At 41.2% G+C, this 144,179-nt stretch overlaps 2 protein-coding genes across 2 annotated transcripts; one reads left to right on the top strand and one right to left on the bottom strand.

Moving 5' to 3' along the window:
• Positions 1-16,729: 16,729 nt before the first annotated feature.
• On the bottom strand, positions 16,730-37,885 carry ELF5 (E74 like ETS transcription factor 5). Its single transcript, XM_083752785.1, has 7 exons — positions 37,754-37,885; positions 31,276-31,403; positions 26,158-26,391; positions 25,630-25,680; positions 21,477-21,545; positions 18,176-18,371; positions 16,730-17,644 (listed from the first exon to the last, which is right to left on the bottom strand). The coding sequence occupies exons 2-7, from the start codon at positions 31,400-31,402 to the stop codon at positions 17,548-17,550; spliced, it is 774 nt and encodes a 257-aa protein (XP_083608911.1). The 5' UTR covers position 31,403; positions 37,754-37,885; the 3' UTR covers positions 16,730-17,547.
• Positions 37,886-92,278: 54,393 nt separating this feature from the next.
• Positions 92,279-140,686, top strand: EHF (ETS homologous factor). Its single transcript, XM_083753195.1, has 9 exons — positions 92,279-92,335; positions 118,666-118,765; positions 123,981-124,226; positions 125,977-126,036; positions 128,585-128,653; positions 128,754-128,822; positions 136,877-136,939; positions 138,177-138,372; positions 139,167-140,686. Exons 2-9 carry the CDS (start codon positions 118,669-118,671, stop codon positions 139,264-139,266), a joined length of 900 nt encoding a protein of 299 aa, XP_083609321.1. The 5' UTR covers positions 92,279-92,335; positions 118,666-118,668; the 3' UTR covers positions 139,267-140,686.
• Positions 140,687-144,179: the final 3,493 nt, after the last annotated feature.

The raw sequence follows: 144,179 nt of genomic DNA, 5'->3' as shown, positions 1-144,179 counted from the left end.
TTATTATTATTGAAAGGAAATGTGTGTTGCTTAAAGATGGAAAGGGGGGCACCATTTGCCTGCAGAAAGACTCATCTCAAGACTCCACTGCAGAGCTGCTTTCCCCCCTCAGCCCTTTTCATTTCCTCAGTCTGTCAGAGTCCTGGATTCCATTTGAATTCATTCTCCTCCTGGGACGTTTGTGTTGTATCTGTAATATTGGCACTGAAAATAAAGACTATGTGGTTCTGGACCTCCATGTGCATCAGCGGAGCAAGCATAAGCTCCTTCTGCCTGCCTCCATTTCTCCATGTTATGCCCATTTTCATGTATTTATGAGGTTTTGGGGTTACTTCCAGATTCATTGCTGTGCACATATGCGCAATCATGTTTCATCTGGACACACCTAAATTGGTTGTTGCCTGTTTCTTTTTCTCCATGACTGGAGCAGGAAAGCTGTCTTTTTCTGACAACCCCCGAAATGTTCTCCCAGGCACAGTAGGCTTGTGCCCTGAGTAACAAAATTATAACAAATTATAACAAAATAATAATTATTTTAATGCAACCGGAGTCTGATTTGAATGTACTTTTTTATTGCCCACTCTTCAAGAGTGAAATATTAAAAACAGAGGTAGATGTCACAAATGCAACATAAAGCCAGAGTTAGCATGATAAAAAACATGGAAAATGGTTAAAGTTCTCACACGGCTGGGAGTTGCAACTTGCAACCTTTGTACTAGGCATTGCCCTTTAAAAGTGCAAGCATTCCTCATTTTATGCACTTCATTTTATCATGCTTCGCAGATACTGTGCCTTACGAGGACACGGGTGCAACTACAGGCAGGCCATTGGCTACAAACAATACAATTGATTTACTGAATAGTAAAGGCAGCCCAGTCCCTCTAAGGCTGCAGCTGGGTTTCCCCAGTCCTGTCTGTGCAGGCAGTGTGGCCTGGCTTAATAGACGGCATTATAATGCAAATGTGACTACTATACACACTGGGAAACCAAAAAGATTGTGTGACTAGCTTTGGGATAGAACTGGGCGAAATTTGCTGAAATGTCCGGGGGGAAATGTCGGGAAGTGTAGATTTTGGTGAATTTCCTTAAGAATAGCTCAAAAACTTTTTTTAAAAAAAAGATTTTGCAAAAGAAGCTGAACAATTTTGGACAAAACTAAAAAAAATACCTTTCACTTTTTGAAATATGGCAACCCTAGAATTGCTTTTGAGAACCAAACCCACAATACGGTGGTACCTCGAGTTACAGATGCTTCAGGTTACAGGCGCTTCAGGTTACAGACTCCGCTAACCCAGAAATAGTACCTTGGGTTAAGAACTTTGCTTTAGGATGAGAACAGAAATCGTGTTCTGGTGGCACGGTGGCAGCGGGAGGCCCCATTAGCTAAAGTGGTACCTCAGGTTAAGAACAGTTTCAGGTTAAGAACGGACCTCCGTAACAAATTAAGTTCTTAACCCTGGGTACCACTATATCTCCAAGGTATCCCTGTAGTAATTTTTGCATTTTTTTTGCTTTTTAAAAGCCTTTTTTGTTAAAAATACTGAATACCTAGAAGAAACAATTTTTCAACCTGAGCTTTTCAATATGATAACAAGCAGACACCATATGATAAAGCTATTAAGTATTCACCCATGCTGGCCCAAGACATTTGGGCAGTAAGGTAAACTGGCAATAGTATCCCTACCCCAACCAGGGAAGAAGGGTGAGGTGGGGCTGTAGTAAAGTAGGAATATTTAGAAAATTATTCTTTGGCCAAGCAAAAGAGAGTGAGGCCTTGTGGGAGTTTCGTCAGCCGCGGGGACCCTGGGAAAGGAATTGTGTATCTTTAAAATTCTAGACAACTGACTCCTCAGCTGAAAGGTTTATTAGAACCCAGGATGTCTTGATTAATGAAGGATCTAACACCTGAGTTCAATGATGTAAACATCCCCCCTCCCAGTGTTGTTATCTGCCCTTGAATTGCCTGGGAATGTGTCTCTGGCGGAAGGGAGGAAACCCTTTGATTTAAAAGTTTGAATTCCAAATTGGCCCAGCTGTCAAGAGGTAAATTGATAGACTAGCAAGCCGATCATTGGTGCATTCAAAAAATAATTTGAGTTTATGATTGGCTTGAAAGTTACGACGCAGGTTGCGAATTGGAAATAAAAGATCAGAGAATCCTCTGCTCTTGGCCTCTCTGCCTTTGCCCTGCAAATCGCAAAGATGCCCGGCTCTATGGTTCCAGCTTAATAGGCCGCTATTCATCTTTTGAAATGGAGATCTTCGATCGTCTTCTACTTGCAGAGGCTTAAGGAACAACAACTATCCTATCTTTGTGTTAGAGTTGTAAGTATGTAATCTTAGTTAGTCTACGTAGCTTTGTTGTTTTCTTACCTGTAACGTTCTAAAAGATGTGCCTGCTATTTTAGCATGTTTCTTATGTTATTTTAAAATAAACATTTTAAAGATGAAACTGTTTTAGTTGTGTGCCTTTCCAAAAGGGAATAGCTAAGTCCTAGCCTTACGCTTGGTTACGCTATACCGTAGAACTTCTGCCTGCAAGTCTGTGGATACAGCTTGTAGAGAAGGGGACAGCCAGGCTAATGGGTCACGGCCTTCTCCCTGGGTTGTGATTCTGGGTCCCCTGGACAAGAGGGAGTGGTGGCAGCCCTACCGGGTTTTGTTTGTTCTGTTTTGCAAAAACGTATGTTCGTCCGCCAACCCTGTCCTGGGCGTCCTGGTCTGGCTGGAGAGCAGAGACAGGAGAAGGGAGGGGCAAGAGGTTGGGGACGAGCATTACTACATGTTGGCAGCGTGGTGGGATTGGACTTCCCGTGGAAAGGCACTTTGATTTTTTAAACTTGGCACGAATCTTTTGTGGGTTACAGGTGGTTTGTTTTTTTGGATAGTGATAGTTAGGAGCATGGAGGACAGTTCCGCAACTTCGCAGCAGCAATCGTTGCAAACTTTAGATCAATGGGGAGGAGAGGGAGAAGACAGCTCTCTCCCGGTGGAAACCGAACCCCCTAAAGCTGTGAGTCCTGGAGTGAAATCCGCTTCCTGGTTTTCAAATGACTCGGAAACAGGGTCAGAGGAAGAACTGGTGGATGCCAGCGTGATCCGGAAGGGTCAGAGAGAGTCCTGCATTGTGGACGGAGGGAGGGGCACTCCCGGTAAACAAAAGTTATCTCCTCGTGAGGAGGTGGAGGCGGTGAGGGCCTCCACCCGTCCTAGGAAGAACTATTCTGTTTATGCAGAACCCAGAGAAATGGATGTCTCGGAGAGTTATGATGTTGAGTGGGTTCGTGATCCGGTGAACGGTGGATTCCGCTGCCGGGAGAAGTTTCCCCAGATGGGCTACTTCATGAGACCAAGAGTTAGCCGGATGGCACCTGACTATCAAGAATTGCCACAGCAGTCCCAGGATGTGACTGTGGGAGACTGCCGTCGGGAACAGCTTGCGCCTGACGCCCGTCGGAAGGTGAGACAGCGCTCATTCAGCCCAGGCAGAGTCTACTCGCCGGTTGCGGCTCGAGAGGTGCGCGTGCCGGCGCGAAGGTACGTGGCAGAGGAGGAGGAGGAGGAGTACTTCCAGAGACCCCTGCGTGGATACGCAACAACGGCAGCGGAGCAGCTACGTGCCGAGGGGCAACCGCCTCCTGTGCCTGCGCCGAGGTATGGACTGGTCCCGAGGAGGGGGGGAGATCAAAATCAACAGTCCCCTCCAGGACTGACTTTAAGTAATCTCAACTGGAAGGTGTTCCAGAAATACCACCCCCCCACTGATGTCCTTAGTTACCTAAATTTGTTTGAGGTGACGTGCCGGGACATGGGTGTAGCCCCAGAACTGTACATGGCTGTGCTTCGGCCCCTAGTTTGTGGTGATTTGTCAGAACTTATGGGACATCTCCCTTTGGAAGAAATAAATGACTATGAAAGCTTCAAGAGGCTAGTCATGCAGCGGCATGGCTTGCACCCTGAACATTATCGTAAAGCTTTCAGGAAAGTGGAAAAGGGGGGGCTTACTGACAACATTGCGGTTTTTTCTGCAAAAATGGCCCAAAATTTCGAACTGTGGCTGGCGGCTGAAGGGGTGGAGGATGTGAAAGGAATCAAACAGCTGATGCTGATTGAACAACTAATGCGCTCCCTGCCCCCTGAAATTGTTAGCCTGGTGGCTGATAGAAAACCAAAGACACTAGCAGAAGCTACTGCTCTTGCCGAATCTTTTTGGCTGAACCGCACCCATCTTGTTAATAAAGGACAGAGTAATATGTATAAAGCTACAGTGTCATCGGGAAGGACCGCCCCCCCCATTAAAGAATCCAGCAAGGGATTGTCTACACCTGCTAAAGACTCTGTTGCAGCTGGGGGAGAGCGTGCTAAAGTGCCCCCGAGTTCTGGACTGTGTTTCTTTTGCAAAAAACCGGGGCACATGAAAGCAGCATGTCCCCAGTTGGCTGGGAAAAAGTCCACCGTCCTTACCTCCACGCCTGCTGTTCGCATGATACAGCAGCAGGAAGAAGATTGGGAGGAGGGGCCGGCCAAATCTGGAGCGGTGGAGAGCTTGGCTCCGGAGGAGGAGGGTGAGGTGACCCCTGTTGGGAACAAACCTGAAAAAACTAGTATCACCGTGGGTCCTGTCTGCACCCGGGGAACTCGAAAATCACCCCATGTGAATTGGGCGAACTTGGAGTTTTCCGCTCCTATTGAAATCAATAAAACTGTTGTGAACTCGTACCGGGACACTGGGTCTGACATCACTAGCGTCTCAAAAGATTTGGTTTCGCCTAGTCAGATGCAGGAAAGACCCTTAAAAATCAGTCCTTATGGGGTAGAAGAAATTTTGCAGCCCACAGCAATAGTCCCCCTTAAATACAAAGGTTACAGCGGGGACCATCTGGTAATTGTTCATGATCCAGAAGTTTGCAAAAGCCCAGTTTTGGTTGGGAATGATCTTGGGTTCCAAGTTTATTTGCAACAACAGCTGAATGGGAATCCGGTAACTGTAGCAACTCCCCCCATCCCATCCCAGGCAGGGAGAAACTCAGTGGAGCCTGAGACAGGGTTGAATAGAAAACCCGGAGGGGAGGGAGAGTTACCTGTTCTGGATGTGGACTCTAGTAAGAACTTTAATGCTTCTGTTGAAATGGAGGACTGGGGAACAACACCTCAAGGTTTGAGGGCTGAGGAGAGCTTTGTCCCGGGTGGGAAAGGTGGAAGTTTGGTGCCTGATGCTATAACTCCCAAAGCTACTGAAACTGCAACACCTGAGAAATTGGTGGGAAGGAGGGTTGGCTTGATACGCATTGCCACTCCTTGTGTTAATCAGCCCTGCTCAGCGTCTGACGTAATCCCCAGGATCCATCAAATTGTTGTGCCTTCTTTTCGAAGTATAGACTCTGTTACTGAGACTCTACCAAAAGTTTTGTCCCAGTGGAACCAGCCCAATTTCCAAAAGAGTAAGCCTGGTGGTGGAAATTTAATTCCACAATCTACAACTGTTGATTTGGTTACCTCTAAGGACTTTGGGGGGGATCTTTGTGTTCCAGTTCCTGAACCCCAGGGTTGTGTGAACTTTATTTTGGAGAAAAGTGTGTTGAAATATACAGTTTCTCCCCAGCAGCCTGATGAAAACCCCCAAGCAACACCGACTGTGAACTATGTCAGCTTGTCTGGCCAGCCAAAAGCTGAGAGGCCAGCAGAAGCAGGGGGGTCTGTCCAGCCAAGTCAAGACGCTATAGAAAGTTTTGAGTTTTTTGATCATTCTCTCCTAGGTTGCCGAGAAGCTGTGGAAATTCTCCCTTGTGAGACTGAGTTTATCGCTGATGTGTTTAACAAAGAAATTCTTTGCCCACAGCTCAAGGACTTTAAAGACCCAGACGACGTGTTTTTTGTTTTTCAAAAGATGTTTTATGATGCAAATGTTTGTGTTAGGAAGAAATTGAATTTGGTGGGTCTTTTACAGAATTTCAGTCCTAGGAACCAGTACGATGATGGTATGAGCAAAAATGGTTTTGGTTTTGCTTGGAATTCTATTTTGCCCAATCCCTGTGTTCAAAATCTGTTGGGAGTGTTCAGAGGAAAATGGGAGGGATTGGAAAGGGTTGAGTTGATTTTTTCTGAATCGTGGCCAGAGCAGCTTAAGCATGTGCAGAGTGCCTTGGCGCGATTGCAAGATGCCAACCTGACCAGTAAGGTATATCAATGTCAGTTTGCTCAGGGAAGAGTGATTCCCTTAGAATTCAGATTGGGCTTGGGAAACATTAGATCCCGGAAGGCAGAAATCCATGGTGTGTTGGAATGGTTTTTACATCGATGCCTGAGAACCTTTGAATGGCTAAAACAAGCCCTTGCAAGTTTTTGGGTGAACCTAGCCCATAGCCCTCAGCGTCCCTTTAAAATGCAAACCAACGCTAGTCAAATAGGATTAAGAGAAGGTTTGGACAATGAGAGAAGTTGGCAACCCGTGGTGTATTTGAACAAAGAATGGTTGCCCCAGGGAAAAGACCGTCTCATTGTTGAACCCAAAGGTCTTTCTGGTTTGGAGATAGTGATTCAAAGCGTGGAGAAAGGAGACTGTGCTGTAACTTCGACTTGTGCCAGTCTTCCCCTGAGGTTAGATGCTTACTGGCCTGACCCTAGTGCCTTTGATCCTGTGCCTTATCAGGAGAAATATCAAAAGGTGCTTGACTCTTTTAGAGACCATCATGCTGATACTGTGAAACTGTATGTGAAACTTGAGTTTGCTTTGCTAATCGCCTTGGGAGGTGGAGAACAAGGGATTTTTGTATCTTTAGGCTTCCCAAAAGATATTTTCGAGGGGTCATCTTCATTTACCCTACCCAGAACATCGGTTAGGAAGTTTTTTGTTATTTCACAGCTTTTTTTACTGTGCCTGTGGTATTGATCCAGAGCTGTTTGTGTAACCCCCTCACATTGCAGGAAAGAACAACGTTGTTGCTGATACTTTGTCTAGAATGTACCAATCTGTGCCATGAAACTGTGTAAATATCGGATTAAGGGGGTGCTGCTAGTGATGTATGGTTTTAAAAGCTGCTAAAGCCCCCTGGACCGGATGATCTACCTCAGTGTGTAAATAATTTTCTTTGATGAAATTAGGGGACTTTACCCTTAATTTCATTCTAGAGGGGAGGGTGTAGTAAAGTAGGAATATTTAGAAAATTATTCTTTGGCCAAGCAAAAGAGAGTGAGGCCTTGTGGGAGTTTCGTCAGCCGCGGGGACCCTGGGAAAGGAATTGTGTATCTTTAAAATTCTAGACAACTGACTCCTCAGCTGAAAGGTTTATTAGAACCCAGGATGTCTTGATTAATGAAGGATCTAACACCTGAGTTCAATGATGTAAACATCCCCCCTCCCAGTGTTGTTATCTGCCCTTGAATTGCCTGGGAATGTGTCTCTGGCGGAAGGGAGGAAACCCTTTGATTTAAAAGTTTGAATTCCAAATTGGCCCAGCTGTCAAGAGGTAAATTGATAGACTAGCAAGCCGATCATTGGTGCATTCAAAAAATAATTTGAGTTTATGATTGGCTTGAAAGTTACGACGCAGGTTGCGAATTGGAAATAAAAGATCAGAGAATCCTCTGCTCTTGGCCTCTCTGCCTTTGCCCTGCAAATCGCAAAGATGCCCGGCTCTATGGTTCCAGCTTAATAGGCCGCTATTCATCTTTTGAAATGGAGATCTTCGATCTTCTACTTGCAGAGGCTTAAGGAACAACAACTATCCTATCTTTGTGTTAGAGTTGTAAGTATGTAATCTTAGTTAGTCTACGTAGCTTTGTTGTTTTCTTACCTGTAACGTTCTAAAAGATGTGCCTGCTATTTTAGCATGTTTCTTATGTTATTTTAAAATAAACATTTTAAAGATGAAACTGTTTTAGTTGTGTGCCTTTCCAAAAGGGAATAGCTAAGTCCTAGCCTTACGCTTGGTTACGCTATACCGTAGAACTTCTGCCTGCAAGTCTGTGGATACAGCTTGTAGAGAAGGGGACAGCCAGGCTAATGGGTCACGGCCTTCGCCCTGGGTTGTGATTCTGGGTCCCCTGGACAAGAGGGAGTGGTGGCAGCCCTACCGGGTTTTGTTTGTTCTGTTTTGCAAAAACGTATGTTCGTCCGCCAACCCTGTCCTGGGCGTCCTGGTCTGGCCGGAGAGCAGAGACAGGAGAAGGGAGGGGCAAGAGGTTGGGGACGAGCATTACTACAGGGGCGGTTAAGATCTACATCAGGAAATATGGTGTGTGCTGATGGGAAATAAAGATTGACACCTAGAACAAAGGAGGGGAGATAGAATCATAGAATTGTAGCATTGGAAGGGTTCCTGAGGGTCATCTAGTCCCACCACCTGTAATGTAGAAACCTCAACTAGATTGTACATGACAGAAATATTAAAATGCTTAAAAACCTCCAAGGAAGGTACACCACCTCTCATGGGAGTCTATTCCACGGCTGAACAGCTCTTACGGTCAGAAAATTCTTCCTCATGTTTACTTGGAATAACCTTTCTTGTAACTTGTTCCATTGGTTCAGGTTCTAGTCTCCAGAGCAGGAGAAAACAAACTTGCTCTATCTTCCATGTGACAGCACTTTAGATATTTGAAGATGTCTATCATGTCTCAAGAGGGACGCGGGTGGCGCTGTGGGTAAATGCCTCAGCGCCTAGGGCTTGCCGATCGAAAGGTCGCGGTTCGAATCCCCGCGGCGGGGTGCGCTCCCGTTGCTCAGTCCCAGCGCCTGCCAACCTAGCAGTTCGAAAGCACCGTCAGGTGCAAGTAGATAAATAGGGACCGCTTTCTAGCGGGAAGGTAAACGGCGTTTCCGTGTGCATCTCTGGCTCGCCAGAGCAGCGATGTCACGCTGGCCACGTGACCCGGAAGTGTCTTCGGACAGCGCTGGCCCCTGGCCTCTTGAGTGAGATGGGCGCACAACCCCAGAGTCTGTCAAGACTGGCCCGTACGGGCAGGGGTACCTTTAAAGGTAAAGGTAAAGGTACCCCTGCCCGTACGGGCCAGTCTTGACAGACTCTGGGGTTGTGCGCCCATCTCACTTAAGAGGCCAGGGGCCAGCGCTGTCCGGAGACACTTCCGGGTCACGTGGCCAGCGTGACATCGCTGCTCTGGCGAGCCAGAGCCGCACACGGAAACGCCGTTTACCTTCCCGCTGGTAAGCGGTCCCTATTTATCTACTTGCACCCGGAGGTGCTTTCGAACTGCTAGGTTGGCAGGCGCTGGGACCGAGCAGCGGGAGCGCACCCCGCCGCAGGGATTCGAACTGCCGACCTTTCGATCGGCAAGTCCTAGGCGCTGAGGCTTTAACCCACAGCGCCACCTGCGTCATGTCTCAATCTCCTCTTTACTAGGCAAAAGATACCCATTTCCCTCAACCCTTCCTCAAAGGCTGGGTTTCCAGACCCTTGATCATCTTGATCATCCTCCTTTGCACACATTACAGCTTGTCAATATCCTTCGTAAATTGTGGTGCCCAGAACTGGACATAATACTCCAGGTGTAGTCTGACCAAGGCATAATATTTCCCTTGATCTGGACATTATACTTCTGTTGATGGAGCCTAGAATAACAGCTTTTTCTCCACTCTCTCTTTCATTTTCAATTATCTGGTTCCATCTGCTGGTGACAGCATGTAAGCACCCCAATCAAGACAGACAAAGATGGATGACAAATTCGCATATTCAGATGTGAAAGCAGAACATGTCAAAAGGCACATATACAGTTAAATATTTCAGCATGCTTAATTTTGAACATAGGAACAAGCCAAGGCAGCACAAAAAGAACAAATTCATAGGTAAGCCTATCTTTGGAATATGAGGTTCTGGTGTTTAAGGATAGAGATGTTCCTTTAGCCCTGTCCTCATTGTTTCACAGTTCATACTAGTTTCACCATCTTCACCTGTATCATTGACAACTGGGAGTCTCTTTTACGTGCAGAGGTGGCTCATGCCATTAAGAACCTTAATCTCCCAGGGTGTCCCTTTATGTTGTAATGCTTGAAGAGAGCTCAGGTTCGATCAAAATGAGCTTTGCAGGCACAGGTCTACACTTTGCAGGTCCATATCCAAGGGTTTGGTTCCACCCCCCCCATCACTTTCCCTGGGAGAACCCTCTGTTTACTGGAACAAAAATAAATCTGTGGGAAACCTGATTGCCATTTCTTCCAATCAACAATCGCTCAGATCTGGACCTGGAAAGCATGGACCTATGCCTGAGAAACTCACACAAAAGAAAGTCTGGATGAGCTCTAGGGTTTGTTGAGAACACAAAAGTAAGTTAAGAAATCGTGACACACAGGAAGAAGAGGAACCTGGGGGAGGAAGCCTGCATGTTATGATTCTATTTTCAGATAATACTGAACCAGTTTGGTATTATGTCTGAATCATGCCAATGTGTTGATGAAAGAGAAAGATCAAAATACAAGGAAATATCAGTTTCTTTTAAGGAGAAAATGTGAATATTTGCTCTTTTGAATTACTTGGGAAGTGCAGGAAACCAATTCTATATTGCTTCCTGGGTTCCTATTTTAATTACCAAGTTTCACTTAAAGGCAGGTATGATGAATTTGATAAAATCCATCCAGAGTTTGAATTTAAAAAAAAAAATATTTTAAACTGTTTGTGTGCAGCAATCATCCTTGATGTAAAGAACTATACCAATAGTTCCTCATTGGAGTTGAGGAATTTATGTTTCTCAAAGTAAACCCTTCCGGTTTCACATGTTGTTCAAACTTTGGGGAGTTTGATGTACCCTGCTATTTGAATTAAAAAGTGCAAAAAAATTCCATTGTGGGCATGTAAGCTGCTGTGTACATCTGAAGTAGGTTTTTGGGTCCCTGCCAGTCATTTGAACTTTTGCATGACTATCATGGGACTTTGACGCACTTGTTATAGCAGTACCAAGAATTTAACTACTGTATGAAACCTTTTAACATATCTAGCAAGATGCTGATTCACTCTGTGAAAGGAGCCGCAACTTTTCTCAGACTGCTTACAATATACTCTGTCAGTAAATTTACCGTGCAAAATGAATGCATGTCTAAAGTCACCAAGCCATTCCTTGCTGATGTATAATAATCAAATTCATTGGGTATTGTCCAGGCTCCCAGCAGTGAAATCTCTCCTTTCTTCATACTGTTTGATGTGATTCTTCAATAATTGAAAACACTGGAGAAAGCTCTGGATTTTCAAGCAATTGCCTTGCCTGTCTTCACAGGACTTTGCTAATCCTGAGCAATTCTATGACAGAAGGATGGCTGTACATTTTGTGTCAATTTTCTTACTTAGCACCATTATTCTGAAGGTTGTTCTAGACATGATAATTGTCCTAATTGGCTTTCACTTCCATATAGGAAAAGATCTTTACATTGTCACATGTCCTAAACATAACTGGTTGTGGCATCCTAATGGGTGTACACTTTGGGTGTAGCTAATGGGTGTAGCTGTGCATTCATCATATAATGTGCACTTCCCCCGCCTACAAAGCAGAAGCCCAAAAAGTTGCCAGCCCAGCAGCACTGGTGAAATATTCACAAGAATGGCAGCATGCTGTGTTTCATCATGTTGCATGTGGCAAGCGGTATAGCCATTCCAGGCTGTGATTTACTGGTGATACCCAAGCACTATAAGGCTTTGCAAAATTGGCTCTCCACTGCCAATGACATCAAAACAACAAAACTCTGTTGTTGTTCTTCTTCTTCTTCTTTGGCGATCACTCATAGCCAAATAAGATTGTCTTCCATGAACACACTCTTAACAGTGAGTTTGGCAGTGACTGTGGAGGCCAATTCTGGACCCACACGTCCTTCCACAGTGGGGACATTGGTTGATCACGGTGTGGATTTGCCAAACATGCTTTCCTCCTGGCACATTTCTCCCTTTCGTCCTGAGTTCAAGTGTCTTCAAAGCCCATGACACCTTTGGTAAGTTTGCCAACTGGAGCACTCACAGGCCAGTGTTTCCCAGTTGTCAGTGTTTATAATACATTTTTTAAGATTTGCCTTGAGACAGTCTTTAAACCTCTTTTGTCGACCACCAGCATTACACTTTCCATTTTTAAGTTCGGAATGGAGTAGTTGCTTTGGAAGACGATCATCAGGCATCGGCACAACATGACCAGTCCAACGAAGTTGATGTTGAAGAATACGAAATATGCACATTGGCACAACAGAAAGGTTGACTGCTTTGGAAGCATCTGTTGCTCAGGCCCACTTATGTGTCACCACATCAAATATAGGGCTGGCTTAGTATAATATTCAAAGTAGCACAATTTGAAGATGTGGCTATGCTATTTTAGGATTGGTCCATGTTGTAGCCCAGCACACATGGCAAAGAACTGTGTCTTGGCTTACATGCTCACCTTTGCCATTGGACGGAAGGCATCATGTATGGCCTGGCATGCATTTATGTAGAATTTAATGTGCGTATGAAGCAATTGTATGTTTGATCATTCTGTAACAAATTGAGGAAGATAGACCATGTGGGCAGAACTTAGGTTGAGCATATAAATTCTATTGCATGTGGTGGTGGGAGTGTGTGTGTGCATGTGTGAGGCCAAGAAGACCCATGACATGTAGAAGGTTCACAATCAACTCCCCACCTCATAATTTTTTAAATTGTTTTTTCGTATATCCAAAACAGTACAAACAAACCCAGTTAACCTCTGAGCTGGCCCAAATTTGCAGTTGGAGAAGTGTTTGTTTGAAAATGTCCCCACTTGGTTATGATGTAATGTTACTATATCAGAGAAAAGTGCATTTTACTATATCCCCTGAGAGGTCACATCCCACAGTATTTACAGTTGTACCTTGGCAGTTGAACATAATCCGTTCTGGAAGTCCATTTAACTTCAAGATGTTCAAAAACCAGAAAGTTCCTGCAGCCAATCAGAAGCCACGGAAGCCCCATTGGACGTTCGGGTTCCAAAAGAACGTTTGCAAACAGGAACAATCACTTCCGGGTTTGCGGTGGTAGGGATCCAAAATGTCCAAGTTCCAGGGCATTCAGGATCCCAAGGTATGACTGTACACCGGAATAATTTCAGGCAATAACTCTGCACATGACACTGAGAAATTAGCAAAGTCTTTAACTTAAAGGCTCATAATACAAATGCCCCTGACTTGAATTGAGGCAGGGTTTACAGTAAAGTTCTTTTCTGGATTGCATTGTAATTTGAAGCACGGAAGAACCCGTTCATTTCCCCAAATCTATGTAGTGGGGTCCCTGCAATGGACACAGCCACCCTCAATGCTTTTTAAAGGTTCCAATAGACACCATGAAGTTGCTACAGTAAGTGTTGCACTTGGGATGTCGGTACTGCATACTATTGAGTACGCTTGGGGGGCAGGGGCGGGGAAGCACTGGTCTAGATGAGAACTATGTTTCCTAATGTCAGCACACAATCCGCTGCACGGGCGAAAAGAGGAAGCCCTAGCCTTGTGCAAAGAGTTTTAGCATTTCTGGCTGTCAATCAATAAATGGCAACATTTATTTCTTCCCAACAACAAGGGAAGCCCCAATCGCATCAGTGGCCAACGATCAGTTAGTCCGCCCCCAACTTTGGAGTGTCCTGGCGGCCCCCACCGCAACACGTGATCTCCATGAAGGAGAACACGCTTTGTTGCAGCTTTCAGGCACTAGAGGGAGAACAGAAAGTCCAAAGGAGAAAGGCAATACCCACTTGGCCACTGCTGCTCCACCCAGAGGTACATTTAGGGAAAAGGAAGGATAGTGGAGCGGTATTTTAAGGTTGGAGGGTGCATGGAATTAATGCTGAGGTAATCGGAGGGGACATCACTGGGAATGACACAGGCTTTCCAAATCTGGGGCGGGCTGAGGAAAAAAGTTGACATGAATACTGTTCTGTGAACTGCTGTGAGGCTTCCAGGTATAGGATGATATATAAATTCAATAAATAAAAATAAATACAATGAATTGTAAAATAACATCCAACATAAATGACACAGGTTACAATTAATTAATTTTTTTATGCACACTTTACAAACTACAGTGGTTTGGAAAATACACAAATCCAAAATTATTGTACAGGATTTAATATTCTTACACACACACTTCACACCCATGCTTCATTCTGTATCATAAATTTATATGGAATGCAACTTCTGCTGCTGCTTTGAAAGGAATGTAGAATTCCACACTGGGTTCTGCCCCCTTAAACTGCCTTTGCCTCATGTGGCAAGGTGTGGCTCACCAAGAAAGTATTCTGTGCTACCTGAAAAAATTCTAGTGCAATTTTAGCCAACTCCAAGATGGTTGAATGCTTTTTAAAACACCAGCAGGCCTGAACATAGCACTCCATCACTGCCCACAAGTAACAAAATATTTGGGGACCTGAATGCAGGAGCTTCTTTAGTTGCATTTTTTCTTTGAATTGCAGCTCCTCACACAACCCCAGTATGCTGTGGGCCAAACTATTTTCGAAAGCCTCACTTGTAATGTGGGGATAAAGGAAGGTTTAATTATGCGCTGGTTGTTTTTATGATTTTATAAGCCAGATGCCCTACTAGGTGAATAGGGTTTTGACCTGCAAATAACTATGGCAAACATAGCTGAAAGTCCTATATATACAGCTCCGGGCCTTTTCTCTGATGTGCAGAAATCACTGTATGCTTCATTTAAATCTCAGCCACAACACGTTTTCTTTTAAATGTTTGCAATAACATGTCAAACCAGATCCTGTGAATGGCAATGCAGCCTCACAATTGTCCTTTGCTGGGAACCATCATATTAATAAATAAAATAAAGCTTTACAAAGCAGAGTCACAAGCACCCACTAACAAGGTGTGGAGAAAACTCACATGAATTAAGACGCAGCTTTTTTGGCACAGGATTTAGCTCATTATTATATAATGCAGAATTCACTTGTAATTTGGCAGTGACTAGAAGGGCACATGCTCATAGAAAAAGCAGTGCGAGGCCCTTGAACTGGCACCTCAGAGATGTGGTAAACTATATTATTGATAAGCCTTCTCTGTTGATCTTTCTTTTAAAAAGGAAAATCATAAATGTGATGTATTCTCTGTGTCCCCTTACCCAGCACCACAAAAATTCCACTCTTGAAATCAAAATTGAATCTAGTTCAGTAACTTTAAAAGCAAGGCTTCCAGGGAGAAGTGTAAAATTTTTTGAGAAACAGAATTTCTGTTTCTCACATAATATATGCACATAATATATGTTGTGGCTCAGTCTTGGTGCTGTGTGTTGTGCAATAAACTGGGCATTTCCCCCCATATAAAGTGCAGTTGTCAGGTGTGTACCACTGTGACCTCACTGAAAATATGCTCAGTGTTTAGTTTAGATAACTAAAAAGGTGATGGGGTGGAAGGTTTGGTACACTGGGCAAAATTACAGTACATAAATGAGGCATGCCAGATTTCTCATCCTATGACATGAAAAGGACAACAGGTTGGGAGAATTAACACAGAGGGCAGACATCACCAAACTAAATGCTTCATCGATAGGATGCCATTTTGTCCTAGCTACAATCAGATGGTAAGGCAGGGATGAAGTGAGCCAAAAGAAAAGACACAAGGTCAACATTCAATTGGAAACCAGCACCTGCAGAAAAATCCCTAAATTGCTCAGATCAGTGAACAAACTTGACATAAAATCTGTTAAGGATCAGGGAGTACACTTTAACAAGCTTTGATCTATTGTTCTTACAAGTCTTCCACATTGGTCTGGATGAAATCTCCACAGTTCCTTTCTCTGGCCATAGCAGGATGGCTCTCATGTCCCAGGCCTGGGTGGGCTTGAGTCCTGATAAAATATCCACTTGCCAAAAGGGATTTATTATCACTGCTGGCTCCTTGTGAGTAACTCAGTTCTGCATAATGTGCTTAGGATGTGCCCATCATTAAAGGATAAAAGAATTAAAGCGAATTCTAAAACTGACAAGGTAGGAGAGGACTATGTGAGTTTGTAGAAGCCCTGCTGCTTTAAAGATAAACAAAAACCCACAGTTAAACTGGTCAAGCACCACCTGAGGTAGAATCCTGAACCTAAAAGGCATACGTAATTGCTATTAGGTTATAGTACAAATACACTGCTTTAAAAATAACCACTCTATTCATAATCTGTTATATATGTTCAGAAGGATTTATATAGCCTGAATTCTTGTACCTGCATAGTCTTAAGTGCATGGCTGTGCAATATTTTTAAATGTTTCAAATCTGTTTAATTGTACAAACTGACTGATCATGAAATGTTATGGAGGGATTTAGGAATACAAATAATGAAACTTCATTGCCCTAAAAAAACCAAAAATCTTCTAGGCTCTTTAGGAAATGGAGAGGGGGGATATCACAGTTTTAAGTGCCTGATATAGAAATGCCATAAGCTTCTGAGCCTCACTGAAGGCAGGAGTGGAAAAGACATGCTAGTTACATAAGAATATGAGTGGCAGAAAAATGTATAAACTGATGCATGTATGTCCTCTGAGTTTAATAGGGATTATGATTCAGCGTTTGACCAAACTGCGGGAGGCAGGGGAAGACAAGAGTGCCTGGCATGCTCTGGTCTATGGGGTCACGAAGAGTTGGACACGACTAAACGACTAAACAACAACATGATTCAGCATTATTCTACTAGATTACAGCAGTGTTCCCACAAACTTATTTTTCATTATTCTTTGACCAGAACTACAGTATTTTGCTTTCACAAATTCCAGTGTGTCTGTCTGTCTCTCTGTGTAAAATAGACTCTCATTTTATTTTTTTATTTAATTTATTTAAAATATTTATATTCTGCCATCCCCATGCTCAATATACTCCATTCCATAAAAACGAATGTAGGACAATATGCAGTCAGATAGTATTTGACTTACTATAACCAACCAGCCCACTAACAGAGTATGAATAAGTGATAACTATTTGCACTAAAGTGCATACAGTGATGGAAGCACCAGAAACGGGGGGAAGGGGGAAGTTGATAAAAATTGATAAATATATGGGCTCATTTTGAAATTAGTTTTCAAGCATGTGTTCTTTTGAAATCCATGGGTTTGGCTTTTTTAAAGTGACAGAACTGTGGATTCAGTGAGGGAATCTGATATATAGCTAAGTTCATCGTACTTTCTTATTGACTTGGATAGGTTGGAAATATGGTGTCCCTTCTTCACATTTTCTGTTGTAACTGCATTTGCCGCAGGCTTTCTACTTTCTTGCTGCCTCATTGATCTCACCACATAAAGTGAGTTACAAATTCCTGCACAGTTTAGAAGATGCTCTGGGGAGCCCTGACTGGCAAACTGCTGCTCTTCTTGGCATTGGGAACCATGCTACATATATAGCCCCAGACTATGGTATAAGTCTACAGAGCAGCTTTTGGGTGTTATTTTGATAAGTGTCAAGCATTTGATGATGCTAGTCCAAAAAATATGGAGAACAGTGAATTCCCCAATACAATCCTCAAAGTCTATTGTTGCTATTTTATCCAGTTATGAATCTAGAGAGGTCCTGCAAAGAGCTTCCCTTGGTGACTTCATGTTGCATATTTGACAGTGAGTCTGAAGCAAAAGAGTATTTCATAGCTTGCTCTCTTGCCATCCATGTGCGTTCTTTCCAAACTTGTACACTAACCTCCTGTCCACTCGTTCCAAAATACCAGTTTTATAATAGTATCTGCAACAACAAAATTGAAGTCGGACTTAGAAACAGCTTTAACATACAGTACTATGTTAAATGTTTTACTATGCTAGTCAATAAGACATTCTTTTTGAGAGATCACTCTAGTCTTCTGGCAAAGGGGAACTTGCACACATACAGCACAGTTAAACTGCTCAGAGTTCAACACTTTCCCAGACACCTTGAAGTTCAACTCCCTCCTTTTGAAACACTGTGCATTAGATTTGTTTTCCTAAGAAAACAGTTCAGAGTCAAATTCTAGGATTGTTGCCAAGGGAAATGGTAAGGTAATAGTATTAAGCGGCATATTCATTAGGTAGGTTGGCAAATGATCTGTTGACTAATGTCTCATTATCCTCATTTATTCTCCTCACAGATTTGGCAACATGATCCTATCTTTAATCAAAAGAGCCATAGCTGTGTCTCATGACCTTTGCATTATACAGCATAAAAATAAATACATATTTGGAATGAGTTAAACTGTGAAATCAGCTGTCTTATATAATACCGATTAAATAAATAGCTTACCTGAGTGCTCTGCTTAGTTTTTCATAGGTCATTCTATCGTTTTTCTTTCTTTGCCCCCACATCTTTGCTAGAGCATCTGATTTAACAACTCGAAAGATGCCTTGGTCTCTGTCTTCCCATTCCAGAATACCACTGTTCTCCTCAGGAGACAGGAGGAGGTCTCTTACAAATTCCCACAAGTGAGAGCTCTGTAGACCTACAAGAATTAAAAGGAGCACATAGTTTTTACTAGTAAAAACTCATTTCAGAAGCAAGGGTTTTGAGAATTCCATTTGGGTAGGAGGACTATGATGCAGGGAAGGGGAGTTGCACACTACACTGCAAATCTGTAGAGCAAACTGACATGGGCCATTAAAAAATAACCATGCTTGGCTGGAGATAGTGCTAAACAGCATTTGACTAGACCCCTTTAGGTGTCGCCCTAGGGACTTGTGAAGACTAAATGGTAATAATGCCACTGAGCACATGCAAAATGCTGTTTCCTCACTACTGTGTAGAAGCCACAATCGGTTCTCAAATATCAGCAGTGACAACTGGGACCTGTAACAAATGTGGAGTGCTTCTGCTTAGTGTTCCAGCCATCAATCATATTTTCAGGATAATACATTCACTTTGTTTCCTCTTGGTTTTTGTAATGTTTTCTCCTGCAAACCTCCCCCCCCCCCCCCACATATGGACATTCAGAATTCCCTGGCCTCTGGGCATTCTCAGTCATCACTGGGCTATTTCTGAATATTTTTACCCCCTTAGATGTTGTTGTTTAGTCGTTCGGTCATGTCCAACTCTTCGTGACCTCATGGACCAAAGCACGCCAGGCACTCCTGTCTTCCACTGCCTCCTGCGGTTTGGTCAAACTCATGCTGGTAGCTTCGAGAACACTGTCCAACCTCAATCTTTCCCAACATCAGGGTCTTTTCCAGGGAGTCTTCTCTTCTCATGAGGTGGTCAAAGTATTGGAGCCTCAGCTTCACGATCTGTCCTTCCAGTGAGCACTCAGGGCTGATTTGTTTAAGAATGGATAGGTTTGATCTTCTTGCAGTCCATGGCACTCTCAAGAATCTCCTCCAGCATCATAATTCAAAAGCATCAATTCTTCGGCGATCAGCCTTCTTTATGGTCCAGCTCTCACTTCCATAGCTTTAACTATATGGACCTTTGTCGGCAAGGTGATGTCTCTGCTTTTTAAGATGCTGTCTAGGTTTGTCATTGCTTTTCTCCCAAGAAGCATGCGTCTTTTAATTTCGTGACTGCTGTCACCATCTGCAATGTTCATGGAGCCCATGATCCTTCATGGATCACTGCCTTGTCATGGCAAAAGGGCTTGAATAACTCAGAAGAGCTATGAGCTATGCTGCGCAGGGCCACCAGAGACAAACAGGTCATAGTGGAGAGTTTTGACCAAATATGATCCACCTGGAGCAGGAACTGGCAAGCCACTCCAGTATCCCTGCCAAGAAAACTCCATGGACAAAGACCCCCTTAGATATTTTCCCCTAAATATTTTCATTTCTCAGTACCCTCATTTTTGCAACACAACTCTTGGTATTAATATTGATTCATCTCATTTATCTATCACTATACATACCATATTTACTTGAATGGAATGTGTACCATTTTGGCCAAATGACCTCACAAAAAATAGGGTGTGCATTAGATTTGATGGTGCCAGCAAATACTTTTTTGTTTTCAAGGTTTTGAAAATTGAGGTGTGCATTAGATTCGATGGCACATTAGATTTGCATAAATACGGTACATACATACAGTATATACAATGTACAATATGATTATTATGGCATTCTCATTGCTTATGAGTTGATACCCAGCTGTGCTTGAGTGTTGACACTTCTATTGAAATTAACTTTTGAACTCCCCATCCCCATGAAGCTGGAGAACAAACAATTTAAGGAAATGAATGAACTATGAGTGTGCTTGAGTCATCATCTCTTGAGTTCAAGGAGGTTTACAGCTGCAGGAAGCTAATGCTGATAATTTCTGCTGAACCTCTTCTATTCCCCAAATCTGAATTTGAAATGCAATGGCCCCACTTCAGATTTTAATAAGAAGAGTCTGTATGCGTACATAATAAACTCAGGTTTTGCTCTGCTATATTTGAGACTAAATTGCAAAATCAGATCAAATAATAAGAGCTGGGTTTTTTATTTTAAAAAAATCACACACACACACACACACACATATTACAGCTTCTTCAACACTTTCAAATAAATAGATCTTTTTTAAAAAAGGCGGTAAAGGGATATATGCCTGTGACAGACTTGTGAGAACGAAACTCGTCTCCCTCTACTATGAAACTTACTGAGCGAATTTGCCCTAGTCAGCACAGCCTTCTTTGCATGCTATTCATGCACACAGAAAACTGATATAATCACCATTTCCACTTTAGAGCTATTCATATATTTTATGCATATGACCAAATGCCTCCAATCCTACTGACTAGTAGCAACTGGTGTGGTTGGGTGGAGCTGTGGAGCTGCTTTGCTGATACTGCTGCCGCTGCTGCTTGCCAGGATGGGGCAGGGCCATGCAGGAGCACTGATGGCCCCACCCTTGCTGCTGCCCCATCCAGGTAAACAGCAGCAATGCCAGCGCCAGGAGGGTGGCTCCACAGTTCCGCCCTGCCGCACACGCCACAGCTGATAGCTTCCAAACCAATTCTTCCATGGATCCTTTGGATGCTATTCATATCCTGTCTTTATTCATTCTTGTTTGTTCAGCATTCTTCCAAACCATCCTCTGACTCTCTTTATGTCTTTATTTTCAGGCTTTGTGCTTTCTCAGCTGCTCCACCCCTTCCTCTGCTTCTTTTCTCCTCCCGACTATACATTTATAGTTGCCATTTTTTTTAAGAGTATGAGAGAATTCCCTTGTGACAGGAATAAGTAAACGTATGGAGCTTTCCCCACAACTGGGCTGCAGTGATTTTGTAGCTGTTGTGTCTCGAAACTGCTAGTAAAAAAACAGGAAAAGCCTAGTTAGACACGGCTGCTTCTTCATCTTTGGGCCTTCAAGGCCTACAACACCTGCTTTTTGAGTTTATTCTCCAGTAGCAACCTGAAAAGGTCTTTGTCTCTTGGATTAGGATTAGGAGTGCCACCTGGTGGCTGTTTGATATGTGACCATTGCAGTAGGTATGTAACTATTGCTTATATATGAGAACTGGAATAAACATTAAAATGAAAACAAGCACCGTTCATACGGACTACAAGGGTATTTGGAGATATACTGCAAACAGTGACATTTTCTATTATGTTTCAAAGGCTATAGATGGCGGAGGTATACCTACTTGTTCTGCTGTGACTTTGAAACTCTTGGCTCTTGATGCCACCTGTCCTCAAACATGCCTTATCAATATCTGGAAAAGATTTTTTTAAAAAAGCATGGACATAAATAAATATGGATGAATTTCAGGGTCGGGTGACAATGTGACTTAAAGAGGTCAAAGTGTTCACCTAATAACATTCCATGCAATACTAAACCAACATGGGTCTGTGATTTATCTTAACATAAAAATCCAACTTTAACATAAAGATAAAGCAAAATGAATTATTAACCAGAAGTTGGACAGTTAGCTAAACTGGCAGCTGAAAAAGAGAGAGAAGTACATAAGATACCAGCGGCCAGATTTCAATTATCTGAAAACATGGTTATTTGGAAACACAGTGTGTCCTGATTGTATCTCTATGTAAATAGTGCTTCTACCTACAGTATAATCTTAAGGCTATAGTTATGGAGTATTGTAGGCAGTGTCAAAGTTCATTATTGGACATTGGTACCTCTGTGCTGCTCTTTAGACTGATCTTAGTGTTGATGCAGATTTTCCTTTTTTTGCAAGTGCTGGTGTTTTTTGCAGATGCTTGGAAAAGCACAGTGTAAACCTATGGGTCTGGTTTCTAAGAGACTTGCACAACCCAGAACCACAAAATATGATCTTATATTTACACAGGTCTTTGGTCATGTCCCATTTATTTACTTAATAGCATTTCCAAAATCTGTCCAAAGTAGCTTGCAACAAAGAAAAAGAGCAAAGAAAAAGAGGAAACTTCAAAAATAAATAAAAACGGAACAAAATAACTAGAAATGCTTCAGGCAATCACAAAATTGGTCTAGGCAGAAATCCCCAAAAGCCTGACCAAAAGGGGTATCAAACATTGCTCAGTTCCAGAAGGAATTGTTCCATAGCCTCAGGACCATGCTGCTTCCAGAGCACAGATATATGCAAACTAATGCAGGGTTTATTTGATGAACAAAGATGGCAGGAAGATCAAGGACCAAATTAGCCATTGTGATAAATGCTCTTTTTTGTTGTTGTTGCATTTTATGTGGGCATAAGGAGGAGGAGGAGGAGACGAAGAAAGCAAACATCAGCCATACAAATAGGGAGATTAGCAGCACTGTAATAGAGATTTTTTAAACCCTTTCCTCCCTTGCTGCATTTCTGATAAAAAAATACATTGGATCTTCTTTCTTCAACAGGAGGAACAATTTCATTTAAAGTGTATGTTAATACAAAGATGTGTTTTAATGTCATAGCTAAGTTTGGCCTATGGTCTCTGAGACCATGGATCCCAGACTGTGTAAACTTTCATAGGCATAAACAAACAACTTGAGTTGGACCTGGAATAAGTGCTCCAGCAAACTGTACAGTTGGCATAACCAAGGCTGCACATGTTCCCTTCTCTGGACATTTAACAGGAGACAGACTGCAGCAATTTTGCACCAACTGATACTTTTTTAGTCTTAAAAAAGCCCCATATAAAACACATTTCAGTAGTCAACCTTGGAAATTTCAGTCATTGTGGGCAAAGTTCCTATCCTATCAGAAGGTCATAGGTTCGAATCCCCATGGTGGAGTGAGCTCCCATTGCTCTGTCCCAGCTTCTGCCAACCTAGCAGTTTGAAAGCACATCAGTGCAAGTAGATAAATAGGTATTGCTGTGGCGGGAAGGTAAATGACGTTTCCGTGCGCTCTGGCTTCCATCACGGAATTCTGTGGCCCCCTCCTTGGCCACTTCCGCCAGCCTGAAGCGGTTGTGCTAGAAGCGGTTTAGTCATGCTGGCCACATGACCTGGAAAGCTGTATGTGGACAAACACTAGCTCCCTTGGCCTGAAAGTGAGATGAGTGCCACAACCCCATAGTCACCTTTGACTGGACTTAACCGTCCAGTGGTCCTTTACTTTTTACCTTTTTCCTGCACAACAGATTTAATTGCCAGAGTGTTGTTCTATGTACCACAAAACTTGCTTATCAATCTATGGTATTTTAAACAATGTGTGTGTGGGATAATTGTTTTCATTTGTTATGTATTTTTGTGGTTTTTTTTATTTTATTACTGATAAACAACCATTTTTATTACAGACCTCCGATGTACAACGTGCTTTTCGGAGCATTAATATTAGGAAGGCAGCTGGACCGGATGGAATTATGGGACGAGTTATTAGGGACTGTGCTGCAGAATTAGCTGGTGTATTTACGGACATTTTTAATCTATCCCTGTTGCAGGGTTCTGTCCCTACCTGCCTGAAGACATCGATTATAGTGCCAGTCCCTAAACAGTCAGTGGTGGTATCTCTCAATGACTACAGACCAATAGCCCTAACATCTGTCGTTATGAAATGCTTTGAGAGATTGGTGCTAGATTATATTAAGGCAGGTCTTCCATCCACTCTAGACCCGTTCCAGTTTGCATACAGAAGAAATAGATCTACTGATGATGCTATTTCCATCGCTGTCCATACTGTACTGAGTCATCTAGAACGACAGGGAACCTACGCAAGGCTGTTGTTTGTGGACTACAGTTCTGCCTTTAATACAATTCTACCAGACAGGTTATTCCTTAAAATGACCAATTTGGGTATACATCAGAAGATCTGTTTGTGGGTAAGGAATTTCCTGACCGATAGGCCGCAGACAGTGAGAATGGGACCTTACTATTCTTCTACTCTAGTATTAAGCACAGGAGCCCCTCAGGGGTGTGTGTTAAGCCCCTTTCTCTATTCCCTGTACACATTTGATTGCACCCCACTGCATAAGTCCAACACAATCATCAAATTTGCGGATGATACAACAGTGGTGGGGCTCATTAGTGAGAATGATGAGGCTGCTTATAGGAAAGAAGTACAGGGGTTAATTCAATGGTGTAAAGAAAATAATCTTATGCTTAACACCAAAAAAACCAAAGAACTCATAATTGATTTTAGGAGAAAGAAAAGTGTATTTTTACCATTGCACATAAATGGCGAGGAGGTGGAGAGGGTTGGTAGTTTTAAATACCTGGGCATTTACATCTCTGAGGACCTCTCATGGACTGCAAATATTAATATGGTTGTGAGGAAGGTGCAGGGGAGGTTGTATTTCCTGAGAATGCTCAGGGGATTGAATCTATCTCAGCACCTACTTCTGTCCTATTATCACAGTACCATTGAGAGTGTCTTAACCTATAGTATATTATCGTGGTATGGGAGCAGCTCTGAAATGGATAAAAAAGCTTTACAGAGAATAATTAAAATTGCCCAGAATGTTATTGGGCTCCAACTACCAACCCTGGATGAGATCTTCACGTCTCGCAGCTTGAAGAAGTCACACAATATCCTGAGAGATCCCACCCATCCTGCTCACAACCTCTTTGAACTGTTGCCTTCGGGCAGAAGATACAGGACAATGAAAACACGAACCACACGCCTTCTGAATAGTTTCTATCCAAGAGCTCTGATTGCACTAAATAATGATCTCAGGGCCAGTTGTAAGAAATAGCAAGCAGTGAGTAGTAAGGAATGAGATAGGTTTTAGGTTATGCTATGCTTCTAATAGGTTATGTTATATTCTGGATTATGTTATGTTCTAATAGATTATGTCTGAATAGGATGAGAGTGTTGGAGATACGTGCGAATGTGTATGTGAATCCGGTCTCGGGTGTTTGATTTTCGTTGTTGTGTATACTGTGTATATACGGACAATGACAATAAATTTATCTATCTATCTATCTATCTATTGTAAAGCATCTGTGATCCACGGATGAAGAGTGGTATAGAAATTTAATAAATATTAATAATAAGTAGGCTCTTCAATTGTTGCCATATTTCACCCTCAAGGACAGTATCACCTCCAACTTTCCTGGATTCAGTTTCAGTCTATGTGTCCAAATCCATTTGATCACAGCTCATGAGACATAGACCTGGGTGTCATAAGTACAGTGGTCACACCCAACTTCAAAATTCCCAGTGGTTTTATTCACATAGATTCTAAAGAACATTGGGAAGAGCACTGAGCTTTCAAACACCAGATGTTAAATTTTATGGGACCAGGTTTGTCTCTCCAGTGGTCACCCTGCGAGTTCTGGTCCCTGTGGACTGCTGTATATTGAAGCTGCAGTTACGGCTTTTAGCTATGAGCTTTCACTTATCTAGAAAAACACACACTTTAAAAAAGTTTACTTACAATCTTTTTCAGATGACTTTGTATCTTCATTGTCGTGAAAGAAGGAGACACCTATAGAGAAAACCAGAAAAGTTTTTAATAATAATGTCTGTATTGAGACTTTCGGTACATACACTGCATTAAAAAAACTCAATCCCTGGTCCAAAACAGACTCTTAAAACTACAATACTGCGCTACTGTTGTAGCATTTCAGACTCCTCCATTACACTTCATCAAAAACCTAGCTTCCCTTGTATATTCCCTTTTTAATTTCCATGTCCTTGTTCCCCTGTCCCAATCTTGTCTACCTGCCTACAGCACAAGATATGATTTTGTAAAAAGATTTATTCTTGTGTAAAATTCACTTTCCACCTTGTTTTATTCTTGTTTTCCCCACACTGAGTGCATTTACATACATGCCCAGACCAAAGTGTGGTTCAGTGCAACGTATAAATCTTTGTGGATGTCAGTTCAATGCCTTGTGCAAATATTATCAGTCACAGTCAGAATGAAACAATCATACTCTGATTAAATCTTTGGCACACTGACCATGAGCCTTGATGTTTTGTAGGATGAAATACAGGTATTCACCACAAATGCCTGCAGCATTTAGAAACTCCTCTTGGGTCATGCCACACAGCTGTTGGCCATTGATGTTAAAGTGGGAAAATGAAATACAGTTGGCATCCAGTTTGTATTGATCACAACAAAATTGTAGCCACTCGCATACGTTGTTTCTCGTCCAGTATTCGGGGTAAACAGATGTCCAGGAAGAATCAGAACCTGCCACAGTGCAATGAAGGGAAAAAAGCAGTACATTTAAACTGTGGATGGTTTATTTTAGACATCAAAAGTTTAAACGGAAACACTGTGTTAACAAATATTGGTTAGGGTTAGTTCCAATATCTTTGTGCAAGGATCACAATCTGTGGCAATGTCCTATTATCATAAACAGATAACGGTATATCACACTTGTATAGGGTCGCCTTATAAACTGGGAAATTTTTGTAATGTCCTGGTGGTGGTGGCTAAATTGGCGCCCGGGTAAATGTAAATATCCAGGACTTTGTTTGCTCCCCACTGGAAGTGCTCAACAACTTTTTGAACAATTGCCCCCAAAAGCTGAGCAACTGTGTCTGGATTTTTACTTCTTGAAATAATGGCAACCCTACACTTGTGCAGCAGGAGAATTTCTGTTCCAAAGCTGGTAACATTTGGGGGGACTGGCAATAGCTACATGAGCAGTGTTGCACAATGTATTATGGGGCATAGAAATGGGAAGACAGTGGGATGGAACAGGGCAAAACTGAGACAAAAATGACAGTTTAGGCAGAGAGTTTATGCAGAAATTCACAATCCAGCTCCCTTATTCACTCACTGATTATTCTTTATCCAGGCATTTTATGACATCTGAAAAGAGCTCTAGCCAATCAGTATTGGAGACAAACAGGCAACATGTATGCTTATCAATATTTATTAATCCACTTGGACCTAGCTTTAGCAGGAAATTGATTTTAACAGGAAATCTGTTTTTTATGATAAATGTGTTATGAATCATGATTCCTTTTTCATTACTATGAAATGGACTTTTCTCTTTGTATAAAATACATTTCTCTCTATATTCTCTACAGTGTCTGTTCTCTACAGCTTGAAGAGACCAAGACAACTGCTTTTCTGATGCTGAAATGTATTAACCTTGGAATGCTTTGGTGATTGTTTCTAAAACTTGATGGATTGACTTGATGGAGATAAATATCAGCTTTGCTAGTAATAAAAATGCTAAGGCATGTTCCTTTCTTTCATGAATGATTCTTGCCAAGTCTAGTTCAGTCTTCTTGATTGCTTTCACTTCTAAAAAGCTCAGATGATTTTTTTGAAAACACTGTGTAGAGGTGATTATGTATTTAATCAGTCTGCCAAATATGGCAACTTTAAATTTAGCGTCTTCTCATTTATTTTCATATTCTTTTGTACGTTAACACTTTTGAGGGAAGAATCTATATCACCTACTTGTGCAGTTGGGCAAGAATGGATAGCAATAGTGACTTCAAGAGTGTGTGTGGAATCATGGGCATGCAACACAAAATGTAGAATACCAGGATAACATAATGTAAAATGCTGAATGAGAGCAATTGCAGGAGAGGGCTATTGCTTGAGGTTTTATTTACTATTTCTGCCACTGGGAAATGGGTTTCTGTGAAGAACCTTGTTGCATTACTGAATTGGATTTTAAAAATTATCTGGTGGGAATTCAAAGCCACTATCAAGTTTTGAATGCATTTGGTGAAATTAATAAATTTGTGCACTGTAATTTTATACCTACAGCTAAAATGGTGCTATTAAGTATTTTCAGAAAGGAACTTCAGGACACAGTGCACAAGTCATAGATTGTCTTTCTTTTACTAGCATAAATAATATAAATAACACTCCAGTATAAGAGTCTGGATCCTCCTACAACAGAACAATGGTATAGACAAATATTGTCCTAACAAAACAAATTCATATCTGCAATAAGTGACAAGATCCAGCCTCTTTTATGGATGACTGGTATTCATCTAATTTCTGGATTTATTCTACTACATTAGTTGTTCTGCGATGCTTTCCCAATGCTACTACATTATTGCTGTTGGTGTGTGTGTCCCTGAAAAAGTGCTTTTTTAAAAAAAAAAAAAGTTGCGAACGTGGCAAAAGAGTACAGCATCCAAAATGGCCACCATGATCTCATGAGAAAAAAATGGGATGTCATGTTTTTTCCGGGACACTTGGCGGGTATGGGATTGTAGCTGGAAGTTACAAAATATGCACTGACTGGAAATAAAGCAGTATAGCTGCCAAAAAGTTTTGCAGGCACAAATAGTATTGAAAGTCGGATTGTGTGTGACTGCCCTGATAGCATCATGAGCTCAAAAATCATGAATGTGCAGTAAAAAAGATATCTGGAAGGAACCTAAGGCTACATATAGCCAAACAATTCATCAGGTCAGCTTCGCATAAGGAACACTTCTACGGCACTTGGTACAGTAGTACCTCGTTGTGAGTCCGGCCCATTTAGCGTCCATTTCGTGGAACGTCCGTGGCAAACCCAGAAGTACCGGAACAGGTTACTTTCAGGTTTGCTGCATGCACAGAAGTGCCAAATTGTGCCTCACGTATGCGCAGAAGTGCAAAACACGTGCGTGCACAGAGCAGTGCTTTGTCAAGCGTCCCTTTCATCGAGCATCCGGGGCTCCAGAACGGATCCCGGACTCAAAACAAGGTACCACTGTATATTGCTTTTTCATTAGTCATTGCAGCTTGGCTCTGTACAACCTTTCCCAAGCAACAGGGAGCTATGTGAGAGTTATGTGCAGGCGTTGGCTGGTCTAGCTGCACATGGGGACAGAACATCAGGCTGATCCTTCCAGCCAATCAGGATTTCTGAAGAAACAGGAAGTGAACTTACTTCACCCTCTTTCTTCTCTTGCAAAAGCAGTCCAGTTGTCTACAAGGCCCTGCTGAAGCAAACAAGAACAGAAACTTGCACATTCTCATCCTCAGCTCCTGGACTTGTGCATAGTCTTTAATTCTGACCTGGCCAATTTGTTTATCATGACGAACTCAGCAGGGATTGGCTGTTGTCAATCTTAGTTTCCTGACATCATCATTTCATATTTGCAAATGATGCATTACAACCTAATGTTTGTAAAAAGGGGCCTAAAGTTTATGTGGCACTATACATATGCTGTACACAGAGCTCATAATTTAAACAGAAACTAAAAGGAAAAACAAGTTTACAGAAGAAGAAACCTTAGTGAAGTTAAAATGAGAATTGAATTTTTTGTTTTGTTCAGTAGCTAACATGAAGATTAAGGAATAAAAAAGCATCAAAACCATGAGACGGGAAATGAGATTTAAAAAATAATTTTCTGAGAAGCAAATATATGTGAAATAGCCAAGAGGCAAGAATTGCATGTAAGGAGTCATGCAAAAAGCAGAGGGAATACAAAGATGAGAAGAGTACCAGAGGAAGTTTTAGGGGAACACGAGTTTGGTTGCACTGGGAGCCTCAGGGGCTCCACAACTATGCTGTAGAATGGAAGGCTCACCGAATGTTGGCACACAGGGTGCTGCTAAAATTTTAGAAACCAAGGTCTGCCACTGAGAGCATAAGGGAATGACATTTTAATGAAATAAAAGGATGTGTTAAGAGAACAAGAGGAAAATAAAGGAGAAACCATGAAGATAGACACAAGTGAGGAAGGACACCAAGAGGCTTAAAAGTCAGAAGACAATGAAGTTAAGCTTGAAATAGTACAAAAGAAGAAACCAATGAAGAGGAGTATGTGAACAGGAAGCTTTCCCCCTATGCAAATTGTTGATGTGGGCTTTATAGGGCCACAGCACATGGTAAAGAGTTGAGCCCCACTACTCCCCAGCCTAAGGTCCTGATCCAGATCCTGCCAAAAATTTCTATAGCCCCCAACAAGAACCCTGAATTTTAGGGCACAGATATGAAGCAAATGTATTATCTAGTTTGCCCTTCAGTAAGCAGAGCAACTTAGCACAAACATACAGTTAGTGAAAACATAGAGAAATACTTCTGGGAACAGCTCAGTTTTTGGAATAAGAATGAACCTGGGTGTTATGGCATGGAGGTGCCATTGTTCGTCCAATTCCCTTTTGTTTTCATATTTTTTAATAGCGTATTGTACAACACTGCATGAGATGTTATAATTCTGTGTGCCTCCCCCTTCTCACCAGCCAATGATGTGAGTATAAGTTGGGAGATGCACAGCACGTATTAAACTCCGTTCAGTCATGAGACAGATAAGAGGCTGTGCTTTCTCCTCTGCCCCCACTGTTGTGCTACTCTGAAATTCAGTTGTAACTTCCACGGTGGGGAGCCTTCTCTACTCATGAAGGCTCCCTGTGTGATTGAGATCCTTGAACCTCTCCATCTGAGAAGTTGCAGCAGAACATTTGATCAACTGGCATGAGCAGTGCAATGACAGGGGCAGGTCACATTAAGTACATCTGTTATTTGTGCAAGAATAATAATTGAGCTAGTAGTGTGTTGTGTAAGATTTTACAAGGGAAAGCAAACAAAGAGAAATGAGCTGACAGTAGTTCTGCATCTAGTCAGGCAGAACCTCTAGTTCTGCTCTAAGATGCCTGAAGAGATGGTGGAATCAGCTACTTACTAGGTTCCCAAGGAAAGGTTAGTCAGGCTTCTCTTGTGGATATCTAAGGCATAGATTTGTATTTCTTTGCAACGGGCTTGAACAAGATAATAATCATCTCCCTTTCAGCTCTTCGATTGCATGATTTACATGGTAAGCTGCCCTTTCAGCTACCAGATTGTCAAGCAAATAAACCTATTTTCAAGGTCTGAACCTGAAATGTCTTACATATGCAATTAAAAAAGGTAAAGAATGAAAGCAACAAATATTTATTTGCAATAAAAAAATGGATACAGTTGTCAGTGAGCCAGGTCTCTGCACAATAAATGAACAAGGGCAGTGTATCTGAAAAGATGGTCAGACACAGAATATTACATCACTGAAAGACATATTTATTTGGGTAGAGGATGTTTTGTTGTGGTTGCAGTGCAATTCAAATTATTAAGTAAAAGTAGTAGCTGGCAGTTACTGTGTTGAGTGCTTGTTAACGAAGCACCAATGTACCCACCTGTTAGGTGATCAAATGGAGGGTAGTTTTCTTCAGGTGCTCCAAACAGTTCTGACCAAGACATCAGGGATTCACATAGCATTGTGTTTGGCAAGAAGGTATTGTGGCTTACTGAGTCCAGCATCATCCTGAAATATAACATTATTATTCTCATTGGTTAATTCCTACACATGCAACCACCACAACAATAGTTCCCCAGTGCTTAGTTCCCTATCCCTATCCTCTACCAAGTAAGCTTGACCACTCATGCGTTGAACTGATATATATTCTTAGTAGACTTGCAATAACATGTCACATTAAACTATAAACAATGTTTTAATGCAGGGGTTGCCAACCTGGCACCTGCAGGTGCCACAGCACCATTGAACGCCTTCGTTGGCTGCCCCAGACAGGAGGTACAGATCCTGAGCTTTCATTTTTAAAGAAAGGTCAGTCTCTTTCCCCCTTAGAAAGAAAGTTGTGAAGCAAAATATGCAGGCTCCCCTCTAGCAATTTCTGTGAAATGAGCCAGCCTGGCTGCTTTTGTCTGTTTGTTTTTAGCCAATGAATTAAGTCAGAGCTGTGTTTGGACACCAGCCAGTGAAAATTCATGGAATCCTGAGAAGCTTCTCTTCCCCTTTAGTGCTCTGGGGTCATCCCATAAATTTGAATGGTGGAAGATTCAGGGCAGACAAAAGAAAATACTTCTTCACACACTGCCTAATGGAATTTGTAATAAGATGTAGTAACCAACTTGGATGGCTTTTAAAAGGAAATTAGATACATTCATGGAGGATAAAGCTGCCAATGACTGCTAATCATGATAGTGATAGTTTATCTCCAATATCAGCAGCAGTGTGCATCTATGTACCAGTTGCTATGGAACAAAAGTTCCATTGTTGGTAGGCTTTCCATAGCAATTTGGTTGGCCAATGCTTGGAAACAGAAAAGATGGGTGTTTGGTCTGATCCAGCAATATGCTGCATTTTGTTTGCATGGAAGTATATATACACTTCTCTGAGCTTTAAAAATAAGGAAGAATTTCTTGTAGTCAAAAGCAAGTATAATATATGAAAACTTGCCTTTGACTATAGCTGCCTTGAAACCAGAGCATTTTGCTCCATTTCATCCATTCCCTAGGCAAATAAAAGAATTTATTTATCTATGAAAATATTTATATATCGCTTTATCATAAAAATGTATTGCAGCAGTTTACAACAAGCAATTTAAAAATATAAAGCCAAACAATACTGTACAATCATAAAAAGCTAAGAACAAGCCAAAAACAAAAATAAATGAAGAGCAAACACCTGTAGACCATTCTGGAGGATGTAATCTTAATTTCCTTCATAGGCCCGGCAGAATAGAAAAGTTTTCAGCAGGTGTTTGAAAGTTGGCACAGAAGGGGCCCACTGAATCTCTATTGGCAGGGTGTTCCAAAATGAACCTGAAATGGGCCTCATCAACTCAGTGAATGACCAAAGATGCTCCTGGATTAGAAACTTTGACATTCCACCCAATCAGGTTGATATTGCGACTCTACATAGTCAAGGATTTATGATGTGAACTGCCCTGGGATCTTTGGATGAAGGGTGGCATACAACTTTAATAAATAAAAATAAAGACAACTGAGAATGAGAGCAAGTTAATAAATAAGCAAACTTTTTGTTAAAATAAAGTATCTTTAATCGCTGCTTAAAAAGTAATAACCACCACATTTAGGATTATGCGGCACATCTTCATACTCAGAAAATTTCAGCTCTTTGGTAGGTTTGATCCCTGACATCACTCTTAGATTGTCAAACATAGTGAATGTCAGGGTAAAACAGATTAAAGGAGGTAGTACAAAATGTAAGGATATGTATTTTGTTATACCATGCCTTGGCAAAGAACTGGATACTGAATTGTTTGGTTCAATTGACTTCACTTACACAATAAGAGGGATGTGAAATAGGCTGAAGGAAGGAAGTGACTTTTTTGCATAGAGGCAGGACTAATATGCAGGACACCCTTGCTAGATTTCCCTGTATCTTAATTAGCTACATGGAGAAGACAAAAGCACTCACAAAAACACAGGGCTTACTATTTGTCAAGGAATATACTGAAGTTAATCAAGTATGATTCAAGCTACGGGAAGAAATGAACAACTATTTGAGTTATAGCCCTGTCTCACCACAACCCATGGAGATCAGTTAACACCTTTCATTGAGAAAGAAAAGCTGTTCACTGAGATTTTGAAGGAAACTTTATTATGGCTTTTGACACAAATCCAGCCCATTGACTTCCATCTCAGATTACAATCATTTCTGAGGAAAGAGAAAATTGCACTGGAAGAATTCTGAGTCATCCTATAATGTGGCTAATCAAATAAGAGCTGATATTTGACAAAAGCAGTACATCAAAGAGGGATTGCAAATTTACCTTTTCTCTGAATGCTAACTTCCTTCCTTGCAATGGAAGTTGTATACAAGTGGATTTTCATGTGAAAATTAGGTGGCAAATTCACTTTTTATTTTGGCAGCCCAGGTTAAATGTTTGAATCAGCCCTTATTCTCAGATTTAATGAATGCAATCGCTCTTTCTACAGTTCTAAGGAATCTGATTGGTTTCAGGATTCCTGTTGCCATAGATATATGCATTTGACGTTGGTTCATTATTCACTAGTACACCCTTCATTCAAAGAAATCTGCCAGAAATGACTAGCTGAACCTCACTGGTGGATTCAAATTTTGCCTTTTTATTATTATTAGCATTTCCAAGCAAAACCAGGTATGAGGCTGGTAGTGTTTTATAAGGTGGAAATAGCAGTTCATAATTAGTTCGGCAACTGAAGCTAAGCTCTATCTACCTTTATGAAAGTTAATAATATTGTATGCTAGAACTATAACTGAAAGGCAAAGTGACCTTAAACATTTGACTTTAAACCTTTCTATTACTGCTATTAAAACTTTCTATTGCTATTCTATTTCAGTGGAGGGGGGACACATTGTGGTTCTTCTGGGGTAGTTTGTCCACTTTTGGTCCCTACCCTGCACTCAGCTCTCACCTGGGGCACCTAGAAGCTGTTAGCATGTGACAGCAGCCACACCCTGGCCGGCTAAACCAGGTGAGGGTAGCTGATGGGTCTCAAACGCTCCATGAGCTAGGAACTTTCCCTGCATGCAAAGACAGGCTCCAGCAGATTGAGCGGACAAGACCAATAGTGGGTCCAATGGTCAAGAAGACAGTTTTTGCACATGCTGTAGAGGGAACTGAGGGGCCAATGGGGCTCATCAACCTGGTAAGGTAGCCCTTTTAGGAGAAGGAAAACTTTAATCCTAAATCTCCACTTCCCTGAAGGATATCTTCAGGAGGAGAAAAGGCTAAGGAGTAAACCCTACACAAATCCAGAATGGAGTTCCTAAAATGGCAGGATGACACCTTGTACACTTCCTTGCGGCAATTCCTGCAGCCAAGATGGTGCCATGAGGGTGGTCTTGTTGTCTGGGCTGCCCAGGACCTCCATATACACTGTCCAGGCAAGGTCACTTGGGTGCTGCTAACACAGCGGTTTCACTTCACCCCCAGAGGTGCAGTCCATTGTCTCTCAAGACAGATGGGTGCCAACAACAACTTATTTATCCTACATTTGATGTTCTTATGTGGTAAACACTAGTTGCCAAATCAATAGTAAATTACTTGCCTACTCATTTTTCAAACTGTTTACTTCCTTCTAGATGAAGTTTCAATTAGGGCTGAGCAAAACCTGCCTCTCCAAATTTCCCATACTATTTCTGGGTGGCAAAAGGGGTGGGTGGGCTGGGGAATTTTCAGATTATGACATTTACCCACAAAGCTCACTTCTGAGAAATTTGGGCTCACATAATGTTGAATGACACTCTGTTGTTAGTTCATATTGGAGGATGAAGGAAGCAGTGAGTTAAGAGAGCATAAACCCAGATACACAATTACTGTATATTTGTTTTTGTAAGTGCTGAGGACTTTGTTAGTAATAGTAATATCTATTGTTACAAATAAACAGTGATATATAAAATAGCCTTCAATAGAGCAAATTTGACCCAAACCAAATTAAATAGTCCTTTCTCCTCAAATTCTTGGTCTATGTCTATGACAATGACAAGACTGGTAATCTGTACTTCAAACCTAGAAGAATAGGCAGCAAAGATAACTGAAGCAGCATGACATTTTAACAAGACTGAATGGAAGTTCCTAGCCTTAAATTGCATTCCCCCACCTGTCTTCCCCCACTTCAGAAAAAAAAAAAAATACACACCAAAGCAGGCTGCCAAACAAGGTGACGATTGCCACTGTGAGCCACAACCAATTTAGCCTGGAATCTTGACTTGACTATCATAAGCTTAAGAAAAACGGTTTCTGCTCTATTTCCATGTCTTTATTTGTATTTCTAACAAAATAATTATTGGAAAAAGTCTGTGACAACAATATAGTTTTTGGAATAAAAGGAATACAATACAACAAGGTGATTGTTATAATTGCAGAATCAGGAATCGTATGGTTTCCTGGCAATTACTTTTTAGATCAGATTTGCGATATGAATCTAAATGCACCACTTCAAAAACAGTTCCATGGACCTCAACAAACAATTAGTTTGAAGTATGCATGTACAGGACTAAAAAGGAAGGAAGAATTAATTTTATATATTTTACAATTTTGCCAACAATGTACTTCAGCATTATATCTGTTAATTGAAGGAATACTCAGAAATAAAATCAAAATGAGGCTTCTGAAAACATTTTAGTTTCTAATAAGTAGAATTTTGCAAGACTAATGAAGTCTCCTTTATCACATGATCACTAATATTCCATATATTCTGTATATTCCTGATATTCTGTTCAGGGAAGTTTTTAATGTATGATATTTTAGTGTTTTTTGGTTTCTATGGAAGCCGCCCAGAGGGGCTGGGGAAACCCAGCCAGATGGGCAGGGTACAAATAAATTATTATTATTATTATTATTATTATTATTATTATTATTATTATTATTAAAAAGCTGGCTAATATCCATCCAAAGTTTTTAGCACTGTTGGTTTCAAAAAGAGAATTAAGCACATGCTTTAAATCTTTTCCATTGAATCCAGAGGGATTTAAACGTGGGGCATCTTTGGGAGAAGAAAAGGCTAAGGAGTAAACACTACATAAATTTGGAGTGGAGTTTCTAAGATGGTTGGATAGCGTACTCTATGCCTCCTTCCGAAAACTCTTGCAGTCAAGTTGGTGCCAAATTTAATGCTCTGCTTTGGATCATATCAGTGAGGCTGAGATGGGATCATTGTCTGAGCATCCCAAACTCACTGCCCAGGACTGCGGATGGGAGAGGTCATTTTGGTGTTGCTAACACAGCAAAAACATTGTGTGAAGCAGCAGTTACAGGTTACCAGTCTCTGCAGCCTCAGAAGGCCCTGTGATTCTCCCATGGTTTGAGTTCACCCCCAGAGACATACTCCATTGTCTCTTGAGGCAGACGGATGCCAACAAAAAAGTGAAAAAGATTGGCTGAATCGTTACCAAAATAATATACCATTATACTAGTGAATAAAATTTCTTCTGGAATCATCTTTTACTACTGACACCTCAGCATCTGGTAGATTATCAGGACTCTGGTTCTTCCTTTGCTTCCACTGGCAAATGGTCAAAGTGTATTGTGGTTGGAAACACATATTCAAAGTTATATTACTGTTATTGTTCAGACCCACATACATCTCCTAGAAAATTCAAGCATTGCCATTTTTAGATTAAGCTTTGCGTGTTTCTCTTGAAACCACGTATCTTAAGGATAGCTTTCTTACCGGCAACCACCACCAGAGGTCTCAGCAGTACAAAAGATAACATTTATTTACAGAAGATCTCAGCAATGCCTTCCACACCCACTAAATTGATAAATTGGTTTATGGTGTCGATCCTAGATAAAAACACACATTTGCATGTATTTGTTTGTAATCTGATTTGCAGGATTAATTATTTTTATACACCAGGCCTTGGCACCATTCATCAGAACGATGAGGATTTCAACATTACCCAGTGCTGTGTTCCCTCATGTACAACAAAATTCATTCCTGGAGACCAGTGGCAAGAGCGGAAAGTTCTTTAATGAATATTTATAGCCTTGCCCTTGCCATCTTTTCTTAAAAGGAAGTCTTATTGTTTTCAATGGAACCTGCTCCCAGTCACAAGCAAGTATGCATAGAATTGCAGTCTTAATGTTCTTTGAATGATCTTCAACACAAAACTTAGACCAGGTGCCATGATAGAAGTGCTCCTGTGTTGTGTTTGCTGTATGACAAGAGCACAAAGTGCATCAGATAGCAGTTCGGTTAAGAGCTTGAACAGATTAATGTTGCCAGCCTGGAAAGGGTGGCAGTTAGGGCAGAAAACACCGGTGACAGGTGATTTGCACCTCTCAGTTGATTTGCAGTGCTAACACCACACTGCGCAGGAACCTCCTTTAAGACCCTTCAGCTAAGTAAATAAACAGAGCTTACGTGCTGCTGGGAGTGCTTATTCTCTTCTCAAGGAATTGTTAGATCCAAAAGCAGGTCTCCAAAGCCAAGAGGCTTTCCGGCTCTGCGAGTTGTACACTGGAAGGAAGGCCACCTGTGGTTCTGTGATATATGGAACACTCTCCAGACAGGTCTGTTTGGTTTTTCAGGTTCTTATATACACACCCCCTTTGATGACAGTGATAATAAACAGTGTGACACAGCTGAAAGGAGAATGAGAGTAAAAAAAATGGTCTTTTAAGTTCAGACCAGTTTCATTTTTAACCTTAAAGTTTTCCCTTCTCTTTATAAAACAGGCGGGTTTTAGGGGTTAAGAGAGGTAGACAAGGCCCCTGATGTTTTGAATTGTGTCTGATCTTTATAAAGCTAATGGAGTTGAAGCATTTTACTTTTTTTTTAAAGTAGTTTTTCCATTTAATTCACAGACCTAGAAGTAGTTCACATATCAAAAGGCTGGCTATATATTATTAACATAGAAGAACAGGGGAAAACACTTCCTAAATTGTGGGCTGGGTTGTTTGTGAGAATTTCCCCAGAGGTGAGGAGTCAGAACAAGTGTAAAATACATGATTTTCTAGGTGACTTTCTGGGTGACTAGGTGTTAGGAATAAGAGGTGTTATTTGAAAAAGAAAGCAAAGTTTCTTTGAAGTTTTAATTTAGTAACTAGTCTGTTAAACACCAGACTACAGTGACAGAGAAGGAACAGAAAAAAATGAGTTGCAAAGTAAAACTTTATTAGTTAGGCCAACAAAACTTTAAGACATTCAAAAGATGTAGAGTATTCCCCACAGCTGTCACCCACCCCCTTTTTGCTGTAAATTATTCATTATTAAAAGGTCTGAAATATAACTGTTACTGAATTTAAAATGACAAATATCTGTACTGTCGAAGTCATTTTTTTTGCTCTATACCAGGGGTCAGCAACCTTTTTCAGCCATGGGCCAGTCCATCGTCCCTCAGACCATGTGGTGGGCTGGATTATATTTTTTGGCAGGAGGAGGGGAATGAATGATTTCCTATGCCCCACAAATAACCCAGATATGCATTTTAAATAAAAGGACACATTCTACTCATGTAAAAACACGCTGATTCCCGGACTGTCTGCGAGCTGGATTTAGAAGGCGATAGGGCCAGATCCTTAGTTTGCCTACCTCTGCTCTATACCCCATTATTCTTGAAAATAAATAAAAATATACCAAAAAAGGTCTCAATTGATTTTCATAATGGAAATGTTTTGTAATTGACTGACAGAGTAAATTCTGTAGACTGTAAATGGTCATGTAAAATCTATACTGCAGGTGAAAAAAGGAGCTAACTCAGGGCCAATTATGCCCCAGAACCAGGACTCCCACAGGTAAGCTCCTCCAGCAGCTCCAAGAAGGAGATGGATCCAGTCTGTCATCTGTCCTGTGACGCTTTTGTGGGCAATGGAGCCTCTCTCCTTCCCTGAGCTCAGAGGAGACCACCAGACTCTGATGAGCTCAAGAGAGCTCTGAGGAGAGATTGCCACACTTGGAAACCCCGATACCTTGAAGGAACCAATGATTGCAAAAGGTGACACAGCTGTGTAAGTGGCCTGGGGTGAGGCTACTGTCAATGACGACCTAGCTTTGCTGTAAAATGTAGCCATTTGCTTCAGGCTTAAGGTGTTGCCTGAAGCGAGTTGCTTCATCCTTCAGCATATATGTTTTGGTTAATTTGTTTTGAGGGTTGGATATATAAAAAAAACTTTTCAAAATAGCTGAGCAGTTCCACATGATGCCATTGTATAATGCAGTTTAGCTTTAGCACAAAGCCCTGCTTCTAAGTCAAGCACTTCTGCAAGCTTTCATTTGCCAGGACTTGCTTCTGTTTTGGAGGAAATGAGAAAGAAGAAAGGAAGGAACCAGAAACAGTTCCTAACATAGACATTTTCTTGGAACTGGAAATCCCAAGTACCAGATGGTGCCTTCTTTGCAAACTTGTGATTTACACACATCCTGCAAAATATTTGAAAACCTGTCTAAAATTGAATGTAAATCATGTGCAATAGACTCTTCCTATCCCTAATCAGCCTGGATGACTTTTTCATCAATTTAATAGAGCCATATAGCCCTTAGGAAGATATTATTCTACTGCTAGTAGGACAGAATTTATCATGCCTGTGTATCTAAATATCTATGTGACAGCTGATTTTCCAGATAACCCACCATATAAATACAGCATGGATGCTGACTTTAAGAAAGGTATAATTCAGTCAGATAAGCAGGTCTGATTATAACTCCAGGACCATTAATTAAATCACTTCTCTTCTTCGTTCTGGGGGGGGGGGGGAGGAATGCAATTTTCAGCAACCTCCCTCCCTGCAGATCCCTGCAGAGCCCTCTAAATATGCTCCAGAGATTTGAGGGAGCTTCTGGAGCAGATTTAGAGACAGCACAGGAAACTGCAGGGGAGAGGAGGACTGCTGGAGATTGCCTCTCTGAAGGGTTCTTCTCAAGGGTTCCCTTCCATTTGTGGACAGTCACTGATGGGCATCCCCCAGACAGTAGTTTGGTTCTTATAATAGGTGTACAGTGGTACCTCGGGTTAAGAACTTAATTCATTCTGGAGGTCTGTTCTTAACCTGAAACTGTTCTTAACCTGAAGCACCACTTTAGCTAATGGGGCCTCCTGCTGCCGCTGCACCGCCACTGCATGATTTCTGTTCTCATCCTGAAGCAAAGTTCTTAACCTGATGTAATATTTCTGGGTTAGCGGAGTCTGTAACCTGAAGCATCTGTAGCTTGAAACGTATGTAACCCAAGGTACCACTGTAATAGGAAATCAAAGGAAAAATGGCATTTCTTCCCAACAAAGTGGGGTTGGTTGTGCTTATGAAATTCTAAGTTGCCATGTTTGTCTTGATAATTAAAGGGGGGGGGGTTGAAATATGTAAATATATTTAAATGACTAAACATTAGGAAGGACTTTCAACAGTGGAAAGAACTACCCTGGAAGGTGATGGACTTGCCATCCTTGGAAGTTTTTAAACAGAGGTTGGATTGCCATCTGTCAGGGATTCTTCAGCTGTGATTCCTGCCTTGCAAGGGGTTGGACTAGATGACCCTGAGGGTACCTTCCAACTCTACAGCTATGTTTCTATGATTCATAGAATCATTTGTAGATAGATTCTATGGGATTAATTAATGGATCACATAAAAAAGTAGGGGATCAATCAATTGAAACACTTTAATTGTTTGACAGTGTAAAAACAAAGAAACGGGAGTGGTATATATGCACACTTTCTGCAATGCCCCAGGGAAACGTTGCTATTGTCTTTGTTGGGGCCTGTTCTTGAGTTCCTTTTCATTTTTTTCTTGATCCTATTAGCAAGGCAGTCAAGGGAGTCTGTCCTCTCTAACTGCCACATTCACCTCCCCAATTTCCCCTTTTAACCCTGCCCCTATCGCTGATCTTGCCTGTGTTTGAACATACCACACAAATCTGAAAAAAGATTCCCAAGAATTCATGAGTTGGATGTCTGGCATGCCACAGTTGGGACTGAAATGGAGGGGGTTTCAAATTGCACTTGCTTTACTCCCTAATTCTAAACCTAGCGATGGATCTTTCCATTCTGTGCTCCCCTCTGAGCAAAATTCAGAATGCAACAACAACTGAGAATCTCTGTTTCTCAGTGGAAAGAAGTGTCATCAAGTCAGAGGCAGCCGTTTGGTAAACTGGTAGAAGTTCACATAATGGCCATGTTTATTCTGCTCCGAAGTATTATGTGAAAGAAGGGGGAAATTGTTTTAATGTGCATTATGTTTTGGAGTACTGTTCTAAAGATACCACATTTCACACTTGAAACCAACAGATTGTATCCAAAGCAGTGTTAAGTACCGTACCCTCAGTGCAAAGATTTCCATTTGAACAATGAGACTTTCCCCACCTTCCTTTTCATTGCACCCCCTAATTCTATTCTAGGGGTTCCCCCAACCTTCTGGAGCAGGGTTGGGGCGGGTGAGGAGTATGTGTGGTGTAAGGAGAGGGAGGAAAGTCTTGTTGCATAAGCAGAAATCCTTGTGCTGGTGGGACGTGTTTGAGGGTTTCTTTGCACATGATTCTCTTTTATGTTATACTGCATAATATTCCCTGTGGCCATAAGCAATGTATGCTACAGGTTGAAATGCTAACTTTTCATTAATGAATCACATTGCTGATGTCCCAAGGTATGGTATAAAGGTGTCTGAGGCTACCATGGGTGCTGAATCTAAGCAGACCTGAGTCAAGCTGTAGCCTTATTGGAGTTCACCGATTGGGTCTGCGTTGCTCCGGGACAGGAGGAAGGAAGTCAAAATGACACCGAGGTTGGTTCAAAGAAAGAGTTTATTCTGCTCTCCGGATAGCAGAAGGCACTTGCGTGGTGAGTCCACAGCAAGTACAAAGAAATGACAGGTTTCATGCAGTTTATATATCCTCCAGGCACCCTCTCAATCCTCCCCTAGGAGCCCAACCACGTCGGCGTACGTACACAGGTTGACATCACATATGTTCCTGCTCTGGTACTGTCAACCATAAAAGGATCTTCCTTCCTGTACTTCTGACCATAAAAGGATATTCCTGTTCCTACTCCTATCTTGGAGCAAGAGGTCACTACTTCCGAGAACATGCTCTGGCGTTAGTCCCAGACTTGGGTCTCTGCGTCATTTGTGGTCAGGACATATGTCTGTGTCTGTTCTACTGGTAAAGTCAAGGCCAGTCTTGCCGTCAAACTGATAAGGGAGAGAGCTGTGTTCTTGTTTTGCATTTGCTCAACGGCTAAAGATTATGCATTTTAGCTAAGGAGAAATGGGGATTTTGGTGCAGTTTAAAAGCTGCCTGCACAGTCAGTTTTGGGGTTTGGGAAACCCATTCCTTCAAAGCCAGTGCTTGGATGCCATGTGTACACTTGCCTTGGGTTTCATAACAGAAGAAAGGTGAGATGTAAGAAAATAAAAAAAAAAATTAAATAAATGTCCAATGGCCCCCAAATTGTATGCATTATAAATTGTGCAAATATTGTGCAGATGTTGTAAATTGTATGAATGAAGCTGAATATTGGAAGATTAGGGAAAGACAAAAGAAAGTCTTCATTCACACAGTAAAACTGTGGAACTTGCTCCTACAACTTGGTGGCTTTGAAAGAGGGTTCGACAGATTCATGGTAGATGAGGCCATTCATGGCTTCCAATCACAATGACTATGTTCTACATCCACTGTCAGAGCCAGGAAGCCTCTGAATACCTGAATACCAGGAGAGATCATCAGTGGGTTTGGGCTGGGTGTCCATTAGTATGCGGATGATACCCAGCTCTACCTCTCTTTCAAATCAGGACCAGTGAAGGTGGTGAAGGTCTATGTGAGTGTCTGGAGGCGGTTGGAGGATGGATGGCAGCTAACAGATTGAGGTTGAATCCTGACAAGACAGAAGTACTGTTTTGGGGGGACAGGAAGCAGGCGGGTGTGGAGGACTCCCTGGTCCTGAATGGGGTAACTGTGCCCCTGAAGGACCAGGTGCACAGCCTGGGAGTCATTTGGGACTCACAGCTGTCCATGGAGGCGCAGGTCAATTCTGTGTCCAGGGCAGCTGTTTACCAGCTCCATCTGGTACACAGGCTGAGACACTACCTGCCCTCAGACTGCTTCGCCAGAGTGGTGCATGCTCTGGTTATCTCCCACTTGGACCACTGCAATGCACTCTATGTGGGGCTACCTTTGAAGGTGACCTGGAAACTGCAACTAATCCAGAATGCAGCAGCTAGACTGGTGACTGGGAGTGGCTGCCGAGACCACATAACACCGATCTTTAAAGACCCACATTGGCTCCCAGTACATTTCTAAGCACAATTCAAAGTATTAGTGCTGACCTTTAAAGCCCTAAACGGCCTTGGTCCAGTATATCTGAAGGAGCGTCTCCACCCCCATCGTTCTACCCGGACACTGAGGTCCAACTCTGAGGACCTTCTGGCATTTCCCTCACTGCAAGAAGCCAAGTTACAGGGAACCAGGCAGAGGGCCTTCTCGGTAGTGGCACCCGCCCTGTGGAACACCCTCCTGCCAGATGTCAAAGAGAACAACAACTACCAGACTTTTAGAAGACATCTGAAGGCAGCCCTGTTTAGGGAAGCTTTTAATGTTTGATGCATTACTGTATTTTAATATTTTGTTGGAAGCCTCCCAGAGTGGCTGGGGAGGCCCGGCCAGATGGGCAGGGTATAAATAATAAATTATTATTATTATTACTGTAAATCACACATGTAGAGAGTGCTATTTCACTTAGGTCCTACTTTTGGGCTTCCCATAGCCATCAGGCTGGCCACTGTGAGAACAGGATGCTGGACTAGATGGGCTGCTTGCCTCATTCATTAGAACTCTTCTTAGATTTGTTTAGTGCATCTGCTTCAGTCTGTCACTGAAATGGCTAGGATTCAATAGAGGTTAACTTCAGCTGCAAATATGCCTATTGTTACTTAGCCAGAGTAATTTGTCAGGGTTTAAACTAAACTATTTATTTTAATAGTTTTAACTAGAAAAATAAATAAATTACTACCCTATTTTAGCAAGTTTCTACCTTGATTAAAAATGCAGCTCAGTTTTCAACTAACTCAACCTGATGGTCCAAGTCAGTGAATCGGTCTCATCTGTTATATTCTCAGTTTATGACCCACTATTACTTTTTATCTCTGCAAGTCATCTAAGTGGCTCCAAGGAGGCAATGATATATATTATACGGGCTGGAAGATGTAGTGGTGAAACAACAGTAAAACCAGAAATGGCAGCAGGTTTCTAACACATTCAGAGGGCTGAAAGACCAAATGCTTAATTATAGTCGGCACATTGCAATATGTATTAATGCTCATTCAGTTCATTCATGAGATCTTTCCATTTAAAGTTCATGCTGCAAGCAACCATTTATGCTCTGATCTAGCAACAATATACAGAAACATATGTCCATGCGCAGATGCTTGAACAAGTGGAACACAAAAAACTGTGCTGCAGGTAAAAAAAACCCTTCACATACTAATCAGCCCATAGATATTCTACTGTGGGCAAATTTACAGCTTGTTTGAATATTCAGGGGGAAGGAAAGCCTATCTCAAAGTGATAGACTGAAAGCTAACATAGATGTTACAGCTCTCTTACTGTGACTTGGCATCAGAAACTCTGGCAGATCACTTGCTTGAAAAATGTTCCATACTCTGAAGGTGATAAGAGGCAAGTGGGGAAGGAGGGAAGGACACATTTACAGCGGATGGGTTTTGTTTTATTGCATACAAGCAACAGCCATTTTATGCTTGTCTAATATGTGTGCAACCTTGTGCATGCACATTGGCCCAAACCCAGAGGTGATCCCGAAACATCACAAAAATATTACAAAACGGGAGGGGGGAATGGGGCGGAACAGATTGGGGTGATGATGTGGGCAAGGGGTCAGAACATATCAGCCGCGCAAATTGGTCAATGCTTATATATGAATACAATAGACACCATAGATGTTCCGGCAGCTTATATTTTGTTGTTGTTTTTGATGGTCCGATAGCTGATTGTATATTATTCTATTTTCTTGGATCCTGATCTGTGTTGCTTTTAACCGTAACGTATGTACTTAAGTTTATCTTGATTTTACTGTGATTTGAGCTGTGTTTTAATCAATTGTTTGATTTTGTGTTTTAATGTATTGGCCGGGGAGGGCGGGGTATAAATACTATTATTATTATTATTATTATTATTATTATTATTATTATTATTTTGCTGACACCAATGTTGTGTGAACGCTGCCAAAACATGCTTGTATGAGGATCACCCATCCCATAAACACCTGACTGGATGAATTACCCTAAGCTAGTTGAGCTTGATTTCCATTGATTTTTAAGGCACAGCTAGCTCCTTCCCTTTATTTCCGGGGCACTAATTTACACTGAAATCCTTCAAGGAGCAACCGGTGTGGTGTAGTTGGACTATGAAGCTGTCCTACCAACAGGGGTGTCACTGACACTTACCAGGACAGTGCAGGGACAAGACAGTGTGGAGACGAGGTTAGGGCAGTGCGATCACACTGCTGATAGTGTGGGATGAGCTCTGCTGCTGTGTCTGCACTACCCTAGACCCACGACTGCCCTGCCCCACTTGAATAAGTATCAGCGATGCTACTATTGAGAGGCTTGCTCTGTGGTGCTACCACACCAGCGTCTCCCAAATCCTATGTGTGTCTGCTCCGGAGTAAGTTCTACTGAGTTCAGTGGAACTTGCTTTCAGGTAAGTGGATATAGGATTGCAGACAACTAGATCCAACTGCCTGTGCAATTTGATAACCCGTAACATTATACATACATAAAATACGCAAATACATCTTACATAGGTGGGGATCTGTTTACAGAAATCAAAGCAGACTTCTTAAATGTTAGCAGGGAATGAACTGGCTTTGAAACCCAACATGACAGACAGTGTATAATCAGTCTGGCCTCTAAGCGATGTATGATTGAATAGCCCCCTATAGCAGCCTCATTTTCTTCTTGTTCTTACATGAGTTCTGCAAGGTCCTCTGACATACGTTTAGTCAATTTCTATAAAATATGGGAGTTACTAATTTTTAACTCAAGGCTAATCATTTGGGCTACATGTTCTTTAGGCTGTGCATATATTACCAACTTAAAACACAGCCAGGTCTTTCTTCTTTTCAATTCAGTTGAAAGCTGTGGGGTTTTTTGGGAGAGGGGAAATGCAGTATTTTATAAAGAATGACTACATAGATGTGGATTGTGGCTAACAGCATGTGTACTCCACTGCCCAAACCAGTGGTGGGAAAGTACTGGATTCTGAGTAAACAGGGTCGTGTACACAGCCTTAATCTTTATATCCTACAGGCAGAAAAGGTTACAATGATCTGAAATACAGATTTCTTATCAAAGCTGGCATAAATGGGAAGAATAAAGCTGATAGTTGTCACCACCACCTGTTAAGAGCCATTTTTGGCAAATACTTCCAGTGTAAATAATGCTAACCGCAAAGACTGCTACCTATTTAAATAATATCAAATGGTCAGTTCCAGGATTTAAACTAGAATTTCTTGTTAAATTACTTGTTGATTACTTTTGCTGAACTAGTTTTGTGGATTTTCTGGGTGATTTTCTGGTTACTTCTATAATGTTATTCTATGCTGCTTAGAGACTATGGTGTTCAGTGGTATGCAAACTGTTTGATTGATTGATTGATTGATTGATTAATAATTAAGAGTACGTGTAAAATTAAGACCACCCAAAGAAGGTATCACGTTGTTTATGACTATAGCACCAGGCAAAATGCAGTAGCATCAACCATGTGTCTCTCTTCATGACACGTATTAACAGAGGGTGTGACTCACTGGCTAACTGTATATATATATATGCTTTCCAAATGGTACAAAATAATGAGTGAATTATTATTAAGACTATTGTTATGTATGGGATCCCCAACAACATGGGGCCCATGGGTTGGAGGAGGAAGGGAAAAAATGTAGGATCCAGGGCCTAGGGCGGGTTGAGAGGGAGGAAGAAATAAAAAAGAGAGGATTTCTTCGTCTTTGGTGATCATTCGTAGCCAAGTAAGATTGTCTTCCACGAACACGGTCTTAACAGTGAGTCTGTGAGTGACTGCGGAGACCAATTCTGGATCCACATGTCCTTCCACAGTGGGGACATAAGTTTCTGGACAGCAGTTGATCATGGTGAGGGTTTGCCAAGCATTCCTTCCTCTTAGTACGTTTCTCCTTTTCGTCCTGAGTTCGTGTTTCTTCAAGGTCCATGACACCTTTGGTAAAGGCAGTTCTTCAGTTGGAGCGCTTATAAGCAAGTGTTCCCCAGTTATCAGTGCTTATACCACATTTTTTAAGATTTGCCTTGAGAGCATCTTTAAACCTCTTTTGTTGTCCACCAGTATTTCGCTTTCCATTCTTAAGTTGGGAATAGAGTAGTTGTTTTGGAAGATGATAACCAGGCATCCAAACAACATGACCAATCCAACAAAGTTGATGTTGAAGTCATTGCTTCGACACTGGTGATTTTTGCTTCTTCCAGTTCACTGGCATTAGTTTGCCTGTCGTCCCAAATGAGCCTGGCAGAGACTAAGGGTTTTCATGTGTGTATAGTATTAATTTTCTCTAGAGATGATTTGGGGGAATTAATGGACTTACTTTGTGTGAAATGGATGTTCTGTTGATGCAGAACGTGTGTGTTCAAAGGAGTGGCTTAGCGTTTGGGGGCTCACATACCCTGCCTTTGCCTAATTTTCTTTTTAGCCTCACTAGTTTGAAGTGAGTGTTTACTTTCCGTGTTAAAGATTGTTCACATTCCCACAGCCACTGTTTTATAACAAGCTATGTTGCCAGGGGTCTACCTTGCCATTGGTGAAGTTGGCCTCTGCCAAGGGCGCAGCTCCAGAGGCACGTGAAAATTGTGCCACTGGTGAGTGTGTGCATGGGTGGAAGGGGCGTGTGAATCCACCCTCCCTCTCCATCTCCAACCTGGCCTGAGGCCAGGGCCATACCCAAGGCTCCCCTATGGATTAACCCTAACCCTAACCCTATGGATCATTCTTCCTGCCAGATCCCTGCCCCAGGCAGGAGTAGGAGCAGGAGGTCTCCAATGTGGCTGTCTTTGCAGTAACCTGAGAGGTGGCAGCACCAGGTGCCAGCATTGCACCTCTCAGGCTCTGGGGAACTTGTCCCGCTGAAGTGCAAGAATGATGGAGTCTTGAAGAGGAGGTGGGGAAGCCGAGTTTCTCTTTGCCCCTAGTGAGGATGGACAGACTGAGGATTGGCTGGGCTCTCTGGCACTGCTTGCAACACCTGGAAAAATTGAACTGTCCCCCTCCAACTGGCAGTGCCCTCTCCCCATCTGTCCCCCACCCATGTGTGTGTGTTAAAAAGTAAAGTAAAAATGTAAGATTCACCCCATCTGTGGATGCCCCCCAACATAATTTAGGAAATATAGTGAGCTGCCTTAAAGTGAGTTTGATCATCCCTCCATCTAGCTCTGGGCCATCTACACTGAGGCTGTCAAGGGTGTGAAGGCAGATGTCTCTCACCCTTACGAGGAGATACCAGGGATTGAACCTGGGACCGTCTACAAGCAGTACAATTGCTTGACCACCGAGCTAACTTGTGGGGCAGACTTCAGTTTTGAGAGAGGTGAGCCCTGAACAGTGTGATCCTATACATTTCTGCTCAGAGGTAAGTCTCATTTGAATTCAGTGAGACATACTCCTAGGCAGTGTTTTTTTCTGGGGGGACGCGGGGAGACGCATACCCCTAAACATTTTGTGAATCTAAGTTTGGCCTCATTGAGGGGCAGTATTTCAATATGAGTCGGAGAGTGAGAGTACCCCTAAACATTTTTTTTTAAAAAGCACTACTCCTAGGTCAGAAGCTCTATTTTTTCACCTCAAAGCCAGTTTGGTTGTTGGCTTCCACAGTCTCTCTCAGTTTCATAGGTGCCAATATAGCTCCTTGCCAAGGGTACAAGGGAGCAGGGGTGGAGGAAGGCTCTCTGGTACCCTGGGCGGTATGGACTGCACATGTGCACAAGCTTGTATGGATATCGCACATATTAAAGCCCATACGGGCTGCCACGTGCACGGCGTCCGTACCCGTACGGACCTCAGCCGCTCTACAGCTGGGGGGAGGCAGCGGGCCATCTTGTCACCCCTCCCAGAGTAGCACCTGGGGCCCGCTGCCCCTGCCCCCCTTTGTACTGCAAGGGAGCCTAGTACACCTTTGTGTGTTCTGCCATGCCAACCATTTTGTGGCAGTGCCCACACAACATTTTCTCAGGATTCTAAATGTTTCTGAGTTCTTTAGCCCTATAATTCTTTCTGTGGGGCAATAATCATGCAGTACACCCTACAAGTTTTGATCTGTACAAAGATTTTGGAATATTCATGAGCGGCTGAATGAGAACTTGCCTACATCCTTATCTAAGGAGCAACTTGTTTGATTGTTGAAATCCATGATGAAGTCAACTCAAGTTGAATTATTTTATGTGTCGTAAATGGATTGGTGGAAGGTTCAACAGGTTTCCTAAGCTGAGTCATGAATATAGATGAAAGTGTTTCCTGGAAATCTATAATGTTTCCCTGGCATTCCATATCACTATTTTCTGTCTGCTGTCACTGTTGATTGTGACCAACCATTCTGGAAAACACTTCAGAAAGGTGGTTGAACCAAAGAATGGTAAGAACATTGCTTTTCTTTTTCTTTTTTCAGGGGGTACGCAAAGGTATGCAGTACTGGCACCTCTGTTTGTTGTTGTTAAAAAGTGTGGCACTTACCGTAACAACTTCATGATGAATACCAGCACCTATTTTTCTAGAAAAGAAGTGCTGGGTAAGAATTGAGCCATTTACAAACTGGTTAAACACAGGGAAATCTACTTAACTAAGCAATAAACATACATGAGCAGGCCCTAGGATGGGAGCTAAGATGAGGAGCATAAACAGATACATTCCCTACCCTAAAATTTCGTCATAGTTTCAATCTGTCAAGTAACAATACTGCTGATGTTCTAGTTCCCAAACCCTCTGTGGATTAAAAATAATAATAATAAATTCTTGAGATGCATTTGTGCAACCTTGAAAACTTGTGTGTGCTGCTTATCTCTCCTTCATCTTCTTATCCCAGCTTCTTATCTGAGTCATATTGATCTGAAAGCCTATAAAAGATGATGCGCCTAATGAGATGTTTCAACAGGGTTGACAGCATGCTTTACATGTTTGCCTTCATTTCTCTTGAAGTGGTTGCAGGTCTTCATAACGGCCTACAGTGACACAGTTTAGGGTTTTGCCAGACAGTGACGGAGGCAGCAGTGATGTCAGTCTTGATCATCACCACGCCATTTCCTCATTGAGGGGGCTTATTTGAGAAGCAAATGGCAGCTGCTTCAGTGAGTTACAGAAATAATGGAGCTATCTGACCTTGGGCTATTGATTATACCATTTTACTGGTTTTTGTACATTGCTTTGGTACCTCCAGTAATAAGCAGTTTATAAATTTTATGAAATTAATAATAAAAAATAGTATAAATCGTCATTTGTATGTATTTATATCCTGCATTTCTAGAAATCATAAAGGTGATTTAAAGTCAAGTTTACAATACACGAAACAGTAAGGTAAAGGTAAAGGGGCCCCTGACCATTAGGTCCAGTCGTGACTGACTCTGGGGTTGTGGCGCTCATCTCACTTAGTGGCCGAGGGAGCCAGCGTACAGCTTCCAGGTCATGTGGCCAGCATGACTAAGCCGCTTCTGGCGAAGCAGAGCAGCACATGGAAACGGCGTTTACCTTCCCGCCAGTGCGGTACGTATTTATCTACTTGAACTTTGACGTGCTTTCGAACTGCTAGGTTGGCAGGAGCAGGGACCGAGCAATGGGAGCTCACCCCATTGCGGAGATTCAAACTGCTGACCTTCTGATTGGCAAGTCCTAGGCTCAGTGGTTTAACCCACAGCGCCACCCACATCCTTACACTAAACAGTACTGTAATGCAAAAACAAGAACACCCCAAACATCAGCCATCATGAGCCCTGGCAGTTGCTCCAACACACTGGATGTTAAAGCCAGTCCTCTAGGGCCTCAAGTGGTAGAAGTCCGAATGTCACTTACACCCGCTAAAACAACACAATTGATTCAAAGGAGTCAGATGGAAGAGCCAAATCATTCCCCATCTCTACTAGAAGGTTCTAAATGCTAATGGGGTTCATTCAGAAAATTGTGCCAGGAGGATGACTATCCCAATGGCACACATACTTGTACATATACTAGACTGTGATTTTCACCAAATAATAATATTTTTGCAGCTTAATCCTAAGGATGCCTACTCGGAAGTAATTCCTGCTGATTTTAATGGGGTCTACTCTCAGTTTAGTGGGGTTAGGATTGCAGGTTTAGTAAGCTTTTTTTCTTTCTAAGCTGTGGCCTCCATAGTATTTATGGATGTTCATAAAGTTTATTTGCGCTGACACGAGCTATTTGTCTGTTTGTATCTCATCTTAATTCCATCCTGGAACTCAAGGCAGTGCACCTTGCTCCCAGACTATTTCCCTTCCAAACACTGACCAGACCTAAATCCCCTCCACTTCAGTTGCAGAAATGGCTCTCATCTTGTATGTGTGCATCAAAGCCCTTAGATCAGGACTTATTTGGATGTGGATCAGAAATTACCTGCTCGATTTCACAAAGACTTGGAAACATGAACAAACCTGTTGATTTTAGACTCATGTAAATGCCACGACTTAGGTCTGCTTTGAGCAGAATGTTTTACTAGGCTTGTTGCTTCTATAGAACCCTTTCAAGTTTATCAGCCAAGTTTTTTTTTTTAGTTTTTTTTTGCCAAGCCACAGAGATCCTGTCACCTAATCTTTTGTAAACTCATTTGCTTCACTGCATGGAGTACAAGCAAAGTTCACTGGCAACATAGTTTTCAGTACTCATTGGAAAAATCCTTAAATCAACCTCTCCCGAACCATCTTTCCATTACAGTTGCCTTAGTGTGTGAGTGTATACATGTGTACCTATATGCTGTGCAATCAAAGAATGATAAAGATGGAAGGGATCTTGGAGACCATCTAGTTCAACCCCATGCCTTTAAAAGAGGATTGGACAAATTAATGAAGGATAAGGCTGTCACTGGCTACTAGCCAACATGGCTAGACTCTACCTCCATGGTTGGAGGCAGCAATTCTTCTGAATGCAAGTTGCTAGAAGCCACAGGAGGAGAGTGTTCTCTTGTCCTCAGGTCCTGCTTTCCAGTTTCCCACAGGTATCTGGTTTGCCATTGAGAGAACAGGATGCTGGACTAGATGGGCCATTGGCTTGACCCAGTAGGATCTTCTTCTGTCCTTAATACAGGATCTACAGTATAAGTTGCAGCTACAGCATGCTTGACTGAAGGTCATATGGGAGACTATTCCTGTCTTGTGGCTTCCAGATCTCCCATCATTCCTAAGCACTGACAATGCAAGCTGGGGCTGATGTAGTCCAAATTGTCTGGGTGGTACCAGGTTGGGGAAAGCAGCTATACATCCTTCGCTTTAGTAGCTCCAGTGTAAGAGGACTCTCCACCTCCTAAGGCAGGATATTCCACTGACGAATTGCTTTTACCGGTAATTTTTCTCCCCACGTTTCTTGGATCCCTTTCTAAAACCTACTGTATCATTCATCACTTTCCAGTCCTCAGGTATGGAAGCTGATCTTAGGAACAATTTACATAGCTTTGTTAGAAGACCAGCAATTTGTTAGACAATTAGCTAATTGAACAGGTCAAAGTTTTCAAATATTTTGGCCTTATTTTCCAGTCTACAGGGTCATGGGGAGCACACCAGAAATATGCAAAAGATAAAGTGTCCCAAAGCGCCAAATTCTGACATGCTTTTTCCACACAAAAGGTGGTAAACATATACCATCAGTCCTGGAAGTGTTCCAAGCTAAACCCCTAGCACAGTTATTATATGCGGCTCAGATTTGGACAGGCACTCACCTTGCATCTACGGAAGCTATCCAATCAAAGCTCTTAAGGCAAATTTTATCTGTACCATCCTGTGTCCCAAATGCATCATTGTGCCTAGAGACTAATCTTCCCTCGGTAGAATTACAGATCTGGCGTAGGACACTTAACTATTGGCTTTGCTTAAACTCAAATCCCCCTGGTCCAATATCCCTAGTGCTGCAATATTGTCACAAGAGCGCCTGGACTAAAATTGTCTATCAAAAACTTCACTCTTGTGGTTTATCACCACAACAGCTACTCACTTTGGGTTTTAGTAAAGCAAACAGCCTAATCTGTCAGCAACTAAATGATATTGAGTGTCAGAACAACTTGGCCACAATAAGGAATTTTTGCCCATGATATGACTATTTTCCACCTTCCCATTTCGACTCTCTGTCACCCTATCTGCATAACCTAGCAATTCTAAAATATAGACACACTTTTACTCTTGCAAGATTGAATGTATTGCCCTCGGCTGTACTTGAGGGATGATTCCAACAGATTCCACACGAAAAACACTTTTGTCCCTGTGGAGATGGCAGTACCGAATCGGTGGCGCATGCCTTTCTGGCTTGCACTCTTGATAAAGACTTGAGGAATGAGATTATAACTCCTTTTTTATTGTCCATTCGGGGTCACCCAACCATTGCCACAGTGTCCTTTCTCTTGGCAAATCAAGATGAGCAGGTGACAGCAAAGGTTGCAAGGTTTTTAGCTGGGGCAATCAGAATAAGATCCACTATTTAACTATTGATTCAAAACCCTAAAATGTATTTTATATAATTGACTTTTTATTTTTATACTTTGTATATCATATTGTTGTTTTATTGCTATGGCAAATGCCTGACACAAATACAGATTCATTCACATCTGAATTATTAAAGAAATCTCAGGTAAAGGCCATCCAGATCCTGTGATTTGACCATTTTTAATTTGTCAGCGAGGCAAACGAGAAATGTGGCTTAGCATCTATACAAATATTATAGGTTACCACCTCCTCCCCCAGTGTCACAGCCCAATACAAATTGTGCCCCTGTACAACAAATCATTTTTTCATATATATTTTTAATATTATATATATTTTCACACATATATTTGGCCTCCGTTGTTGTTTCTTGCAGTTAACTATTGCTACATTGTGTTTATGATAGATTTTTCCTAGAATGTCCATGGCTACCTGTTTTCAACCCCCAAGTGCTTCATATACATTATCTTGGTAATTTTTACAGCAACCCTTTAAGGTAGACCAGTATTATCATTCGGCTGCACTGCAGATAGGGACTGCAGCTGAAAGACAATCACTTGCCTAAGGCCACCTAATGAGTGCTCTGCAGAGATAACATTTGAACCAGGAACTTCCTGATTCACAGCTCAGTTTCTTAGCCACTTCAGTACAGCAGCGCTCATTTTATGGTGTAAAGATATTCTTGGATGTGGTAATCTGAGGCAGCCTACTATTTACAGTTAGTTTAATTCCTTCATCCCTGAAAGATTCCATTAGAGGCTATCTTCTAAATAATATAACCACACCTTGAATAATAGGAATAATTGGCCCTTGATTATTTTTTTTTTTAAATTTCTGGAAATACAAGACACACAGAACCAGGTCATGGAACTATTAAGTGACTTCCTCCTGAATATCTAGGAAATGAGCACGAGTTCTCTCCCACATTCCATGACAGCTGCCATGAAATACACTGGACAACTCATGACAAGAATATCACCTTGCACTTCAGGTCCTCTTATTGGAAACTGTCCGACTTGAGGAAAGGAAATTATCCATGAGCACTGAGAAGCTCATGGTGACAGCAATGTTATAATCACAATTAGATTATCATTATAGTCATTTTGTGAATGATCTAATAGGTGTAATCATCTACAGGATAGGTGAGATGCTGGCTATTCATTGTAGGATAGTGAGATGTGGCTGGCTTTTAGGTTTTAGAGTGATATTTTACATTGGGACAGATCACTAAGAGATGCTGGCAGATGGTTCAAAGCCAAAGTCCACTTTACCATATGTACTCTGATTCTGTTGCCTGCATGAACACCAGTATCCCCTAATACCCAATATTCATAGCAAGATGGAATTTCACTGTGGTCTTGGTGGTGGTGGTGGTGGGGTCTGGAGCCTCTGTTACATTGAAGAAAGGAGGAAGAACAGCAGCTGGAATATATTATTGTACTTAACTTTAAAAAAAATATGTACTTTTAATATTTTGTATTTTATATTGTATTCAATATTTTATATTTCTGCATGTTGTATTTTTGTTTTACATTGTAAGCCACATTGAGCATTATTGTAATAGAGAAGCAGGGTATAAATACTTAACCTTAACTCAGACCTGAGGGCAAAATATGGAAGCTGTATTTTTCCAGCTGAAAAGACCTGCTTACATTTCCCTCCATGTGCACTGATTAGAAATGAAGCATGGTGACCGCCCCCAAACCTTTGCAGGTTCAAATAGTATTGAAAGTGGGATTTCATGTGACTCCTCTGATAGCACCATGAGCGCAAATCATCATGAAGGTGCAATATAAATGACATCTGGAGGGGGCCCTGGCACACTTAATTAAATGGGGATTACTTCTGAGTAGGAATGCATAGCATTGAACTGTAAGACTCATGTACTGTACTCAGTTACCAGGGAATAAACCTCATTGAAAAATAGGCATACATGGGATTGTTCTGTAATTTCGTAGACTTTATCAAAAACACTTCCTTGGTGTATATGGGCTTAGTACAGGTCATTAATGGGTGAATAGTTTATTTTAAACCTTGTATTACTAGATATGTGCACAGTCCAGTTCATTTTCTCTCCAAGATAATTTAAAATCATCTACCAAAAGCCTTGGAGCTCCATTTCTGGCCCATAGGTGAACCAAATACAATATCCCCGAGGCTTCTGAAGGTGGGAAACCCCCAAGAAGGCACCTACTCAATTATGAAATGCTGTTCAGGGGGCAATATCCATACATTTTTCTCACCCTGCTTCAGGCTGAAGCTATAAAGAATGACATTTGATTACCTATGTCATTAGCTCAGGTTGCATAACTGCAAAGGTTATTGTTTATGCTGGTCCAATCTTTTAAGACTCACTGCCTTATTTACTTTTGCGATAACCTCCCGTGGCAGCAAATTCCAGAGCTTTACTAGACCCTGCGTACAGAAAAGTTTCCTTTTAAGGATGGGCCCACATGACTAAATCACATACGTTATGGCAATGCGTAGAAATGATCATAAACCATCTTGCTCCCTGCCAGCACAATAAAAGAAACCAACCCAATTGGTTGTTCTTTTCCTTTTTAAAACTTCCTGCCATTTCAGTTTTCATCATTTATTTGCCATCTCCTTCTATTTAGATTCTAAATTTTAGAATATCCCTTGTGATGACCAAAAGACTCTTGCTACCTTTGGAGAACGATTGCATCTGTCTGCTTGTGTACAACCATGCACCTATCCTTCCAAAATGCATGTGAAGCACAAATCATGATCTATGCCCTTGCAATAATAGGAGTGCCCACAAATTTGACACAGAAAGCTTCTTAAATCTTTTTAATTGGCCCCAAATTGCTTGTGTACCTTGCACTCCAGTTAATCATCTGCATGACTTTGGATGACCTAGTAGAGAGCTCCTCAGCCATTGGAGGCTTTTGTAAATATTCCTGTAGCAAATTTAGAGATTCATATACATCATCATCATCATTTATCATTAAATGAGAAATCCATATGAGCTAGGCCAGTATTTGACCAATGTAGGATTGACCAGTTCCAATCTAGCCTTTGGTTCCCAACTGTGGCCAGACACAGACACACAGACACTAAGCTTGTAGGAAGAGAAAGGACATTCCCTATTGTCTTCGGTAAGCTCCTGGTACCCAGAAATATGTCATCACTGAATTAAATTGGTTATGTATTGAATTTTGTTTTCATATTATGCTTTTCATTTTTAAATTTCATCACTATGTCAAATCAACACAAGGCTGCAAATGGAATTTTATTTTTTTGCATGTTTGCTTCGAGTTTAGGCAGCAAGGGCATTTGCAGGAGAATTCTTAAGCTTCCCTTACATGTTACAAAAAGTGATGGCTACATATGGTTGGGGGGTGGGGGTGGGGAGAGGCCAAATGCTTTAATCAGTATTCTCACTTGACACTTTGACAGAGTAGTTTTCCAAAGTTCACTGTGTGAGTCAACAGTTGTATGCAAATGGCTAGTGGCAAGCCCTAGGTTCTCACACTGACCTCTTCTTCCTCCCTCCCTTGCCTGAAGGGAGCAGTAATGTCTAGCCGGACATGGTCCGGAGGCTGCAGTTAGTGTAGAATGTGCCTTATAGGTTGGTAAGTGAGGCAACCCGATGGGGCTGTATACTGCCAGTCTTGAAAGCACGGCACTGGCTGTCAATTCGAGGTGTTAGTACTAGCATATAAAACCCTAAACGGAACCTAAAAGTACATCCCACAATATCAACCATTTATACCCCTACAAATGGGTGAGCCGCCAGAGACTGCCCAGTTAGTGTTGCCTCATGACAGGTCCTTTTCAGTGGTGGTCCGTCATTTGTGGAGTGCCGTCCCTAGTGAGGTGCATCTGTCTGTATTATTATTCACTTTCCGGAGAAATAGGAAAACATCCAGGTGTTTGGTAACTGAAGAATGGAGTGCATTTTTTTTTTAAAAAAAGTTTTAAACTGTAATTTAAATAATGCTTTAACTCTTTTAGAACATTTTAAAAATGTGTGTTTGGTGTCCTGGGCTCCTGTGGGAGGAAAGGTGGGCTATAAATTCGATAAATAATAAATAAATAAATAAATAAATAAATAGCCTTGCTAACGTTCATTACCACAATGCCAAAGCATGGTTTGGCATTATGTGTGAATTCAGCCATTGTGAGAGCTAGGCTGGCTCTTCTAGATAAGGTTGCGAAATAACATTTTCAAATGCACTCCATCCTTAACGTTCCTCGTCTTCTTGCACCCAACTTTCTTTCTTTGCATATTCCTGCATGCCTTTCCTTATCTTTGTCCTTAAATGGATTATTTGGCTATAGAGTTTACAATTGACACCGTTTGGTGTCTGCTTCAGATGGACCATGATTATTGATCATGGATGATGCAGACCTTGCTTCTGTCTCTGACACACAGAGTTTGGCTCTCAGACCTTGTTCTCCCAGCTCACCTCAGTGCCACTCCTTATCAGTCAATCATTGAATCTTGATTATGCGACCACTCCCAGCAAAGAAAACTAAATCAGAATTTGCCTAGGCAGTGCTTTTTTTCTGGCAGGATGCAGGGGTACACATACCCCTAAACATTTTGTGAATCTACGTTTGGCCTCATTGAGGGGCAGTATTTCAATATGAGTAGGAAAATTAGAGTACCCCTAAATATTATTTTTTTATATAGAAAAAAAAGCACTGTGCCTAGGACCTAGTATATGGTGGCAGGTAGAATATTTGTGTGCACCTCAGTTAACTGTGTGGAAAAATGTTGGTTAAAGAAAAACAACATTCCCTCCCATTTCTACCCATTTCCAGACAGGATATCCAAGTCTGTCCAGTTTTCAAAGGTCTTCAGATCAATGGTAAGGGCAGGTCAAGCAGAAAACAAAATCTCTTTAAAAATCTGTCTTTAAACATTCAAGACATGCACCATGAATTAATAACTAATTGTTGGAGGCTGAGCTGTTCCCACCAGGTTTAATCTGTTCAGCTATTCAAACTCAGCTGATGAGAATCAGCTCCAGTGCTTTTCTAGACTGGTAGGTCATGTGCTGGTGAGGAAATTTGGATGGCTGTACCTCTAGGATGAATGTGCAAACGTGAAGGTTTAATAAGAGTGATGAAGGACATTGTTCTTGAGCTCCATTGACAAAGATTTCCAAGGCAGAACATAGCACAAGAAGGGAGGGAAACCGTTACCCAAAAGTGGTACATTATAGGGTGTCATTGGACACAGTGAACAACCCTGATATGCTTGAATTTATGTTAAATGTTTCTTTACAGCTGAAGAAACATTCCTAGAAGTTGCTAACAAAGGGTTTTTTGTTCTCTGATTTTTGTTTGAAAAAAGCCACTCAACCTTTATATCTACTCCACTGAAATTTTACAAAAGGGATGAACTTACTGAAGTTGCTTACTGAAATGTGAGTAAGCTTATTCTATGATTGCTAGCCATTCTACTGGAATAACAGATGCAGCAAGATGGATGTTTTTCCCCTTATCAACCCCCCCCCCCCAAGTTACACAGGAAATAACGGCAAGTGAAAAATTAAAAAAGTTTTTTTGTTACAGTAGAGATTTTCATTGCAGGAATGATAGTTAATATCAGCAAATATTCTCATTTGTAAGAAGCCGTACTTCTGGAGTCTCAGCCTACTACAGGGTGAGTCTTTTAAAAGAGGCACCGTGGAACATGTGTACTCCGTATCCACGGGGCCTCTTTTAAAGGACTCACCCTGTACAAGCCCCTATGCTACTACTAGAGTATTGTTTTGAGACTGTGGGAAGCAGCCTGAAAAACTGTAACCAGAACTTCAGTGTTCATAGATCAGGTGTCATGTACTCAACCTTGCCTTTTAATTGAAGGTCAGTGTGATTGTCAGGTGAGAAACTCTAGAATGGAAGTATGAACAAAATGAGTGAGAAATGGTGCCAGGATTTGAAGGGATTAAAGGATTCAGTGAAAGATGAGAGTGAAAATGAGTTGGAGCCTCTATTTCTTAATCTCTAAATTTCAAAGGTGGTGGGGGGGAGGGAAAGTAGCCTGTTCTATACTATGCAGCTGGGTACCTGGGTTCGTCTTTTACAAACAGAGAAAAGGAGAGAGAAGGTACCCTAGGTCTCTGGACTTCGATTAATCTGCTTTCCCCACAACACCTTGTGAATTTTGATGACCTGCACTTTGCAATTCACAAAGCTACAATCCCAACACTCTGAACGAACTGCAGCGCCCAGGATTATTTGCGGGGAGTTTAACACACATTTTGTGTGTTAAATGTGCTTTCGATATATGGTGTGGATGAGACCTTTGCTGACAGTGCAGTGGAAAACTTGGATGCACTATTTAAGATGGATCCATTCCTTGATCCTAACCAGGATTCCAGAATTGTATGGGAGTCCTTTCCAGGTTTTACATTGGACTAGCTGGGGAAAGGCTACTTTAGGACAAAGCACTAGGAGGCGGTGTGACTGCATTCAAGTCTAGGACTAGAGATTTTTATTTATTTTTTTTAAAAAAACACATTCTCTTTGCTTTTGAAACTTTTGAGTTTTTCTATGTGTTGTTTCTGACAGCCCCAGGACACTACGACACTGTGTTATCAGCATGGCTTTTTTTTCAGCCAGAGCTCACTGGAGCTCAGTTCTGTCACCTCTCAGGTGGGCGCCATTAACATTGTAAGAGCACAAGGGAGAAGTTCACGGTGAGCTCCAGTACCATTTCCCCCCCTAGAAAAATAGCACTGGTTATCAAGAAGACATCCCCCTCCTTCCCAAATTTAATAGCTGCTGGGTACATTGTTTGAAGCATTGTTCTAGCATCACTTGATTTTACTCGTCCTGAGTGTTTGAGAAATGGAAGATTGTGATGTAACTCAGACTCCACCAAGACTTTGCATGGAATCTAGTCCCCCACTTCAAAGCAGCACACCCATAAATGTGACAGTCTGAATAAATGAAGCACTGTTTACAATGTAGTTTAACAAGCACAAACTGGTAATCTCTCACTTCAGGTGCAGATATAATGGACCAACTGGTTGAGTCAAATAAAAAGTAGTATTAAGGCCAACTCTTAGTATTCCTCTGTTCTTTTATAGCTTTCGGCATGCAAATATTTTATCCCTACTTTCGGAAGGTTTCTTCCTAAAAATTAGTTTAAATAAATTGCCCGAGGCATACCTTGACTTATATTCTCATCTCCTCTAGAAACCTCCTGTTGCCCGCTGAACCTTAATATTGATTTAAACTTCACACAAGAGTGTATATATAGCTTTCTGGCAAGGCTCTTAATGCATGCTCTTTTAGTTTACTGTGCCTGAATACAGCAGAAACCCCACATGCAATCTGAGGTTGCACAGTCCCATGAGAGGACTAATTACAAATGAATAAAAAGAAAAGGCCACCAAGCCATTCACTGCCTCCCTTTTTCTATTTCTGCGATTGAAGACTGAAAGAATATTTTTCTTAATAGACAGGAAGCATTTAGAAGCAGTCTTTTAAAAAGTCACATGTATTTTAACAATCAGTAAGCTTGCACTCAATTGTATATTTTTCTTCTTCACAAGGTTAATTTGTTCCTTGAGTAAAGAGTGTAATGATTCCTTGAGTAGGATATTCTTCATTCAAGGAGCACAATGGGACCCATTCACATGCATCCATTTCTTCAGCAAATACTGAGAATCCACTAATGCCAGAAAGACATGTGATGCAATTCCTTCTTAAGAATCTCCTACAGCCGTAATGATGTAAAAAAACACTTTGTTAAGAACAGTATTCGCTTGGCACTTCACTGATCTTTCCTTCCTATTACTATATTTTTTGGGAGGAGGGAGGAATACCAGCTCTCACTCCCCGCCCCCTTGCAACACCAGATAGAAGATGAAAAATGGCGGCCAACACAGTTGCTGCTGTGTTGCCACCAAATAACCACCTAGAAATATATTTGGCAATGGTGTGATGCCCACTGGCTTTTTAAGAAAGCACAGTGACACATGTAATCAGATGTCATATGAACAACCAAGCTGAAAGATGACAAGACTTATGTAGCCACATATTTCCCTCCCACTGCTTTCTCAGTGACTCTGTAGTCACCTTTTATGGGGGGATCTGCATGTGAAAGTAGTTAAAAACCTTGGCAATTTAACCAATTGGTTGGCGGAGGGGGGGGAATGATATTTGTGATTGCAAGGTGATGTTGAATGGTCTCTTCAAATTTGAAGGTTCATTATTGTTCCACAATATGTGTATGTCTTTAAGGGCCAGAGCAAATAATGTGACCCAGTTTTACAGCTGTGAAGGAGTATAGCAGGTGCTGCTAAGTTGTGTTAATTAAGCCGTGTCAGCAATTGGGTATAGTATATAAAGAGCAGCACCTAGCTCTCTTAGTACCCTGGGGGATGGGTTGGTGGTTGGGTCATGCTTGTTGGTATGTTTAGTGTAAAAAGTGTTTTTGTTTTTGTTCTTGTTCTTAAAACCTTGTTAAAGTTATTTTTGAGGTCCTTGTAATGCGTGGTCTCCCCAGCAAGCTTTCTGCAGTGCAACTAAACTGCAAATAGCCAACAGGTGACTGTGGAATTCAGTGGTTTCCACATGGATTACACAGTTTTGCGAAACTAAGGGCCGATTCACACAATGACCTGACAGGTAGAAGAAGTGCTAGAAAATGGAGCGCTGCAATGAGACTCTTAAGTATCCCTTTCACATGTGCATAGAACGTGTTCCTTCCCAAGCAACCTGCCATAAAAGGCACAGGTGGATTATCTTGGCAGGACTATAGGCATTCTCTTTTACATGGCATGCTCACGGTGGGGTGAGAAGTGAGCATGAACTCATGACTTGCTCCTGTGCCCTAGCCCAGGGATAGTCAACCTTTTTATACCTACCCGCCACTAATGCATCTTTCTTAATGGTAAAATTTCCTTACCACCCACCAGTGCTCAGCTTGTGCCGTAGAACCCCCTACCGCCCACCTAGAATCCTGAAATGCCCTCTAGTGGGCAGTAGGGACCAGGTTGACAACCCCTGCCCTAGCCTATGTACAATCTACGGTATACGTTGGGCTTGTATGTTGTCTCATCCTCACATGGAACCAAATTGGATTTATAGAAAGAAAAGGAAGAAAGCAGCCACCCCGCTCTCATTTTAAGCATGACCATGGCTGTCACAATTCTCCTCATGTGATCACAATGGTGGACAAAGGGAACACAAACTATTTTCATGAGGTCTAGCTTTCTAATAACAACTTGTCTGATCATGAAAATTTTGTGAGAGATGGATGCTGACAGACTACCAAAAATGCACAGGAATGAAAGATTAAGAGCTGTTTTTAACACTGTTCCATAAGTCTTGAGAAAGCTGAACGTCTCTCTTACATTATTTATCCTTTACTGCTCTGTGTTTGGTAGATATTAATATTCCAAAACCTATGCCCTTAGTTCATTTCTAAATCCTTGTCAAAAGCTGACAGGCATTAACATGAACATTCTGTTCCAGAGGCCAAGCCAGACAGCTATCAGTTGTCAAGGTTTAAGAACTCTTCTACTTATATTTATGGTTCTTTTTCATGTCTGAGAGGGTGTGGCGCTCTCTTAATTTCAGTTGAGGTTCCCAGGACTGTTTTGCTCCTTTTGGGTGGGACAGGACAGAAACAGAGGGAGCGGGCTGCCTTTGATTTTAACATTTGTAAAACATTTGCAAAATAACATGTTTAATGCATGCCCCGGTGGCTTTTTCAGCTTCTGTTTTCCTTCCCCAAAGGGGGCAGTCCGCTGCAGGAAAAAGACGACGTCTTGTTGCACCTCAAAGATGAAGAAATACACGGTGACATGAACTTTTTGTGGGTCAGAGCCAAGGATGTAGTAGCACTGTGTCATGCACGTCCAGACATCAAAACCTTTGTGGAAAGATACAGTATGATGCTGGCAGCAGGAGCAGAAAAGGAAGGAGATTGGATACACGTTTTGCGTAACCATTTATTGAATAAGAATAATATATAGTATCTATGTCACCCTGTAATGTTGTGAATGAACTTACTGTATGGCTTCAAACAACATTTTGCAGTATGAGGTGGTTCTGTTCAGTGTGCCTTTTCCAGGAAACAGCTGCATACACACCACCAATTTAAACATGTTCCTTCCCCCAAAGAATCCTGGGAATTATAGCTCTGTGTGAAGTCAGCTACAGTTCCCAGGCTTCTCTAAAGGAGTGGGGAGTGTACTTTATACGTAGGGGGTGCTTGCAGCCTCAGTTCCCCCCTCCATTTTTCTCCTGCCGCACTCCCTGTCCTCCAGAAATCAACTAGCATTCTGTGGCTACTGAGAATGCTGAATCCTCACGGGGCTGTTTTGTACCTCTATTTTTATGTCATCATCTCTCAATTTTTGTTTGTATGTTTATTTTCTTCTTCTGCATATCTTTCAGAGGCTGCAAGACCATCTCTCATAGATGCTATAGCGGTGGAGTCCTTGCAGCAGGCACCACCTGGTATAACCTTTCAACGTCTTCTGAAAACTTTTCTACACCAACAAGCTTATGCAGGGAATTAAGAAAAATATATTTCTGTAATACTTGAGCTCTGATTTTAATTTTTTACATACTATCATAAGTGGCTTTTATATTCATTTTGATGAATAGCACTATACAAACATGTTTTTGTAAATAAAAATAATAATTTTGCAGGGTCGTTGGATTAGGTCACCTTTGAAGGGTCTTCCAATTCTATGGTCCTTTGACTGATAGATTTCATTTCATTTTGATTCTGTTTTCCAGACCAAAAAATGTACCAAAGCAGCATCCAATACGAACATTAATACAAATACTACAAAGGAAAGAGTACAACAGAATGCAGCATTTAAAAATAAAAAGCAAGTAGAACCAGGAGAGAGTTATCCATCAAATGCAGATAAAATAAAAATGTCACTGCAGTCTGTCTAAAAGGGGAAGTGAGAGAGTCTATTTGATAATTCCTAGAATTAGTACCTAACAGTGGTACTACCACTGAGAAGGCTCTATCCCTGGCTCACTCCCCCCCCCCAACTTCTCATTTTCCTGCCAATTTCTTGGAAGCAGCTCTCTGAACAATCACGAATTAGTGGCCACCCTTCTTCTGCCCCACCCTAATCCCCCAGGAATAAAGCTGCATTATGGACTCTGGGTACTGAAAGTCGGGAAACTGAGGGAGGAATTCAACATTTTCTGATAATTTCATCAACACATGTATTTCAGCTTGCCAGATGAAACTATTTTCTTTCTTCCAACCCCTGTATGTGGTTCTGGGGGTTCTCCCAACCCCATGAGCTAATTTTGATGGGCATGCAGCGTGAGGAGAGGAGGGCAAACCCTACTGTGCGAACACAGCACTTCTGTTGATGGGACCCATTCACTGAATCCTGCTGGCAGCTTGTTAACCACTGTCAGATCCATCTGGAAACACGGTTACTACAGAGAACTAGTGTATCCCAGTTTCTGTATGACAAGTTCCATATGACTGCATGGATTTCCCCCCCCCCTGCAGTTTCATCTGTTTTGCTCTGCAAACTCCATGCACTGCGCATGATATTATGCAAGATTTGAAATTACCTTTGCTACTGATTAGAGCCAGAACCCTTGACATACTTGCTTCACAAATAGCCTACGAAGCACTAAACAAGTATCTGCTCATTGCGCAAGGGGATGACTGGCTTGGGTTGAGGGCTTCCTTTTTTGACGCTGCTCTTTCAAGCTGTTGCTTTGTTTCCTTCAAAGAACAAGAGAAAAGTTGTGAATGCTAATGAAATGGTTGACAGAGTGTGACAGTGTAAAACAGGCATGTCCAAAGTCTGTTTTTCGGGGGTCTAATCCAGCCCGCTGGCCGGTTTGATCCAGCCCCGTGGCAGTTTATTTCCTGGGGTGAAATCCTAAAAAAAAACGGCCAACAATTTTGGTTGGCCCTCTGGTTGGCCCCCACAGCCCTTCACTTCATCACATCTGGCCCCCTTTGAAAAAAGTTTGAACACAAGTGGTGTAAAATTAAGGAAGCTGGAGGGATTAGAAGCGAAACATCTACTTCAGGTTATGTTTCTTAGAAGATGTAGCAATTAAAGTGTGTTTTTAAAAACAAAAAACATTAATAAAGTTTATCAAGATAGTACTTCTTTGAATACCAGGACTGGATAACAGCATCAGCAAGCTTGAAAACAGGACTGTTTATTGGTTGTTGTTGTTTTTTAAAAAAAATCTTAGTTTTTCTTACAGCTCCCAATTCACCACCAGAGGCAACACACTGTGTTCACAGCGTGGCATGAAACCAGGAGCATATGTTGCCTCTGATTGGTGGATGTGGCTTCACCGTAGCTCAGGATGAGCTTGATCCACGAGCCAATCAGTAGCTTGAGATGGCTCCTGGGGGGAGGGCTTAGGCACAGAGTCTATGTGTGGGCTATAAATGGGAGCTTGGGCTGTGACTTTAGCATTCCCATCACCAACTTCACTGCCCACCTTCCCTTGGTTTCAGGTTTCTTGCCATGGATGATTGTTGGCCAATGGTTGACAGAGCCAGGAAGGAATTTTATTAAGGCTTAAAACCACGAGATTTTCCATTTCCACTGACTTACACAATATTGTTTCTCTACGGGGGAACATTCATAACTGGCGCTGTTAACCATTGTCCAATATGGAACAGTCCACATGACCGTATCATTTTCCTGCATATGTAGACTCGACCTAAACTTTTGGTATCTCTGCAAAAAAAAAAAAAAAAAAAAAAAAAAAAAAAAAAAAAAAAGGAGATGACAGGGCCAAGTTATGTGTAAACTTCAACTACTGAAATAGAGGGGGAGAAACCATTACAAAATGGTGGATGGGGAAAGGATTAAGCATCTTCTCACTGCTATGTGTTCTCAGTTGTCCCTCTCCCCAAATTCCTTTTCATTTTTTAAAATCTATAAAGTAAGCATGCAAAATGTGAAATAGTATAAAGCAAAGCAAATGGTATTTGTTGCACTTTACCCAACAATACATTAAGGCTGCGCATTACCCTGAATGTAGTTATGCTCCATTTCTGCATTAAAAGGTTGTTTTGTTGCCTGGCCTCCCTCCAAAAGGATTTTTCAAATTAAAAAAAGACTGTTTCAAGTGGCTGCTTCCAGCTCTACAATTCTATGATTCATACATTGACCCAAGGTAGGGTTGCCATATTTTGAAGAGCAAAAAAGAGGACACATTTTCTGACTTCTACTTTTAACTATGAATCGCTAAGACGACTCTTATTTCAAGTACCCATGAAAAAGAGGGTGTGTCCTGGAAAAAGAGGACATATGCAACCCTAGCAATTGCACAATTAAGAGCTAAAGCTGTTGTCAGGATAAAGCAGTTGTTTACTACTAATTGTCCAGCAGATGGTGCTATTTCCTGATCCTATGGATTTCTTTATTTCTGAGACAGTGCGTGCTCGGATATCTCTTTCCATGAATGATGGGCGATCATAAGGAGTAGGCTCGGACAAGCCAAGTAGTCGTCTATGCTCTCTGCAATATTTACACAATGAAGCTGTTGCAACTATTAAAACAAACCACACAACACTGTGTACTTTTCACACAGCCGAAACTAACCCCAAGTTGGCTCGGTGGAGTGCTTCTGAGGCTGGTTTGGTGCCATCTGCAATGAGTAACCGTATGACAAGACACTGATCAGGCCTATGAGGGAAGGTGATCATTTCAGAGTTTTATTGTGAGAGCTCAGTGGTTCAAAAGTACACAGCTGTTTCTCAATCAGGATGGGCCTTGCCATTAGCCAGAGTGAGGAAGGCTCCTCAGGTGGAAGATACTAGGTTGTAGAGGGGGAGCAACACATCCTCACCACAGTGATAAAAGCTCCCTAGTCTCTGTCCTCTGCCCTGTTGGAGGACAGTTGTATTTTCCACACAGCCTGCCCTGTTCTCCCTAAGCTAAGGTAAAGGACCCCTGGACGCTTAAGTCCAGTCAAAGGCAACTATGGGGTGTGGCGCTCATCTCGCTTCAGGCTGAGGTACCTGGTGTTTGTCCACAGACAGCTTTCTGGGTCATGTGGCTGGCATGACTAAACCACTATTAGCACAACAGAACATCCTGATGGAAACCAGAGTTCACGGAAATGCCAGCCGTTTACCTTTTCTGCCACAGCGGTACCTATTTATCTACTTGCACTGGCGTGCTTTCGAACTTCTAGGTTGGCAGAAGCTAGGACAGAGCACAGGAGCTCACTCCTTCTTGGGGATTCAAACCACTGACCTTCCGGTTGGCAAGCCCGAGAGGCTCAGTGGTTTAGACCACAGCACCACCCACATCCTAAGCTAAGCCTGCTTCTCTCAGGGATGGTGAACGAAGTTGTTCCAAGACCAGGGGTTAAGTAAGATTCAACTCTCAGTCCAGCCAGCTCCTGTGTGTGGAAATGGTGGTAGGTAGGCCCGTTTGCCTCAGGTATCAAATTGCCTTTTTATAATTTTATTTATAATTTTCATTTATATACATTACAACAATTATTTAACCAAAATGTTAACATTTCTGACTTCGACTCCCTTCCCCCTCTTTCTGCGGTTCTTTACATTTATTTCCATCCTTTTCTGCATACTCCCAATTGTCTTAACTTATTCTTTTATCCATCTATTCTTATATATATCTCATATATATTTTTGAAACTGCAGGTTTTTACAATAATCCTGCCAATGTCTTGATCTGCTTACAGTTTATTTGTAAATATTCGATAAACCATTTCCATTCCTTTCTAAAAGTTTGTTATCTTGATTTCTTATTCTTCCAGTAAGTTTTGCCATTTCTGCCTACTCCATTAGTTTCTGTAACCATTTCTCTCTTGTCTGGACCTCTTCTTCCTTCCATCTTTGGGCAAATAACATTCTTGCACCTGTGGTCGCATACATAAATAAATTTCTATACTGTTTAGGTAGTTCTGATCCCATAATTCCCAAGAATAAAGCTTCTTCTTTTTTTCACGAATGTTATCTTAAACATCCTTTTCAATTCATTACATATCATTTCCCAGTAAGCTTTAACCATATTGCAAGACCACCACATATGGAAAATGGTACCTTTTTTCTCTTTACATTTCCAACACTTATTCGATTTTGATTTCTACATTTTTGTCAATTTGTTAGGTGTTAGGTACCATCTATATCACTTTCATATAACTTTCTCTTAAACCATAACATGCTGTAACTTTTATATCTGTATTCCATAATCGTTCCCATGCTTCCATTTCTATGCTATGACCAATGTCTGTTGCCCAATGTATCACTGAAGATTTCACTTGTTCAGCTTTTGTCTCCCATTTAATAACATCTTATACATTTTAGACATCACTTCAACATTACCGTTTAACAGGTCTCTCTCTAGTTGTGATAGTTGTTCCCCAAACCCCTACTTCCTATCTTTTTTAAATACTTCATTCAAATGATGATATTGTAACCATGTTGTTAACCGACCCTAATAAATGCTTAAACTCTTTTAATTTAAATTCTCCACTCTCCTCTCTTAGCAAATTTCTATGTCACCCAACTTTCCATCATTTTTTTTTCACCGCTATAGCTTCCAGAGGTGAAAGCCAAAGTTGTGTTTTTATATTTATATTTATAAACTTATAAATTATTTATATATAAGGTTTTATAATTATCCCATATTCTATACAAATTTTTTCTAATTAAGATTTTCCTAATTAAGATATTGCAAACACAATCTTCAGTGATAATAAACCAGGAAATAGAGTGGAATATTAAATATTTAAAAGAGAAACAATTCGAACAGGCCAACAAGCCAGGGAAACTATTAGCTTGGCAAATAAACAAGAAAAAACCTGTATTAATACAAAAAATATAGGAGGAAGAGTTGTGGAAAAACCGAAAGAAATTGGAGACTGATTTGTGAGGTTTCTACAGAACTATATCAAGCCAAATGGGTGATTTAGAAGAAATTGGTAAATATTTAGAAGACAGTTTGGTCAAGACTTGCATGAATAATTTCTGCAAAATATGGAATAATGTTACGGGATGGTTTGTGTAATTGCAGCTTCGGTGTTACACTCCTTTAAAAAGTTGCAGGTGCAATGAGTCAATTAAAAAAACAAGCCTGCTTCAACCAGTTGTTTGTTTTTGGTGTTCCAAGAAACTACTCCATTTGCTGTGTCACAAGTTCACTGTAGAGTCTCTCCACCTGAAATTCTAGGCAAATGATTCAGGGAGCGGGGGAATTGATTGCTACAGCATTTCAAAGCACCTTAAATGGCTGCAGGGGGTATTGCCTCCTTATGGCAGCTGAGCCACACATGGGTATTCTCTCTAATGAGACCCAGACTGGCCACTCCTGTTTGATCAACCTCCTTGGCACTTTAGACTGCTGTCATTGATGCTTGGTGATGGTCTCTAGATAGGAAAGTTGGAGAACTCAGACATTAACAGAAACAGAGAAATGCCACAATTCATCTGTATGCCTCAGGTCAGGAATGGAACTCTCTCAAGTAAATACGAGAAGTATTTGCTATCTTTTCTTTACAGTGGACACTCGGGTTGCGAATGTGATCCGTGTGGGATGCATGTTCACAACCTGCAACGGCACGTCTGCACATGCGCAGGTTGTGATTCGGTGCTTTTGTGCATGTGCAAAGCGCAATTTAACACTTCTGCGAATGCGCGACCCCTAAAACCTGGAAGTAACCTGTTCCGGGACTTCCGGGTTTCGGTGGGTCCGTAACCCGAAAAAACACAACCTGAAGTGTCTGTAACCCGAGGTATGACTGTATTCCACAGACAAATCATAATAATTGCATTGTTGTTTTTGACATTTTCCTTCTATTGAAAGGCACTGAATGTTAGCCATCTTGCTATCTTCTGTAGATGAAACGTACAGAGGTTTCAGAAGAAGCTGAACTGTAGCAGAGCGGAAACAACAGTGATTGCAATGAATAGAGGACAGGATGGAAACTGCTGCCTCCTTACATCCCTATCTGTAGACAAACCATTCAGGACAATTCACACAGTGAGGCAGTACATACCTGTACACTACTGCTTGCCTCACGTCTGTAGTTTTCTAGTGGCCTTTGCGTGGTAGTAGCTCAAAGACCTAGTAAGGCAATATAATATACTTATCTTGTATTGTGTGGAAAGTGTCACCAATCAATAGACTGTTGTATAATTGGTGTTGGTCAAGTGCCAAACAATGTTTACATTTTTTCCATGCTAAGCATAAATACGGCATATGCCAGAACTTTCAGGAAAACCTCTTGAAAATTATTTCCTTTCCTTACTGTGTGAGGTGCAGAGCACAGGAGAAGTTTGGATCACCTAGAGGACTTCCTCTATGCTCTTTGCACCTCATTGCAGTGAGGAAAGGAAACTAGACAACTCAAAGTAGGACCTGCTGGCTAGACTTGCGAGGTCTGAGCAAGACGGAATAAATACGGTATTCCCCTGTGACACCAATTCTACAGTGATGGGGAGTAAGAGTCCATGGCAGGGCAAGTCATCACATCCAAATCTCTGCAGTCTTCTTGTGGCCAGAGTGGGAGGGAATAGGGGTTGCTTCCCCCTGCTTTTTCATTTGCCTTTCTTTCCCCGCTCCTCCCATTGAACTCAAGGGGAAGGAATTAACATCTCTGTGGATGGCAAAGTTTCAGGGTTTGTTTAGCAGCATATTCAAAGATAGGACAACTCAGGATCCAAGTCTTCCCACCCTGAATTGGAAAGGCCTTTAAGCATTCTGCTGGAAAAGCATGAATTTAAGAAATTATAACTTTGATCCAAAGAACTCTTTAGCTGAGGAAGAAGCATTACTGCTCCCACATAGTCATGAAGGGGGTGGGGAGAATAGCAGAATCCTGCCAGTTGTCTTGCCATCTCATATGGCATCTCCATTTATGGTTGGGAGTGACTCTTGTCTGAAACTCTGGAGAGCTAGATGAATCAAGATGACTCAGCATTTGGCAGCATTCTAGATTCATTCCAGAGGGACCTCTGATCTTTAGGAGAGTTTATTTTTAAGGAGGCAAGAGAGGCTGCAGTGGAAAGGAGGTAGGAAAGCCTTGTTGCACCTTCATAGCATCTATTGCTGTTCTTTGCATCCAAGCCAATATGATTAATTGAAGGCAGGATCTTGGAAGGCCTATTTTTTTGATAAATGAGATTAAACTTGGAAATCTCGGAATAAGCTCCATACAATGAAACAGCAGAAGACAATTGTTTGAAAACAAAAGAATGCTTTTACCTGATATTTTATACGACGGGACATGTCATGCAAAACACTGCATAATACCTGCCTACTTAGTTACTGCATAGGGAAATAAGATGCAGATGCCATCTTGTCAAAATGGTTGTGTGAAAGGCAGGAGAAAACTCAGCTACAACATTGTTTGAAATTGCAATACTTCTGTTTTCTAGAAAAATAAGGTGCAAGAATCTACATGGGTTTAATTTGTTGTAACAAGTTCTAAAAACAATAAATGTATTGTAAAGTACTCACCACTATATATATATATATATATATATATATATATATATATGTAATTTATGGGTGTAAGTCTTTCTGTCCTAATTTTTTTTTAAAGGCAGGATCTGCTTTGCATTCGGTATGTGTTAAAACTTGCAATGGCTGTATGACTCCTATGCTATCATGCACTGTATCACTATATCTGGCTAGAAGCATATCTTGCCCTGAGTTGCACAGAGATAAAAATCTATTCCCTTTCTAGGGTTTGGCTTTTATTGGTAAGTTCAAACAACTGCCAAGAACATAACAGACATAAGAATGAACAACATACCTCCCAGAAACCTAACTCAGAGCTGCATTTTGTGAGTGAAAGGTCTTGAAGGAAAAGTTTTGCTCAAGTAGTTTATGCTGAAAGAGGGTCTGCACTCCCAGAATGAATGGAACATTTATGGAATTTATTTGTTAGGTTCTTGTGGGGAAAGCTTATATGGGTTATTTCAATTCAGTGTTCTATCTTAATTCCACAAGGGTTGAAAAGTCCAATGCCAGCACTTACTTGTTGGGTCTTTTTCATATCTATTCATGAGCACATAAGAGAAGCATAGTGGAAGCAAAAAGACTGCTGGGATCAGCAAAAACCCTGATCCTTCATCAGATACCCCAAAAGCAGTTGTTTCAGATCCGTGCAGCTAAAAAAACACCTTGAGTTCCATGCCTCTGTTCATGTCTGTTCATCACCACAAACAGACACAACCACTAGGACTGGTTTATGGCTGGAGACTTTCAATTCCTCCTTGTTTTCCTCTTCTTAAGCCACATGTTGAATTGCAGGCATAAAATATCCACCACTTTGGCACTTTAATCCCATTAAGCTCCACTCCCTCTTCAATATCCTAACCTATTTAGGACACTGGTCTATATGGCCCTTTGATGAATGTCACATTTCAAAGAGGAAACATTCCCAGCCTTTGGGACCACCCAGCTCATTTTGGTATGTCTCTTGCCATCCATGAAGGCTGTTGAGCAGAGCAACAGGACAAACCTCATTCATGCTCATCCAGACCACCAAACGCCTAACAATACAAAATCTAGTTCATTGCTCACTTGCCACCCTGCAAACCACCCCACAATGAGCATTATTACTCTCCCTTCTTAGTGACCCATCCTCTCTTCTCTCTGCCTTCTCTACCTCTTTCTATCTCTGATGCCCATCTTTTCCTCAGATCTGTTTCCCAATACTGCCTATCCTATCCTACTTTGCTCTGCTTCCTAAACCTTTTTCTTATGAAGCTTATCTACACAGCCTGCCTGCATGATATCTCTGCCTCTTAATGTTCTCACTCATGATGACTGAGAACATTAAGGCCTGGCCAAAATAAACAGAGAAGCCTTTTCTCTCTCTCATGCAACACTATAACTTGGGGCCTATGAAGCTGATTTGGGGAGAGATTCGAGACAGATAATAGAAAAGGCTTTTTCACACAATACAGGGCTGATGGGCCTTTGTTCTTTTTTTTTAAGGGATTACACAAATTCATTCCAACTGACAAGCCAATTGGAGCCTCTGTGAGCTGCTTAGACACTGAGGGTCAAACAACAGGATGTGGATATTTGATCATGCATTGTCTTCATCTTTCATAATTACCTGCTTGTTTTTATTCTCAAAGGTTTGTCTACTTCACATACCATTCGGTCTTAATTATAAAAAATTTAAAGGATATAGTGTGTTCTCCCTCATGGAAAGCACAGGTTGCGGGCAGGGCTGACAAGACACCTCACTGTTACTAGGCAAATGGTTTGGCTATCCTTTAAGCAGGGGCGGGCTGTTACTGGGGAAATCTAGATGTTGCCATTTGTTGATTGACAACCCTATTTGTTAAATACAATGCTCGCAGCGAGGAACTTCCTCTTTTCGCTGCTTACTTCAGATCACCCGCCCTCCCTTCCCTAATTTTAGGCTGTTTGCTTGACCTTGCTATGCCTGTCATGGGGTCGTCTGCTTTGGGGCAGGGGCCTGGTAGGAATTTTGTCCATTTGGCTGATTAGTGTGTGCCACTTGGTTTTTGCCTACTGCGTAGCAAATCGTCACAACTTGTAAGGTTTGCGGTTAGGCATTGGTCTTGGAATTGGTTGGTGGAGAGGTATGGATTTGGCTGTGCCTGCCCCTCCAAAATGCTGCTGCTGCTTCAAGGGTTTTCCGTTAAAGGAACCCAGGGGCTCCCCATGCTTTTGTCCGAAACTCCCTGGCAAGGGGCTAGGGCCACGCAAGCCCCTGGGAGCATTCTGGGGAGAGGTGAGGCATGGTTCCCAGTCCCGTCTCTCTCCCCAGGTGACTTACCCTTCCTGACTTCGCGGGGGGTGCGAATGTCAGAGCTGTCCCCATGTGGGGGCAGTTAGTGCTACCAATGCCTAAGCAACCACTCACATTGCTGTAATTTGAATAAAGTTGTGGCCAAAATTATGCCAAAAACCTTAAACAAAAATTAAGTGTCAATTGTGTTTTTCTTTGGGGCGGGGGGTGTCTTGGGGACCTTGACGCACAAATGAAATCGAAAAGTTCACCCCTGTTTTCACCGTTGCCACATTTCATTTGGACCAAAACCAGGTGAGATGAGAATTGTGTGATTGCATTTCCATCTTTTAAAACCTTTTCTCAGCAGGGAAGCCCAATCAGGACTGGGACTCTGGTGTGTGAGAAGAGGAAAGCGTTGAACGTTGTTTACAACTGTAAATTACTTGCAGACATTTTATTTAGGTAAAGGTAAAGGTACCCCTGCCCGTATGGGCCAGTCTTGACAGACTCTGGGGTTGTGCGCCCATCTCACTTAAGAGGCCAGGGGCCAGCGCTGTCCGGAGACACTTCCGGGTCACGTGGCCAGCGTGACATCGCTGCTCTGGCGAGCCAGAGCCGCACACGGAAACGCTGTTTACCTTCCCGCTGGTAAGCGGTCCCTATTTATCTACTTGCACCCGGAGGTGCTTTCGAACTGCTAGGTTGGCAGGCGCTGGGACCGAGCAGCGGGAGCGCACCCCGCCGCAGGGATTCGAACCGCCGACCTTTCGATCGGCAAGTCCTAGGCGCTGAGGCTTTAACCCACAGCGCCACCTGCGTCCCTTTTAACATTTTATTTAGTAAGAGATAAATAGATGCAATAAACAGCAACAATTCCCCTGCTTGCTGTTTTCCCAGCAAAAAGCCACCCACCTACCTTGAAATAATTTGGTCCTGATGGGAGAAAAAGCCATATAGTTCACTGTCCAAGGAGTGATGTATGCTTTTGTTCTGTACTGGAGTTGAACTTGCTGCAAATAAAGAATAGAGCAGAGTTTGCTGCTCCCCCTTACCTATTACAAGTATGGTATGAAATACTTAGATAGTGTATTGATTCTGTGTTAGTATTATGTGGTGTATTTGCACTAGACTGCAAGCTTCTCTGGAATCAGATGGGCTAAAGTCAAGTATTCTAAGTCTCTTTATTATGTTTTTGATTAAAGAAAGCAAGATTATTGGTAAAAGGCTCCACATTTTCTCATGTAAGCCCTGTAAGACCCTTATAGAGACTTGGGAAATGCAAAGAGTATTCACTTGCAGACATTATTTCAACAGCAACAACCCATATCTTATGTATCCGCACATAGTTAAAAGCTTGGTTCTGCTGGTCCAACAAGGCTTCCATTTCCTCTCCTCCCTCTGGGTGTCCCTCATTCTCTTGAGGGTCCCCCAAACATTTGGAACAGATTTTGAGGGTGGACAGGAGGCTTGAGGGTACAAGAGAAGAAGTTCCAGCAGAAGTGTGTTGTATCAGCAGATACCACACAATGTCTGTTAATCTATACAGAAAGCCCAGAGCTATGACATAAGGCACAAACCACCCTTGAAGCTAGAAACCAGCACTCCAATCTCTGAACCTCTGAGGCAGCTGACCAGAAGATGATGCTGCAGCTTCTCGCTGCTGTTTGGCCAGTGAGGCGTCTGGCTAACTAGAGGTACTGTAATCTTCACAACTCAGGCCCATCCATGTTCATAGACTGTCAACTGACCCAGGAAGCAATTGTGTTCAGCCTTGTGCTAGAAAATGCAAGTGTTTTTCTTATTCTTCCCACTGTGCAGTGTGCAAGTTGGGAACCAAACTACAGCTTCACTACCTCTCCAGTGTGGTGTGTGGTTAAGAGCAGTAGTCACATAATCTGGGGAACCGGGTTCGTGTCTCCGCTCCTCCACATGCAGCTGCTGGGTGACCTTGGGCCAGTCACACTTCTCTGAAGTCTCTCAGCCCCACTCACCTCACAGAGTGTTTGTTGTGGGGAAGGAAGGGAAAGGAGATTGTTAGCCGCTTTGAGACTCCTGAAGGGGAGTGAAAGGCGGGATATCAAATCCAAACTCTTCTTCTTCTTCTTCTCTCCATAAAATTATCTACTTACTTGTCTGCTTATTCTCTCCCCCCCCCCATCCTCTGCTCTTGTATTAACAAGTACATAAAGACGAGCCTAAAGACCTATCTAATCAGGCATCCTCTTTCTCAAAGTCCACAAGCAGGAGATGAGTACAATAACACCCTCTTGCTCTTTTCCACCAGCAATTTGTTTTCAAACTCAACTTGTCTCTGGTCCCTACAGACTGTTCACCTGGCTTGTTTTCTGACACACCTTTTTTTTAACCCTATATCTCTGATTTACAGCATTAGGAATGTCTGTCCCCCCCCTTCTATCATCCTGATGCCACCTAGGTTCGGACTGTACTACCTTCTGATCCTTCTATTCAAATGTCAAACCTATTAAAATATATTAGGGTAGTTTTGAGAGAAGATGTTTTTGAAAGATTCAAAGATTCAAAGCCACTCATCTGAGGCTAAAGCTAGATTATGATGATGGTGATGAGCCCAGTATACCTGAAGGAGCATCTCCACCCCCATTGTTCTGCCCGGACACTGAGGTCCAGCACGGAGGGCCTTCTGGTGGTTCACTCCTTGCAAAACGTGAAGCTACAGGGAACCAGGCAGAGGGCCTTCTCGATAGTGGTGCCTGCCCTCTAGAACACCCTCCCATTAGATGCCAAGGAAATGAACAACTATCTGTCTTTTAGAAGACATCTGAAGGCAGTCTTTAATGTTTGATGTCCTATTGTGCTTTTAATTCTTCTGGGAGCTGCCCAAAGTGGCTGGGGAAACCCAGCCAGATGGGCAGTGTGGGAGAAAATTCCCTCTGTGGGTTCAGTACAGAGGTTTACACCAAATTCCCAATTAGTCACCCTTCATTCAGTAATGCATTGCAGGACAGACTCCAAAAGAGTCTGCAAAAGCATTTCTATTTGCACACACCCTATATAGGAAAGATATGTAATCTGAGCTGTTTATTATCCAGCCAACTAGCTTACGCCACCCCAGCACCTCACCATCTCTCATCCAACCATAGTCCTTGAGAGTGCTGATTCAACCCAAGGTTTTTTGGTGTACGTTCAGAGCCTTATTTGTATCCTTGTATGAATAAATGTAAAAATAATATTTATCTACCACTTAATATACAAAATCCACAAGCAGTTTACCTAAAACAAAGCAAGATCATAAAAAAGAAATATCTATACAACATTGTAACAAAAATACCCAAAAAGAAAGGAGACTCTGTCAATAAAACTTCCAATTTAATATCAATAAACATCCAATTTAATATCAATATCAATAACCTATAGACAAGGGAAATATGTAATAGGGGAAGCAAGGATGCTACTCAAAACAATAGCCCCGTGTCTCTTTCTCTCTGTGCGTAAAGTCCAGGAATTTTCACTGTATGCGGTGATGTTATCACATTGGTAATTCTCTTATCCCTGGAAGCAGCAATTGGTGAGGTGGGGAAACTTTCTGACAGAGTGATGTCAAGTATCTTCTGATGTCACAAGGGAGAAAAGAGAATGAGATGGGGGTGCTACGTTCAGTGAGAGTTCGATTCACACTTCACCTTCCACGGATAGAAAAGCTGTTTCCAAAGGACTTTTGATCCAACAGAGGGGTCCTGTTGGTAGAAGGAAGAGAAGGCAACTTTTGCGGGCCTAGCCTTCCTCCTGCTGCTTCCTATGGTGTCAAGGAGAATTCCCAAGTCCCACTGTGTGGGAGCTGATGCTGGAAGCTGTAGCGGTGGTGGTGAGGGATTGGCAATAGTTTCTTCCCCTGCTTCACTGGCAGGACCAAAATCTGGATCCAACCCAACCCAAACTTTGCATCTGCTGTCATGCCTAGTTCCAACCTGTGTGAACACAGGGAATATCCCCCCACCCCTTCTGCATTAACCCAAACTGAAAAGTCCCAGGACTGGAGACAGTGTGCAGTTTTTCAGAGCTGAAGATGCTGTTGTGCTGATGACATTGCTACTTTTGCAGCAGTCAGCTTTTCTGTTTGCAGGACCTGCAGGTTTTTGTCCTCCTTCAAAAACCTGCCAAACCTGTTTGGACAGAGATGCTGGGAAAAGGAGGGAAGTAAGGAGTATCTACACCACTAGCAATGTTGTCTCTATTACATCATCTTTGGTTCTATTAAAAAGCTGTTGTCTGTGGCTCTGCATCCCATAGCAGGGAACAGATCCAGTGGCTCATACTGCCAGGGCTGCCATGGCAATGTTGGATTTTCCATTACACAATCCTATGATATGATCTCTGAATACAAGGCACCCGGAATGTGGGAACCTGATGTAATCATGTAATTAATTCCTGATGCTTGTATGTCCTGTGCTTCTGAACTCCTCGCACTTTCATTTCCTTATCTCTTGGCCCTTTACTTTGAAAGTGAGCGATTTATAATAAAGCCAGGACTAGCTTTAAATTATGCAGTTTATAATGCTCCTTTGCTGTGGAAACTATAATATGAGCACAGCAGCATCACAGCAAAGTTGTTGTTATCTAACACTGAACAGCCTAGCTTGTTAGCAGAAATACTAGTAGAAGCAATCAATGACACTCATACAGTATCTTTAATTATATTTCTAACTTCAGTACATTCCTTTGCTATTCAATTAAGACAACAATGCTATCATGTCACTCACTTTATATAGAGTATGCAGGATAACTGATTATACAGAAGGAAGTTTTTTCATGTGTGGGCAGAATAGCGTGCAGAATGTATTTTCCATAACATTGAAAAGCTACAATTGTCTTGGATTTGGGGTAAGAGCTACCAATCTAGACCCCTTGTGTTTTCTCAATACTCCTGGTATTTCTTGTTTGGGAATGAAGGACTGGAGACATTTCACATTTTCAAAGTACAGTGGTACCTCAGGTTACATACGCTTCAGGTTATAGACTCTGCTAACCCAGAAATAGTACCTCGGGTTAAGAACTTTGCTTCAGGATGAGAACACAAATCGTGCTCTGGCGGCGCAGCAGCAGCGGGAGCTTCTAGGTTAAGAACAGTGGAGCTTCAGGTTAAGAACAGTTTCAGGTTAAGAATGGACCTCCAGAACAAATTAAGTACTTAACCCGAGGTACCACTGTATTTGTTAACAAACAAAAAACTGTACCATCTTGTTTTGTTGCCTTTGCAAAACTCGTATCTGCTCACACTTCCTATGACATTTATAGAGCAGATTTAAGCCAATGCCTAAAATGGAGAGAGAGGGCTAAGAATTGTATTTAGAGATTCCACTTTCATTCTTCATAAAGAAATGAAATTTTGAAACTGGTAACTAATCTGCTATTGATTGAGATGGTTTACTGATTTTGACCAGAGGTCAAAGAAGCATGATAACAATTGACTGAAAATGTTGTCATCCTTGTTTAAGAATGCGCATGCATCCCAGTAGTTTGAGCACTAGCAGGAAAAAAAATTGGTCAGAAGGAAGGAACTAATTTGGAGGCCAATCATTACTTAAAAGGAAGTTGGAAAGCAACTATCACAGTAATTAACTGGAGAATACTTTTCTCACTATTTGACCTATATTTTGGTCTCATTGCAAGACTATAACATGTTTTCCTGCTGGTTTTGGGGATTGGTGTACACACACACTCTTAATGTTTTAGAATTGGAAGGTTCCCAATGAGAAAAACCACCTCTGGCTGAAAAAATGTTCCTCAGTAATGTTTTAGACTTTCCAGAAACTTGTTAACAAAACTATTAGGAACACTCATTGTAAATTTTGTGGGAGGCTCACAGATTGCACTGGTGTTTCAGTAAAACACACACATACTTAATTCATATTAAATGTGACTGTCGTGTTAGTCACAGAGACAAGCCAATTATGTATTTGCCATGGGAAACAGGGCTGGTGCTAACATTCAAGTCAAATTGTGAGTGCTTATCACACAGAGAGGACAAAACCACAAGCAGAACTTTAGATTTATCGTATAGCATCTCAGAGTTTCATGTGCACCTTATGCAGTATCAAGAATGAAATCTGTCCAAACAGGGAGTAACAAGAGCACTATTGCCTTGAAGTTAGAGGTTGGGAATCGCTCTTATAGGTCTTTGATCTTCTGATTCATTGCTATACAAATTAAGCCTTTGGCTTCCAGCCCATGTCCAACTGTATTTGTCAGGCCACAAATGGCTCCTTATTTGAGCAGATGCTCTTTCATTTTCAAAATTCCTCTTGGCTCACCAGGGCCAACATTTATTATGCTTGCTCACTTGCGATCGCTTATCTCAGCGGTTCTCCTTCAAGGACTTGGTCGCTGATAAAGCTGTCACCTAAAACAATGCAGATTGTCTTGCCATCAAGGAGACAGTTCACCTTTTCCTCAGCAACATCTGTCCTATAAAATATTAGGACTTGGTTTCTTAAAAAATAGGCTGCAGTATTAACCCTGCTTACCTGGGAGTAAGCCCCACTGAATTAAATAAGTAGAAATAATTAGGAACAGGCAGTTAGTCAGCATAGAGGACCCCTCAAGGAATCACAGATACCTGTTATTCAGATATCTGTTATTCCCCAGATAGTTCAATGCCATTGATTTTTCCAAGATGGGAGTGTACAAGCTGCGACCCCCTGAGCTGAGTCGACCTACTACATGACAGCCCATTTGGGCTTAATAAAACATGTTTTTGCTGCCTGACTTACACTAGGGAGGGGGGGAGGAGTTATAAATTATGCCAGGGGTTCCCAAACTGTGATTCATGGGCTATTAGTGGTCCAGGAGCTTAGCTCAGGTGGTCCATGGAATCTTTACATTAAATATTCATATTGATTTTTTTATTGCTTCTTACTGCATTTTTCTGTATTAAAGTTTGAATTCTGCGGAATGCAAATTGTAATACAATAAAATAGAATATAAGAACTAACCAAATACACAATTACAAATAACACAGCATCTAGCACAGCACTTTATGATTGCTACAACAGGCAGAAGATCCATTAAGTGGTATGCTGAGACCATCAGCAATATTCAAGTGGTTTGTTGGAGAAAACACCTGGGAACCAGTGAAGTATGCAAGTGTAGTCTAGGGCATGGGATACTCAGTGCTCGAAGCTCACATAACAAGTTAGTTAGCCTGCTAGAATGTTGGTGCTTGCCAGAATTAATATGATAGATGGCCTCTGAAAGCTAGGGATATTTATTCATTTTTCTCTGAAAATGCATGTGCTGCTGTTCTTTTAAAAAAGCAAGCTTTAAGAAATAAAACACATAAAATATGACAATCACAGTAAAAGCATAAGGCAGGGAACAATTAAAATGGAACAGTCATGCAGAACCAACCACAGAACTGAGAAATACTTTTTAATCTGTCAAACATTTCAAAAAGAGCAGGCTTTCCTTAAAAAAGAAGCAAACCCTGTCCTGGACTTAACCCAACTCTCTGCTGAAGATGTTTTCCTGCTGATCTTTATCTGGAATCTAAAGCTGCTCCCGTTAAGAGGAATCTTTCTGAAGGAACATATATTTAAAGTGACTGACAGCAAGGAACTCAAATATCTTTAATACTATGAGGAAGAGAGGTGGAACAACAACAATTGGAAACACACCAAGTTCTGAGGGAGCAGATGTTTGCAGATATGTTATGAACTGCTTGATCCCATTTGGGTTTTCATTTTGATATAAGGAAGTGGAGGCATTGTATCATCTTGCCCTGTTGCTCATTATTTTGTTTATTATTGATTGATAGCCATCTTGATTCTGATGGAACCCTAAGGTGGTTTGCATAATAAATAAAATGGTTTGGCATAAACATGTACTGCTTTACCTTAATGGTTCCTCTACTACAGCTGTTATCTTGATGCATGTGTTCTTGAATTCACGTAATGCTGCTTCCTATGGACAATACGAAAAGCTTTCAGCTTGCATTTCCTGAGAAAAATAGACAAGAAAACACTAATATCGGTTTTCACTATGCAATACACTTTGTATAAATTGGTGTCATAACTGCAGGACTTTAGGACAGAATTCCAGGCCTTCACCCACAGGATGGGCCCCACATGTAGCAGGGTAGACTTATCACATTTTAAAGCAAGTGAACTCTAGTTAGTGAGGATTCCCCATCAGACCATGAAGTCCCAATTTTCTGCACAGAGAGAGATATGCACTGACCATCCATTCCCAGTAGATGGACCAGTCTTCCATGTAGCAGAATCCCAAACTGCTCTTTTGTCCTAGGAGCAAGTTTGTGCTCAGAGTTGAGCTGTTCATCTGAATGCCTTAGATTTTTTCTAGAGTTGGAATGCTTTCATATAGCATCACTTGCTAAACGAGTCAACTCAGTAGTGCTCATTGACCCTTTTCTTATTATGATAATCACCCAATAACAAGGTGGAGCAATTTAGCTTTATCCTAGGCTATTATAATCTCCTAAGCACGTCAGGGCTGGTGAATATGAAAGACACATAAATAAACCACTGAAATAATGAAATGACCACAGAGAAAAATAATCTACGGTAATTTAAATAACAAAACCACAGCATATTGGGATGGGTGGGAGTAGTGGTTTTTTATCTGACAAACCTGTGGTGGCACTCAGTTTCTGCTGGGGATCATGTTTATGCAGCCTCATGAAAAATATAGGCTTTAGAATGGAAACAAAATATAAATGAGATAAAATGACAATACAATGTTTTCTTGGAGGAGGAGAGTATGTAGGTTTGTGAGCCTAAATTTGCCCCATCAAAGCTTAATCCGCAGCCTGTTAGAAGAGGCAACTGCCCCATCCAAAAAAATAAAAATAAAAAAATCATTCTACAGGTTCCTAGATGCTAGGGCAAGATCTAGATAAAATCCTGTGCATGTTTACTCAGGTTCAATTGGGTTTACTCTCTAACTGGATTTAGAGAGTGCAGCCTTTAAGTAATCAGACATATCCAGCATATACTATGGCTAGCCCTGGACAAACACCTGACATAAGGAAAAAGTAATAAGACAGCTTTAGCTAATCTGAGAAATTGCAGAAGTGTAGACCATCGTAACAGTTTAAACATCTCTAAAGGATTACTATAAAGAAGAAGAAAACCACCATTTACCAGGGCGCCTGAGGAAGGAAATAAGGATTACTGTACGTACATAGCACCACATGTCCAAACTTATTCCTATAGTCAGACATTTCTTGAATAACAAGGCATTATTCTTAACTGTTCAGTGTAATCCTGAGCAGCTGGCTAAATTAGAAATCTCTTGAGTTGCAGGTGCGAGAGTAGCCAGGTTATCACCAACGACTGAATTCAAGTTGCCACAGAGCAGATTAAAGTTGGAGATCAGCCTCCGAAAAGAGATGGCTAAGAGAACAAATTGCCCAAGGAAGTTGTGGACTTCATGGATATTCTTAAGAACAATGTAAAGTCTTGCTGTCTTGGCCACTTTAACACATTGCGGCTGTGGGAAATCTGGAAGTCAACACGGACACTTTTTGCTGTAGTCACCTGCCCTGAATGTAGGTAATTCTACCATTGCAAGGATTAAGTGAGCCAGCTCTATGATTAAGTGATTGCAAATAGCTGTTGTTGTTATTTTTCAAATGACGGCTAAGACTGTCACTTTAAAAACAAAATGGGGTGAAAGCGTACAGATCTGTAAACCTTTAGAAATATTTTGTGTCATTTACATTAAATAATTTGGGCACTAAATTAGATGGGGGTTTAAAACATTCGTTGCAAATATAGCAAGGTTGATATGCTTGGTTTTATGGGTTACACCAAAGTCCTATACCTACTTACCTGGAAATAAGCCCCATAAAACTCAGTGGCACTTACTTCTGAATGGACATTTTCAGGATTGCGCTGTTAGTTTCATTCTTATTTATTATATTTCTTAGTAGCTTTATTAAAAAAAAGCAAATTAATAATACAAAATGCAACCCAATAAAATAAGCTAAAACCTGCCACCACCATTTTATTTCAATCCTGCCATATCTTGTTTTCATCCTAAACCCTGTGTCTTTCATGCGGCTGCATATCCCTTATGCCAATAAAGATATAAAAAAGCAAAACCAAAACAAAACACCATAATCCACAGCAGAAAGAGGGTACTGCCATAAGTTTGTCAGAAAGAGTTGGATACCTGGTTGCTTCAGGTAAATTTAATCTTCAACATCCCTGCAACTTTTTGAGCTACTTTTATCCACATCAGTGTATTTATGCCACAAAAGATCATATGCAGTGGTTAAAAAATATACAAAAGTCCAGAGGCTGGATTCAAGTAACTGGTCCAACTAGCAGAAGCTCATATAAGGACTTCTGCTAATGCAATAGGGATTTCTCCTCTTTCATCTTCCCATGTACTCCCCAGCACCCAGTCGGCTCTGAAGGGGTTGGGAGAACTGTAAAACAAATGTGGAGAGGAGAAAGGGGGTTGTTCTGTAAAGCAAGTGGAGGTGCTTCTGCTGATGAAACATTTGTAACAACTTCTCAGGTCACCTAATGTTCCTATCAGCCAGCCATAGTTAAGTAATTTGTTCATTTATTATTAACTGAATTTATATAGCCGTCCCATAACACAAATTCTCTGGGTGGTTCAAAATAAATACAACAGTTGAAAAGCTATCACAATAAAAGCTGTTACAAACAAAAGGCACATTTTTTTAAATAAAAAAAAGATGAACATATTTTAAAATGGGCAGAACAATCCTAAACTCTAGATTCACTGACTGAAAGGGAATAGGACTGGAGAGAGGCATATCTCTGCCTGCTGACAGGAACTCCACTGGTGGAAAGGCTGTATCTGGCACCCCCCTAAGCTCACAGAAAACTCTTGGGGCAAATATAGTCTGCTGTTGGGGTTCCCACTGGCTCCAGCTAGTGCTAGACACAAATGGAGGTGTTGTAAGGACAGGGCAAAGGCAAGGCAGGGATCCAGCGGCCTTGGATCCAGTGGAGAGTCCCCAGGATTCTATCCCCAATCCTCACCATCCTGGAATCAGTGGGGGGAAAATTGCACTGGGACAAAAGTAAGGTAAGTCCCCAACCCCCTCAGCTAGTAGAGAAGCCAGGATGACTTGGGAAGTGGGAACCAATCCACTTGGAATTCTGCAAATACCCCTTAGGATCCCACTGTAAGAGGATCAGGCCATATGACATAAGGTAGTTAAAAGGTCTGGGTGGACCAAATGGTCTTCATCTGAAAATATTTTATCTATTAACTGAATTTATATAGTCTATGGTTTAGAGATGTTTTGCAAACGTAGTTGGGGGGGGGGGCTATGATCTAAGGATTTTAATTCAGGATATAATAGTCAAGGCCCCAAATATTCAGTAAAGGTGATGTGGTAATTTGTGAGTCAGCAACAAGATCCTTAGGGTTTAGACACCTGTTGGGGTGCCTAAATTTCACCAATTTCCATTTCTAATGGGGATAATGAAACTGTGGATAAAAACATGTTGGAAAGGTTTTTAAATGTGCATCCAGGAATGGATGAATGTGCATGTTTGTCGGAATTAGGTGCAAGATGCAACTTTCTCTGGCCTGTATGTTCTTGGCATCTAGGAAGATTTGTTTGTTTGCATTAACTCTGTGTGTTTGTTGAGACCTCACTGTTTCCTGAAATTCAAATGCAGTGGTACCTCAGGTTACATATGCTTCAGGTTACATACGCTTCAGGTTACACACTCCACTAACCCAGAAATAGTGCTTCAGGTTAAGAACTTTGCTTCAGGATAAGAACAGAAATCAGGTTCTGGCGGTGCGGCGGCAGCAGGAGGCCCCATTAGCTAAAGTGGTGCTTCAGGTTAAGAACAGTTTCAGGTTAAGTACGGACCTCCGGAACGAATTAAGTACTTAACCTGAGGTACCAGTGTACAGTGAGCAAAGGGTGCACTCTCTGAACTCAGCTGCAAATGAGTATTTTTGAAAGTGCTCCTGATTCATCGGAATTTTAAAGCCGTTAATCATAAACCTGATATTTGCATATTAATACCACTGTACTTTGTGTTGATATTAGAGATAGGATGAACTGGTTCCAAAGTATTTGCCTGTGGTAGCTGTAGACAAAGGTGTATTCACAAGCATGGAGAGGGCTGAACAATTCAGAGTCCAAAGGTACTGAGCGAAAAATGAAAGCGAGTGACAGGCAGGTATGTCTGCAATAAATACAAAGAAGGAGGTTATTGATTTGCAGGTGCTTGACTCGTCTGCATTTTAATTTTTTTTTTAACACATCCATTTGTATGTAAAGGTAAAAAAAACCCCAAACCTCTTTTACATTGTAACTACTATGCAGCTTCACCAAAAGTTGGAGATCCTTCGGCATGCAAATATTTACACAAATAAATGTTTCTTTTCCTTCAATTCTATTCCCTTTCCACAAAATTTTGCAAATTTAAATACCTATTGTGGCAGCGCCAGTGCAACTGCCCAGCCCCAACCTTGCTACTACCAGTGCTGCCAGTGTCTGGAAGGTACCCTAAGATATCATACCTGATCAAGGAAGTGATGCACCATCACTCACCCCCCCCCCTCAATCTGGGAGTAAACAAAGCATTCAACCCAATACCTTATCTACCACACAAGCTGCCGCTACCTCACTGGCTCACCTCACTGGCTACCTACAGCTGCAACCAATTTCGCAGACCCCAGTATACCTCTCGCAACCAAGCCTTCTTGCCAGCAGATGATAAATGCACACCATCTGGTTGGTATCAGTCCAAACATAATGCCAAATATAATGCCTGCATGCCGCATGACCCTGCCACCCAGACGCGCCACTGCATACCGCATTGCCTGATCCACTTTCCATAGGACATGACCAATACGCGCTGGCTCCCTTGCACCACATCAGTGCTGCTGCTATGGAGCCCCCCCCCAATAATGGTTAAGCATGGGTGCACTGCCTGCAAGGAGTCAAAGTCAGAAGCCGCTGCCAGGATAAGATCAATGCATGCACTGCCTCCTCATGCTGATGCTGAATGTCTGGTCACTGTGTGTGTCTGGCTGGCATGTATCACTATCCAGGGGGCATGGCTTGCAGGCACAACCCCACTTTTCTTCACCCTATTGATGAATGTCCTGGGGAGTCTTCTGTGAACACCCCCACTGTTTGTGCCTTAATGCTGACCAATGGGAATGCACATTTGGAGCGGCACTGCAATAAATAGGACAACAGCATCTATGTGCTCATTATGTACAAAATAAGTGAACCATATTAAATTGGAATCTTGTGGCATATTTCTCAATCACCATTTGTGCCCCCTGCAATATTTAGTACAGGAAGAAGAGCGTTAATTGTTCGTCCATATTTTTCTTTCCACGATCATCATCATTCTTTCAAAGGTAGTTGGATGCTAATATAGTGCCTGTGTAAGTTGTTTGTACTTAAGTGATCATATTTACTGTCACAAGTGACTCACAATATTGTAACTATATGGCATGATGTATGCATATGAAGAAATCTTGTGTATTTTTGACCTACTTCTGGAAGCAGAGCTGGTTTGAATCACATACCATCATGTGAAACTCACTGGTGGAATCTATTGGAGCTGAGGTCAACACTGGTCTTTCCTGAAGCAGTCACAACAGATAGTACTTACCTGAGCAACCCAGTAGAGGCTCAAAAGTAGAATCAGCCTACCTATGGGATGCATCTGGCTTATTAGAACTGCACCTTGGCCTCATGACAGCAGTCAAACATCTCTGCTGCTGTTGCCATTTCCAATTGCTCTGACTGTCCTTAATCTACCCACTGCGCCTAGTCAATTTCCTTGCCTGCAATTCAGATTCAGGTAGCTAGCCACGTTAGTCTGACGCAGTAGAAATAAATAAATAAAAAATGTCCAGAAGCACCTTAGAGACCAACTAAGTTTGTTCGGGGTATTGTTCGTGTACATGCATGAAATCTGAAGAAGTATCTGAAGAAGTGTGTATGCACACGGAAGCTTATACCCAGAAGAAACTTAGTTGGTCTCTAAGGTGCTACTGGACAGGGTTTTTTTTATTTATCTTGCCTGCAATGTTGCATTTCATTGCAACCAGAGAAGATATGCTCCTCCATGTCCTTCATAGCCACCTAGTTGGGATTGGAGGAATGGTCACTGAGGGGAAAGGAAAACAATGATACAGACCTTGACCCATGTCAAGAGCTACAGCTAGTCTTGCTTAAAAAAACACTAATGTTTTACAACCGTGATTTATGGCATTGTGTCACAAATTACATTGTAAATTGGTGTATCTCAGTATAAGAAACTGAGCAGCAGTCCCGGATCAGATATTGCATCCACCTTGAATGGATATTGATCCACCTGGATCAGATATTGCATCCACTCCCTAGGTTGCCTTAAGCAAGTCAGTGCCTCTCAACCTCCTATAATCAGGACTGGTTTTGTTTGGCATAGTCTCTCCCTCTGCATCATGAACTCCTCCCCTTCCCTCGACAGCAACAGCTGACAGGTGTGCAGCATGACAGTTTTATTCCACTGCTGTAGCTGAAGTGATGGTAGCAGTAGAAGCATAAATGCCACTCTAGTTGTCAAGGTATAATGGTAGCAGTGCTGGCTGAAGGGGGAAATGGTGGCTAATCAGCCCTGAGAGGAGTGTCAGGCCCAGATAACTATAGCCACCATTTGGGGTTGACAACGGGGTCAGTGGTGGGCTCTCAGCAGTTGTTTGATAGGGCTGACCTCTGATGTAGAGTCTGCTAACAAGTATTGGTAAAGATACAATAAACGACAACATAATCTGCTCAAGCAATATATGCTAGTGGTGTCTTCTTGACGTGCAGGGCTGGAATTTTGGGCTGCCCTGGCACATGATCCCTTTGTTGGCTAGGCTGAGGCAGCAACTTGTCCAAGGTCTTCCAGTGAACTTTATGGCTGGTCAGTAGGGATGGGAAAGAAATTTTATTGACGTTGCATTCAAAGGTAAACTTAGAAATTCATATTTTCTGGAATAATATTCTAACCAAAACATTCCTGTCCTTTGAAATTGCATTCTGTGGATTTTGCGATGAAGTTCTCTGTTCAAGTAATCCAATCCAAGTAGTGTGCATAAAAGTGAATATAACAGTGAAAATTAATTGTATTAGGAAAATTGATTTGCAAAGGTGCTCATGTTAGGGGGAGTTGCATACAAATATGTGTATGCTGATGAATTTTCATATGGACTTGAATTTTTAAAAAACCCCAGGTTGATGTGGAAATATGGAGAACTCAACTTACAAATGGAAAAAAATGGTAACTGAGAGTAACCAAAATTGACAGATTTGCCCATCCCCACTTGTCAGAGATGTGAACCCAAGAATTCCTTGCCAAAGTCCAACATCCTAACACTGTACCACCCTTTGACAAATCACTATTCTTTGACCATCAGCTGATACAAATAAAACAAATGTCATGCTTATTTTGGGAGTATATAGCTGTACAGCAGTTTGCATTTTTGGACATATCTTGGGGATATGGGTATGGACTCTGGGTATGTGGCTATGGAGGCTGCATTTTTGGACATATCTTGGGGATATGGGTATGGACTCTTGGTATGTGGCTATAGAGGCTGCACTGATTAGCACTTCAAATTTTATGACAACACCACTGAGAAAACCAGACCAGAACATGCTCATAGCAGCCTTGAACCACGACCAGCTGCACTCTTATGCATGCAGTACTTGGAGTTCTATGTATGCTACTCCCATCACATTTTAGCTGAGACCACAACAGCATGGAGAGTAGATAACAAATCAATAACATTCCAGGGATTTTAAGTTCTGAAAGCAACATTCGTGAATAGAATTGAGGAGTCCAGATTTGTAGACTAGATCTCCCACCCAATGGAGTCTAGTTTACAGCTCATGGGTAGATTATTGGTCAACAATGGAAAAGTTGTGTTTGGTGTCTCTGCGACAACTGAGCTACACCTTCTAATAAGGAAGCTCTTAACTCTTTTTATCCTGTGATGCGGCTATTCAGTTACATAGACCTGGCAACAGAATTTGGTATCTCTGTCTGCAGGCATGTGCAAAGGTGCAAAATTGTGCTACACCAGCCCACTCCTTTGGACTAAATGCAAAACTAAGCCCCCCCCCCCAAATACCCACTGTGGCTGTTCTCTCTTATTAGTTTATATCCAACCACCAGCCATTTTTCTGAATGTGTCAATACCATCTATCTCTGGTACTCTGTTCTTCATCCTAGTCAGGTTAAAAAGGTGCAGGAATTAAAGCTACAGTTTGCTCACATGTGGTTTCCTTCACCTGGAGCCAGTTGGCACTGCATTCTTCTGTACAAAGTCTAAAGCACAGCTACTTCTAAATCCATTTGAACAGTACCAATTGTGTGGAGCTTCTCGTGGACCCAGTGCTGCATGGCCAGGGCTTGGCAAAGCAATGTACAAACTGTCTCTGTTCTGAGCAGATAGCAGAGTTTGGATTTGATATCCCGCCTTTCACTCCCCTTCAGGTGTCTCAAAGCGGCTAACATTCTCCTTTCCCTCCCCCCCCCCACAGGTGAGTTGGGCTGAGAGACTTCAGAGAAGTGTGACTAGCCCAAGGTCACCCAGCAGCTGCATGTGGAGGAGCGGAGACGTGAACCTGGTTCCCCAGATTACGAGACTACCACTCTTAACCACTACACCACACGGGCTCTCAGAGGCTGGGTAGAATATGAAAAGCACCATGGACACCGACACAAGTCTGACACTTTGGCTGCCCCTTTGTGCATTGATTGCCACATCCACAGTCACTCCTTGTGCAGGTATGCAGTTTTCATTTTGTGCCAAGTTTTTGTTTTGTTCTGTTTTCTACCGTGCCTTTGCGGTGTGCGTACACAGAAATAATATGGGGAAAGGAAAGGCACAGAGACAAACTCTCTAATATATGACTTAGTTCAATGAGGGTAAGTGAACACCAGGGAGGAGAAAGATAATCCTTCAGTGCTGGAACATTTGCTTGAGCTTGCAGTTAATGCAAATCTATTCCATACTGTTCATTTTCTGGTTATTTCCCCCGCCCACCCCCAAGCCGGTTTGAGCTGTCAGAAATGATGGCCACGTTTCTGGAGTTTGCTTTTCTTTCTTCAGGTTATATTAACTGCCTGAAATAACTTGTCCTTAGCAAAGATAAAATAAAATAAATGGGATTGTCTTAAACACACACACCACACACACACACACACACACACATGAAACCAATGCCTCATCCATTAACAGGGCTCTTTTTTGTTCTTGGGACAGAAGTGTAACCTGGTTAGACTTGTTTTGTTTGTGCGGGAAGGTGTGAGTTGGCTGGCTGTATGCAAATGTTTGCAATCCCTGCGGGGTTTTTTAAAGTTTTATTTTAGACGATCCAATCAGAATAACAGGAAGTGACCTAAGGAATTCCACAATTGGCCAGCTAAACATTCTAAAATATGTTTTAAAATTCATATCACAAGCATCTGCCTTCACTGCTGCGAGGTTTTTTGAAGTGATAGCCTGCCACCTATGTGTACCTAACATCTGGCATAACATCTGATCAGTCTTTTCACTGCTGCAGCTAAAGGATTTCCCCAACAGAACCAGCAGCTAAATGAGGTAAGGGCTTTGAACGGCGTGCTGCTCAGCTCCTTTTAAACAAAAAACTCTGCCACTAGGGATAAAATCTAGAGGTGCACAAGTATGAACTAATCTCTGGCATAACGATGATGTTCCAACCCTTGCCTTGAAAAACGCAACTAAAATGTTTTGATCAAAGGGTGTTGAAAAGCTTTCATTAAGAGATTTTGGCTACGCACGGGCAGCTCAATCCCATTAAAATAAATGGGTTTAAAATATCCTAATGACGTGCAGGATTCATTGGCTCAACCAGCAGGACAGTGGGCATTTTGTTTTTGTTTAAAGTTGTTCTACTAGTGCTGCTGCTGCTGCTGCTACTACTACTAATATCTTTAGTTACAATGATTATTGTGCTATTAGCCCTGATTTAGTAAGGTAAAGTAGGCTAATGTTCAGAGGGATAAAATGTAAACAATTCTATATGTTTTCAAGTATATACCTGGCACCCCAATTGTGGGCATGCCAGCTTCTGTATGCTGAATTGCTCCTAATTTCTCAAGTGTTTCAAATTATATTTGTGGGTTAGCATTGAAGTATGGACATTGTAATCAGGCCTGTTGAATATAATATTGTTGCTGATCATCCACAAATATATTGATTGCCTATCTGGTGAAGGAGATGTTGTAATGTTCTCACAAAACCACTGGTCTGCTTCAATTGGGCTTCTGGGTCCAGTTTCCAGATTGTTCCCTATCGCCCAATTGCCATTATAACCAGGGCTACTAATAATTTCGTATCATGAAATTGTCTCACTCCTGTGCTGTGTTGATCAACAACAAATTAACACAAGGTTTTACAACGATCTTGGTGAGTTATTATTCATTTCTTAAGCCAAATTCCACTTCTTCAGTGGTAGGTCACCATGTTGAATCCATGCATTCTTTGAGTTTCTGAATATAAGAATAGCGTATAAACAAAGTTATGATCTTCAGAATTTTCATCTGGCTGTATTGGTGTGTTCCTTTCCATTGGCTTTCATTGACATTTAGTTTGAATAACCATGAATCAACGACAGTAGTGCTATTTAAAATATTCTTTTCTACTTGCAATTCAGTAATGGCAAACTGCACAAATTGAGGTACATATTATATATGCTGAATAGGCACTTTAACTTGTTCAATAACTCCTCAGTCATATACGTGCAGGTTTTTTTTAATGCTTGATTAATCTAGAATACACTGTTTGGTGTACCAAAGAGAAAACCTGAGTACATAAAATTAAGGTATAACTAACTGGCCAATATTTTAACCTAACCCCTTCTTTTTATTAACCACAGTTGCATTCTTATCAATGGTGCTGGTGGTTAAGAAGTGTTTTATGTCAAGTGGTATAATGAAAGGTATGCAGGCTTCTTGTTATAGAAAATAAATGCAAAAGAGTAAAATAGCTTCAGCTGTGATATACATTTTTTTTTTTTGGAATAGCACAAAAACACAATGTGTGCAGATACAAAGCGGAAAACAAAGATTAAAACTGAAGCAGTTAGTCACTCTTTTTTATCTGGTAGAAGATGTTCTATTTCCCATTCTCTTTTTGTTCTTTTGACCAGCTGCAAATGCAAATTTGGCTGTGATTGTGTGAACACTTATCTAGAAGTAAGTCTTATTTAATATAGTGAAGTTAATATCTGAGTTAATTAATAGGATGGTGGAGTAAACATAAATAAGGTTGTAATCCTAAACATAGCTACAAAGGCTTAAGCTTCACTGAACACAGTTTACTTTCCAAATAAACATGCACGGAATTGCACTGTAAGGCACTGTTTACAAGCTAAACCACAGGCTTGCTTCTTTCTTTCTTTCTTTCTTTCTTTCTTTCTTTCTTTCTTTCTTTCTTTCATCTCAGGGTAGTGTAACTGGTTTCCCCATTTTATTTTCACTCGGATAAACAGTCATTTTTTTTAAAAAAAGGAAAGAACTGTTTTCAATGAAAATGGTCAATTAGTTTAGAATTTCAGCATAACTGCACAAAACCAATAACCTTCTTTATAATAAAGTTGGCACATTTGTTAAGTAGCATTGCACAGACACATGGTTACTCCCCACAAAGTCTTAAATTGATCACAAAGGAAGACAGATAGAGTACTGTGAAGAAAATGCAAAGAAAGGGATTACAAGGAAATAGGAGATCACATTGTGTATGAAAAATTGCTGTGACATATGGTCTATAAATCCTGGAAAACACAATTCCCCAATATGCCCAATGATCATGCACCATCAGAGGAAATAAGCATAACATACCCTCCAATGTTCCTCAGAAAATAGGGACATTCTACTACAAAATATAATCATCAGAACATTGTGGACTTTTCTAATAGTATTTGTTTAAAAGTCAGATTGTGAACAACTAGAGACTGGAGTCTAGGGAGACAACTATGAAATCTAACTTGTCTCCAGCAAGGAGAAATACATTTCAATCAGCTGGTTGTTATGGTATCTACCCCACTCACTCCCGGCAACCGAAATTGCTGGGAAAAGGGCTTATGGGGCGGTAAAGGCCCACATGATTTGCCCTGCCTGCATAATTGCAATTTTCGCTCAAGCACTGCGAATTCACACCACGGAAAAGCCGTTCCCAAGCCACTGGGGGGTGGGGTGTGTTTGTGTGTGCAGAGGTTGTCAAGTGAGGGTATGCAGAGAGGTCTTCTTGACAACTGCTCCCCAGCTTTGGAATTTACTTTATCCTCAGGTTCATCAAAACCTGGAACGAAGGCCACAAATTAGCAAGCTTTTAGTCGCCTCTGATATGTTTGGCACTATGTTATTGCCATTCTCCTCCATTTCCCAAGTATTACAGGTAGGGAGGCTAAGTTATGTTGAGATAGCGGCACTTGAGACCACTCAGTCATCTTCATAGCTGAGCAAGAACATGAGTTTTGCTTTTCCATATCCAGATGCAACGCTAGGCCTTGTGAACTCAACTTGTCTGTTTTTGAGGATAGGGTGAATTAAAAGGGCTTTAGGCTGCAACCTATAAAGTAAATCCAAGTGATCTCAGGAGGATTTTTTGGTATGCACTCTTAGGATTGCTCTTGTGTACAGCCGTGATCTTAAGACCTTTGGAAACAAATGTGACATAATTGTACAAAGCTAGGTTTTAATGCAGCATGAGTAGAGGCAATTGAGGACTAAGCTGCCTAAGCCACAAAGCATGGGACATTTTTTAAGGATCAATTTTCATGAGGGAAAGGAGGTGAATTCAAAAGGGCACTATTATGTCTTGCAAAGAGGCACTTTTAACATACATTTTAAAAACACACACGTATTTCAATAAAGAAATGTTGTGATATTATAATACCAAACGATCAGAACTGTTTTTCTAGAAAAAGAGATGCTGGAACTCACCCCTTGTTCTCTTGTAATGGCAATGGCACCCACCTGAGGTGTCAGAACTGAGTTCCAGCTGGAAAAAAAGCCCTGCAAATGATAATATTGCAGGAAACTTAGCACTACTCTAAAATGTGTACAGTTCTGAAATAATTTTTATCACAAAAAATAATAGTGGAATAAATCTTGAATAGACTTATACACTTGTAAATTAAATATAGCTTATTTTCTGACCTATTTTCTGGGGTCTGTAAATTTAGCAGCAGAAATGGCTCCCACTCTTTCTGGGGACCATATCTCTGCTTGCTTCTGCTTGTTTTCTCTCCTGCATTCAGCTGACTACTCTGTTGACCTCTGCAAACGTGTGTGTGTGTGTGTGTGTGCGCACACCAGTGGACAGGGGACAGAATTTGTAAAGTAGCCATAGCAATAAATTTGAAACATAACTATTTTAAGACTTCACCCGTGGTGCCTGATTCCCTCTAAACTGAAACAGGTATATAAGCTGTCCTATGACAATTTTTGGAGATGTGGTACAGATTATTTGTACAGGATATAGAAAAAAATCAAGGTTGTTGGAGGAAAATTTTGGGCTACATTACTGGATATGAAATACTGATAAAACCAATAAATATTATTTTGAATTGTTTTGAAGGATATGTGGATGATATGCGAATGGCCACCAACCCCCTGTCTGTGGAGAGGTGGTGAAACTATCTGCTCCTCAACATTATAAAGTTTTCTTGGATACAGCAATAACACAGTATGAGCAAAAGATAATGTGATTGAGAACAAATTGGTTGAGAAATGAGCATTTTTCATCTCTTTTTGGTGGTGATGTTAAACCATATTCTTTGCTTTCCTTGGTTTGAAGGTGAATTGTATTAATTAATTGGAAAATGATTTATTGTAATGGTTAAAAAAAACCTTTTTCTGTTTTAAAAGGAAAATGTCATCATGAACTAAGGAACTCTGAGATATGTTGTGCTTAAGATACCATATCGGAAAGGAACACTACTTTTTGTCTTTCAAGCAATAACGCCTAGTTTCAATAAAGAAATATTGCCATTTGATATAAAGTCCCTGAAGTACTAAAGAGCAGCTGTGTCAGGGAAAACTCTTGGAAAGCTGGATTTCATTTCATTACATTTTAAAAAAAAGGCTTTTAACTTATATTGTAGAAAAGTATTTCAAGAAATGGTTAAAAGTTGACAGCTAAAAAATTAGCTAGGACATTTTTCAAAAAGAAATGTTTAAACTAGGGAATTAATTAGATAATTTCCATGAGTGCTTTCATTTGTGATGTCTTGTGAACATATGCGATCTGATGGACATACAAAAACATGTCTAGGTGAGTTTCCCTATTAATTCCAATTGACTGGTCAGCTCAATGTTATTTTTTCTTTGCAAACATTTAACTGTCTTCTCTAAATGAACAAGGAAAGCCACAAAGGTCCCTAGATCAAGGCACACATAAATAAAGGTTATTGTAAGGTTAATTGTATTTCTAGTTCTCAGAAAGCATATATAACTCCAAGTAGTTGTGTTATTTGGTCAGCTTTTAAAGGCACAAAGTAAACATCATTACGCAAATTAGATACATAGAAGTTGACATCATACAGTAAATGTCAACAGTGATAATAATAGCTTCATTGCTGAAGATAATACTTTAAAAAGTATAGTTCATTCCCTGCATATATGGATATAACCTAATTTAGATCTCTGTTGTATGGACTTCAATCATGTCTGGATATATTTGCTTGACTGCATCAATATTTCAAAAAATGTCAGTTGTACCCTCATTTTAGCTTGTGAAATCCCAAATACCCCATTCCAAATTAAGGGGCGCACATTTCATTCCCTATGCAAATCTGTCTCATTTGACTGCAGCTATGAAATGGGCTCAGTCTGCATCCTCAAAGCATTAGTACAAATACTTATTTGTGTCTGGGTGGGGTTAGAATTTTTCCTCTTTGATATCCTGCAGGCAAGAGGGTGGCATCTGAAGGACCACAATAATGTTCTCAAGTGGAAGAGTACCATCTGTTAATGTTTCAGCCATGGGAAACATATAATTGCAAGGTGCCTTCAAAGATGGGCAAAGGAAAAATAATGTGACGGCCTCTTCTAGACTGGATAGTTGTGAGCTGATGTGTCTTCTAGGGCATGTTGTGTGAGTAGAAGAAATGCAATTAAAGCTGCAATCCTATGCAAAGTACAAACAGGCTGGGGCCCACCTAAGGCATTTTGGCACCTCAAGTGGACTCCAAAATGGCACCCCCTTTCTTGCCAGGGGTCGAGAAATACCTACAACAGGAACAAGTGGGGAAGAAAGATTGACAACTGGATCTGCTGCCCTGGTGGACCCTGCTGCCTGAGGCGGTTGCCTTGCTTTTGCCTCATGGGTGGGCCGGTCCTGAATAAAGTTCTACATCAGAATCTGCTCATCTGTGGACTCTGTCTCCTGAAGCATTTGCTTCAACTTCAGTATCAAGAAGTTGGATATTTTATATATAGTGGGTAATGTTGCTCTGAAATGAAAATTTCCTGCTCAACTCTGGTGCTCTGATTTAAAAGCCATAGTATACACAACTATCTGAACCGGAATAAGAAAACAATTTACCCAGAGCTCCTAATAAATTAATTTATATCGGGGATGGGTCACAACTCAGTACAGTGGTAGAGCTCATGCAAAAAGTCTTAGATTCTGTCTAGTAGAGCTGGAAAAGACTCCTGTCTGAATCTCCAAGAGATTCTGCTGGTTGATGTAGACAATATTGAGCTACATTGACCAACTTAGTCTGACTTGGACTATGTTCATGGAAGACAATCTTACTCGGCTGTGAGTGATCGCCAAAGAAGAAAGAAGATAAATCACCTTCCTAGCCTCTTTATCTTTATCTTCTTTATCTAACTTTATCATGTCACTACAGTCCTATGCAGATAGCTACCTATTTTCCAGAACTTCTGATTGCCCAAATGTTTTGTAATGAGACACAAATGATTTGGATGTAGTCCTGCAAAGACATAGTTAAATAAAAATGAACAGCTGTAAACAGAATCTAGGTAAAGGTGATGTAACTTGGACAAATGTAATTCAGACTTCTTTAGTATTATAATATATTACTACTGTATTGTTGTGACATTCTTTCATAATTAAACCCCAAACTATATGTAGAATGCAGCATGCTTAGGTTACAGGTGTATTAAACAGGAAGTGTAGTTGAAAACATGGCTTGTCAACTAATGGAGTAATTAACTATCCTGTTTTATATAAAAAGAGCCATCTTCCATTGGATGCAACTACTGGATTCCTAATTTAAAATAAATATGCATTTATTTCTTCATTTGGAACAGATGACGGTGATAATGATCTACTTTAATGTGATGGCAGGAATGCAATTCTAAATTCAAAGATCAAGAAGCTTTCAAAGTCTATCAACTATACGTTTATAAAACTATCATATATAGTCTCAAAAGGAACTATAAGGGATAAGGAGAAAATGCTGTGCAGTTTCTTCCAAGCTTCTTGGAGGAAAAGGAATTAAGGAGTAAAACGAGTGATGCCGACTTCACATATATACAGTTATGGTGATGGCTGCTGCTGAAACACCTCCGATCCGCTCTTTTGGAGTAAGATCTAGCAAAGCTTCTCTGTTCTCTTTTCTTCTGGAGTATTGGAGGACTCTCTGCAGCTGACCGTGAAGGCATACAGGGGGGATAAGGGCAACCAGAAATCCATTTGCACATATTGATTTCCATTGTGTAAGCAGGTGGACATCATTGGATGTCATCCATATAGTCTCCAGCCTAAGCGCTACATGGAGCTGTCTAGGGCTTCACTTGAAACTTTGTCTTGACTTTTATGCATACTGCTGAGGACATTGCTCAAAACAAGTGCCATATTCTGAAATCCTGAGCAAAGTGGTGGTGTGGTGATGTTCCATATAGCATTATTATTATTATTATTATTATTATTATTATTATTATTACTCACCCATCTGACTAGGTTGCCCTAGCCACTATGGGTGGCTTCCAACAAATTAAAATAGAAAGAAGTTAGTAAGTATTGAGGAAATCCTAATGAAAATATTCAACTTTTGTTACTTGAGCAAGGTTCTAGCTAGTACTTTATCTGTACTGTAGTAATAAAAAAGATTAGAACAAAGGAGTTTTATTAGCAAAAATCAATGTTAACATCATGATCCCTGAATCATGAAGCCAGAAGACACCCTCAGATTCTACTACAGCTGCAGCACATGGAAATTCAAAAGAACACAGGACAGGAAAGATGATGAACTCTCCAGAGGCTTTCTTCCTACAGACCAGCGTGAATACTAGCAACTAACATTTTGGTCCTGTTCTGAATAGGGAAAGATTGAATAAAATGCATACCTTTCATTCCCTGAGATGTGGGGCAGTAGAAGCTATCTGAGTCACAATGACTTGGGGAAATAAAGGAGAAAGGCCACAATACTTGCTGGTAACTGAATTAACCTGGTTTCTCGGCAGGCAGAGGAAAAGATGGGGGTGGGGAATGAAAATATGGTAGTCTCTGTTTGGGAAAATTTCTTCTCCAAAAGAGAACAAATCTTTCCACAACAGTTCTACATGCTCAGGTTCCTAGTTATGTATCCTTTGCTTTCTTATGTTCTTAGCCAAAGATCCAGCCAGGAAATATTAATATGATGATTCTTAAAGTGATTCAGCTATATTTAAAGCCTTTTTGTTGTTAGATGCAACCCTGAATTTGCATGAGTCCTAAATCAGCTTTGATATAAAACTGAGTGGGCGAGTGACTAATTTATAATACAGTATAATTGCTCTCTCATGTCATCTAAAGACCGTGTAAAAATCAGCCAAGATGTTGTGGTTAGAAAATCCTATGTACCCAACATAATTGTCTCTTTTTTATAATGTAATGGGTTTGACCAAAACATACAATTATTATTGCACAACTGCATATAAATGATTCAGAATTCTGTTGGTTCATCTTTGTGGTGTAACTTCAGAAAACTTTGAGAAATACAAGCATCTGACTGTATGGAGACAGGAAACATTAGCACAATCTCCCTGGCATTTGAATGCAAAGTTCATATGTTTGAACCTTCACAGGAATGAACCTTTGTAATATTTATAATATTTAGTATTATTTGGCATAGCTATAGTGAAAACATCCCTCAAAGTATTTATGAAGGGGCAGGGTCTTTCTAAGTGTGGCAATGGTGTTCTGAGGTTCCCTCCCCCAATAATCTAGGCTGACAGTTTTTCAATTAATTTGAAACACATCCTTTGGGTGAATTGTAAATATATTTTCATTTTGCTACAAGCATATACTCTACTGACACATGCATACTCTCAATTATTTTATATGTATCTATGTATCTTTTATTGCTTGTAAGTCAGCTTGAGGGCCAGTGTGACCCAAATCAAATTGGTGAGGCATAATTTCTGAGATAAACCAATAAATAATTTGAGTGTTTAAAAGTAAGTATAGTAGCTGGAGAGTGCAATTGCACTGTGGATTTTAGAGTTGTCTGATGTTCTTTGATGATATCCTCAGCATCTATTAGCAATCCCTAGTTTTCAGAACTAGGTTTCCTAAAATTCTGTACACCAGGTAAAATAGATACACCAGCTTCTTAGATTGTGTAGTGGGGAATGCAGGGGGCTTTCAGTCCAGTGGCCTCATCCAGCCCCCTCTTGCATATAAGGAATCTTGATGCAATGGTTCAAGATGGAATTTGTTTTATGCAAAATCACTTCTGTTCACCAGTAACCTGAAACAGCATAGTAACACGGAAAACTGTGTTCAGCTATGAAGCCCTCTGGGTGGCCTCAGTCAAATCACTAAGGGTACAATCCAGTATATATTCAGTGGGGCTTAAGCTATCCAACCCTGAAAGAGGACAACCACTGTCTTTCTACTTAATTTATCTTACAGGGTTACTGTTAAACACTGCTCTGAACTCTATTTGGGAAGCACAAAATATAAATATAACAAATATATACATCTCAGTAGTTGGGAGACATTGTTGCATTAACCATTCACTGGAATGCAAAAATTCACCACCAGTCTTAAGTAGTTTCCTTCCAACAGTATGACCATCTTTTAATTATTTTTTGGCTGGATTTTGTTATAATTTACTATCCCGCTTGGCCAAGAGAATCTTGCCAATACAGTGGTACCTCTGGTTATGTACTTAATTCATTCTGGAGATCTGTTCTTAACCTGAAACTGTTCTTAACCTGAAGCACCACTTTAACTAAAGGGGCCTCCTGCTGCTGCCGCGCCGCCGGAGCACAATTTCTGTTCTCATCCTGAAGCAAAGTTCTTAACCCGAGGTACTATTTCTGGGTTAGCAGAGTCTGTAACCTGAAGTGTCTGTAACATGAAGTGTCTGTAACCCGGGGTACCACTGTAGTGTAAAGATGTGGCTCATGCCTTTGGGGCATTTAACACATGCAGTATGAATGCACATCAGAGGTGGGTTTATGGCAGACGGCTCAAACCCTACGTCTACAGAAGCATATGCTAGATAGAGCTTGTCACCCTAGAAGAATTTGTTCTATGTACTGAAAAGCTCCAGTCTCATGTGCATAGAGTACATTTTGACAATCAGGCACCTGCTGAATCCCAGACAGGAGCGCTGCTTTCTTCACTTCCACTTTGTACATGCGGTCAGTTATCTGCGACATAAAACACACTTACAGTAAGAATCAGGGATATGATGTCTAGATCAGCTGCTGGCGTTTCCTGGCCTTTTTTTCTTTCTTTTTTGCTGCTTTGCCAGCTTGGGATTTGAATGTACGTAGAGTTGCCAGTAGCACTAGTACCTTAGTATTTGGAAAGACAGGTGTTGCTACTCATAGGGAGGAGGAAAGAATGACTGACTCCATGCTTGCCATCTGGCTGTGGCTGTTTCCTCCTGGCTTGCCCCACCCTTTGGCCCTAGGAGCGTTCCTGAGAGAGCTGGTGTTTTTCTCTGGCCTGTTGTGTCTAGGTATAAATATTCTTTTTTTTTGCTGGAGTTGGCAGGGCCTGCTTTGGATCTACTTGGGACGTGAAGCTCACTGTTGTCACTTGTCCTTTTGGTAAGCTTTAGGCTCACTTTTTGTTGCATTTTAAATGAACTGCTAATTATTGAGTTGTTTTGTGTTATGCTGCAGTGATAATACAACTTCTGCCGTGCGTTATAATCATGTGCAATTATTGTAGACTGCTTATTTCCAGTAAATCGTTTCCCCCAGTAAATCACTTTGAGCACAAATGTATTTGTGGAAAATGCAGGTATGTAGCTATGAATAATTGGCTACAGACTTTGCCCTGGAAGCCAATTGTCCCGGCTGTGGTTACGTAATGTTAAGAGAAAACACGGGGTGGAATTTAACATAGAACCAAGGAGATCATTCTATAAGTGCAAGCATTTCTGCTTGCTCTATGGAACAAACTCTCCTCTAACCCTCCAAGTCATTTTTCTAGGGGGGGTGGTCCTCCCAACCATCCAAAATGGGTTTGGAGGGGCACACAGGGGCAGAAGACAGGGACAATCACCATTGCATTAGCAAGAGTTCTTGTGCTGGCTTCAGCTAAAAGCTGAATCCAATCCACTCTCCATTTTCTTCTTTATTCATATGTTCTAGGGAGCCTTCTTAGCCCAGCAGACCAAATCCAGAGCTCCCCAGCAGGTGATTTTTACAAGTGGATGGTGCTTCCCACCTGTCAATTACCTGACAGCAGATGGTGGGCAGACATGGCTTGGGGAAAATGCCCCCCCCCCGCTGTCCTAGGTGTGTGTGGAAAATGGAGCTTGAGGGGGCTCTTTGACAATCTGTTGCCTCATCACCTGGAGCTTGTTCTGATTCTAGCTTCATGACCACATTATAACAAACATAGATTAGTAAATGTAGGATTTACCTTCCTATTTGGGGATGCATTTGGTTGTGGAGAATATAGAATGTGGGTGTGTGGGTGTGCATGCAGTTTTTGAGTATATTTAATTTAGCATTTTTTCAATGCAGTCTGCTCCTCTAAATCGTTTATTCTAACTTCAGACTTGTTCATCAGATTTGGCCCCTTCCCACCATCAACTCTCTGTTGAATGACTGGGAATATTGACTGAAATATCAACAGCAAGGAATGCTTATATACAGAATAAACAAACTGAAGCCGTGTCACCCTGGCATCTGTGTCAATGGGTGGAAAAGACCTGCAGATGGGCAGCTAGCAGGCAATCTGTGCTTCATCTCATGTTCCTGTGACTTTTTAAAATCTGTGGTATGTAATTGCAAATCTACGCTCTTTGGGGTTTCATTTGGCAAGTTAGTTACATATCCTTTACCACGCTACAATGGGTCTCACCGTTCTCCTCTTCTCTGATGGATTAATTCAGCCTTACCTCCCTCACAGGCTTATTGTGAAGATAAAATGGGGTGGAGAGGAAATGTGTGCACGACCTTGAACTCCTTGAAGGGAAGGTGGGGTATAAATGAAAAAAAAATGCAAAAATAATACTAATAATAAATGCAAAGACAACTAGAGCAGTTGTATCTTTGCATTTATTATTAGTATTATTTTTGCATTACCCACAATTTTGGGTAAGGCATAAGTGATAGTTCCAACCATTGACCTCGACATGAAACAATTTTAGTTCCATGTTTTACATTGCTTTGTTTTTCCGTACTTGCTGCTACCTACATAGAGATCCCTAGAAAAACCTTTTGATGGCTGGCTGGTTGGACTGTTTTCTTTTCCTTAACCATGATTTGCATATACCTATTGTACCATGATCCTGAATTACAGAGAACTTGAGAAGTCGTTTGTTCCACAATGACTTCCCCTTTCATCACTTCCCTTTAATGCATTTGCTCATGGTATTGTCATTTAAGGGTAATAGAGCAAAGGATATGGAGTGAATGAGGGGAAAGCTTGCTCACACTTCCTTCACAATTTGCACACTTGCTTATAGCTGGGCATTTGCTGTGTGCTGCTCAGGTTCTGGTTAATGTCACATCTCATCTTGGGATACTGCTCCTCCTCCAATATTGGAAACCATGGGATATTCACAACTGACAGTAGAAAGCCATATACTTAGGAAAACTCTGTGGAAAAGTGCTCTCATCAAACCAGCTCAGGTTGCTGAGGCCTTTTTTTTTTGCTTTTGTTTTTCAAATAGCCCAGCAAATCAAAACGTGGTGTGAGCTGTTATCAGGGCTAAGCAGCAGGTGCAAAAAATAATATAGTATAATAAATAACCATGCTGCCAAAAGGTAGGGTTAATACCCTTTGGAAGGCACTGAGAAGATAACAGAGAGCCATGCCAACAACTGAATTAACGTCTCTGTTTACGGTGAATTTTACCTTGACAACCCGTTTCCAGTCTTTTGACATATAAATGCTCCATTGTATTGAATCTAGTCTAATTTAAAGCAAGAACTGTGAGAGCTATTTTCTGCAGCAGCGTTGGAGGAGAAACATTGGGAGGGGGTGGGGAGAGGCTTCTTCCTTGAGCTGATGAGCATAAATACCTTTTCCTTTCGCTGTTGTTGTGAGCACCACTGGTTTGACACATGTGCGGTTGGAGCCAGAGGAACTTTATTTGTGTGCCTGCTGCATGAGAGGTCAGAAGGATGGCAACACGAGAATGGACCTTTTCTGGGGTGGCTCCCCATTTGTGAAATTCTCTCCCCAGGGAGATTTCCCTCAAGCCAGGCGAAAACATTTCCTTTTAACCAGGTCTTTGGCTTCAGCTGATTAACTTTCTATGCTCTTTAAATGTGCTTTTGGGAGGGGGTATTATTGGTTTTGGGACACGGGTGGCACTGTGGTCTAAACCACAGAGCCTAGGGCTTGCCGATCAGAAGGTTGGCGGTTCAAATCCCCACGACAAGGTGAGCTCCCGTTGCTCTGTCCCAGCTCCTGCCAACCTAGCAGTTCAAAAGCATGCCAAAAAGTGCAAGTAGATAAATAGGTGGGAAGGTAATCGGCATTTCTGTGCACTGCTCTGGTTTCAGTGTTCTGTTGTGCCAGAAGCAGCTTAGTCATGCTGGCCACATGACCCAAAAAAACTGCGGACAAATGCCGGCTCCCTCGGCCTGTAAAGCGAGATGAGCGCCAGAACCCCAGAGTCGTCTGCAACTGGATTTAACTGTCAGGGGTCTTTTACCTTTATTACTGGTTTTGTTTTGTTTTTATTATGTATTTTGTATTCTCACTTTGTGTTTTTATGTTGTGAAGCACACTGTAATCTTTGGGTGAGGGGCAGTATACAAATTTAATAAATAACAACAAAATTTTATTCACACTTTAATCCCACTGAAATCAGTGGGACAAGCTGGCCATAACTAACTTAAGTCCCATTGATTTAAATAGAACTCAGGCTTGGCCAATGTCTTTTGGGTCACCCAATCTATCATTTTAAGGTTTTGTTTCTTCAGGGTGGCATTCTGCTTGCCACTCAGACAAGTGCATGTGCAAAGGGTCTAACTGCAGTCATTTTTAACAGCACATTTCTTGAAGGTGCTGGTTTGATTTCTACTTACCGTATATGGGATCTGGAGTCGTATTAAGAAAGATAGCGATGGCTGATGCCTTTATGCATGCACTGACTTGACACTGCCCGAAACTGCACATGTCAAGCTGCCCTCAATTTCTTTTTATATGTTGTGTTGGAACCACAGCAGCAAAATCTTATATTGCTTTCTTGATCTTAAATAATATTTATAGAAAATGAGCAAACATCTAGCCAGACACTCTTTAAGTCAACACCCCCTAGAATAAGGCATTGTATTGAAGTCTGCTTCTGGAATGCCAGACTATTTGCTTTTAAAGGAGCATGCTGCATTTGCAAGCACAAGAACATAACAAGAGCCCTGCTGCATCACACTGGACTTCTGTGCCCAAATGTAGGGAACGAGTGCACCAGCACTCTCCCACAATCGCTTCCTTGCCTCTGATCCTGCAGGTGACATATAGTTATCACAATTAGTATACCTTGGGTCGTATCTGGTGTAGAGGTGGGGGAGAAACTGGATTCAGTTCCCATCTAAATGCTAAGTTGCCAAATTTGCACTTTGTGAAACCATATGCAAACTGAAACGCACTCCTTCAAACTTTGCCATTGTCCCCATTTTTCACTGCAATTCAAGAAATGTATATGCTAGTTTAAAGTGTGCATATAAATGTATACGGCAGTGAAAATAAAATTCAAAAATTGCATTAAAAATTGTGTATGTTGGGAGAAATTTGCACTAAAATGCTGATTACTCCCCCCCCCCCCCAAAAAATATATATATTGCAAACCGATGTGTTGAAAACCGAACTTAAGACTGGGAAACAGAAAGAAAGCAAAATGGACATCTTCACCCATCCCATATCTTGTGGTGAATTTGTGCTTGTGGAAATGCTTAAGGCAAGGCACCCTATATTTACCAAATGCACTTCTCAGTGCCATATTCCTTGCTGTTCCAGAGGGTTCTCTAACTCACAGGAGAAGCTCTTGGGGGCAGGACACACAGAAACTGCCACTGGGTAGGAGAGATCAATCAAAACCAGATGCCCTTTCTATGCTCAGGAAAACCACCATTGAATACAACCTATCGTCAGTCTTATCCTCCATGATTTTGTCTAATCTCCTTTTTAAAGTTAACCAAGCTGGTGGCCATTACTACAATTTGTGGCAGCAAATTTCATAATTCAACTAGGCATTGCATGAAGTAATTCCTTTTGTCGGTCCTTAAGTTTTCCTCATTAAGTTTTGTTAGTTAAGACTGGGTGCTAATAATATGAAAGAAGAAGGGGGCCACTAGGGGGCGCATTGGAAGATGGCCGACAATACCATCTCTCCGACCCACACAGGGTAATTAAAAGGCTGTTATGGGAGTAGGCAGCCTCCCTTGTTGCCCCAAGGAAATGGGGAACACTGCCCTTGCCTGCTGTGCCCATAAATCACCCACTAATTTGAAAGAAGGGGGTCAGGGCCCTAGGCAGAATGCCCCTGTGTGGACCTCGGCTCTCCTGGACGCTGTCTCTGATCGCGCACTAGTTGCAGCAATTTGGAATAACTAATTACAAAAGAAGCAAATGCACATATTTCAAGTGAAGAGGGGGAGTGAAGTCTGCTAATTTAAGTGACCTCTGCGAAAGAAGATGACGGGCTGGAGAAACAGGAATATTTTACGATGAAGATACACCAAAGGCGGGGTATGTTGACAACGGGGCTGAATGGGGGGGGGAAACCTTTTTTACTTTCCTTCTATGTGATTTACATTAGAACCGTGGGTTGAAATGACCCAAGCAGGATGATTAAGGTCTGTGTGGAGATAAACTTTAACCAAAAGTATGCTTTATGGAGACTTAGAAGCAATAAGAGCTTTTGGGAATGGCGCAGCAATTAATTTGGAGTCGCCATCTTGCCAAAGGATTTATAGCCGGGAGGAAGAATAGATTTGTTTTCAGACTGCATTCCTAGTGAATCTCCTCAGAGGTTTTGAGAAAGGAGGCAGATTGGTGAAGATTAATGACGCTAAGACTGTTTTGATGTATGGAAGTGATGTTATATGGAAAACGTCTGGATATGGCTACTGGATAAAAATAATAATATCCACGCAGGATTACAAACTGTTCTATTACCTCCTTATATTAAAGCAGCTGGTTAAAAAGGGTTAGAACAAATCCAGGGTGCATTTTTCCTCCATGCTGAAGTACCTGATACAATCTCTAATTGGATGAGAGCAGGGAAATTGTTGTAGGTATTATTTCATAATATATTAGAGTAGCAGTTGAACCCATTCTGACACAGTCAGCTTGTTTTGAAAGGAAAATGTCAGTAGCAATAACTGGTGACTCCTAGATGTACTTTATCATCGTTCAACATTGCATAGAGTTGGGTAGGATTCCACATGGTGCCTTGTTTCCAACAACAGCATCTAGAGTCCCACACGGTGTTGAAATGTTGTACAAAAAAAGCTGCCAAACAAAAGAACCAGTGGGGATATTAAGCGTTTTATGCGTATTATGAAAATAACAAGAGATGTGGAAAAACAATAAGAAAGGACTGGATAGTAGTGTGAACATCATAAGGTTAGATTTGTGGGCATTAAAACAGCAGTAAGAAGCAAGAAATTGATTGGATCCCTTCGTAACTTGAAATATGGTTACCCCCAACAAAAATTTAAAATTTGGCTGTGTAATTTCAAATTTATGTAATTTGGTTTGATTTGATGTAATTGGTCGGTTAATAAAAAATTATTCTTAAAAAAGAAAGAAAGAAGAAGTGTGCATAATGTTATGCACCTTTATCATGTCCCGTCTTGCCGCCTGCCCCCCCATGAGCCGAAAAGCCTCAAATGGTGTAACCTTTCCTCCAGCCCTTGATCATTTGAGTTGTCCTTTTAAGCTATTAAGCTAGACAGTGCTCTCCTTCATCACGAGAATGCTTTCCAGAATATATAAAACTAGCATGAACATTCGTAACAAAGACAAAGAAGATATTCATTCTACCCAAATGCCAATATGTATAAATATTTACATGACTAGCAGCCGCTATTTGAACTGGAATGAAACCTTCCACTCCCACTATTGGGATTTTTCCCCCAATGTGAAAGGGAAATCTGGATTTGGACCAGAACTTTGACAAAGGATGGAAGCCCCCCACTAATGGTTTTTCAGCACACGTGCACCTTTTTAACTTTTAAAACTCATTTGTGCAATTGCACAGTGTCTAGTTTGGCCCTAAGATTTTTCTGAGTATTGTTATCTTACCATGCTCATTTGAGTAGGTGACTTGCACGAGCAGGAATCTGTGTTTTTGAGCTGGCACTTATAACAGCTAAGTGCTAAGCACATCTAAACTAAAGATAGCTATGGACAGCTTCAGACTTCCCTTCAGACTTACCCTCCCACGGAATGAGCCCATTGGATTAATGGGAAACCACATGGGGGAAACAATAGATACTTTTGACGTTTTCCTACGCCACAAGAATTTTAATCAAAATGAACAACTATGTACAATCCAGAACATGTACAACCCAGTGTACTGAGTATTATGTCATCCAGATGTTGTTGGATGACAGCTCCCATCACCCCTGACCATTGGTCATGTTGGAACACTTACAGGAAATAGTAGCATTCTACATATATTTTAGGCTAACCAACCAGTCTAGAGGAATGTTTGCTCACCTGCGTTATGAAGTAGAGACAGCTTTGGGGTAGAGTCATATAAATGTAAGACTGATAGGAAGAGAAGCTTGCTTATTCAGGAAATAGCTACCTACAGCATCATTCTCAATGAAGGTATTTACTTAGCAGGCCAAACTTAACGCAATTCATGATCAATCTTGCATCCATACATGCATCATCCTTTTCAAAGGTAATCTAAGCTACTGGCCACCAGCTACTAACCACTGGAATGAATGCCAGCCCACCTGTGCTTTACCTGAAGAAATACTTCTGATTGTTTGTCTTTTTCCTTATATAGTGGTACCTCGGGTTAAGTACTTAATTTCTTCTGGAGGTCCGTTCTTAACCTGAAACTGTTCTTAACCTAAGGTACCACTTTAGCTAATGGGGCCTCCTGCTGCTGCCACGCCACCGGAGCACAATTTCTGTTCTCATCCTGAAGCAAAGTTCTTAACCCGAGGTACTATTTCTGGGTTAGTGGAGTCTGTAACCTGAAGCGTATCTAACCCGAGATACCACTGTAATTATAAACTAAGGTGGCAGTGCATGAGTAGGTTAGGGTTACCCTGATTTTTTGCTGATTCCCTCTTTCCTCTACAGCCCACTACACCGTATCCCATGCCATTATGGAGGGTACAGTAGCCACCAGGAATGGATTTTGGGAAGGCATGGGTGACTAGAGTGGGGAGACAGAGGCGGGAAGTCCGCTGACTGAAATCAGGATCCAAGTCATTGGATTTTATATCCATTCCATTTAACTTTAAGGGCTTTTAAAAGGTTCTCGCAATAATAACAGCAGGTTAGCTACTGCTGCCATCAAAGATGCTAATCTTTTCATATGGAACAAAGTGTTATATTTTAGAACAGTAATGTGGATTGATAGGGACCTGCTCAGTTTCTGTACCCCTTCTCTGGATTGCTACTGAAACTCATTCTCGGAGCACTCTGTGCTTCAAGCTCCCTCTTTTGTCCTGCTGTTCTACAGTCAGCGTTCATTTATTTCTCCACGCATTCCTTCTCTGGCCATCGCTAACCCTATTTGCTTTTTATTAATTCACAACCTTCTGATCTCTTGCCAACTACAATCCATCTTCCATTTCTTCACCGTGGGCCATAGAGCTGGGTGCCAATGACTTGTGCCCTCCTTGCAATGAGTTTTTGTTTTCTGCAGTTGTGTCTTGTGCCATCACCACAATGCCTCACAGGATGGGAGAAGAGAGGCTGCATGGGAAGGCAAAGTACACACAGAGCTCCTACCTGCCACAATGGTCTCATGCATCATTGCTTGCTCAAATGTGCCAAGAGTTGGTGGGTGGGGTTGCAGGACTCTGTGGTGCCCTATGACTAAGCCACATGCAGGTGCTGTGCCTCAGGGGAAGGATCATGTCCTTTGTGTTTTATATCTTGGTCCCATGTGAGTCCGGGAACGATCTAGTTACATTTTGTTCTGGAATCCATTGTTGATGAATAAATATTCTAATATGATTATATTTATTAAGGTTGGATTACATATGAAGTTTGGAGTGTATTTACTTTCTTTATTGTAATCCCAGCAACATGTGGCTGAATAGGTTGGATTTGTCTGTTTTCAATACTGATGGGCCAGCAGAAAGTGGCCTCTTTGAACGCTCTAGTTTGATGGAAAAAGTTGCTCGATTTATTTCTCTGGAAAAGTGGGAAGTTAGAGTTGAGTAAGCCGAGTTGAGTGGCATCCAGCGAACCCCAGTAATTGTAAGTTGTAAGCCTAACGCAATTGTCGTATTGCAGAATGTATACAGTACTTTCTCCAAGCACAATTTATCATTTTATTTACTTGCTCAAATGTTTAAGGCATTAAGACACCACCACTCCAGTAGCATAAGAAAACATCTTCCTCAAGATCTCGCTCCTGGTAGCCAGTTCAAATCTCACAGGCATATATGTGAAATTAAGAGTTTTTGCTCCAACATGCACCACTTTACACTTGTTTGCATTATTAACAGGAGGAAAAGTTGCAAGTCCAAATACTCATCCTTGGGGGACTTCACTTTCTACATCTCCCCATCAGGAGAACTTTCCGTTACTGATCCACAAGAGGATCTCTTTTCCTAGTCCATGATTGTTAAACTTACTCAGGAGTATTTGGTGAGGTACCTTATTAGAAGCTTTTTGAAAGTCCAAGTACACTATTTAAACTGATCACCTCTATCTATATGCTTGTTGACAGTCTCAGAGAACTCAAATAGGCAGAAGACATGTTGGCTCTGCTTCAGCAAGGCTTATCCTTCTATGTGCTTCGTTATTTTATCTTTAGCAATAATTGCCAAATGTTCTAGGGCAGACATTTAGAGAATCTAGAAATTTTACCTCATTGTCATGACCAGTCGATGTGAGGATAATTGAGGTTACCCAACATTGCAACATTCCCTCTTTTGGATACTTCATTCTTCAGTCTAATACAAAACAATCTTGTAATTGCCTCAAACTCCTGTCAGATAGAATGCATACAATACAACCCGTAATCTCCTCCAAAAGCATTGCCAATCCTTCCTCAGCTCTCAGCAAAATATTAAAATTTAGGATCTGAATTCAGTGAGCTTCCTCATTTGCAATTGTTCATTTATGATGAAAAACATACATAAATAATTAAAATTACAGATCACCTTATGATGCATATATGTTGATCAGTCAACATAATGCCACATATATGCATATCTTAATTAAGAAATACATATTCAATCCTACAAAAACAAATTAGAGTTCATGAGCTATTCCAGATTTTCAGGCTGTGACATAAAATAAAATACTACAAGGGCATCAAAAATATATTTACATAATTTACACATACAGTTTATTAAAAGAAAACATTGCAGACCACTTATTCCTTAGCATTTTCTAAAACTAAAAGACTCAGGGCTGGGTTCAATTAAGAAGAATTGAGCTCTGGGCCAGGGCAGGCTGTCATGAATGCTCTGGGAGTGAACCTGAGGGAAGGCCAGTTCCCAAGGGAAGCCCTGCATACAAGTCTGCCTGCCATTGGCCAGTCTGAAGGCAGGCTTGGGTCCAATTCTTGGCCAGCGAGGTGAATATTCAGCTGGCTGGGAAGCTCCAGCGACCAAAGGCCAGGCCAGACCATGGTTGGGGTTGCCAGGCCTGCAATGCTGCCAAACCATGTAAGGCTAAGACATTTTCATTCACCCAGGCCCTTATTAATTCAACTAAGCCAACGTGCTTGTGGAAGCCAGTGCAAGGACTTCCACTAGTGCAACAGGGCTTCCCCTGCCCCGACATACAAAATTGCTCTGGGAGTTTGGGAGAACCCCAGAACAGCATGGAGGAAGGAGAGGGGAGATTGCTGTGTTTGGCAAGCAGAAATGCTTGTGGTGATGGAACATTGAATTTCTCCCTCTGTTGTATCTTCATCTGCTGGGGTTATCCTCCCTCTATTGTGTGGGCAGGTAATCCCTTCCCAACCTGGCCTGGTCTCCTTGGCAACACTTCCCCCAGGTGGGATTGGACAACTGACTGAGGTAGGCGGAAACCTCCAGGTATCCCACCTGAGGGAAGGCAAAGCCAAGCCTTTGCTGTTGGAGCTGCTCCAGATCTAGGGGCTGCACGCGTCCACGCAAAGGGCGCCCCCCGTTTTAAGTGGGGAGCGGTCATTTTGGTAGGGTGATCAGTTGTTCAACGTTGCCCAAGTCCCTAAAGGTTATTCTGACTACAGTTTTCAAAGTGTGGCGTGTAAACCAGCAAATGGCTAAAATTCCTGCACAAGGGTGATATAATTCACTTGGCCCACACCTTTCAAAGTTGGAACATAAAGTAGAGTATTGGTAGCCCACAAATATCTCTATTCTAAAACCAGGAATTGGTGGTGCAAGCACCCAAATCAGAACAGATTGGCCATCACAGCTAAACTACTGTTGTTGAACGAGTCAACCTTGTACACTCCCCGCACTGTGATAGTATTGTTCCCCACATAACATTCCCAGTGTTTTGGTATTACACATGTCCTGATTTAGCAAGACGATCCAAATTGCCACTAATCAAAACAGGAGTAATTGATTTCAAATGTACCATCCGTCATCATCATTGTCATCATTTGTTAACAGGGTAAATTAAACATATATAAACAATGAAACAGAAAATGGAAAACAATCTATAATGCAAAGGGTGGAACTCAATGTGGCTGTAATTGGACTGTTCTGTCAGTGCCAAACAGAATGAATTCCCCTCTCTTCCCCTGCATGCTGTTCTGGTGGTTGTCCTGTGGGAGTAATAGATAGCACACAGGGTGGAAGGAGAGGAGGAAAACCCCATTGCACTAGTATGCCACATAAGTCTTTGCACTGATTTGCACTAGTGCACCAGGTTAGTTGAATCCAGCCCAGACTATCTAAAATGCTCCTCCAATAACATAATAATCACAGGTCTTACCCACTCTAATAAAAGATGAGAACCACCATCTTCACTACCTGAGGAAAGAAAAGGTCTTAGCCTTGTGCCTAGAATGATGGTGGTAGTGCCAGGTGTGTTTCCTTGGAGAGAACATTCAGCAGATCAGCATTTCTGGGTAAATGTACCGGTAAATAGTCTTAGGCCTATGAATTCTGAAATTTCTGTTCGACTGATGTGTGTGTGTATTGCCTGAGAAATATATTTGTGTTTCTTATGGATTACTTATTTATTTCAATGCATTTCTAAAGTGCTTCATAATCTTAAAATCTCTAAGTGTGTACACTATGTACAATACAAAAACAATGTCCATGAAAAACAAAGATACTGCCTACAGTCAATAAATCAGTATAAAAACGTAAATGCAAATAAGGCAGATTAAGGGGATTAATAGACAAAAATCAGGGTCCAATCTTATGGGTCAGGGAAAGCCTGGACGAAAAGATAAGTCTTTGCAAGACATCTAAAGCAACTGATTTTTGCTGCTTTGAGTATGGCAGAGGGAAGGCTATTCCACAAAACAAGGGCAACAGCAGGAAATGCCTGTTTTCAGGTCCCCAGCCTATAATATTCTGTAGGGTGCGCTACCACAAATAGATTTTCACCAAATGATCTAAGTGATCTTACAGGTCTGTACAGAGGAAAGTGGTCTCTTGGGTAACCTGGTTCTGAGTTGTTGATGTCTTCATATGTTAACAACAAGGTATCGAATGTTGCCTGGTAATTGATTATTCATAGGAATATATGTTAGCACAATGCTAAGGGGCATTGTTGTAGTCTAAGACGCTGAATGAAATACTGTGGCTACTGGAAATGCTTCTTAAAAAGTAGAAAATTTTATGACAGGTCTTCATGGGATATGGGCATCCATCTATCTCAGGACGCAGTGTGCCTTTGGGGGGGGGTGAGGTTAATCTGTTAGAGAGTTAAAGTGTGTGCTGTGGCTGTAGACACCAATTCAGGAGAAACATGTTTGGTTGCAGCTGGGTTAGTTGAAGGTGTCCCGTTGTCCTGCTGCAGGTACACCATGGCGTTTCTTCCTCTGTGCTCCACCCAGCAGCCATTCCTCCTCTGGTCACTGCTATGGACGCACAACCTGTATGTCTCCAGGCACTGTGGTCATCTGCAAGGGATTCCCACACAGAGTGCCTGGTGCCCAAACCAGCTCCTCATAGAGCACACATCCTTGGGGATCCTGCCATTTTCCATTCGGTGGACATGGCCAAGCCAGCTAGAAGTTGCCAAGACAGGAGTGCGAACATGCTGGGAATGTGTCCTTGGGGGAGCACATCTTTGTTTGAGACTCTGTCCTGCCATGCAATGCCTGAAATCTTCCTGATGCATGTGAAGATATTAGTAACCAACAATTCTTATGCAACTTCTTGCTGGGCTTTGCCTTCTCTTCTGTGGATATAGCTATTTCCAAGAACTTTCGAATGTAATGCAGCTAGCTGCCCCACCTGGCAGGATCAGGAGGGCTGCTAAGCCAGGGTTTGGACTGAAGTGCTAGTCACCATATACTGTAGTCCCATTGCTCTTCATGACTAACATTGGTTGGATTGGGGCCATTAGCTGTGAAACAAGTTAGTTGATTATATTTCTAGTCCCATTTTCAGGGAACTATTATTTCCCAGAATTTCACATTAATCAAAAATAATGAGAGACAGGCCCTGGCTTCAGGCTTATGAGCTAAAAGACAAGAAAGTAGGGAGGGAAAGATATAAAGAAGGAAGGTCAGTGTGACAATGTCAAAATAATGTTGTGGGTTTCAAACCGGAATTTTGCTTTCAGTTTGGCCCTGGTCTGGTTTTGGAAGTAGTAAAACACAGCCTAGGGAGGGGGCTTTACAGAGAGTTGGGACGACCATCACATCTGCATCTCTGCCGTGCATGGTGGCCAGGGCAGAAGGCAGGGGACACACAGACTGCTACACCAACCTGAAACTGGTGCAGTTTTGGGACTGGATCAGGACCAGTATTATCATGTGACAACAGCCTGCCTGGTTCAGGATCTAATGGACCCTGAGTTGGTTCTGGCCCACCATTTCCCTGCCCGTCCAAAGCACTGTTTGGGGGCTTTATACAGCTTGTCAACAGTGGCACACCCACCCACAGGTTTGGGCAGAAGGAGAAGCTCTATGCCAGGTTGGTGGCTGGTAGGTCGTGAGGGGAAGGTACCAGGGCTCCAAATTACCCTTCCCCTGTCCAACGCAAAGGGTGTTTGTTAGTAAAACTCCACAATACTTTTGACCAGTTTATTATTATTATTATTAAAGATTTTCTTGATTTACAAAAGTGTTTGCAATGTCTCTCGTATTTTTTTCCATGTAACATTTTTACAAATCAGTTTCATTTGTTGAGACATTAGGTAGAAAAGGGGGAAATAGGTGGAGGGGGGGCAAGATGGGTGGGGGTGGGGTCGGGTGGCGATGTTTCTATTTTACTTACTATATGCAGGGTTTGGTGTCAGCGTTGCCTCTGCAGGTTATTTGCTGTTCGCTTGTGTTCCTTTGGTGGTGAGAGAGGTTGGGGTTGGCCTAGAGTGAGGTTATTCATTTGCGGTTGGCTATGGTGATCTTTGTTTTCGTGTGTGAGTGGGGTGGGTGGGTGTTTTGGATCAGGTTAGCCATATTGATTAGTATGCTGTTGGTGGATTTTTGTCGTTTTCTTGTTGGGCTGTGTATGTGATAAAGGGGAGCCATACCGGGGTGAAGGTGTCTTCTTCTATTTGTCCCCGTGTCAGTTCCAGTTTATTGGTTAATTTTCCTAGTAGGGCTGTTTCCCATACTATTTGGTACCATTGGTCCATGCTTACTCCTGACAGGTCTCTCCAGTGTCTGGTTATGATGCTTCTGGCTGCTGAAAGTAGGTGGGTTATGAGTTCTTTGTGGTGTAAGTGGGCATTATTGTCTTGGAAGATGTTTAGTAAGGTCAGTTCTGGGGTAGTTTCTAATACTTGCTTGATTATTTTACTTATTTCTTGTATGTACAAATTTTAAGAAATAGACCAGTAATTCTATAAAGCATGGAAGCTTGTTTAGAACCATCTCTAGATTCCCTGAAGGAAACTTGGGAAACAGATGCTGGTTTAACAGTTCATATGAATCAATGGTGAAAGCAAGCCTTAAGATCTATTTCAATGTCATTTTGAAATACTGTATTGTTAGACTGATCCAGTGAATGATTGCATTTAGTATTCCCATGAGACTCTGGCAGAAGAATTTGGCAGTGGATAGTAAATGTTGTTTGGTGCTGTGTGGCTCCGAGTGCTTTTCTAATTCATATGTTATGGAGCTGTTGTTAAGCCTGGAGGTTTTTCATAGATTATAGTATAATTCACAGGGTTGTATCCATGAAAAGCATACCTTTTATGCAAAAAATCTTTGAAGTATTTCCTAGAGTCTGGGATTGAGAAGATGCACACACATTATTGTTAAATCAGGCTTCTCCGTTTTTAAAAAGTCATGTAATACTTGACATCAAATGTCTCTCTAAATATACAACATTACATTTCTGTTTTGCGTGTGTTAGCAGTCTGAGAGCAAATAGTGTTTATTAAGCATAGCAAGGTAAAACATTGTGATAACATTTAGAACACTTTCTTACATTGTCTTTCTGCTTATCTTTGGTCCAACTTTCTGTCTAGTTGGCTATTTGTTAATCAAGGTTAATCTTTAGCCTGCATTTTATGTTGACATAATATAAATGTTGTTTATTCCAGATGTCTGCCTATATGACTGAAAATAAGTTTTAAAACACTTTTTTAAAAGAGTGCACAGCTGTTCAGAACTTACTGTATTTATGGCCCTTTATTCCAATGTTTTAATGTTTAATGTTATCAAGAAATTATTGCACAAATTGAGGGAGCAATCCAAATTTAGGGAGCATGTGCTTTATTTGAGGAAAAATATGGTTTTAGTATAGTATATAAAGCTTTTAAACTCAGGTTTTGGAGCGTCAAATAACACTAAATACATTTTACTACTCAAAGAAAGATCGGGGGAGGAAATTCAGCTTTCTTTCTTTCTTTCTTTCTTTCTTTCTTTCTTTCTTCCCCTTAATGTCTTTCAAATGGGAGTACCGTAAGCAAAGGTAGGTTGCTGTCTTGTTTTTTTGTTTAATTCTGCTTCCTTCCTTATTACAGCTTACTCTTTTATGGATGGGTGGCTGTAGAAACTTGATTCATGCATATGAAAATCAGGCACAGCAATGTTTTGCCAGTAGGAAGTTTTATTTCAGCCAGAAAGGGGTTGTGGCAACTTGTTCCTAACCTGGGCTGTGGTATTTGCCATTGTTTGCTTTTGATGGGATATTCTTGGTATTTGTGGAGCAAGAAGTTTGAGCTAAGTCAGCTGTTTGGTTCATTTGCAGATCATGATTTTAGAAGGAACTGGCAGAATGAGTCTTAATTCAGTCACAAGTCTTCTCCACGAGCAGCCATCCTGGACAGATGGATACCCCACATGTCATGGTAGGAAGAATTCACCCGTGGTGATCTGTGAATTGACTTGGGAGTTGTAAACCTTTATCTTGCCCTTATTCCACTTGGGGGGGGACTATCCAGTCTACTTTACTGCAGTATTATTGTTTGTATTACAGTTTTACTGTATTCCTTAAAAAAAAAAACAAGAAAATTCCACGCTACCAAAATGGAATGCAGTGTAACCAATGCAATTTATATTCTATGGTAATTTATTATACCCTATTTATTCCTGCTATTTATTTGGAAGATGATGATTATACTCTATATATCACAACATTTTGGGGGGGAAGAATCTAAGAAGTGGCTTAGAAATTAAAAACCAAAAAACAGTAAGTAAATGATAAAAATCCATCAATTAAGAACAACAGAGTAAATGAACAGAATAACTATAATATAGTATAATATATAATATAATATAATATAATATAATATAATATAATATAATATAATATAATATAATATAATATTATAAATTTCCTGCAAAGGAGTGTACTGTCAACAGCAGCCATGATGCATACTGCTCCCCAATAAACACCACATTCTAATCTAGCCATGACATCAGGAGAAATCATTTCTACAACTTGAAATTCTCCATTCCAATTCTGACTGTTTTAGTTAACACTGAGTGGTGGTTGTTGGCACTGAAACTCAGGATGCCACCTATGGCCAGAAGTTATTTGGGGTGAGATAAACCTCTTCATTTGGCACAGGACTGAAATCTACACTAGACTTGCTCTGAAATAGGTCACGTATGTAGGACAGACTCATTAAAGCCTTTCTGTCATTAAATGCTAAGCAATTAGACTAAAAGCCCCTAATTTCTGTATGTAGAAATATATTCAGGTGTTTGTTGGAGACAGCAGTTTCCATTGAGTCTGCTGTTGACGGTATACATTTTTTCATGAAGTTTATTTGAGATATCTATCTATCATCTATCATCTATCTATATCTATCTATCTATCTATCTATCTATCTATCTATCTATCATCTATCTATCTATCTACCATCTATCTATCTATCTATCTATCTATCTATCTATCTATCTATCATCTATCTATATCTATCATCTATCTATCTATCTATCTATCTATCTATCTATCATCTATCTATCTATATCTATATCTATCTATCTATCTATCTATCTATCTATCATCTATCTATCTATCTATCTATCATCTATCTATCTATCATCTATCTATCTCTATCTATCTATCTATCTATCTATCTATCTATCTATCTATCTATCTATCATCTATCTATCATCTATCTATCTATCTATCTATCTATCTATCTATCTATCTATCTATCATCTATGTATCTATCTATCATCTATCTATCTATCTATCTATCTATCTATCTATCTATCATCTATCTATCTATCTATCTATCTATCATCTATCCCCTTAATTTCTGTATATAGAAATATATTCAGGCTGTGAATCCATGTAGATTTAACTTTTAAAACGTTTTCCTTAACTCTAAATAATCCATTTATTTATTGCATTTATATCCCACCTTTTTCTCCAAGCAACTCAAGGTAACATACATGGTTCTCCCTCTTTTTATTTAATCCCCACAACAACCCTGTGAAGTAGGTTAGGATAAGAGGCAGTGACTGGCCCAAGGGACCATGAACCATGGCCAACAGGACTAGTCTGACACTCTAACCACTAGCTCACAACACTACCTTTAAACCTGGTCACATAACGTAACTATTAGTCAGTTTTCTTCTGACAATTCACCATACAATTATATTTCTCCAATATTTTTTTAAAAAACTATCTCTAAAAGAATTTCTGGTTATTTTATTTTAAAATCCTCATAACAAACTCTTATTGCCAACTTTCCTTTTATCAGCAATGTTTCCTCTTGAAATTGATGCTTCACAGTTGTTCCACTTTTTGAGTTGTCTGACAAAAACAGAATTTCTCAGTAAGGATATCAGATTCTGAAACTTCTTAAGATTCACTTGTAGTTTTGAATGCAAACACACCTAGGTTCCCAAGTCAGATCTTCCTTCAAAAATCACATGAAGTGTAGAAAAAAAGAGTCATTTGCTTGTCCATTTTTTTTTACCAATTTGGTTATGCACATGGGTGTTGCCAGATGGGGCAAATGGGACACGTTTTGCCTACCTAGAAATATACTTTGTCCCACTTCTGTCCTCCCACCCTGATCCCACCTCCCCTGGTTCTGCCACTACCTATGCATTATTTAGATTTAGAGAAGCTAGACTACTCCTTATATAAAATGTGGTATAGAATAAAACCCTTGCAAATGTGATCCTCCAGACACAATGTAAATAAGAAGAGAGAATACATACATTCTGAGTGTATACGTCTCCGTGCTCCTGTGTTGAGTTCCTTTCAATTTTCCCAACAACTGGGAACATATTGACTATCTTATTTTATTGCATAATAAAGAACTGAGGCCACCATCACAGTTTTTAAATAATTCAATCCTCTGGTAGTCTGTCCACTTTGAGATACTATTGCAGGCTTTAAGTGATGACTTGCTGGGAGAGAGACTGCTTGCCTACATTTCAGAAACACAGACTAACTCCAAATTGACAGTGGGATGTTTAATATTTATTCTTTCAAGCCCTGTGAGCTTGCATGCCCAGATACATGTGCATACACAAATATGCTGTTGCACAGTATTGTTTACTTTTCAGGTGGTTGTTTTTTTAATATAAAAAACCCCAATATTTCAGATATTGTTTTGTTCAGTATTGGTATACTTATTAATATTTGGATATTTAAGAAGCAGCTTAGAGTTTGGCCTTGAAATCCAGGGGAGGGGAAAACATTTCTGCAAATGTCAGACCAGATCTAAAATATGCATAATACTGACTGGCTAGCCCAAACGATCTTGCCAAGAAATGCCCCTTTGGAGCAGTCTTGCACTTCAGAAAAGTTCCTCTTTTTATTAATAAAAGCTGATGAATGGATGGATAAATCACATATATATATATCCCTGTGTTTTTCATGACATTATTGTAAATCTCCTTGAGATAGATGTAAAAACCGATTCAATCTATCAATAACAATAGCTATCAAAAGGTGTGTGTCTGCCATTTCTGCTGCAAAGTCAAGAGGAAGTCAGTCAGTATGTCTTGTTCGCTAATATGCTATCTGAGATCTCTGGCTTCACCGATAGAATGCTTGTATTTAGAACAAGAGCAACAGGAACAACAAAAGTGTTTCCAAATTTCCAAAGCCTTTCATGAACCCTAGAGCAGATATCTAGACTAGCTTTTCTGCACCTGCATTGGAACTGAAAACAGAGGAAAAAATTGGGTTAGAGAGACTTGGAGAGTAGACACTCTGTAATATTGAGCCATATATGAATTTAGGATTCTCTATTGCTGGGGTATTGCCTTCTCAAGGTTGGGGTGGAGGGTATACTGCTCCTTTCCTGTCATCCCTCGAGGATAGATCACAAATAATGATGGAGGAGATGGTTTCTCCATCTCATGGCCTTTAGCCTGCAGGGTGGTTCAAGGGTCTATCTTGGTGCCCATTAATATCTATATGAAACCACTGGGTGGAGTTGCCTGGAGATTCAGGGTGTGGTGTCATCAGTACACTGACAACACCCTACTCTTATCTCTCCTTCCCATCTAATCCTAGGAAGGCAGTAAAAGTTGTGAATGGGTGTCTGAGGTCTATGATGAAGTGGATGACAGTAGAAAAACAAACAAACCCTAATCCAGAGAAGATGGATGCGCTGTTGACTGGAAATATGGCTGGGCCTGGAATAGGTGCACAGTCTATTGTGAATGGGGTTCGACCCACCCTGGAACTCAGATTTGCAATAGGATGTCCTCTTGGATTTAGTGCTGCTGTGAGAGGGTGGCAGCAGCCAAGAATGCTTTTTACCAGTGATAATGCCGACTGCATACTTTCTTGGATACAAACAGCCTCGTCACAGTAATTCTTGCCTAATTGCTATAGTGACATCCAGATTACTTTACTGGAATGTGGTCTACATGAGACTGCCTTTGAGGAGTCTTAAGAGTCTAAAACTGCTTTGGAACACCAAGATCTTGCCTGGGGCAGTCCTTAGTAGACATGGAGTACCAATTGTGATACAACAATGGCTTCCAGTTGGTTTCTGGGCCCAATTCAATGTTAGCTTTGACCTTGAAAGCCCTAAATGGTTTCGGTCCATAATATCTGAAGACTAGGGGCTTTTTTTGCAAGTGTATTCTGCAAAATATGTCATTGATTCAATAACATGCCTTAGTGGCAGACTTAGACTGTAGTATCCACACATAACCCCACTTTATTAGTTGTTCTGCATTGCTTCCCCAACTTTACTATACTGTTGCCATCTGGAGGGGCACTCTGGCACTCTGGCACTATGGCACTATGGCACTATGGCACTATGGCACACACACACACCCAGGATAAAAATTACACCATAACAGCTGTAGTATCAAAAAGATAAAGGATTTCAGCAGGATGTTACGGGACATGTACTGATTGGAAACAAAGCAGTGTGTCTGCCCCCCAAACCTGTGTAGGTGCAAACATTATTGAAAGTGAGATTGCATATAACTGCCCATATACCACCATGAGCACAATTTTTTTTTAAAAAAAAGACATCTGGCAAGGTCTCAAGGTTATCAACACCTGAAGTTTTCTCTCTCTCTCAGATGCCTTGTTCTCTCACCTTCTGTCATACAATGGGCAGTTACCTAGGACAGGGCCTTTTCATCAGTGGCACTAAGATTATGGAGCTGCCTTCCTAGGACTCACTTCACAGTGGATTTATAGTAACTAGATGGAAGCTGTTCAGAGGACCTTTGGGGACTTCTGCTTTTATTGTATTTTTACCACCTAAAAATACTTTTTTTGCTGCTTTTGTTGGCTTTTGTTGCTACTTAATCAGTTATAGTATTCTTTCTTCTGCTGTTTAATTATTTGCTGCTTAATGTTTGAGTTGCATCCAAACAAATTTTACTCAGAGCAGACCCATTGAGAGGAATGGAGCTAAGTAAGGCATGCCTTTTAATTTCAATGGGATAAATGCATCTCAGCTTGCCAGATCAAATAGTGTCCCTTCTCCTCCTCTTGTGTGCTGTTCGGGGGTGGGGGGAGGCAGGAAATCTGTATATAAAATAATACTAATGCCATTTTACCTACATTATTTGCTGACGATCAGTGATCAGGCAAATGACTCGAGTTTTTTCTTGCAGCATCAGGCAGTTTCTTTGGAACTCAGTGGCATGAGATACACCCTCAATACTGGACAAAGTACCAGGTCTGGGAATGGCTTCAGCACCTTTTGGACACCAACCAGCTCGATGCCACCTGCATTCCTTTCCAGGAGTTTGATATTGGTGGGGAACATCTGTGCAACATGAGTTTGCAAGATTTCACCCGAGCAGCTGGCACAGCTGGGCAGCTTCTTTACAGCAGCCTTCATCACCTGAAGTGGAATGGTAAATAAAGCATACTAAAGTATCAGGGATTCCAGACCGGATGTATACAATTCTGTAAATTACTTGTTCCTGCATGGCACATCATTGTTCCCTGCAGAATTTGCTTCCACGTCTGAAGTAGCAGCTGTGTTTCTTGCGGCTGGATTCTGACAGTGCAGTTGGGGCTGTGGGTATGAAAGATCGTACTGCACAAAACCTTTGCTTAGTGAGAAATTTTTATGTACTTTTTGAATGATGGGTTCAGTCATGTCCTGTTCTCCCATCACTCAAATTTTACTAGCACCCCTTCATTTTTTTAAGGAGAAGCTTTCTTCAGACCAGGTTTGGGGAACTTCTCTCAGTCAGAAGACTATGTGCCTGGGTGGTGGGCAGGGCGAGAGGTAAAAGTGGTCAGAACAATGGTGGTGACTTTTACCTTTGTACAGTAGGCTACCATGCAGATACCAGCACGCCTCTCCTCCTTCCCTCCATTCAGACAAGAGGCATAAGCAGAGTTCAAGAGCACAGTCCAGCCAGGCAAAAACACTCAAAGAGGATGAGGAACAGAGACAGTGATTGGTGTGTCTTGGGAGGGTGTGTGGCCTGGAAAGAGTTCCGGGGACCAGATAGAGAGGACTGGAGGGCCACATTTGACTTCCGGGCCTGAGGCCATAGCAGAGGCGCTAGCTTCTCCAGAGGATCAGGCCCCCCAATGTGATGCTGTGCAACATTATCTAAATATTGAAGGGGCCAAACTCCCTAAATTAGGGGAGCCAAAAGTGCCTTGGTCCCTAGGAGTTGGCACCTTTAGGCCCTACCTACCATTTCCATTGCTTCCTACCTTTACGTGCTTCATTGACATCCCTCCTTAAAACTTATATGTGAACTTTAAATTCAGTGTTACAGGGATAACATTAGCTTACCACTCAGTTTCTGTATTGATATCTAGTATGCTAATGATCTGCAGGTTAAAACATGCCCTTCATATTCCTTGAAACACCTTGGGATGATATCTGCATAACTGCAGCATTCATTGAGCCAGGCAAATTCATCCTATTTCAGGTTTACGAACCTCCAGCATCTCTTTTATATGGTAATCAGAGCAATATCAGGTCTTTAAAATAGCTGAATATCAAGACAAAGTTTGCAGCAAGGCCATCACATAGCAAACTGAGTAGTGCTGAGCATGAAATCTATGCCCCAGAGACCATGCTGGCAGTCTCAGAATGGCCCCTTTAGCTGTACCAAGTAAATAGGGAGGTGCAAGCCAGGACGTGTGCAAAGCCAAAGAAGAGGATGGGCAGGGAAAACACTGAATGTTTCAGGTAAATATAAACCTATAACTTTGCAAAGGTTTTATATAGGCTCCCAGCCCTTGTGAATCTGAGACTTGAAAATGTATTTTCATGAATTCAAAGTGCTGCATTAGGATATGGTTGCTGAATGGCTGAGGGCACAATGGTTTTTGTGCTGAATGCCGCACAAAAACCTCACACCCACAGGTGTGTTTGATACGTGTGTTTGCTTGCGATTTTGATATGTGCATGCCAAGGAGCTGGGGAGGGGGAGAGAATCCTGTGGGAAGACACTGTCATGCAGAAGTTATAAAGCAAGTGACTGCTTTTCTTTCTCGTTCTGCTATAAACCAGTAACTAGTAGAGCTGTCTGATAGCATTGGTTCTTCTTGTCGAAACAGGCCAATTGGTTTGGTGGTGTGTGCTTAAAATCCTGCCCTTATGTATATTGAGCTGCCCTTTGCATTCTCTTGCAGGCCAGTGTGGAAGTGAAATGTACCCTTCACACAATGTCATTGTTAAGACAGAACAAACAGGTGGGTGATGCCAGCAATATTGATGTCCCAATCAACTGCAAACAACTCCAAATAGATATGAATTAAGATGATGTGAAGAAATAAAGACAGGCACATTTATCTGAAAAAGGACAGGGAAGCACATTTCAATGTTACCATAATAATAATAATAATAATGATAATAATAATAATAATAATAATAATAATAATAATGATGATAATAATAATAATAATAATAATAATAATAATAACAACAACAACAACAACAATAATAATAATAATATGCACTAAATATAAGGGGAATGATGTGAGTCAACATTAAGCATTTTTAAAGTTTCATTGATCGCAATACATGAGAGTCAAGCATGTTCTTGTATTTCTTGTTGAAGTCAATGGGACCTCTTGTGGAGGGACCACATAAAGAAGGGCCTCAAATTATGGTCACAGAGTCCGGGTCGGTTCATATGGGGAGAAGCGTTTCTTGAGGTATTGCGGTCTTGAGCTGTTGAAGGCTTTATAGGTCAAACCCAGCACTTTGAATTGGGCCTTGAAACTGATTGGCAGCCAGTACAGTCAGGCTATGGTACAATGCTACTGACATAGTATATGTTCTTATCAATCTTAGCTTTTTTTCAGATATCCCTTTCTTTAGTAGACATGCTATGGCAGTGCTGGAAGTGTAAGGGAACATTTTGAGCTTCACCTTTAGAACTCTAGGCAGGGCAAGTTCACCCAAGTCCAAGGTGAGGGGAGATACCACCCTCCACCAGACCTGAGGGCAATGGGCTAGGTTAGGGAATGCTGGCGGTGTTGAATGGCTGACACAGCTCTGTCCTTCAGTGCACTTTGTGGCTTTCCCCTTACCAACAGATTTGTCATTGACTTCAGTTGGATGTAGACTGCTTGCCATATTTGGCATTCCTTCAGTTCAGCTGTATGTGATTACCAATGGTGGCTGATGCCAATTGGGACTGGGTCCCTCCCCCCCCCAAAAAAAACAATTTAAATTAAACTAAAGTGAAGAAATAAAAAGGAAACAAAAAGTGCACACAAAGTACAAACCCCCCTTTAATTCCGTACATAATTGTCGAGCATGAAGGCATATGAGATGAAATTATCATTCTGATACATATACATTTATTTATAACTGACTATATTTTTTAATACATTCCATTCCCAATGTCGTTTTATTTGTTCATACACAATCTATGGCTATGCCAATCTGCTCGCATGTTGCAAGAGTTGCCATATTTTCTACCCATTGATTAAAGGGGACTGGCTGAGTGGAATGCAAACAGACCAATAGTTGGTGGAGACAAAACGAATGACTGGCAGAGCCAAGTCATTGAAGTCTTGTCCCCATCCTTCCTAGTCTTGTCCCCAGACAGGCAGTGCTATCCCTTGGACTAGCTCCATTCGCTCTAATGGACAAACCTCCACTGATGATGACTCTTTTTAACTTTCTGTAAAGGAAACAAACCGAAGTAGAATGCTACTGGAGATATTCTGATACCGTGCAGAACTGCAAAAATAAAAATTCTTCCAAGCCCCTCTTGGGTGAGGCTTGTTTTTAGAACAAACAATGGGTAGATCAGGTGTCTAAACAACAAGAGGGTGTGTGCTATTTGAAGGACATAGGTTTGGGATGCCCAAACACGTAGCTGGTAAGCAGAAGATCGGCTAAATTCCTGTGTCATAATTCTTAACCTAGCCAAGAACAATGACTTAGTAAGTGATTCATTTTCAGCTGTAATCACATTCATTGCTTTAAAAGACAAACCGATCCCCAAAATCACCTTGTATTTTGAAATACAAACAAAAACAAACTTAACAGCTCCAAATAAGTAACATGTGTTTGTACAGATTGATGATACTTTTGTAACAATACCACGCTAGTATCATGCTTGTTACCCGTGTGCTACGGCTCAAAAGGAAATTTTGGAAGGTTTTCGAAACCTTTGTGTTTTTCTCTGTTGCAACAATACATTTTGCTTCTTGCGGTTCGTTGTAAGGGTGCCAGGTCAAGACTTTAGAACTTCAGGGCAACTTCAGGCTCAGTTTCAAATGTAGAACATGTGCAGAATTCTGCAGCTACAATCTCTCTTTCCTCGTCAAATCACTATGAAACCACTGGGCCATATAAAATGCACTGGGAATGGATTTAAGCAAGAAAGGTTTGAGCAGGGCCATCCCTATCCTCTTGCCAAAGCAGCTGTTGTCACACTGGTGGGGGGGGAAAGCATCCTCATGGGACCAGATCTGGCTGAAGGAACAGCGACCTGGACCTGGGTGTAGGAGTTATGATGATTTGGCAAGGAGAGCTAAAGTTCCTTATCTGCAAAGGATAAAGTTCCTTATCTGCAAAGAAAGATCAAGACACATGGAAGGCAGAATGTCTCACTCTAAGCATCTAGACCACTCAGTTTGCCCCACTACTTTTTTTTAAAAGAAGTGAGACATTCAAATGCTTAAGGTTGTCTGGATTGGTGCTGTGTGTCCTGAATATGGAGCATTTAAAAAGTTGCTTTACCAACATTGACTCTTGTTTCTTTTTGTTTGCTTGTTTAAGATCCGTCTTTAATGGCGTCATGGAAAGAAGAGAACTATTTCTATGATAGTGGATATGGTGGCACAGTAGGTAACTAACCCAACAACCTATAAAGCATTTTCAAATGGTTCTGGGATACTCTTTTAACAAGACATTACATCATTGTCACTCTTTCATTTTGAATCCTTAGAATTAGTGGACAGCAAAGCGTACTGTCGAGCACAGATTGCAATCAACGCTACTAGTCACCAGCCTACTGGTAAGCATATTTAACATCTTATGATTTACAGTGGTACCTCGGGTTACATACGCTTCAGGTTACATATGCGTCAGGTAACATATTCCGCTAACCCAGAAATAGTACCATGGGTTAAGAACTTTGCTTCAAGATGAGACAGAAATCGTGCTCCGGCGGCATGGCAGCAGCAGGAGGCCCCATTAGCTAAAGTGGTGCTTCAGGTTAAGAACAGTTTCAGGTTAAGAATGGACCTCCGGAACGAATTAAGTACTTAACCTGAGGTACCACTGTAGTTCAGATGCTTCAAAACCTGGGCAGAGTCAGACAGCCACCTCATGATATCTGATTTCTCCAAAACTGGAATGAATATAAACATTGTGTTGCATATGCATGGTTCGTTGCCAGTTTTGTGCATGGTTCAGTATGTATATACACTTCAGAAAAACACGGATTGGTCTGTGATCTGAGAATTAGAATGAGAGTGGCTGTCTCTGCCTTGATTCTTCCTTACTACATTACACTTTGAGTTGGTCAGAAATAGAAGACTATGAGCTGAATCACACCTGCACATTCATCACAAGTGATTTATTTATTTACTGTTCCATCCCCCTCCTTCTTCCTGCAAGGAGTTCAAGGTGGCATACATGGTTTTACCCTTTTCCATGTTATCCTCAGCCAACCTTGTGAGGTAGGTTAGGCAGAGATACGGTGACTGGCCAAGGTCAACTAGTAGATGACTTAGGATTTGAACTTGTCTTGCCCTTGTCAAAGCCCAGCACTTAACCACTACAGCACAGTGTGCCCATGCTGTGGAATTTGCAGTGCTTAATGGCTTCCTTTCTTGCAGCTGTTAAGGTACAGGAGCTCTGCCAGCAGAAAAAGATGGCCGTCCTATTTTCAAATAGGCCATTAACAATGGCAGAAAAAAATGCATTTGAGTGTTCAATGTCATTTTGATCTACAGCAGCTGTGCAACCTGATTTATCTTGGTGCACACACTTCAAACAAGTGAGCTCAGCAATTGATCACTCTTTCCCTTTTGCTGTCCACCCATTCTCATTAAAAATGGCTGCTAGCTCTTCAAATCTTTCCTGACAGTGATGAGGTTCAGTCAAGCTCCCTGTTGTGGTGTGTTTATCCACTTCCTTGTTGGGCCTAGAGAGGTAGGATGGCATGCCAAGGGCACAGCGCTGTAAAAACCAAAGTTGCATATTCTGAAAAAAACACTGATGTGGCTTTTTTCCTGAATCATATGCAATTATTGTGAGCACAATTCAAAGTGTTGGTGCTGACCTTTAAAGCCTTAAATAGCCTCAGCCCAGTATAGCTGAAGGAGCGTCTCCTCCCCCATCGTTCAGCCTGGACACTGAGGTCCTCCTCTGAGGGTCTTCTTCTGGTTCCCTCACTGCAAGAAGTGAGGTTACAGGGAACCAGGCAAAGGGCCTTCTTGGAAGTAGTGCCCTCCCCGTGGATCACCCTCTCTTCAGATGTCAAGGAAATAAACAACTATCTGACTTTCAGAAGACATCTGAAGGCACAAGCAGAAAATATAAAAATAAGATAAATAAAAGAGAGGGACACCCACAATATGTCTAGAACTAGGGTCAGTGCCAAGTAATCAGGGTATATGCTAGCAATCCTGCCCACAAACTGGTCATACACAAGAGGCAGCTAATGACCTCTCAGTGATGGAGACACACCCCAGCACACAATCCACACCCTCACCCACACCAAGCAAGATGAAGCCACAACAACACCAGTCCACAAGGCCCAGATGTACAACCAGTCCTCAGGGAGGAATTATAATATCTTTATCCAGCCACTCTTTTAGGAGCATAACACATGCTCAAGAGATGGAAGATGTGATATGCATCAAAGTGCCCAATTGTGTCCTGGGAAACTCACACACCCCTCCCTGGGACAAGAGTTTCAGACCCACCCAGAGAGGAAAAGAGCCTTTTGCCAATTGGCCAAGGGGAAGGACAAGGAGATGCAATAAGGAGCATCACAAACATACACTGACATCAGTACCTTCCAGTGTCTCACTGTATAGTTGGGAAGCAGGTGAGGAGAGTCTGAGGCCCATCAGAGGATGGGGAAATATGCCCCAATAACTGTTTGTATGCCTGGAAAAACAAAGCAGTTGCGTTAGGAGAGAAGGATGGAGGGAACTTTTGATACTTCAACCCATACTGCAGACACTACTAAGCAGCAATAAGCAGCAATAAGACAAATCACAGAGCATTTGTCTTCCCTGCACCTGATTTCAATAGTCAGTCCTCAGCGCCAGGAGCACAGAGGTTGCAAGAAGACTCTTAGGTGGGAAGAACACCTACTGTTTTCCATTCTTGAGTTATTTGGCTCAATCCCAGAGTGCACTCTCGTAAAAGGAAAAGGAGAGGCCCTCCCACATTGAGGCACATTGAGCCAACAAACTGAGGAGCAAATAGCCTCGTTCCTCCATGTTCCAAGCAACCCCTTTTGCCTACCACTCCTTCTGGTAGGTAAATACAGCCCCATGCCACACACGGTATGAGTTATGATCTCCCCATGGCAGTTCGCTATAATTAGGTATTGAGTCCTCTGTTCAGGCCATTGATGTGGGCACAGCTATTTTTGAATTCCTGCCCTTTTCGACTGAAGTCAATGGGGGGCGGGGGTAATTTCCTGCCCCAGGTCTGGAGCTAGTATAAATTTGTGCTGCCAACGGATCTATGGGCATCGATTGAAGAGGTATAGGATCTGGAGCAAGGGTGCTTTCTCCCTTGTGCTGTGCACAAACTTCATGCAACTCTACCCTTGTTTTAGCTGCATTACAGGCATCTCTTCAACCACAGAGCAGCTCTGCCAACCAGGATAATCTGCAGGCATTCCACTGGTGCAGAGGTTTTCAACTGTTTTGGGTCTACAGCTCCCTTGACCAACTACATTCTTGGGCTCAGGAGCCCTGTTATATCACCCCTTGCCTACAGAGCCAACAGCCCCTCACCACTTTTTGAACACCCTCCCATGTGGAGTGTTCCCTTAGCCTCCTCTCCCCACTCCTTGGGAGTCCTCCGGGCAGATACTGGTCTCTGAGCTGCCCACCCTGCTCCAAAGAGAGGTTTCTCCACACACTGCCCCACAGGGGCCTGGGAAGCACCCCCTGGCTAGTCCCAGAGGCACCATTCACCTGGAGAGCTTGTAGGCAGGGCTGCTGTAAGAAACAGCCATGCAAGTCTTTGGGAAGCAGAGATGTGAGAGACTATCAGAGGAGGGAGGGAAGGAAGGAAGGAAGGAAGGAAGGAAGGAAGGAAGGAAGGAAGGAAAGAAGGACAGAGGCCAGTGTTGCCCATGGCACCCTGACCATCATTCAAGGCACCCCAGGGTGCCATGGCAAACTGGTTGAAAACCACTGCACTGGTGTTTCTGTCATGATGGCAACATAACTGCCATTCTGCTGGCACAGCAGGGCTTCTATCGGATCCAAAAGCCTCTTTAGCGAGCAGAACTCCAGTACAGGATTGTGCCCTAATTTCAATAGAATAAAATAACTAGATAATTCAAGAGTAGTGAGGATTTCTTTTCCCTAGGAGAGTAAATTTGAATTCCTTGGAGTCTCATTCTCAGGGCAAAATTCCCAATGGAATTTGGTTTTAAGGCTGGTATGCTTCCATAAAGGCAGGACTGTCAAGCCTTAATTAGATTTTGGGACTTTCCCACAAGCTCAGCAAATCGTACAAGAGGATGGTGTTCTCTGAACTTGACAATGCAGAAGGAAGCACAAATGTAATTAGCTGGTTTTCAGCTGTGGGTACAGATTTCCAGCAGAACCTAATGGAAGGCCATTTTCCTGGAGTGCTTATCAGTGTTGCAACAAAAAAACGTTCGGACACGTTTGTGCAGAAAGCCTGGCAGTTACTGTAAGTCATCTGCACATGCAAATAGCTAATTTCCATTGGTCACGGTTTATACATGTGTGTAGGTGGAAGAACACGTGTGGGCTTTAAGCTTCTCTGGCACTGATCTCCTGCAAGGCAGACACAACACAGGTTCCTGGCACTCGGTGATGTGCCACTGATAAATGGAAACAGATTGCCACTAGCAGATTAGGCAGGCAAGCCTTCAGCTTCTTTGGCTTGTTTTTAAAGTAGTGAGTGTTCAGCATACTAAGTGTGCTAAGTGATGAACAGAGAGAATTTCTACCTTTCATTACTCTGGAACTTCTAGTGCTCAGAAATCTGATTTCCCTCCCTCCTCCCTCCGGCATACTGTTGCAACAATTTCTAACAACATTGTCTCTTATGCCCCTGGGACCTGTTGATTGTCCCACTTCCTGAAAAATAGGGATGGCTGAATCTGTCAATTTTGCTTTCTCCATTTCCAAGTTGGTTCTCCACATTTCCACATCAAATTCTTTTAACTGATTTTTTTTTTTTACTGTGGATTTTTCTTATTAAAAACATTTTTGTATGAGGTTTTGACTAATATACAGTTTTGCAAAGTGATTGCCTCTCTTTGTATGTTCTTTTCACTAGTATAGGCACTTCCATGCATGCTTTGCCCTAGTGTATTCATTTTTGTACCCATTAGTTGGCTGGGAAACTGCATTGCAAAATTCGGGGACAATGCAAATTTCAAAGCGGGATTGTGTTTCAGTCTGTGTATTGTTTCAGAAATTGCAGAAATTGCAAATGAGGTTGGTCCGCTTGTAACTAAACCGAATTTCTCCCCCATCCATACTCAGAAACACACCATTATGTGCTCAGGTTGGTTGAGCTCAGTGCTTTTCTTCTAGGAAAAAAGGTACCAGTACTGTGTGCCCTTGAGTACCTCCAGAAAAAAGCACTAGTGAGCTAAAGGGAAAAGTTGCCTTGTCCTGTGGCTCACAGCTGAGGCTGAGTAGCTGGGAGGCAAGTGTGAAATGGTAGAGTTTGAGATAGAGGGTATTGAGCCAGGCAGTGTCTGGAAGACCACATATGTGAAAGGTTGGTGTCTGGAGTTGACTGCCTTTGGGTAGATTGCAGAAGGAGGACAGCACATTGGGGTGGTATTTTGAAGTGTCAGAGTCTTGGAGACTTTGCTCTGCTGGGGACGGCAAGAGAGACAGCAGCTAGAACATATTATTGTTCTTGATACTATATTGAATACATAATTTCCACATTTTACGTTGTATATTTGTTGTTTTGTTATGTGAGTTGCTTTGAGTGTTATTTTAACTATATTCTAATCTAATCTAGGCTGCATTCACACAGCACTTTTTTCTATTTCCCCAGGGTTTTCCTAACTGCGAATTTCTGCATTATATTTGAGCTAACAAATGAAGTAAATGCCACCTTCATAAATCTAGTGGAATGTAGTGGGAGATTAGCACTCATTTTTGTGTTAATTCCTTCTGAGGAAAAAAATCTATTTGCAGCTCCATTAACCCAGAAAACTACAGGGGTAAAATGCTGAAATTTGGGGTGCTGTACTCGCATACAGTTCCTGCTGTCTTTATGGGGGAATGATGGGGAAACAGAAACGCACATTTTTGGAAAAGATGAGGGAGTAGCAATGCTGTCCAATGTCCACTAGTATGAATGAAATTTAGTTTAGCATGCCAGTATATCAGTCAAGAAGCCACAGTTCCATAATGCAACAGGTACCACAGTGCGAAAGGCACATTAAAAAAACAGGACAGAAGAGCTGACATTATAATCAGGAAAACTAATACAATATTTTCCATCCACCCCTGTTATTTCACCACTACCCACACTTTGCATTAGATCAGTTACCAGAAAATAATGAAGGAGGAAGTCTTTAATATAATTTCTGGAAAATAATGGGCTTACAGAGGATACAACAAAGGGTGTGGCAGGCCTAGCATTAGTGTGTCATTTAATTTCAGTTTGGTCTGAGATAAGTTTTCCTCCCTCCCTCGCAATATTAGAACTTGGGGTTATTCCTCAATCAAGTTGACTGGCAGTGGGTTCAAGTGTGAGAAACAGAAGTATTGCTTCACCCAGTGTGTCCTCCACTTCTGGAGTTCACTGATGTGGTGATAACCATAAATTTTAAAAGGCGCGTGCACACACACACACACACACACACACACATATCTGAGACTTGTTTGTTTAGTATGAAGGTCTGGAGAGGTTTACAGAATTTCTCGGGGTCAGGAACCAATAATGCTAGGCCTGCGAGTGGAAGACTTTGCATGAGCATTCCTGGCACCAGCAGTCAGTCAAGCATTAGCCAAGGGCCCCAGTGGTCAAAAGGGCCCTTCAGTGGCCTGACCTGGCTGTGCCATCTTATTGCCCTCATTGCTTGCCCCTGGTGTATCTGTTTCTGCCTTGGGCAGGTAGCACTATTGCTTTTGAACAGGAGCCAACCTTGGTTCTTATCTGTGGTAGCTGCCTGCCATTTTAATTTACCTCAGATGCAATGACTCAACCTTTAGATCCAGGGCCAATGTGTTTTGGATCAATTAAAATGGTAGGCGGCTACTATGGACAGGAGCCAAATGAACCTACCCTATTCTTTTGATTGTATTAGTTTTAAACTGATTTTAATATTGTATTTATAAAATGTATGTAACCTGCTCTGGGGCCTTGGGGTGAAGGGTAGGTAAGAAATCAAATTAACCTGCACCATTATGCTAAAATGCTGTCTGGATACCCAGCAAGGAAAGCAGTAATTGCTGCTGCAGAAAAAAGTCAAGTTGTATAGTGTGTGTGTGTGTTGCCAAGCAGGGGAGGGGGCATCATGGTGAGAACCCTCTGAAATTTGCTGCTGTCCTAGAGTATGAGGAGGTGAATATCCAACAAAGGAAGCCTAACATTGTCTATATGTTTTTCCCTCGCTGTCTTGGTGCTAATCATGATCATTTCTGCACCCTTCCACCTCTGCTAATTCAGCTTTCAAAAGGCAAAGGGTTCAAAGAAAGGGACTGGGAAGAAGGACAGGAAGATTGTGCCTCTTTAATGAATTACTAGTTATTTTATGCTCCTTTCTGGTGTTCAAGCAAAGCACCTGGCTCCTGTTCTGAACGCTCCAGCTACTTCTTCACTTGACTACTATAATACACTATCCATTGAACTGTTATAAAATGCAGCTTGGAAACTTCAAAATGCAGCAGTTCTGCTTTGAGCTGGAACCAAATAGCAAGCTCACATAGATCTTGTGTGACCTTTACTAGCTACCAATTTGTTCCTGGGCTCAATCCAAGTTGTTGGTTTTGACCTTTAAAGCCCCAAATGGTCTGAGCCTGGGTTAATCTGGGAGTTTCTCTCTCCATATAGTACTTAGAGAATTATATGTTAGATGGGGAATTGTGGTACTTTACATATTATTGAATTCCATCTCTCGCCAGCCAGTTAGCTGAGCCCGTGGTCAAGGATGATGAGAGCTGTAGTCCAGTAATATCTTCTGGAAGGCCACAGCTTCTTCATTCCTGACTTGGATCATCTGGATAATTTTCCCCCTTGTTGCGGCACTAATATGCATTTTAATTTGCCCTCCTCCCCCCAGTGTTTAAAAAAATAACCAGTGACAAGGGCCACAAACTGAGGATTGCAACTGAAAGAAATGTAATAGTTTATTGATACACTTGTGTTTATTGATAGGGAGAGGAATAGTAAATAAATAATATTATGAACTTAAATAATTGCATAACAAACAAAAAGGAAAAGTCAATCAAGGCAGGACAATGTAATAGACAACACAAGGCAATGTAAATAAACAATAATAAAGACAGATGATGGCTTGGATTGTGAAAATTCCGCTTGGTGAAATTCATTGGACCTATTTAATGGATGCATTTAAGGACTTTGGGAAAACATTTTTGTTCTTTGAGCCTTTTGTGATTTTGGAAAGGGATAATTTTATTAGGTTTCTGTTGCTTTATTTTCAAACAGATTTGAAGGTTTGGCACTGAATGAAAATGTACTTTTATGCTATGTTTCTTCATCTTGCAAGCTACTTTGAGAACAGAATATAAACAATACATTTTTGTGTAGATAAGGCTTATCATGTGATTGTTTCTAGAAACAGGGTCATGAGTGTGTGTGCCAGAACAGGTGGAAGAACTGACCTATCCCCCTTTTCTGTTACAGAAGATGCTTCAGGACTGAAAAAAACACAAGACCACCTTCCAAAATCTCACAGCAAGAAACACAGTAAGTTAGCTACTACAGAACTATTGCCCGGTAAGGTGGGGCTGAGCAAATATTTACTGACATAACAGATAGTGAAGAGAACCAGAGCCAAAGGAATTGCACACAAAATGCCCACTGTAAACTTCATTAGAATTCAAATGTCTGAGAAAAAACCTGAAGGTCCTACTCTATTATACTCTTTTAAGCATTATCTCCTAGGGATAAATGGCAACATGATAGCCTTGGCTATGAACATCCCCTTCACCTTCACTGTCCAGTCAAAGTAAGGAATGTACTTTAAGACATTTGTTTGGATGTTGTAGCTTGCCAGCTATGCAACTTTAACCTTCTCCCACTGTATTTGGAGATGAGTTAGGTGGTTAGACAGCTACAATGCTCAAAAAAGCACACAACTGCTCTTTTTATCTGTTCCTATTCCCATGAGGATGACCATTCAGAGTCTGGTACTAATTTGGGAGTTCTTCTCAGAATGTCCCATTTGAACTGGGCTAAGTTGCATATTTTCCCTTCATTCAAAGCAGACAAGAGTACAGGAAATAACACTGAACGTAACTGATTTGCAGAAAACACTCTACGATCTGAAATTAGAGACAAAAACAAAAATGAGTTAGGTATTTGTCCTTAGTGAGAACCTCAATACTACAAATAAACTTGTAGGAGATGGCTTGTTAACCAAGATGTCATTCTTTCATAGAAATGTAAACTTTGTAGTGGTAGGCATGGATTGAATCTTTCATTGATTAAACATTTGCCATTGGTGGGGATGGAGGAGATAAACTGCATGTTGTTCTCTTCTGCTTTTCAAACTGTCCTCAGCTAAACAGTTAGTGGGGGGTGTTTCAGGGAAATGTGGCTTGGTTGAGAAAGATCGAGCACTCTCTTTCCTCTTGTCAATTATCCACTGCAAATTGCTTCCCTCTAAGTTTTTAAGTATGCTTTCAGAGGCAGAAGGAAGAGCCTTTGGGCTTCTTTATACACAGCTGCAGTGTAGCATGTCTTTTGCCTGACACCAAATGATGCTTCCTGTGGTCAGAAAATTTTCTAACTCTCCTAGATCGATATGCTTGTCTAAGGACAATATACCATCTAATTTTTCACCTGTTCATAGAACTATTGGTTATTTCTATACACAGCATAAGGGATGACCTCCTATTAGGAACTGGGGGGGGGGGAGGATTATCTCCATGTAGTAGTTGTTGCTGTGGATAACTTTTCATTGTATTTCATTTTATTTTAGCTCCTCGAGGGACTCACTTGTGGGAATTTATCCGAGACATTCTCCTGCATCCGGAGAAGAATCCAGGCTTGATAAAATGGGAGGACCGGTCTGAAGGCATCTTCAGATTCTTAAAATCTGAGGCAGTAGCTCAGTTGTGGGGAAAGAAGAAAAACAATAGCAGCATGACTTATGAGAAACTCAGCCGTGCCATGAGGTAGGTTAACAAGAAGGGAGAAAGTTTGGGCACCGAGTAACTGTGCTTAGTTTGGAATCCTACGGTGTGATCAATGTATTCGATATAGAGCAGGAGAGTTGAGCACATGGCCCTCCTATATTTTGTCCAAGGCCCATTGGCCCAGCAAGACCAATGGTCCTGGATTTTGGTAGCTATAAGCCAACATTTGGAGGGCACTGCTTCCTCATCCTTGATATAGGAGTTCCAATGAAATATAAGTAACCACACCGACTGATATTTGAAAAACTGTGATGCATGATATTGCAAAATGTTGCATGTAGCCTTTTATTGGCCTAGTGGCTATCACAGAGAATTGTCACAATTCCAACCAAATTGGGAATACTTAAATCTCTGTGAGTTAATTGGTTTCATTGATTTAAAGTATGCCTAATTTCATATTGATTTCTTATTGAGCTATGTTACTTTGAGCCTCTGTGTTCAGTAAACTAATGAGTCAATATTTGTTGGGGCAGGGGGATTACACTTGCCTGTTCCTGCTCTGACCTTCACCGGAAAGTGGGTGGTGGGTCTGCCACAGTATCTTGTGGATGGAGTTTGGGGTTTCTAGACCCTGTTGCACTCCTGATCACATCATGCAGTGGGTTCTGAATCCCCTATGAATCAGCCTTCAAATAAGCTCACCTATTTTCTGTTTGGGGAAGAGGAATAACCTTATTTGCCAAATCCAATTTTAATTTGAGTTCAGGGGGAAATTCACCAACCATTCATTAGACAGTTCTGATATATCCAACTTCATTGCTCCTTTTTAACAGATACTATTACAAAAGAGAAATTCTCGAACGTGTAGATGGTCGGAGACTAGTATATAAATTTGGAAAGAATGCCCGTGGTTGGAGAGAAAATGAGAACTAAGGATCCACTTTAAAAACAACTGTACAAATTTTCACCACCAGGAACTTGTCATGGATGTAAATATTTCAGAGACTATTTTCTTCTATTTATGTACAAAAAATTGAGGGAGGACGGGCAGAAATCTACTTCTAATGGGAAGAAGGAACACTATGGTTTATTGATGTTGAAGTTATTTTATTTGACATATGTCCTTCTATGGGGAAAGATGTACACAGTTTTCTGTGACCTATGATATAATGCTGTATGGTTGTGTTTGGGGATGTGTTTTCCTTTCTTGTGAAGACTTTAAAAAATGTATTCCAAGAGAAATGTGATTTATAACAATACTGTGAGAGAAGAATGTACTAAGATGAACTCACAGGGCATTACTTTTTACTTCAGAGCCTGAAAATAAGGACTATTGCTTTCTGCATGTAAGAGAAATTAGGATGCATCTATATATTGCCCTTCCCCAACCTGGAGCCTTCCAGATATTGTGGCAAATGGTCAGTAACAAGGGGAGTTGTAGTCTAAAAGATCTGGAAGGTGTCAGGTTATGAAAGGTTGATCTATATCCTTTATCACAGTGCCAGGATCATATGAGAAGATCTGGCCACTCAAATCTTGTGTCTGTTTTAGAGGTAGCTGAGTAAAACTGTGGAATATGATGACTGGAGGATATTATTTCTGTAGTCAATGTGCCCTTGCCCTGTCTTGGTCTCTGTTCTTGACCCTCAATTTAAGAGATGGATTCATGTTCCTGGATGAAAGACTATTTGTTCAAATAACTGTCCTGGAACATGAGAATCCATGATCTCAGTAAAAGGGTATTCTTTTGTTCTGTGAACTACCCTGAGGCCTCTGGGTATAGGGTGGTATATAAACTCAATTATTATTATTAATAATAATTTTGTATTTTTAAAGTGGAATTTGATTACCAGTTTTATGAATGCTTAGCTAGCTTATTAAAAAACCCAAAAAAACTCATGGTGACAGCCTTCCCCCACCTGGTACAAGTTGTTGAAATGCAACTCCCATCACTCCTGTTGGAGTCTAACAATACCTGGACAGCACCACATTGAAGAAGTGGTTGGCTGTTAACTTGAGACATGTTTGAGTGTCTTAGGCAATCACTGTGCCAAAATCTCTGTGAAAAAGTCAACTTTTTGGTCAGATGTAATCCTCATACAGAGAAGGGCTATAGTTCTGTGGGGGAGCACATTCTTTCCATGCAAACAATCTTAGGTTCAATTTCCAGAATCTTCCAGTAGGGTTGAGAGGCTCCTGCCTGAAGCCTTGGTAGTGCCAATCATTGTAGACAATACTGAGCCAAATGGTCTGACTCTGTATATAGTACCTTCTTATGTTTTGACTTAATATGGGTTTAATTCCTGCTCATATGTAAGAGTAAGAGCAGGATAGAAATGTAACCATATACAAATATATCTATCTATCATCTATCTATCTATCTATCTATCTATCTATCTATCTATCTATCTATCATCTATCTATATCTATCTATCTATCTATCTATCTATCTATCTATCTATCTATCATCTATATATATCTAACAATGGTCTGATGGAGATTTGGGGCCTGCCAAATGTTTCTGAACTCTGGCAGTCACAGCCAGCATGGCTAATTGCCAGAGAATGTGGAATTTGTGGTATGGCAAAATCTGGAAGGGGCAAGATTATCTACTCTTTGCCTAATACAAACTGTTCATCATGCACTCAAAAATTCTGTTTCTGGCTGCTATATATACATGTTGGCCTAGTTCTCATTCAGGTGAGATCTAGACTGCACCACATTCCATAGTTGAATTCTCCTCCATTCAAAGGCCACTCCTTCTATCTGACATCTCAAGGAGAAAACTGACGTCTCAAGGAGAAGCCTAGGGTAGAACTTTACATCTAATTTCTTTTTGTAACAATTTCTTTGTTTTTCTTTTTTTATGGAAGACCATTCCGTCACATGAGCACTTACAGGCACTGTGAAATGATATGGTCTAGACACAGATTTACCCTATCAGGGGAAATTAGGCAATTGTTGCAAGTGCTTAACTTAAAAAAGGTCACTTTGGGCTCATTTATATTTGCCCACATGATTTAAATCCAAACTGGAGTCTTAATTTCAAAGTTTCCTTTTAAAGTTCTTAGATGGCAGGTGATAGCTCGTTTTCTAGGTATATAATGGAAGAATAAAGCAACAGAGCACAGCACAAAACTGTCAAGGCTACTGGGGGACTTGGTCAGGTTTTTGCAGAAGCAACCAAGTCTTCTACAGCCTTAAAGGTCAATGAGTTGATGATGGCGTAAGCTTTTGTGCCTCCCTCTTTGGTCTTTGCAGAAAAACACACATAGGCATGTCAGGGAGACAACACCTTTTCCTGCTCAGTTATTGCCAAAGCTGTCACCATCAGTTATAGTTATGTGACATTTTTTACTTTACATAAGGTGGGTGGAGGCAGGTTCATCTTATTTACAAATGAAATCATAGGACTCCAGCCGTCAAAGCAAGCCTTTTCTTCTTGTGTCTTTTTCTTGACTTAACATTTGTTCTGTCTCTGAATCAGATTCCACCACCCCAGCTTGCTTCCTATTGCCATTGTTAACTTCATGGGTCCCCGCATCTAACCAATTATCTGATCCTGCATAAATGTTAGGCGATGGGTTGGATTTGTCACTGTTGGGAATTACCAGTATGGAGTGTTTCTGAGCCAAAAGGTTATACACATTTATAGCCAATCTATAGTCCTAATGAATGAAACACACTGAATGGATAATTTTGTACTTCTAATTTATCAGTGCTTGGGAATAAAAGAATAGCACTACACAATGGCCCAGATCACACACAAAGCTAAGCAAAATATGGCAAAGCGTTGCCCTGCTTTCAGGAGCTAAGCCATGGTTTAGCTTCACATTACGTCTGAATCTGAGCTCATAATTTGTTTCCCCCAACAAATCATGAATGTGGGGTCAAGAACAAACCTTGGCAATATTCGTGGCTTGTTTGGAGCTTGACAAACCATGAGCCTGGGATCAGACATAATGCCAAACCCAAGCCATGCCTTAGCTTTGGGATAGCATAGTAGCAGGAGGACTTGAGGAGGAGAAAAGTATCTGTACTTTCAGTCATTTATAACCAGCCTTGGCTTGGATAACGTTAAGTGCAAACTGTATGTGCCGCCTTCTGTAATATGTAATATGAGAAGGTAATTAAAAGAATTTCTGTGCTACATACAAAATGGCTGACAGTTGTGTTAGTATTTAATTATTGTGCTGGCTCGAATTCAAGCCCTCAGCTGGTTAAATTAGCTGTAGTCCTTTCTGGTTTCTTATTTTGTCCCACACCTTTCTTGCTTTGGAATTCTTGGAAGTAATCCACATTGACTAATGCTGCTATTTCACTGTCACATAGATCTTGTGGTAACTACTTATAATTATGCCATCATGTAAAAATACTTCTTTGATGACAATTTTACGGGAGCTAGACTGTTCCCAGCAGCTCCTCAGTTTGCAGAGATATTGTAATTAGGTGTGAACCTTTAGGACATAAGACTACATATTTGCATCGGTAAAATAGTTGTTCTCTCGTCCCGGCAATCCCTAGGGACGAAAATTCTATGAGAGGGTCTAGTGATTTATCTCAGCACCCCCTTCCTGCAACAGGGGTGGAGAACCTGTGGCCGTCCAGATGTCATTGGACTACAACTCCTATCATCCCTGATTATGTCCATGCTGCGCGGGCAAGTGAAGTCCAACTGCACCTGGAAAGCATAGGTTCCCTATCCTGGCTATACAGGAGTCTTTGGTAGAAACTAGCATAAAACCAGCATAAATTTGTAGTGTAGAGAAGATGAGGAACAGTTCTTCCTCTTATAATGAGCAGGAACTGCGGGAATAGTCTCTTTCTGAGTTCATAAACAACCTTCATTAGATTATTTCTCAACCCTATAATATCAATCCACGATACTGAATAATAGTATCAGATATTTCCCGCTATTGTTCAGGACTTCATTTGATTTCAGGACTCTATAGATTTGGAAACAGAAGTAACATAAGATTTACTCTGCTATAAACAGAGACAATAGATTTATTAACTGCCACAGATCTTGCCAAGCACATGCGGTCCCAGCCAAAAATGAACTTTTTACCATCTCTAACCAACAGGATGTTTATATGAACGTTTATATGATAAAGGCATTTCTGAGATTGCTGTTCTAATACGGTATGTTGGCAAGCAATGGAGTGATGATTTTTTAAAAAAAACAAAAACAAAAACAAAAGGTTTATATATATATATAATATTACTCTGGTAAGATTTGTATATATTTTTATTTTAGCATATTTTTAATATGCATAAAGTTCTATATAGGATAAAGGTGTTTCTATATTTATATTGGTTGCAAGCAAATCACATGGTCAAAGAATTTGTTGTGCGATCTGTCTGTGTTGTTTGCTACCTAAACAAGCTTTCTTAGCACATATTTTTTTGTGTACAGTGCGGTCTGATTCTGTGCTTGTTTATTCACAAATAAATTTCACCTTGTTCAGTGCTCCTCAGTACATGCGCATAGGACTGTAGCCACAGTGAGCTTTTTAAAAGATACTTATTGGGAGCTGCTGAATGTCAAGTTAAATGTTGGGACATTTATATGCTTAGCATTCCAGCTTTCATATTGCTGAATAATCTCAGTTTGTTGCTCCATCTTTGCTGTCTAAATGTTTTCCAAAAGGACAATACTTTGGGTATTTTTGCTTCAAATGTCAGATTAAATACTATCACAGAAGTGCCATAAAATGCTTAACACTGATTTCTGTTTATGAATGCTAATTAAAACAATGCTTTTCTTTGCTTCCTGTGGTTTTTTTAAAATAAATAATTTGAATTTCCCTCATGGCAGTTGCTTGAGAAAGAAATAATATAGTCTT

Source organism: Podarcis gaigeae (genome assembly GCF_964106915.1).
Source record: "Podarcis gaigeae genome assembly, chromosome: 1".
In the NCBI taxonomy this organism is placed as follows: Eukaryota; Metazoa; Chordata; class Lepidosauria; order Squamata; family Lacertidae; genus Podarcis; species Podarcis gaigeae.
This window is presented reverse-complemented; position numbering and strand designations above follow the sequence as displayed.

Excerpts from the sequence above, each read along its gene's own strand:
- ELF5 (XM_083752785.1), bottom strand. The coding sequence starts at position 31,402 with ATGATGCTGGACTCAGTAAGCCACAATACCTTCTTGCCAAACACAATG. Across the intron at positions 25,681-26,157 it reads ACAAAACATCAAGGCTCATG|GTGTCTCCTTCTTTCACGAC; the intron begins GTCAGTGTGCCA and ends TTTTCTCTATAG. Across the intron at positions 21,546-25,629 it reads AAAGTCATCTGAAAAAGATT|ATATTGATAAGGCATGTTTG; the intron begins GTAAGTAAACTT and ends AATCTTTTCCAG.
- EHF (XM_083753195.1), top strand. The coding sequence starts at position 118,669 with ATGATTTTAGAAGGAACTGGCAGAATGAGTCTTAATTCAGTCACAAGT. Across the intron at positions 118,766-123,980 it reads TGGATACCCCACATGTCATG|CATCAGGCAGTTTCTTTGGA; the intron begins GTAGGAAGAATT and ends TTTTTCTTGCAG. Across the intron at positions 138,373-139,166 it reads AAACTCAGCCGTGCCATGAG|ATACTATTACAAAAGAGAAA; the intron begins GTAGGTTAACAA and ends CCTTTTTAACAG.